This window comes from Lepisosteus platostomus, chromosome 1 (assembly GCF_059453375.1).
Source record: "Lepisosteus platostomus isolate fLepPlt1 chromosome 1, fLepPlt1.hap1, whole genome shotgun sequence".
Lineage (NCBI taxonomy): Eukaryota > Metazoa > Chordata > Actinopteri > Semionotiformes > Lepisosteidae > Lepisosteus > Lepisosteus platostomus.
Window position 1 is genome coordinate 68,808,302 of NC_142611.1, and position 124,943 is coordinate 68,933,244.

At 49.1% G+C, this 124,943-nt stretch overlaps 8 protein-coding genes and 2 long non-coding RNA genes across 21 annotated transcripts in view; 5 read left to right on the forward strand and 5 right to left on the reverse strand.

Moving 5' to 3' along the window:
- The window catches only part of inpp1 (inositol polyphosphate-1-phosphatase), an 8,902-nt gene extending 4,782 nt beyond the window's left edge, over positions 1 to 4,120 (reverse strand). The window contains exons 1-2 of one of the 3 annotated variants that reach the window (XM_088634891.1): positions 3,900 to 4,120; positions 348 to 565 (exon numbers count right to left, since the gene is read on the reverse strand). In XM_088634891.1, coding sequence (XP_088491017.1) covers positions 348 to 551 — 204 coding nt within the window. In that variant the 5' untranslated portion in view covers positions 552 to 565; positions 3,900 to 4,120. Of the gene's footprint in view, positions 1 to 347; positions 589 to 3,175 lie in introns of those variants that run through there. The other 2 variants (XM_088634869.1, XM_088634880.1) reach the window with 2 other exon arrangements.
- Positions 4,121 to 5,440: 1,320 nt separating this feature from the next.
- On the reverse strand, positions 5,441 to 26,078 carry LOC148678606 (uncharacterized). Of its 2 annotated transcripts, none has more exons than XM_088634917.1 (17): positions 25,981 to 26,078; positions 25,188 to 25,307; positions 24,103 to 24,264; positions 22,800 to 22,889; positions 22,496 to 22,626; positions 21,527 to 21,680; positions 20,338 to 20,448; positions 19,356 to 19,503; positions 18,647 to 18,721; positions 18,097 to 18,227; positions 17,609 to 17,675; positions 17,126 to 17,213; positions 16,558 to 16,591; positions 8,092 to 15,958; positions 7,585 to 7,634; positions 7,298 to 7,340; positions 5,441 to 5,625 (listed from the first exon to the last, which is right to left on the reverse strand). In XM_088634917.1, the coding sequence occupies exons 1-17, from the start codon at positions 26,008 to 26,010 to the stop codon at positions 5,531 to 5,533; spliced, it is 9,396 nt and encodes a 3,131-aa protein (XP_088491043.1). In that variant the 5' UTR covers positions 26,011 to 26,078; the 3' UTR covers positions 5,441 to 5,530. The 2 variants fall into 2 exon arrangements, with proteins under 2 accessions (XP_088491043.1, XP_088491033.1); XM_088634907.1 differs by having other exon boundaries at positions 17,609 to 17,678.
- Positions 26,079 to 27,550: 1,472 nt separating this feature from the next.
- Positions 27,551 to 30,078, forward strand: LOC148678607 (protein S100-B-like). Its single transcript, XM_088634930.1, has 4 exons — positions 27,551 to 27,847; positions 28,883 to 28,987; positions 29,200 to 29,337; positions 29,630 to 30,078. The coding sequence occupies exons 2-4, from the start codon at positions 28,907 to 28,909 to the stop codon at positions 29,777 to 29,779; spliced, it is 369 nt and encodes a 122-aa protein (XP_088491056.1). The 5' UTR covers positions 27,551 to 27,847; positions 28,883 to 28,906; the 3' UTR covers positions 29,780 to 30,078.
- Positions 30,079 to 30,815: 737 nt separating this feature from the next.
- Positions 30,816 to 31,385, forward strand: LOC148678608 (uncharacterized). Its single transcript, XR_015939509.1, has 2 exons — positions 30,816 to 30,947; positions 31,137 to 31,385. It is a non-coding gene; the product is annotated as an uncharacterized LOC148678608 (long non-coding RNA).
- Positions 31,386 to 32,421: 1,036 nt separating this feature from the next.
- LOC148678609 (single-pass membrane and coiled-coil domain-containing protein 3-like) lies at positions 32,422 to 35,204 on the reverse strand. Of its 2 annotated transcripts, none has more exons than XM_088634944.1 (2): positions 34,404 to 35,204; positions 32,422 to 33,650 (listed from the first exon to the last, which is right to left on the reverse strand). In XM_088634944.1, the coding sequence occupies exon 2, from the start codon at positions 33,636 to 33,638 to the stop codon at positions 32,991 to 32,993; it is 648 nt and encodes a 215-aa protein (XP_088491070.1). In that variant the 5' UTR covers positions 33,639 to 33,650; positions 34,404 to 35,204; the 3' UTR covers positions 32,422 to 32,990. The 2 variants fall into 2 exon arrangements, with proteins under 2 accessions (XP_088491070.1, XP_088491078.1); XM_088634952.1 differs by lacking the exon at positions 34,404 to 35,204 and adding an exon at positions 33,914 to 34,381.
- A 1,043-nt stretch (positions 35,205 to 36,247) lies between these two features.
- mcrs1 (microspherule protein 1) lies at positions 36,248 to 51,149 on the forward strand. Of its 5 annotated transcripts, none has more exons than XM_088635026.1 (15): positions 36,248 to 36,468; positions 36,868 to 36,972; positions 38,675 to 38,828; positions 41,802 to 41,940; positions 42,649 to 42,813; positions 43,517 to 43,626; positions 44,291 to 44,432; positions 44,522 to 44,660; positions 45,264 to 45,339; positions 46,011 to 46,039; positions 46,318 to 46,410; positions 46,914 to 46,996; positions 47,407 to 47,494; positions 49,906 to 50,033; positions 50,459 to 51,149. In XM_088635026.1, exons 2-15 carry the CDS (start codon positions 36,963 to 36,965, stop codon positions 50,543 to 50,545), a joined length of 1,443 nt encoding a protein of 480 aa, XP_088491152.1. In that variant the 5' UTR covers positions 36,248 to 36,468; positions 36,868 to 36,962; the 3' UTR covers positions 50,546 to 51,149. The 5 variants fall into 5 exon arrangements, with proteins under 5 accessions (XP_088491152.1, XP_088491187.1, XP_088491161.1 ...); XM_088635061.1 differs by having other exon boundaries at positions 44,291 to 44,399; XM_088635035.1 differs by having other exon boundaries at positions 36,871 to 36,972.
- Positions 51,150 to 52,503: 1,354 nt separating this feature from the next.
- spats2 (spermatogenesis associated serine rich 2) lies at positions 52,504 to 84,785 on the reverse strand. Of its 2 annotated transcripts, none has more exons than XM_088635005.1 (14): positions 84,551 to 84,785; positions 75,728 to 75,848; positions 75,398 to 75,567; positions 69,430 to 69,509; positions 68,429 to 68,537; positions 64,489 to 64,538; positions 62,946 to 63,186; positions 61,610 to 61,807; positions 60,167 to 60,302; positions 59,591 to 59,649; positions 57,688 to 57,797; positions 57,105 to 57,207; positions 56,323 to 56,486; positions 52,504 to 55,649 (listed from the first exon to the last, which is right to left on the reverse strand). In XM_088635005.1, the coding sequence occupies exons 3-14, from the start codon at positions 75,420 to 75,422 to the stop codon at positions 55,389 to 55,391; spliced, it is 1,536 nt and encodes a 511-aa protein (XP_088491131.1). In that variant the 5' UTR covers positions 75,423 to 75,567; positions 75,728 to 75,848; positions 84,551 to 84,785; the 3' UTR covers positions 52,504 to 55,388. The 2 variants fall into 2 exon arrangements, with proteins under 2 accessions (XP_088491131.1, XP_088491140.1); XM_088635014.1 differs by having other exon boundaries at positions 61,610 to 61,786; positions 84,551 to 84,784.
- A 4,036-nt stretch (positions 84,786 to 88,821) lies between these two features.
- suox (sulfite oxidase) lies at positions 88,822 to 102,616 on the forward strand. 3 transcript variants are annotated; one of them, XM_088634973.1, is made up of 4 exons: positions 88,822 to 89,850; positions 94,152 to 94,222; positions 96,906 to 97,071; positions 97,991 to 102,616. In XM_088634973.1, exons 2-4 carry the CDS (start codon positions 94,164 to 94,166, stop codon positions 99,488 to 99,490), a joined length of 1,725 nt encoding a protein of 574 aa, XP_088491099.1. In that variant the 5' UTR covers positions 88,822 to 89,850; positions 94,152 to 94,163; the 3' UTR covers positions 99,491 to 102,616. The 3 variants fall into 3 exon arrangements, with proteins under 3 accessions (XP_088491099.1, XP_088491109.1, XP_088491119.1); XM_088634983.1 differs by having other exon boundaries at positions 88,822 to 89,796; XM_088634993.1 differs by lacking the exon at positions 88,822 to 89,850 and adding an exon at positions 93,300 to 93,323.
- Positions 102,389 to 105,451, reverse strand: LOC148678613 (uncharacterized). The gene is made up of 2 exons (XR_015939532.1): positions 105,398 to 105,451; positions 102,389 to 104,239 (listed from the first exon to the last, which is right to left on the reverse strand). It is a non-coding gene; the product is annotated as an uncharacterized LOC148678613 (long non-coding RNA).
- Positions 105,405 to 113,442, forward strand: pym1 (PYM homolog 1, exon junction complex associated factor). The gene is made up of 3 exons (XM_088635073.1): positions 105,405 to 105,508; positions 106,774 to 106,867; positions 109,678 to 113,442. Exons 1-3 carry the CDS (start codon positions 105,478 to 105,480, stop codon positions 110,201 to 110,203), a joined length of 651 nt encoding a protein of 216 aa, XP_088491199.1. The 5' UTR covers positions 105,405 to 105,477; the 3' UTR covers positions 110,204 to 113,442.
- Positions 113,443 to 124,943: the final 11,501 nt, after the last annotated feature.

Consider the following 124,943-nt stretch of genomic DNA (forward strand, 5'->3'; position numbering starts at 1 on the left):
CACCAATAGAATCCTAGCCGTCAGGACCCCCCTTGCACAGAGAATCTCAGCTCCTTCCTTCTGGGCGTTGATTCAGGTGCAATAGAACTAAGTTTTCCTTTATTCCCATGACTAGTAACCTGCTTAATTTGGACAATAACCTGCTTAATTTGGACATTAGATTATATGATTTACTTTATTTTTTTGTTTGTTAATGGGCACATTATGTTAACTGTATTGTGCATTGTATTATGCCTTTTACTTGCCTGCAATTCAAATTAACCCTCAGGAACAAAACAAAGGCAAAGCAAATCATTTGGAGCACACTCGTCTTTCACAGAAAGACCACAACCCTTCTGGCCCTGCACCTGTTTGCCCACGTCGTGCTTGATCATCTCCTGAATGACCACGTCGGCCAGCGTCTTGAAGTCCTGGACGAACTTCTTGTTCTTGTCGGCTCCCGTCTTCTCCTGGACCAGCAGCTCGAACAGCGGCGCCTCCTGCCTGCAGACGCGCGCTATGTTCGCCGCTTTCTCCGAGGCGCTAAGCAGCGCCTGCAACACCGCTGCCATGCCGAAAGGGAGGCCTGGGGACGAGGGAGGAGAAGCACTACTTCATAACGGTCAGAGAGATGTGTGGCATGCTTGACCCACAGGCCACACAGAGGCAGGCCCAAACAGCATCCTTTCAGTCAGAGACTGTGGATGCTGCTCCTCAGGGCTCCAGTGTCGCCCAGCTTTCCTTGCAGCTCAACTATCCATTACTATTAACTATCCGTTGTGAGATTTCTGTAAAACCCCGAGACCTGTGGAAAGAGGTCACACTCTGGTCTGGACTTGAGCTGTGTGAATTTTCAAGTCTTCTCTTGAAATCCTGCCTGGTTCCAGTCCAGGTCCATTGACAACACTGTCCTTCCCTTCAGTAGTACTAAGGGACCAAAGAGACCAGCGATGAACACTTCTAATCCACTGAGCTCTATTTATAGAACACAGCCCTTGTTACAGTGAAGGTCTAATTACACACTGTATTGCCACTAATGAGGTTGCGTGTGTGCTTTTTTCTTCTGCTAGGATTCAGGTCAATGAATAAACAATGGCAGGGGTTAGGCCGGATTAAAGAGCTGCTCTCTCTCAGCCCTTGATGTGCATTTAAAATGACTAGTTACTGACGCTGATCTCAGAAGCAGGGCCTCTCATGCCTGGTGTTGTGTGTCTGCTTTCTACTGTGGCTTTTATCCCCTTCCGCAAGGAAAAGAGGATGAGTCATTCCCCCTGGCACGGTGGTCTGCTCGTGCTCTGATAGTGGCTCAGGAATGTGCAGAGTCATGTTAGAATCTCTTTATCCGAGCTGTCCAGCCACAGGAGGTCAGTGGCCGCAGCAGAGTGGCGCACAGGGCCCCTGTACCAAGGGACGCAGGCAGGAGAGAAGGCCCCTTGAAAACAGAGAGATGGACTTCAGCCCTTACTCTAGAACAGGATCAGACCTGGAGCTTCCCTCTGGGAGCGTGGAGTCTCCTTTCTGGAGCGTCGCAGACTGTGGTGCCGATGCCACCACATCGGGGCCTCCCAGCAGGAGTCCTGTTCCTTTTGGGAAACTGTCCCTCTTCCACTCACTTCACCCAGCAACACTCAGGCAAGAAGGCAGCAAACCGGACAGGTGCTGAGGTCATTCACTCCACCGGGCTCTTGCTACACAGGCTGTTGGTGGAGGTCAGTACAGCAAAGGAACTGGACTGGACTGGACTGCCATGTGGTCAGTATAGCAAAGGAACTGGACTGGAATGCTGGGCAGTAAGTACAGGAATAAACCTGGACTGCTGGGAGATCAGTTTAATGAACGAACTGGACTGCTATGTTGCTGGTTTAGGGACAGAACTGGGCAGCTGGGCTGTGACCATTATGCCAGCAATGTGCAGTGCTGGCACCAGCCGAAACCCAGTCACTGACACAATCAGAACTGGACCGAACTGGACCGAAGGCGGGATGCAGCCAGGATTCAGGGTCTAAGGGTCAGGTAAACGATATGTCCACAGGGGGGCGCTAGCCTTCTCGATGTGACAGCTCACCGCCAGCCGGCCTTCCCGAGTGATCCCGCCGGGAACCGCACGCCAGCAGAGGCACACGTTTCCCTCAGGGCCGCCGCAGACGTGCGGGCCCGAGTCCGCCAGGGCGCCCCGCGCCTGCTGCACAACAGCGCCCCCTAGGGGCCTGTCCCTGCACGCGTGAGCTGCACGCTCTGCACACCCGGCCCTGCTGATAAAACACTTCCTACAAAACAGACAGAATAACTGCCGACTCCAGACTGACTGAGAAGAAGGAGGACTTTCACTGTGAGACACTGGCTCAATCATGCAGCTCACAGACCCCCTGCAGTAAAGGCTTGTGCCGCTGTCCAGGAACAGAGTGGCCTCACTAGGAGGGTCAGGCTGATGAGAGTCTTGGTGTTTGCTGATAAACCTTTAGAAAACCGACGATTTGGGATAAAATTTACATCGGGGGCAAATCGCAGGCACTCTTCTCAGTCTCGACCCTGGGGCAAACATACCCTTCGATTCACTCTCAGTAGTGCCTGCAGTTTAAAGGCGCTTCCCGGAGAGGGCTATAAATCGTCTGAACTAAAAGGTCTCCTCATATCACAAAGAGGCATTTCACCCAGCCGGTCCCTGAAGCCTCTATATGCGAGACCGCTCTGGTCAGGCGGCCTCTGGAAATACCGATTCGCTCTGCTCACTTCTGGGTGGTCTCTGCGAGTAACACTGGGGGCAGAGACAGGCATCTTCCCAGTACCTGTCCCGCCGTGTTGATCCATATATGCAGAACGTCGTACCTGTATGTCTGTCCAGCGATACTGCGGAGTGTCACATTTTACTACCGTTATGAAACACTACATTCTGACTTAACCCGTCATAAAGCGACCCAAGGGCACCCCAGGATAGGATCAAGCGAACCCGAGTACTGTCCCTATTCAAGCGAAGACTTGAGAGATTTCGAGACAGCGTGCGAGAGACGTTAAATAACCACGATACGAGCAGACAACCTTGCTGGAGTGCTCTTAGTAACAGGACTCCACGGTATCGCAGTACTACAGGGCTCCTCCGATGACATCTTGAGGAGGAAAAGACAGTAAAGGTCATCAACCGGCTCCACCGCTGCAGCTCACGTACTGTAAACGCCTCCCCGTCTGCGCCGAGTCTTACCTCAGGGTCGGCGTTAATGTTTTTTTTTTCCCTGAACTTCAACGTTGCTACTGTGACACTTCTCGTCGCCCTCCCCGACTTCGGCCGCGCTCGCTTCCTGTAAAACAAGGCTTTAATTTTTTCCCCCCTGGGAGTGACGGCGAAGGGCGCAAATCAGATCCAGCTGTGAGCACCGTAGCGGCTTAGCGACTCGCCAGGGATATTCCGCTCAGCCCTTCCCTTCAGACGCGACGGCACTGCATTTGTCCGCACGGGCAGCAGGACTGGAGGCGCCGGATCCTTTCAAAACGCTGCCAGGGCTTTCACATCACGGCTTCTTCGACGCTGTATGGCGTCACGCCCTTCAATGGTATTCCTGCTTCAGCCCTCTTAATTCCTCCTGTCCCCCCTCCGAGAGCCGCGAATCACTTCACCGCTCTGCTGTTCCAGGAGGGGGTGTCGGGCGCAACGTTTTCGCAGTCGTGCTGATTTCCGGAAAGGTCCTGCCATTCGACGGGCTTTCTGTTTGCGGACCGCCGAGGCGTTTCGTGTTGTACTTTCTGAGCGGGTCCTGACGCCGAGATGCAGAATCTTGTGTGCGCGATGTATTACCACTGATATTTTCATGCGTTAAGTGAAAGGAATTCATTTAGTCTCCTTCGCAAATACACCAGATGCGGTTCAATTTGGTTCGATTTAACTCGATAAGATGTTAAGTACGGAAATACTGATGTTACCAACATACGTTTCAAAGTATCCAGTACGGCGTGTAGTGCACGCAAGCAGTTAGCCTTCGGAGTTCCGCTGTCGGAGCCGTTTCAGATCATTTGCAGTATTGATCGCTGTGATATCAGCCCCCTCGGTCGTGATAGGCAGCATACTTGTAAGTAGAGAACAACAGCGAAAGCTCAGTCGATACGCATTGACCCCAGGACCGCAGCCCTCTGTACGGGGGAACGTCTGGGCGTGACGTCACAGACGAGACAGCGAGTTACGGATAGCTTCCGCGTGAGCTGAAGCCCGAGACGCCCAACATCTGGATCAGATCCTCTGATCTGTGATCCACAGGCAATAATGGCCTCCTCCCGCCTATAACCTTTACTCCTGTGGCCAAGGGTAGCTGGACAGTTCAACCACAAATTAATCATAATTCCTTCTACTTATACAGCACTTTTCTGGACACTCCACTCAAAGCGCTTTACAGGTAATGGGGGCTCCCCTCCACCACCACCAGTGTGCAGCCCCACCTGGATGATGCAACGGCAGCCATAGTGCGCCAGTACCTCACCACACACCAGCTCTCAGTGAAGAGGAGAACAGAGTGATGAAGCCAATTCATAGATGGGGATTATAAGGAGGCCATGACTGATAAAGGCCAATGGGCAATTTTGCCGAGGTACGACAGGGAGCGCTACAGGAAGTCATTCTTGCCTTCTGCCATAAGACTGTACAACGCATCCACCTTGCGTCTGGGCAGAGGCAACATTGACAGTGACCTGTTTCTGGACTGAACGCATCTACACATCTACTGCTACATCTGTTCTCTTTCTTTTCATTTCCCGTTTACAACCGTTTTTTTGTGCAATATATGCCAGGGACCCGTGTAATACATTTATATTTATATCTAAATCTATATTTACATCTATATTTATATTCATATGTGTGATATGATTTTTCTGCGTACTGTTCTGTTCTAGTTTGTTCTTTGTGTGTCCGGACTGTGAGTAACTCTTTCAGTGCACCCCTAGTGTACTGATTGTATTGTATGTATCGTACTATTATTATTATTGTATCATTCGTTACACTGTGGCTGTGTAAAGCTGCTGTTGCACTTCAATTTCCCTCATGGGATCAATAAAGTATCTATCTATATTTCAAGATTAATTGCAATGAACACCTCAGGAACATCACCCGGGCTGAACTGGAGGCTGTGGCTGGAAGGCAGAGCTGTGGGGGTTTACAGTGCTTGAGAAGTCCAGGAGTGATCTTAAAAGGACTTCCACTTGCAAAAGCAACTAGTCTCAGATTACAAGTAAAAAACAACGATTCAACACCTTCTAGACATGTCAGCTACGTTACATTTAGCAAAATAGAAGTGCCAGTGGGCTGAAGCTACAGGGCAAGTTGTCAAAATGAACTGAATTCATAACAAGACTTAAAGCATTTTGAGATTTAGCTCTTGGCAGGTTTATGGTCATAACAGCGCAACGCCCACCTCACAGGTCTGAGTGCTTGTTACAGCAGCGCCGTCTCTCTCCCATGGATATAAAACAGTCCTTTACAGCATCAGTTTTTCACCTTTTTTTAATCTTTTATAAAAATATTTTTTTTTATTCGGATGCTTTTCCCTCCCCGTCGTCTGTAGGGGGCGCTGGATTACTGGAACCTCTGGGCAGGAAACATCTTGACTCTGAGGAGCCGTCTATGAGGAGGAGGCTTGTCTCTGGGGCAGGTCGGAGGAACAGGAACAACTGCAAGAAAGATGGAACAGGGTCTCCCCTGGTTAGATGCCCCGCCATGAGGTGTAAATAGAGGATAGGTCAGACAGATCTCCTGCAACAGGGAGATACAGTCCCAGTCCTGTGGGGGGCGCTGTCTGCAGAGGGGGGGATACAGTCCCAGTCCTGCGGGGGGCGCTGTCTACAGCGAGGGGATACAGTCCTGGTCCTGCGGGGGGCGCTGTCTGCAGTAGGGGGTTACAGTCCCGGTCCTGCAGGAGGTTACAGTCTCGGTCCTGCGGGGGGCGCTGTCTACACCGGGGGGATACAGTCCCAGTCCTGCGGGGGGCGCTGTCTGCAGCAGGGGGCGCCATGTCCAAAGCCAGAGTTTACAGGGCTGGTCCTGGGGCCCCACACACCTGCTGATATTTGTTCCAGCATAGCTCAATTAAAACATTGAGCTCTTAATTAACTTAATAATCTGATTTATTGGAACTTGGTTTTTAAAAATAGTGGAGGTTGCCTTTTAACTATTGCATTTGATAAGTAAAATAAAAACCCAAACCTTTGATTTGGAAAAGAAACCTTTCAGGTATTCCAATTAAGTGGCTTATTAATTCAGTTAAGGCTTCAATTAGGTAATTAAGTTCAACCGGAGTCAAAGCCTAGAGGTGTGTGGGTCTTGGGGACCAGAACTGGGAAACCTGTGTCCTATAGAACAGCAACCCAAAGCTGCTGCAACTGCTACAGAGACCACCAGAAACAGGGCGTCTCCTGCATGATCTAACCACCTCCAGGGCGCGGTCTCACCCTTAGGACACACGTACGAGGAAACGACAAGCTACAGTGCCAAAGAAAGAAAAAAACAGTACCATGGGTCCCAGAACAATCTGTTTTGTCCCCAAGCAAATATTTTCCCTAGAAGTACTAGATAACTCCCATCTGCAAAAGGCTAGGTTTTAATGGAAGGCAAGCGTGTAATCAGGCTAGATTTCCTTTGTCCTTTGCTATATTTGTTCAGCCAAAACAACACGTACTAGTCTGTAAAATAAAAACAGCCCTTTCATGATCCTTGACGCTGCTTAAAACCTGCAGACGTCACTGCAGGTCCAATGCAAAAAAAAGAACAAGCTGTTTCCAAATGTATCCAAAGTTACTTGTGATTCTGGAATATGCAAGACCAGGCCTCATTCATTATATTGTGTAGTTTTGCTTAGCATGTTGTAGAAAATGAATGGCTGCTGTGGAATTAGTCAAGAGAAAAGCCGTAAGTTAAATCCAGGGTGTGAAGGAGTGCCTAACACTGACAGGCTGAAGGAACTGTTGAACAGAGACAATTAAAAGGGAATCGGATGCAAGTTTTCAAAACTTCAACCCAGCAGATTTCTTCAAACTCATATCGACACTCGAATCAGAGAAAATAAATGAAAAGTATGTGCAATTGAATTTAGCACTGTGAACAGTGGGCACGTTTTTACCCAAAGGGTTGTGGGAGTGTGGAACAAGCCGCCCAGTAATGTTGTTGAAGCTGATACCCTGGCTTCTTTCAAGAAATGGCAGGATAAGATCCTGGGATCAATTAACTCCTACCGATTAAGATGGCCTCATCTCGTTTTTAACCGTTTTTATACTGTGATGATTCTAGGAAGCAGTCGTCTTTTAAGATTCCTCTTTTGCATAACCTTGCCAACCATATAGAACTCACCAGCTGGGAAGCCCTCAAACTGTCCTGGGTGCTGTTGGAGGCCCTGGAAAGACAACACAAAACAGGCACATCTGTATGGTATCACTAAAGAAGTGGAAGTCTCCACTCTTCAACGCAGAAGCATCGCAGAGAGATCAGAGCTGCACTGAGAGCACCAGGGTGAAGCCCGGACATTGTCCTGCTCTTACAGCAACACACAGCATACGAGTGGTGATGATCCATTTCCTTTATCAGGGGTCACCTGTAGAACACAACTGCTACTACTGTATACCTTGCAGGAAACATACCTTCTCAACAGCCTGTGGGGCTATCTTCGGCAGCCTTTTCACACGTCTCTCTGTGGGGCAAAGAGGTACAACTAAAATTAAAGGTTGCTCTTTTCCTGCTCTTACATCAAGGCCCCGAACTCACCATAGAACAGAGGATCAGCTCTCAGCCACACAGCTGGGCCAGGCAGTTGCACGGAGCTCCTAAAAGAGCTCTAACAGCAGACGCCTGCAGCAGTTCACCCTGAAGAGCAACATGGTAACACTGCGTGTGCAGCTCCCCGAGGAACTGATCTCTTTCCAGGATGAGCTTGTATACTGTAATAAGCCCTCAAAATAACTTTCATCCTAAATTACCCCTGTGGTGCTGTTGTAGCCAGTTTGCAAGCGTGATAAAATGCTAAGAGCCTGAGACAAAGATGAGTCATAATACCATTTCCTTTCCAGGAAATACAACACCCTCTTTCAAACACCTCAGTGGTGCAAACACACGTAGCTGATGGCTCGGCGACATCACCGTTAGCTTACCTCTGGCTGCCATGGCGGGATCCTGGCCCAGGGAGCAACCCACAGTGGAGCAGGTGGCCGAGCTCACGGACACGGGGGCCAGGAAGGTCTTCTCCGGAAGCTGGGCTGGAATCCCTCTACGCCTGGTTCTAGCGAGAGAGTCTGCAGCGTCTGCAACCGTGCCGACTGCCAGGCCATTCTCCGGCGCCGCGGCGCCAGCAGGGGGCGCTGTGCCTCTTCCAGTAGGCAGCCGCACAGCGCTGGTGGGGCCAGAAGGGTCTGCTGCTCTAGCACTGGACCTTATGGTTTCTCCTGCCAGCTGTTCCTTGGCTGTGAATCTTTTTCCCCTGAAAAGCTTCTCCATGAGATTTCGTTTGGGGGTTACCCCCTCGGACACGAAGTCCGGCTCATTTCCAGACAGGCCTAGATCCTTCGGGACCAAAGACTTCTTACGGCAGCGTGGTCGGATACCCATGGTGCACCTGGACCCCGGGCCTTTGAAGAGGTCCTCCTCCTTCTCACTGGCCGGAGCGGGAGTCTTCGATGAGGAGCTGCAAGCGGCTCTCCTGGAGGAGACCGTCGGGGTCTCGTCGGTGGAGTCGGACTGCGAGTAGATGGCCATGCCTGGGACATTGACGGGATCACAGGGCTGGACAGGGATTTCATCAGGCATTTCCAAGTCTTCTTTTTCAACATGAGTGCTTGTAGCTCGGCAGGGCTCTTCAGTTATAATCACGGTTTTCTCAGCATCCAGTTTTTCTAGTTTTGGAGCAGTGACTTTGCACAAAAAAGAATCCACAACTTTTTTTGCTAGCAGTGTTTCCTGTGAGGGACGGGCTTCATTCTCCCCGTCTATCTCAGTCTTGATCATATGCAATACCTGACTGACAACATCCTGTACACAGCGGCTTAAGTCTGCGCTCTTAACTTCACTTTTGGTTTCACACACTGATACACCTCCTGACAATGGGAAACTGTCCCCTTTTAATACTCCAGATCTGCACATTTGAGCAGGCAACTGTTGGCTTTCAGATGATGACTTCATACCCAAAAAAACTTGAAGTTTACCCATCACTGTGTCAACCAGTTCCTCAGTGACTCCTTGGATCTGTGAAGGCTCAACCCACGTGCCAGAGTCTACTTTCCTGGCCAAAGTGGTGGATGGCTCTTGAGCACACCGGTCTTGCCCAAGGCTGCGCTCGTCTGAAACCTCTTCGCTGCCGGCCACTTCCACAAGCTTTCCCAGCACAGCCTCTACAACATCTGAAGCTGCTGAAGGCAAACAGGCAGAAGACCAAGACTCACATGCATGTTTCTGCACGTCCGAAACTTCCCTCAGAGCACTGCTGCATGACTCCACAGTGTGGTGGTCAGATCTCGGGGGCTGGAATTTTGCGGCAACCCTTTCCATAATGCCACAAACCGACTTTATTGTTGCCGTCTTGAATTCCGACTCCGAGCTAATTTCGGGTTTGGAAGACGATTGGTCATTGCATGCCTGCAGCTTAGTCAGTTCCACCCCTGAATCTGCGCTCCCCAAGGGATGAGAGTTAGCTTTGGTCTTATTTTCAGTGTGTGGGACTGCACAGCCTGGAATATCTTCCAGATTCTTTAACTGTTCCAGGACTGAGGACACAATCTCGCACACTAGCAGAGTTTCTTCTGAATTGGTGACAGCTCCAGAGGGGGATAACTTCAGGAGATTCTCTCCATCTAATTCGTCCTTAACCACTTCCAGTACAGAGCTCACTACCTCTTTGGCAAAGGGGTTCAAGGCGAACTCCACCTCCTGAATATCTGTCAAAGGCAGGCTGGGAAGACTTTGTGGCATCAATGAATTAAGAGACATGGAATCCCTGAGAGGTGGTCCAGAGACGGCTCTCTTACTAGAATTAGCCAACGGCTTAAGCTTGTCCATGACGCTCGTAACAAGATCTTCAATGAGCAAATCGGAATCAGTCACACATACTGAGGGATTTGGACACGTTCCCACAGTTTCAAAATCCACAATGCTGACATCGCCACAAGACAAAACACCTGGGATGCAAGAGGCGGACTCAATCGTCCTAAGAACAGTGTCAACGACATCAGAGGCCACCAGGCTGAGCAGAGAGTCTGAGGGTGATTTCATTTTGATACCAGTTTGGCTGGAACATTCTGCAACACCTAGAGGGACAGATCTGGAAAGATGTAATTGATCTACTGCCCTTTCAATAATTTCCAGGACTATCCCCTTTGCTTGTTTAATAATAACAGACCCAGACAGTCCTAAAATGTCTCGACTTTCTCCAAGCATGAGTGTTGGGATAATTCCTTCACTAGACTGTTTTGAAACAGCACCCTGAAAACAAACTTTCTTTTCCAAAACTGGTATGCTTAATGGCTCAAAAGATTTTTGTACATCTCCTGGCTTTGCTATATTGTCATCTGATGTTCTGTTTGTTATCTGCTCCAAGACTGAGGAAACAACCTGAGACACAAGCAGGCTTTCTGCAGAAGGACTGACTCCTGTCTTTCCCTGGGGAATCTCCCTGTCCAGCTCCCTCTGGACTGTCAGCAGTACAGCACTCACAGCCTCTCTGGCATAACTCTTCAGCTCTGTCTCTGCCTGCTGAGTGTCCACTGGAGCTGAAGGAAGCCCATCTGTGACCAATGAGCTAACAGAGCTCAGGGATTCTGGGGAGGATTCAGAAAAGGTTTGAATGCTGAGAGATTTTAGCTGCTGCAGCTTCTCTGCGACACTCCTGACAATGTCTGTGGCGATCGTGTAGATCTGTGATGGAGTGAAGACTGTATTCGACTCAACAGTCCGCACAGCAGGGCTGGGCAGCTGACCTGCGCTCTCAGAGTCTTTAAGACTGGTGGCAGAGGAGGAAGTGGAGGACTCAATCTTCCCAAGAACAGTGTCAACGACATCAGAGGCCACCAGGCTGAGCAGAGAGTCTGAGGGCGCTTTCATGGAGATTCTGGTTTGGCTGGAAGATGTAGACATAGCTGGAACAGTAGGTATTGAGAGAATTAAGTGATCTACTGCCTTTTCAATAATACTGAGGGCTTTCTGCTCTGCTCGTCTGGAGATAATTGAACCAGATCTTAAAATGTCTCGGCTTTCTTCAAGCGTGACTCTAAGGACCAGTTGTTCATGGGACTTCTTTGAAACAACACTCTGAAAAACAGCTTTTTCTTCCCTAATTGGTAGACTAAGTGCCTCAAAAGATTTATGTTCATTGACAATAGAACTAGTTTCTGGTTGTGATGTATTGTCATCTGATGTTCTGTTTGTTATCTGCTCCAAGACTGAGGAAACAACTTGAGACACAAGCAGGCTTTCTGCAGAAGGACTGACTCCTGTCTTTCCCTGGGGAATCTCTCTGTCCAGCTCCCTCTGGACTGTCAGCAGTACAGCACTCACAGCCTCTCTGGCATAACTCTTCAGCTCTGTCTCTGCCTCCTGAGTGTCCACTGGAGCTGAAGGAAGCCCATCTCTGACCACGGAGCTAACAGAGCTCAGGGATTCTGGGGAGGATTCAGAAAAGGTCTGAATGCTGAGAGATTTTAGTTGCTGCAGCTTCTCTGTGACACTCCTGACAATGTCTGTGGCGATCGTGTAGATCTTTGATGGAGTGAAGACTGTATTCGACTCAACAGTCTGCACAGCAGGGCTGGGCAGCTGACCTGCGCTGTCAGAGTCTTTAACACTGGTGCCAGAGGAGGAAGTGGAGGACTCAATCTTCCCAAGAACAGTGTCAACGACATCAGAGGCCACCAGGCTGAGCAGAGAGTCTGAAGGCGATTTCATGGAGATTCTGGTTTGGCTGGAAGATGTAGACATAGCTGGAACAGTAGGTTTTGAGAGATTTAGTTGATCTACTATCTTTTCAATAACATCCAGGACTGTCTGCTCTGCTTGTCTGGAGATAATTGAACTAGATCTTAAAATGTCTCGGCTTTCTTCAGGCGTGACTCGAGGGGCCAATTCTTCACTGGACTTTACTGAAACAACACTCCGAAAACCAGGGTTTTCTTCCCTAATTGGTAGACGAAGTGGCTCAAAAGAGTTTTGTTTATTGACAATAGAACTAGTTTCTGGTTGTGATGTATTGTCATCTGATGCTCTGTTTGTTATCTCCTCCAAGACTGAGGAAACAACTTGAGACACAAGCAGACTTTCTGCAGAAGGACTGACTCCTGTCTTTCCCTGGGGAATCTCTCTGTCCAGCTCCCTCTGGACTGTCAGCAGTACAGCACTCACAGCCTCTCTGGCATAACTCTTCAGCTCTGTCTCTGCCTGCTGAGTGTCCACTGGAGCTGAAGGAAGCCCATCTCTGACCACTGAGCTAACAGAGCTCAGGGATTCTGGGGAGGATTCAGAAAAGGTCTGAATGCTGAGAGATTTTAGCTGCTGCAGCTTCTCTGTGACACTCCTGACAATGTCTGTGGCGATCGTGTAGATCTTTGATGGAGTGAAGACTGTATTCGACTCAACAGTCCGCACAGCAGGGCTGGGCAGCTGACCTGCGCTGTCAGAGTCTTTAAGACTGGTGGCAGAGGAGGAAGTGGAGGACTCAATCTTCCCAAGAACAGTGTCAACGACATCAGAGGCCACCAGGCTGAGCAGAGAGTCTGAAGGCGATTTCATGGAGATTCTGGTTTGGCTGGAAGATGTAGTCATAGCTGGAACAGTAGGTATTGAGAGATTTAGTTGATCTACTACCTTTTCAATAACATCCAGGACTGTCTGCTCTGCTTGTCTGGAGATAATTGAACTAGATCTTAAAATGTCTCGGCTTTCTTCAGGCGTGACTCGAGGGGCCAATTCTTCACTGGACTTTACTGAAACAACACTCCGAAAACCAGGGTTTTCTTCCCTAATTGGTAGACGAAGTGGCTCAAAAGATTTATGTTCAATGACAATAGAACAAATTTCTGGTTGTGATGTATTGTCATCTGATGCTCTGTTTGTTATCTCCTCCAAGACTGAGGAAACAACTTGAGACACAAGCAGACTTTCTGCAGAAGGACTGACTCCTGTCTTTCCCTGGGGAATCTCTCTGTCCAGCTCCCTCTGGACTGTCAGCAGTACAGCACTCACAGCCTCTCTGGCATAACTCTTCAGCTCTGTCTCTGCCTGTTGAGTGTCCACTGGAGCTGAAGGAAGCCCATCTCTGACCACGGAGCTAACAGAGCTCAGGGATTCTGGGGAGGATTCAGAAAAGGTCTGAATGCTGAGAGATTTTAGCTGCTGCAGCTTCTCTGTGACACTCCTGACAATGTCTGTGGCGATCGTGTAGATCTTTGATGGAGTGAAGACTGTATTCGACTCAACAGTCCGCACAGCAGGGCTGGGCAGCTGACCTGCGCTCTCAGAGTCTTTAAGACTGGTGGCAGAGGAGGAAGTGGAGGACTCAATCTTCCTAAGAACAGTGTCAACGACATCAGAGGCCACCAGGCTGAGCAGAGAGTCTGAGGGCGATTTCATGGAGATTCTGGTTTGGCTGGAAGATATAGTCATAGTTGGAACAGTAGGTATTGAAAGACTTAATTGATCTACTGCCTTTTCAATAATTTCCAGGACTGCTTGTTCTGCTTGCCTGATAATGGTGGATCTGGATGGTATTAATATGTTTTGAGTTTCTCTAAATTCATTCTTTGGGGCTGCAAGATCACTCGACTTTTTTATGCAAGTCAAGGGAAGTACACAGCTATGGCTACCAGTGGCACTGAGCTTTGTCCCTGACGTGCCACCGTCACACTCTACAAATTCTAAACTGTCCAACACTGAAGACGCCATTTCAGAGTAGAGTATCCATTCTTCAGAGCAAGTGTTCGCTGTTTTGTGCAGAGCTTGACTATCTATCTCATTCTGGACCGTGTCTAGGATAGCACATACAACTTTCTTTGCATAGCTGTTCAGGGTCAATTCCTCTTTCTGAAAACCTGAGAGACTGGTTTCTGCCAATTCCTGTTCTTTTCCTTCTAACTCGCCCTTGACCGTGCACAGAATTGCACTCACAATCTTCTTAGCATAAGTGTTTATTCCTGACTCTTGCTGCTGAGAACCCTGTGCCACTGTGTCAGGCTCACCTGCAGTCAATGAGCTTGCAGAGGTCGAAGCTTGGGAAGATGAGTATGACAAGGGCTCAGTCTGACAAGGCATTAGATCCTGCAGCTTCTCCACGACACTCATCGTGATATCATCACAGAGGGTGTTGATATGTGATGCTGCAAAGGCTACTTCAGACGGAGTCTTCCACACTGTAGATTGGTGCTGGACACCCCCACTTTCAGAATCCTTTATACTGGCGTCACCCTGAAATAAGTTAGACTCTGTTGAAGACAGAGCCAGCTCAACTTTACAAATGACCGTGTCAACAACATCAGAGGCCACTGCACTGAGCATAGGTTGCTGTGCCAGAGAATTGGAGAGCGAGGTGTTGATTCTGGCTCGACTGGGTGACTTGGCCGTTGTTGGAAACCCAGGCCCTGCAGGGGTTAACTGGTCTATTGCGCTTTTGATAATATCCACAACTACATGTTCTGCTTGTTCAATAATGTTGTGTCTGGACAATCCTAAGATGCCTCGAGTTACTCCAGACGCAACTGTAGGGTCTTTGTGTTCAGATGACTTTCTCCAAGCAGCAGTCTCCAAACTGGACCTTTCCCTTACTGGCACACAGATTGGCTCGAAAGTATCGCCTTCACTTCCAGGAGAACTGAGCTCTGCTTCTGCAACACTGGCATGTGAAATATGTGGCACCGTTGCATCAGTAGGACCCATTGCACACAGAACACGAACAAGGTCAGTGGTGATCAGGTCAAGATTTGAAGTGGATACCCAGGTTCCTGGGTGTTGCGTCTCAGGGTTGGAAACAATTTGCACAGGTAGCAGAAAATCTTTCGGCGGACTGTACGTCGTCACCGCTGCGCTGGGCACGAAACCAGCTGGAGGATGTTCGGCAAAGCAGTCTGCTTCCTCTTGAAGTCTCTCAGTCTCAGAGCGCACAAGCACGCACTCACCAGTATCTCCTGACTGGACGGATTCATTTGGCCAGTGTTCACATTCAGCACTTAAAGGCTCACTCCTCTCTGTTTTGGGTGGACAAATAAGATGGATGTTTTTGGCAAGTAAAGTGCTTTCTAAGTTGTCCAGCACTGCAGACACAATGCTAAAAGCCACCTGATTTGCCTTCAGGGACCCTATCCTGAATCTCCAAGGTGAATCTGGGGCTGCTCCCCTGCCAGACTCACTTTTAACCCCGTTCAGGATGACACTGATAATCTCTGCTGCAAAGTCTCCCAACGCCGACTCCATGTCCTCTGCTTCGCCCTCTGAGGACGCCACAGGCTGCAAGCCATCCCTCTGTCCGCCCAGCAGCTTGCAAGCAGATTCTCCCACGTCAGATAGGAAAGGATCCAGCTTCTCGGAAACGTCGCTGATGGCCCGGGAGTCCGATGGGTCAAAGCCGTCAGCATCCTGAGCGGAGGCCAGGGAGGTAAGAGAGCTCCTCACTAGCCCTCTCGCCGACTCCGTGAGCCTGTCCCTTAGGAGAGCCGAGTTCACGTGGTCAAGGACGGTGTCCACGATTTCGGAGGACAGGACGTTTGCTTTGGGATGGCTGATCACCCGTCCTGGGCAGGCTAGCATCGCCTCTTGCTCGGCCTCGCTGCGAGCATCTGAGCCGAGGGTCACAGCCTGCTCAAGAGCTTGCGACACCACGCTCTCCACCTTCGCCATGATGCAAGACCGAGAGCTTCCCAGAATCTCCTTTAAGCAAAGCAGGGCCCCATTCTCCATCACTCCTGCCCCGCCAGCCCCACCAGCCTCTGACCTGGCCAAGAGGGAATCATCAGCAGATACCTCTTCCCCAGCTTCCGGCATGAGGCTTTTCTGAACGGACGTGGAAGACAAACGACAGAAGAATGAATGGAGTGAACCCAGCTGTGCCACCTGGTCCACCGAGCGTAATTCTTCCATCTTTTAACAAGTAATGAGACACACGATACACTACGATTTTGCATTCCTACAGCTGGAATATCACAGATTTCTCTACAGTAAAGTACACAGGATGGTCTCTCCTGAAAATATCAAACTATTTAAAGCATACTTCAGAAAATCAGCTGTGCACTGGTGTATTAACAAGAATGCCACAAAACAACCTCGAAGCCTTGGCTGCTAAACTACACTGACAATTGCACACCACACCTTAGATGTCTCATTATATTTCAGTTTCAGTTCTTCGATTTCCTTAGAGATCTTAGGTAAGAAACAGAAGACATTATCAATAGAATCTAGATGTTCTCGCTGAATTTACCTTTAAATGAAAGGTGATCAAATCAGTTTATCCTGTGTTGTTTAACGATACAGAAGGTGGCTTAGAAATGATCGGTTCTGGCTGATGCTGTGCTTCATAAACATTATTGCCACTGTGGGAGCCACTTCGAGACTTAATTAAAAACCACTTTCAATAAGAAAAAAAGACAACTCACTGTTCCATAAAGGGTTTCTTCAATGCCTCCATGTCTGCAAACATACAAAATAAATGGGTTTGGTTACATGCACAACAACATCCTCCTACTAGGATGCAGCCATATGTCTGTCAGGGATCGTAATTCCTCCAGATTGAATTTTTTTAGGAGCTTTATTGTATAAATACTATATAAAAAATAATTCAAGTACAGTTTCTTGTGTGTTCTTATTGCAGAACATAAACTTCCTGCACCAGAACCACAATATGCTTGAGGCACAACGGTGTCAGTGTAACATCTAGTGTTAGTGTTAGAATAGCATCAGTATGTCAACAGCATCAGCAGCTCTGGCACCAGTGTGCAGTGGACAATGAAGCTGCTGCCACCTTTACAAGTTTTTGTCTACTCAGATGTTGGAGATCTAGAGTTGCTTACGAAACGCGACATCGAAAAATCAACAACCAACATGTTCAGGGACTAAAAACAGTCATTTTCAGAGTTCAAATTCTGGGTCCAATTTTAGGTCGCAGTTCAGTTCAGCCCTGCCACACGCTCTGTTCAGCCCCTGCGGACAGCAGTTAGGACTCACGTGTCGGAGAGCTGGTGGACGACAGAGGGCTGGCGCACCGAGCCCGCGTTCAAGCCTCCCTCGGACGCCGAAGACGACTCCGACGTCACTGCCCAGAAAGAGGCGTTTCATGATCAGAATTCCACCACCAGCAGAGAAACAGAAGGGTGGGCTGAACCAGAGCTTCCTAATCTGGACTCTGGAGTAGCACCGCGTCCGTTCATTCCAGGTGAGCGTTACATCCCCGGTGCTCGCCAATGACAAAACTGATCTGCGCGCTTGTGTAGACACAGTGCTCCTCCCTGACCAGGATTTAACACACCGAACACAACGCTGGAACTCCCACTGGCGATGCTTTTAAACCTCTGTTGAATCCTCCCATGAAAAGCAGGAGAACGTCAGAACCGCACTATACACATCGACATGATCTTTAGTGATTTTTAATGAAGCCTCACCAGTGCACAACAACACTGTGTGATTCCTTTCCAGGACGGCGCAGCTCACCTGACGTGCTGATATGCAGAAAGGATGCTTCCCGGCTGTCTGTCACCTCCTCATCCTTCCTCGTCACCTTCTGTCATAAAAACACCACGTGCTTTTGTAGGCAAGACACACAAAGCACTCATTTCAAGAAGAACGAATGTATGGAATGCAGTAATCAGGAATCCAACAATAAATATCTCTGGGATGTAATGAAATGAGCCAGAAAACCTCTGGTGGGAACCTTCTTGATGTTTATTTTTTCTCAAGAGCCGGGATGAGAAGCTGATCCCGCAGATGGCTTCTTGGACACAGAGATGTTGGCCTCAATCATCAGCTCCCACCCAAACCTGATCGGCTAAAGAAACAGCAGCAGCTGCCGGCTCGCTGGCCAGACCCGGAGCACAGCTGAGCCCCGATTTCTGCGCCCCTGATTCCTGATCCCGCTGCTGCAATTCCAAGAAGAGACGGGGAGGGGAGAACGACGCCCCAGCGCTCGCAGGCTCACTTACAACTGTCGTCCTGCTGTGGCCGATCTTCTCGCCTGCCTGACGGAGATGGGCCGGAGCCTCGTCCGGACGCGGAGGGGGGCTGCTCGGGGGCCGGGAGGTGCAGCGGTCTTTGGGGCACCCGGCGCGCTGGCCTGCGGACAGGTTCCACAGTCCTGTCAACCCAACAGGAACCGCACCTCGACCTCGCTGCTGCTGGATGCCCTCATTATCTTTTTTTAACCATTTTTGAACTATGAAATTGAAAGAGCTATTGCAGGAAGGAATATACAGATACATCCAAGAACAAACATGCATGAGAGTCTGCGACTCCAAAACTCCAAAATAAAAAAAATAAATATACAGGGGGGAACTGACTGTGGACACATGGCCGACAAACTGGACAAGTATTCACCATTTAAAAGTTCTCTTTCATCGGGCACTTTCACAGTGACCAAACATTAAAACCTACCAGGAACGCCAAAGTGTGCGATACAGTGCATTCTGGAACATTTAACTTCTTTTCTGAAAACAAGACCCAAGACTTTGCCTTGCCTCTGCAGCTAGAACCCACCTCTGCAGAGTCTAGTCCAGTTGCGCCCCCTGGGGGCAGCTCTGACAACTTCCGGCTTAGCACTCTTGGGAGGGGCTAGAAAACAGAGTGATCAGAGGTGAACAGGAAATGTTTCCTGTGTGATACCACAGACACGTTTTGTACAAAAAAGCACGCAGCTGCACAAGATTACTGTTACACTTTTACAATTATAACTACAGTTCACTCATTTGGGGACAAACTGTTCTCCGTGCTTCTGTTCATGATGATAACCCTTCACAAAGACCTAGAGCACTGCCACGCCTTCACCATGCTTTGCCATGCTGGGCTGTGGGGGCTCCGTACCCCCATGACAGGGAATCAGAGTAGCCACACAGGGGCTGGTGAAGGACAGCACAAGTGTAGCCCTGATAAAAACACAGGAATCGCTCCAAAACTGCAGGAAGTGATCAATGCCTGCATGATAAATTCACTGCTGTCTACAGATAACACACTGCCAACCTTCATAAGGGCCTGTCCAGCAAATACTAACGAATGAGTGTTTCACCAATTTTACTCCCCAGGGAAACTGTGACAGTTTCACATCTGCTGCAGAGTGTTTAAAGATCCCACTGCGCATCAGAAACTACATCAAAACTGCGTCAGTTGGATATGTCTGACTATACTGTATGCAAAAAAGGGAGATTTTTAAAACGATACAAAAAAATGTTAAAACACCCAATTATCTTACCTGGTTTCAAGTTTGGGTTTATTTCAGATATTAATTTTTGCTTCTCAAATCTTCCTGCTATTGATTTTTCAAATTCTTCTCTTTCACTTATGACCTCTCTCAGCATCTGCTCATGGAGAGCAACCTTCTTTTCAAAGAGCTCCTGCCTCTGAGAGAGAGGAGAGAAGAATAAGTTGTTAACTTTATACAGGCTATTGTGTTTTTATTGTGCCAAAGTGAAACACCTCACCAAACCTTCTGTACTCATTAATTCAACATCCAACTCCAAAATAAGCTCCATTTTAATACAGAAATATTTGTATTAAATGGTAAATGGTAAATCTTTGTTTCTGCTAATGCTATAAAAACAAAATTTCCTTCATTCTTTTTCACAATAGCATAACTTCATACATAAACAAATTCTCTTGTTGAAAGAGGTCTTATTTTATTGCTAGATTAATGCTACATTAGTATTTCAAGGCATACTGGTATTTCTAAGCTTTTAGTCTTGAATTACTGTCATCTACAAGTCAATGAAACTGCCAATATTCTGCAATAATAAATACCAGAGACGGTGTTGAACCCCATAAATCATCCTGATTACTAACATCTGCAATCTGTGTTAAATGCCATATTGGGAAAAAAAGCCCGTTTAAATAAATACATTTTATTATACTGATAAGAGAAAGAACAACATTCTCCACTCTAAAACCTTGACCCCAGACTACTAAGGGCGAAAAGCTAATTCACACAAGAGTCTGGGAAGGTGCACCAGTCTACAAAAGGCTGGAACCTCTCTCAGCCAATCACATGGCTTGCTTCGAGTTCTATAGGCACAGAACCAATAACAATACAAGGGGAAGAGGATGCAGTTCTCTGATTGGTCAGCCTGGAACAGCATAGTGTTGCAGACGGCATTGCAGCATGTTTAAAAGTTCAGTAGTTCACATCCTTCTTTGATAAACACACACATGTCCACGGCCAGGGCTTAAGGAATATATACCTTCCTGGCTCGCCCATCCACGGCCTCTCTCAGGAGCTGCCGCCTGGAAACCTCACTCTTCACGTCCTCCTCGATCCTCTCCAGCAGCGCCCTCTCCTTCAGCTTCCACTCCTGGTGACAAGGGTGGGAAATGATCAGAGAAACCCACCCTTTCACCGCCGCCAGCTCAGACACTATGTAAAGAACTAGTTCAAGCAGGGAGCCGCGTCAGCATGCGCTGGCTGCAATGGAACGAGTAAAGTTTTACTTGTTGACACCCGGAGAAGGCTCTACAGCCGAAACGTTGGCTTTCTTTTCTTCTTTTTTAGCATGGAATAAACCTTCACTTGTTCTATATAAAGAACTATATCTACAAACCTACAAACAGGCACGCTAACAAAGCACTGCACCTGCACAATGCTTATCTGCCATAACACACGTTTCCAGGTTTAATCTGACTGTACCCATACTGTCCACCTCCAGCCCAGCGCTCCGCTGTCCTGGAGAGTCACAGCAGTGCAGGTACTAGAGGGAGCTTGAACTCCGCAGTCCCTGAAGACTCGGACACAGCCGTAATTAAGAGCTCGTTTAATGAGATCGGTCAGAGCTCCGGTAACAGGACAAGGAGATGACCTCGCGTGCGGCTCTCCTGCACGAGAATAAGAGGACCTTTCCAGGGTGGCGGAGCGGTGGCTCTGTGGCTCAGGATCTGCGCCTGTGACTGGAAGGTTGCTGGTTCATATCCCGCGGCCGGCAGAGGAATCCTACTCCGGTGGGCCCCTGAGCAAGGCCCTTAACCCCAGCTGCTCCAGGGGTGCCGTACAATGGCAGACCCTGCGCTCTGACCCCAAGCTTCTCTCCCTGTCTGTGTGTCTGTGTCTCCATGGAGAAAAAGCTGGGGTATGCGAACAGACGAATTCCTAATGCAAGAAATTGTATAGGGCTAATAAAGAAACATTACAACATTACATTAGGGTTTTCCGTTTTCTGCCCTTACAAATCACAGCGGCTGTGCTCACAGTTTGAACAGTTTGTACAAAGCGTCTCATCTCACAGAAGCAGTGCAGACTATTTCCATGAGGCGACACAGATCCCAAGATAACAGATGCTTAGTTATGGTTTAAAGGGAAGCGGGAAGTTGGAAAAACGACTTCACACCCATGTCCACCTGTGTCCCGCCCCTGAGCTATTTATCTCCTATGTTTCCTACCAGCTCCCTGTATCTGTCTGCCTTCTCCTGCGGACTCCCGCACCGTCCCAGCCTCGGGCGCGGCTCCACCTCCTTCCGGTCCTCCTCCTCTGCCCGGCTCCTAGCCCTGTCTCTGACCTGCCTCGCCTGTCTCTCCTGCACCTCCGCCAGGTCCCTTACAGTGCGGCACAACGGGCTTCGGTTAGGGGTCGCTCGCCCAACAGATCACACTCCGCCGCTGCCGACCGGATTTTAAGGGTCAGCCTCAAATTATCCATCCACTTTCTAACGGCTTCTTCCAATTCCTAGTTGAAGAGCCGGAGCCGATCCCGCCAAGCTCCAGGTGCAACGTGGGGTACACCCTGAACTGGACACTGACCAGTCCATCGCAGGTCAGACAGCGGCGGACACACACGCGCTCGCCCCGGGGGCCAGTTTTCCCAGCAGCCAATTAACCTGCCAGCATGTCTGTGGACTGTGGGAAGAAACTGGAGCACCTGGAGGAAACCCACACAATCATGAGGAGAACATACAAACTCCCCACAGACAGCACCCCAGCAACCGAACCCGAGGACCCCAGCACTGCAAGGCAGCTATGCTCACCACTGCGCCACCTTGCTGCCTACCTTGGATTCATGATTTCTAGAAACCTGGAACATTTTCCTTTTTAACACTGATGCGGGCCACTCAACAAAGTAGGGAGCCATCATCTAAAATGATACTACCCTGCGGCTCTCAAGGCCTTACAGAGAACAGCTGATCAGTGTTACGCGTTTAGGGCATTAAGCAAGCACTGATTTACATCTCGGCAAAGGCATAATGCTGAATTGACAAAATTAGCTCCTTCTAATTTAAGAGTCGGTTTAAAATCCTGCCTGGTCCCACTGTCCTAGTGGGCACAGACCCATATGGTCACCCAACCCACATGTGCCGTCCCTCGTGCTGCTGAAGTCAATGGAAGGCTGAGCCCCTGCGATCTTGTGTTCTTACTTCTTCCTCCAGCTCCTGTCTTGCTGCCAGAGGCTCTTCCTGCCTTCCTCCAGCAGCCACTCCCTCACGTCCTCCAGGCAGACGCCCTCGGGAAGCACGTCCGGCTCCTGGAGCCTCCTCATCAGAGCCGTCTGCAGACAGAAACGGGGCGGGTCCCCTTCAGACTCTGCGCCTGCTTTCAGAGATCTGCCGACGTGCCAATAGACCGAACCACGCAGGGGACAGCAGTGTTGCTAGACCCCCCAAACCTCCGCTACACATATCCAAAGAGTCCTAAAAGCCCCTCGCCTGGACTGCTGCTCACCTGCTCTTTTTTGTGATTTCTCTCATAATCCAGCTTCACACTCATGAGATACTGCCTGTACTCGTTGAAGTCCTTCAGCGAGCAAATAACCTGGGAAACAAACATGAGAAGAAACCTGTGGCGTCTTTTCCGCACTTGGAAATGCGCCACAGCTTAAATGCTGTGTCTCTCTTTTTTCCTTTCTGCATTTTTCGATTCCATGATAAGAAAAATCCATCATGATTAAAATAATCCCTGGTCAATGCGTGCAGCTACAAGCCTTAACCCCCCCCAGCCAGGTGCGTTCACCTGTCTGCAGGCGTGTGGCATTATTCTAAGAGTAAACTGCACTTTCCCTGCATAAAGCATTGATACAGTACATGAAAAGCAATGTTCATATATGAAGATTACAGATGAATAATCACATGTGAAACAGACCAGCCTGTTCATTGATGCTTACTGCAGAAATGCTGTCCACCTGTCATTCTGTCAGCACTGAGAGCTCCAGTTGTTCATCTTGTATTTGGAAATGTATGAACTATCCCTCATGAGTCGCCACACTGGAGAGTTCATTTCACATTTTTTTCCAGCTTGTCAAACTGGAGATTTGGGGCTTTATTCAATTCAATTCAATTCAAGGTGCTTTACTGGCATGACCACTCGGTAAAATCAGTGTTGCCAAAGCAAAACAAATACAATTAACATAAAACAAAAAAAATCAATTTTACATTTACAATAAAGAAGCAATCATAAAATATTTACATATAGACATATGGAGCATTACTGGGAGACAGACTCACTGTTCCTCAGGCTGTGACAGGAGATCTCCTACTGGGCTGCCAGTTCAACTGAGTTTTCCCTCTCCCAGTAGGATTGGGACCCGTTGTGATTCTGGCAGGTGTGGGAGTTCTGGGATTAGCTGTGTAAATTGGGGGAAGAATGTTTGTCTAATCCCAGAGTATCTGTCACAGTGCAGTAGGAAGTGCACCTCTGTCTCTGTCTCTCCCTGCTGGCAGTGGGAGCACAGCCTGTCCTCTCTGGGCAGCCGGGTCTGCCTGTGTTTCGCCCAGTTTCTATCTCACTCATATTAACTTGAGATCCGGGCCGCTTGCTAAAAGAGCAGCGCGTTCGTCTGCCACAGAGCTGCGTGCAGAAATGCAGGGAAGCAGAAGAGCAGGTGAAGCTCCAGGAAGTGGGCACAGCTGTACCAGAAACACCGCCAGGTTTCCAGTGCAGTACACAGAGCCCCCTACAGCCCAGCCTAGTGAGCCACCTGGGCTGTCCTGCCCTCCCTGAAGCTCTGTCACGCCAGGGCCGCCCTTACTTTATTGTTCTCCGTGATGAATCCTCCCTTCTTCAGCCGTTCCAGCATGTCCTTGCGGTAGTAATACTGCCGGAGGTTGGGATCGTACAGGCTGTTGTAATGGGACTTCAGCAGGTGCCCATGGGGATCGGTGAGGGTGAAGCCGCTGGACGGTACCGTCAACTGAGAAACAAACACGGTGTCGTGTGACACACAGACCTGTTGAACAGCCCTCTTACCTGCAGCTCTTCTTCTGCGGTTTCAGGCTGCTGAATTGTACCGTTGCAACATAAAATGTCTTATTATTCACTGGCATTTATTTTTAAATCTGGGTAGGCAGTGAGCAGAACAGCACATTGACTGTTTGGACAGGGATCAGCTCAGCACAGGCAGGGGGGGTGGAATGACATGGGTGCAGTCAGAAACATAATAATTATTCCTGATGCTTGTATGGCACTTTTCTGGACACTCCAGTCAGAGCGCTTTACAGGTAATGGGGACATCCCCCACCTGGATGATGCTCCAGTACACTCCCCACACACCAGCTCTCAGTGGGGAGGAGAGCAGAGTGATGAAGCCAGTTCAGAGATGGGGATTATTAGGAGGCCGTGATTGGTAAGGGCCAGGGGGAAATTTAGCCAGGCTACTACTACTATATAAACTCCCCTACTATTTTTAATAATCACCCTGGGATATTTAATGGCCACAGAGTCAGGACCTCGGTTTTACATCTCATTCGCAACTTTTTACAGTATAGTGTCCCCGTCACTATACTGGGGAATTAGGACCCACACAGACTGCAGGGTGAGCGCCCCCTGCTGGCCCCTCTAACACCTCTTCTAGCAGCAACCTTAGTTTTTCCCAGGAGGTCTCCCATCCAGGAACTGACCAGGCTCACACCTGCTGAGATTAAGTGGGGCTGCCAGTTGTGAGTTGCAGGGTGATATGGCTGCTGGCAGAGGTTTTTTTCTTCTGTTATTTTTGATGGCATGTTTTCACCGTCCACCTCCCGGCTCGGTCTCGCGCGCGGCGCTTTGCAGCATCGGAGCGAGCCCCCAGAACCACGCGGGTCCGGGGGGGGTCCTCCAGCGGCTCGCGGGGCTCACCTTCTCGCAGAGGGTCCCCCTGTACAGCGTGCTCTGGCAGCCTGGCAGAGCCGGGAGCTTGGTGCCCAGGGGCTGGTCTAGCGAGCGCCCCTGCAGAGCGTAGGCGGTGAACTGGCTGCCCTGGGGGGGACACGCGTCACGCTCATGAACCTGGTCGAGCAAGGAGCTTCTTCAGGTGTCAAGAGGGCTCCGCAACCGACACGCTGCGTCTCTTTTCTTTTCAGCGTGGAATAAACCTTTACTTTATCAACCTGGTCTGGCCGACACCCATTTCCTCCGCCCTCAGAGGACGTACCGTCTGTTTGTCGAGAACTACATTCAGCAGCAACAAAGTACCAGTCAACGAGAGAGTCGGAAAGTCTAATTATTCGTATTTTAAACGACTTTAAAACTGATTTAGACTAATCAACTGCCATCAACAACTGGCGGTGCAGAAATATTTTACATTGTACTTCAATGAACGTCTTTGCTTCGCCATTATTAAAAACAATGATAATTTTTACTTCTTAAAAAGTTTTTTTTTTAGTTTGTTCCCTAAGAAAAAAAGAAATACAGCGAATGTGTACCGAGGGGAAAGACCCGTCCTCTCCACCATAAGCGAAAATGTTTCGTGGGTTATAAACACTTTAGGAACCACTGGAAACGCATATTTGTGAAAACAAAATGACAATAAAAGTCGGGCATCGTATTGTTTTTTATGTTTGACTTTGCTACTACTGTAAGACTCTGACAGTGGCATATTAAAAAAATCAATAACTACTAGGAACATTAATTAAAAACAATGAAAAAATACCTTAGCTTTTGATTTGTCTTGCTTCGGCATCTCATTCCCACCGACTGGCCTTAAAACACCGCTATCTCATTCCATGGCCATGGTCACTGACGTCACGGTGCGGTCACAATGAAGGACGATTACGTCATAATGGCAGGCCCTTCAGCCAATCAGGTTGTGAAGAAAGCGGGGACTGATCGCTTTAAACGAAGATGATGCAACTATATTACGTTTTAATGACCCTGCATTTTTCCCATCACTTTGGCAGGCTTGTTGGTGGGGAGATGTGTACGCAAGCTGCTCAGAGACACTGTTCTCTTTTTTCAATTTGTATTGACTCATCACTCTCTTCCCTTAGCCACCTTGGAAATGTGAGGAAAATGATATAACGATTAGAACACAACTCCCATCAATTTAATCTCCCATACACACAGAATACACATACTTATTAGCATTTAAATAATTGACTAACCAGAAACATTGCCAATGCCAGGTCCCCAGGTTTAAACTCCTTCTGGCTTGGATTACTTACTAAAACTCCAGTATGTCCAGAATCCTGCCCAGGTCTAGTGCAAGTGATCACATTACTCCTATCCTGGAATCCTTGCACTGGCTTTTGTCAGGTTTCGTGTCGACTTCAAAATCCTCATGCTCACCTATAAGGCTCTGCATGGCTTGGCACCTCAGTATCTGTCTGAGCTACTTTCACCATACTCCCCACCTCACAACCTTCGCTCTTCTCATTCTGGTCTCCTGTCTGTCCACAAGTCCATCTACACTCTATGGGTGACAGGGCCTTCTCCTGTTATACCCCAAACCTCTGGAACTCTATCCCTAAGGAGAGCAGAAGGTCACCTTCCCTAAAACACTTCAAATGTAAAGTCAAAACCTTCTGTTTTAGAAGGGCTTTTACTTAACTGGTTATCCCTTTGCTCCTACTGTATTCAGTAAACCTATCTACTGTCTCCTCTCATTGTGTATTTTCATTGTGTTTATAATGTGTATTTGTTTTGTTCTGTAAAGTGCTTTGAGAAGAAAGGTGCTATATAAAATAAAGTTTATTATTATTATAAAATGTTTGACCTGGTCTGCGTGCAGTTTTGAAATTCTAGCTGTGAAATGAAATGCTCGGAGAGATCAGGAGAGAACAGGGACTGGAGGCAGTGTGGAGGAGTGGAGAGGTCTCTGGTGTAGAGGCTCATGGGCTCAAGCCCAGCTGTCTGAATGGATGCAGATGTAACTTGCTTCGGATAAAAGCATCAGGCAATTGTCAATAATGAAGCAGAGAGGGGTTCTGCAGATGTTATTTACAAAAGCTGGTGAGATCATGCTGTTCCTGAGAACAGGAAATGGAGGAACGGAGATAATTATTATTACCAGGAACTATTAATTTGTTTTCATATTTTCCCAATGTAGAAAGAAAAGACAGCATTTGTGGCATGTGACATCTTAGTGAACAACTGCTGAAAACATCACAGGCTTTCAATAATGAATTATTGCCTGTAACTTCATCTTCCATCTCCGGTCTGCATGTGGTCTGGGAATGACTAAGCTCATTAGAGCAGAGCTTTCTGCCCCTGCCTGTCTGCTCTCCTGCTCCTAAGAGCCCAGCCACAGCTGCCTCAGCCATCGCCCTGCCCATTAGTGCTTTAAAAGCCTGACCACTGAGTTGAGGTGTGGTCTTCTCAGGAGGCAGGAAGGCTCTGCGCTGGCTCAGAGGAGTGGACCCACTGATTCAGCCGAGGTGGAGCCTTTCTGGAAGAGCGCGAGTCAGCGAGTCCGTGACAGTTTGGACAGATACTTCACCAGAGCCTTCAGAGGACGGCAGGTCCCTCGGTGGAGAGAATGAACTGAGAGGGCAGGAGGAAAGAGGATCTCCAGCACAAAGGTAAAGTCCTGGGAGGGGACCTGTAAATTCATCACCATGATGATGAAGATGGTGTTGATTGCAATTGCAAATAGAAACTTATGAATCACATATATCATCATCACGGTCGGCCTCATTAGCCATATGTAGTTCAGGTGGATTGCTGTATCAGTATGCGTAGGCTGCAAAGGAACAAGTAATAGGTTTATTCCATGCTGAAAAAAAAGAAGAAAGAAAACACAATGTTTCGGCCGTGGAGCCGTCTGCTCACACCTGAAGAAGGCTCCACGGCCGAAACATTGTGTTTTTTCTTCTTTTTTTCAGCATGGAATAAACCTATTACTTGTCATTAGCAATATTGTTGCTGTTGTTGTTACTGCTGCTGTGGTTCAGAATGGTGTTGCTGCCGACTTGATTTAGATTTAGCTCTGGGCATTGCTGCGTCTTTAGTAATGATTGCTGTCTGGCTCATGGCCTTGTGGAACACAGAGAAGGATTTCCTGCGATATTGACAGGAGAGTCAGGGAGGCTGCCTGTGCGTAACCTGAGTGTACTGAGTATTGACTGTCGTGTGAAGCGCGTATGGCTGCCTGACAGCAAAGAAGGAGCTTTCAGAGGAGAAGAGGTTTTGTGGTGAATCGCTCTAAAGGTACAAACCTGGACTTTGTAGGCACATTTTGTGAGCTGATTTCTCTTTGAATGATTAAATCCATAGTGATGGGGTTATTTACTCTGTAATACAATCATTCCTGTCAGCGGTGATCTCAGTGTTATTGATAAGATTGATAATGTGGTAAAGGTAAAGATTATGTGCCAAGACAGGCTGGACTGGCTGCTTTAAAGAACTGTCTCTCCCAGCGTACAATCCCTGGTCCGGTTGAGGAAGGGAGCTGCTCCTCTCCAATTACTCTACTCACGCCAGGCTCGGCTGTCTCTCTGCCTTCTTGGAATCAGCTATCTGGGGCAAGATATGCAGTATAGGAGCAGGACATGAACATTTAGGACTCCGGTTGTCTTCCTCTATCTTGAATACGTGTAACTGTGGCTGTTTTATAGGTTCTGCAGGGAAGTGAAAAGTCTATGTTCACTGGGAGCTTCTCTGTGTTTCTACGAGAACGCAAAAGCAGAAGATCCACGTGCTGTTTCTTCATGGCAAACGAAGTAAGTGCATTTGATTTCCGCAAATACGTTGTTTTGCAGCAACAGAGACCAAGGGCAGGTTGATTTTCATAGAGTCCAGAACAGCGTGTTCTTCATGCTCACATAAACTGGCACAGTTGATTTCACAGCCTCCCATTGGCCTGCGCTCACTTTTGAACCTCAGCAGTGAGTCCTGTTGCTGTTCTGTGACCTCCTGTTCTGTCTGTCTGTAGCAGAGAAACATGTCTGAGCTGGAGAACTCCATGGTCTCCATCATCAAGGTCTTCCACAAGTACTCGGGGCACAAGCGCAAGCTGAAGAAGGCGGAGCTAAAGGAGCTGATTAACAATGAGATGTCTCACTTCATTCTGGTAAGGCGGGGCCTATATGGGGGGGGGGGGGGGGGGGCTGGGCAGGGCCAGGACCAGGTGTGGGGGGGGCCACACCCCAAATATTGTACTGCCTTATCCCAGCATCTGACAAACAAGCCTCCACCTCCCCAGCCTCAGTCTCTCTCTTGACCTCCCTCACTCTCTCCTGCAGCCTTTTCTCACACATGCCCCTTTCTCCATCATTCTCTCTCGAATTATCGCTGTTGCACCACAGCCCCCCCTCTTTCCCCAGCACTCTCCGAACCCCCGCTCTCTTCCTCTGTCTCGTCAGAAAATCCAGGAGCCGGACACGCTGGACCAGCTGTTCACAGATCTGGATCAGAATGGAGACCTGGAGATCGACTTCCAGGAGTTCATCGCTCTGGTGGCCATGGTGACATCCGCATGTCACGAGCTCTTTATCCCGGATCACCGTGGTTGAGGGGGCTAAGAGGCAGGGGGTGGGGACCTATTACTAGGGGGGGCTGAGTTCTATTGGTACATTATTATTTATTATCAGTCAGAGGTGTGTGTGCATCCTGTTTTTACCTCCCTGTATATAAAGTCTGTGTGTAATAGCTGTTCCATTTGTTGCCATATAAAGGCTTTTAGCAATCAGAAAGACAGATATAAGAAAGAAGACTTTGTGTGAATCCATGTGGTTCTAAATCCTGTATATGCTGGGGTCCAATCCGCCTAAAGCGAATGACACAATTAATAAAGGACACATTAATAAGCTCATGATTTGACTGTGAATCACACTGCTCTTACTTTTAACAACAAAAACAACAACATGGAACAATCTGACAAACTCTTTGGCAGAGTGTAGCCGTGCCGGACGCGCAAGCAAACAGCAAACAACATTAAAAGGCAAGAGAGGAACTGTCTTAACGTAAGAGGAAACAAGAGGAAGTCATTGACATGAAAAACCTCAGCCGACACGCCAAACATAAACTTAGTAACTACTGGCTGAGGGCAGGTGTGGCCCAGGAGGCGCCAGTCAAACCAGTCAAGGAAGTGGGCTGCCCATGTGCAGCTGAAGGATAGGAGCAAATTCCCATATAATCTGAAAGTTCCAACGTTCAGAGGTCAAAGGGATCAGAGCTCCCAGCTCTGTCTCCCTCTGTTCCTGGACTCATGTTATCGGACCCCCGGAACCAGGGAGGAGAACCCCTGCTACAGGAATTCTTATCTCTCCACGCAGAGATTGCCATTCCCTCCAAAAGTTCCCAGATCTCTTTTATTTCTTCCTGTGTTGGCCTCTGTGTGCCCACAGAGCACATGCGGTGAATGTGTATCAGTATATTCCGCTGGTCATTTTTCATTCCAGAAATACCAGCTATTAGCACAATAAAAAACACAGCACAACAATTCCTGTAATGGAACAAGTAAAGGTTTATTCCCTGCTGAAAAGAGAAGAAAAGAAACACAACCTTTCGGCTGTGGAGCCTTCTTCGGGTGTGCTCCACAGCCGTTGTGTTTCCTTTCTTCTCTTTTCAGTGTGGAATAAACCTTTACTTGTTCCTTTGCAGCCTGCGCATGCTGACACAGCTCCCTATACTTGAACAGTTTCTGTTATTGTGTCATTGTCATATGAAGTGACAAATTGTGTGTGTGTGTGTGTGTGTGTGTGTGTGTGTGTGTGTGTGTGTGAAAAAGAGCCCATCAGAATGCTTTCAGTGACCAAAAGAAAAGACCCAGGAGAATGTGGAATGCGGTGTGGAAAATGACCTCATACAGGACTCGGAAGGGTACAACAGGAAACGTGAACATGATCTAGCACTGCTTCCACATGTCAGAGAGCATTAGGCTCCAATTGTCCGCTGGTTATGCACTGTCATTGGTTACCAAGGCAGGAGAATGTACTGACAGAGGACAATGGGATGTCCTGTTTATCAGAGTGAAGACACAGCGCTCTGAAATCATGTGATTCTGCTTAATAGCCTTTTAACCACATCCTCATTTACAAATTAGTAGCATTATTACATGTATTAATAATGTATTAATGTAATTCTCAGATGGCAAAGAAAAACATTTGGTTTGCTTCATGTTTTTTGCTAGTATGATCTGTCAGACTCCTTTTAAGGACCAGAGCCAGTGATGACCTGGTCACCTAGACTGGGATGAGATCTGGAGCAGGGCATGCCTTAGCAGAAAGATCAAAAGAGAATTTGAAAAGCTGCAAAAGCAATATCGAAAACTAAACTATACTAGGAATTGTGACATGTCAATATTGTTTTTGTTTCATTATTATTATATTAAGATTCTAGTACACTGTTGTCCCCAATACCAAAAAAATGAATTACATCATTTTGGCCTAAACTATAATGAATCACTTATGCATTAACTGAAATTGCAAACCCTTTCAAGTCTGAAAGTGCTTTGTGGAGCTATGGAGCCAGACAGGAACCTTTAGACTATGTTTCTAAAGCAATCTAGCATTTGTAGTCTGAAAGGCTTAGCAATTTGCAGAATGATGAAATGATTAATTGCAGACAAGATTAAGGACAAGATTAAGCAGTAATTCTTCCCCAATTAATATGAAGCAGATACAATTTTACAGCTTCAGCAGAGCCCACATTCCACATTACTGCTCCTGAAAAACAGAAGAACTGCTTGTGACTGCAAAAGGCAAATTTCAAACGCATTTCACAGGGAAGACTGACAAACATTTCAGTCCACACCTGGAAGATGGATTTCCCCAGAGCTGGAGAAGTTAAAATGAGACAGGCCTCTGTGCGATGTGCTATACAGGAGAGTTTCGGAGACCTGTGCATCACAAATCTGGTTCTCCTGCCCGCTTCACCTTACAGTAGAGAATGGTCAATATGGCCCAGAAGATCATCGGCTGTGGTCTCACCCAGATTAAACAGCTCTTTGAGGACCGCTGCCGTGGTAGAATTCTGGCCATCACAGAGGACAGTCACCACCCCGGGCATGAGCTCTTCACCCCACTGCCCTCAGGCAAGAGATCCAAGAGCATACGGACACTGACCACCAGATTCTTCAATAGCTTCTACCCACAAGCAGTGCGACTGGCGAACACATTTAGCCATGCCCCTCGGACCACACCTACACCATCGATCTCATTATGATTTCTTATTTATTGCACATCTCCAGTCATTGTTTACACGTCTGCATTGTTTACATTCACACTGTTTACTTGTTTACTTGTACATTGTCTACTGTTTGTGTGTATATTGTCTTGATGAACTTTGTGTTTTCACACTTGTTTTAACAATCGAGAGGCTTTCTGTAAGTAAGAATTCCATTGTACCAGTACAGGTACCGGTTCCATATGGCAATAAAGTTCAAGTTCAGTAAACTTCGGGAGTTCATTTTTAAAACATTAAAAATCATCTTAGATCCAATCATCTAAAACACACACTATCTAATTATGATGTAATAAATCTGTAAAAATAAAAAAACAGAATTACCACACTTAAATTAAGAATTGTTATGCAGTAAATTAAACTGGATTTAAGCAAAGAAAGTCCTAAAATAAGGTTTTAGTCATAAAGAGCAGAGATAACTCAAATAGAGGGATGTGTCTGCACAAGTGAAAGCCAACTTATCTTGGGAAGAGGGGTTGAGGGCAACAACCTTGGGTCAGGTGCCAAATGCTAGGTACCCCTCCTCTGTAGTACTAGTTGTTACCCCTGCATGGCTTTGACCGTTGCTATGACGTCCGTGATGTTAGCCTGATACTGTTCCGAGGCAGGTCTGAAATCCGCCAGCGCCTCCCTGTACTCCTGGATGACTCGCTCCAGGTTGTCTCGCTCCACGGCTCCCAGGATGGCGCTGACGAGCATGTCCACGCCCAGCCCCAGCACGCCCAGGGCCACCGTGGACACAACACTGCTGCCGATCCGGCCCAGGCTGGCCACCATCCGGCTTAGCACCGCCCCCTTGCTGATCAGCGGGACGGCGGCCGCGCCAGTCCTCAGGATCCCGAACGCGCTGCTGAAAACCTTGCTCGCCACCTTGACGCGCTCGGAAATGGGAACGGTCAGATTGTGAAGCCTGCGGTAGAGCGCGGGTTCCAGTTTGTCCCTCAGCCGCTCGTCAATCCTGGCCACCTCGCTCTGGATGCCGGCGATGGCGGCGATAAGCGCCTCGCAGTTCTCCTTGACGCTCTTGTGCTGATCGACGGAGATCTTGAGCTGCTGGTTCAGAAGCCCCGCCAGCCGGCTGGTGGCCCTGAAGTTTCCCTCCATCAGGGTGAGCAGCTCCCGGCTTAAGCGGACGACCTCCTCGCGGCGCCTGGGGTTGGCCGGGAAGAACGTGTCGCTCCAGGACATCTCCACTAGGATCTGGAAAGAGAGACGGCAGGAGATTCCAAACCACTGGTGTCCCACTCCACTTTTCAGTTACAAACCGAGCCCTCTACAAAACCAAGTTTCATCTATATTTCATCTATACAGTTTTAGGGTTCCACGACTACACCTTCACCTAGAGTTGAATCATTCACTAAAAATATATTAAGTCCATTAATTCGTTGCTAATTGTAGTGCAAATGTTAAGGAATCTTTTTTAACTTTGTTTTTTTTTGTTGTTGTTGTTGTCCAGTGCTCACCCAAATTGGAGATCGCAGTTGTATTGACGCACATTAAAAACACACCACGCTTCGTTTTCAGTTTGGAGCCAAAGTAAAAGGAGTCTTGGTTTAGAATACGATGCTCATTGAATAGTAGCCTATGTACTTCGCAAATCGTAGATAACAGCGGCTCTGTGATATAGAAATCCTTAGGAAATCAAGTTCGGGGGACGATTATGCTTGTGAATGAAGAACAAAACACGTTTGAGTTTGAAAACAAAGATACAGGAGAACTGTATTTCAAAACTGCTTTGTGACTATCGATTCAACTACTGTAGTTCGGCCGCTCTTTCCAGAACGGATAAGGGTCTTTCCGTCGGCTGTTCAGCGCTTTAGCACCGCACTCTCACCGGGTGTAGATATTTTAAAGTGAAGGTCTGCGACATGAGAGCTTGCTCAATCATAAATCATTCGCACCTCCAAGGCATAGCAATCTGCTGCGCAGAGGAAAGAGAGACGTCATACTCACACGGCCTCCTTGAATGTTTTAACTTGTCACCCGTTCCGTGTCATCCTTTCTGCGCGCCACCGGAGAACTGCGGAGCGAATCGGTGCGTCAGCGGGTTTGAGCGAGGCTCGGGAGACAGGCCAGTGACCATCAAAACAATCATTTGTCTCTTTGTTTTCGGGTCCAGTAGGTGGGGATCGTCCGAAAACTGGCAGGCAGGTGTTCCGCAGACAAGTGTGACCGCAGGGGCGCTGGCCAATAGCGCTACACATCACAATAGCCTTTGTGGTAGCCCACAATACGCTTCTAACAGGAAGCGGTTCTAGAATTGCGCTGTGGATTATTGGCATTAACTAACTAATTGATCAGAGGATCTCGTCCAGCCGTTTCTTAAAACAAGCCAGGCTAGCAGCCACCACAAACAAATCCAGCTAGCTTGTTCCAGACTCCCACCACCTTTTGTGTAAAGGCGTTGTTCTCAGTTTAAGATGCACTTCTTTATTTTCCACTTGTGCCCTCTGGGTTGTGTTTCACTGTTGGGTAGACTTTTGTCGGTGCCCTTTGAGGGTTTTCAAATCAGTTATCACTTCATTTGCCAAGTAAATTACATATATAAGGAATTTAATCTGGCAGTTTGGTGCAAAAACATGGAAACAATCAATAATACATATTCACTCCACGCAAAGAACATACACAGGTCCACAGTTATAAACACACTACATCCGTATACACGTGTTCTGGTGAAGCAGAGTGAGGGCCATGAGGAAGAAGCCATTCAGTTGTTGAGCAGTTTTGGTTTTGGTAGCGTCTCCCGGAGGCAAATGTGGAAATCCTGCAGAGCACAGAACCTGCTTTTGCAAGTACTGAGGTACTCACATTAAAAACATATACAGTAACTTCTCTGATATCCAGTCCAGACATAACTGACATGATATTCATGCTAAAAGAACTGAATAATAATAATAATAATAATAATAATAATAATAATAATAATAATAATAATAATAATAACAAGAACAACAACAACAACATTATTTTATAAAGCACCTTTAAAAGTGACTTCTCAAAGTGCTTTATATTAAAAAAAGTAAACAATGAAAACAAAAAATGTGCACAAAACACCCCCTTTACAGGTGCTGAGGAGGAAAAACACCTATTCCCTCGAGCTTCTGCGGAGAACTGGACTATCGCAGTTTCAGAGCCAGGACAGGGAAAATAGATACGGACTACAGCAAGTGGCAATCTTTCACCGTGCAATTCCAGCACCAGCAACCACTTGCACAGTGAAATGATTGAAAACGGACACTCATCCTTTTAAGAATGTGTTTAACTTCGTATATATTTTATGCTATGTTAGAGTGTGTACTAATTTTTAGATTGGTATACATTGAGGTATAAAGTTTTTGTCAAACAATAAGTAAAGACGTGGTAAACTGGAGCCGAACCCACCAGTCCTTCATGTGCACACTAATATACAGGGCAATTTAAAGACGCCAATTAATCTGATCATTATTTTCTTCTTGACCAGCTTCTGTTCTGTCCTCCGATGATAAAAAAACTATAATTTGCCCCGTTTAGCCGACATAAACGTTTCTCATTGACGTAATTAATTGCAACAAATACAAAACATTGTCGAACATAGAAAATGACATCGAGATTTTACTGATATCATTTAGACGAACCAAAGTCCAGAGATTGTTGTTTACAGGCTATCTATTTTTGTTTAACAAAAGGAATAGAAGGAATAAACAACAATTACAGTGCAACAATAATCATTCATTAAACTGAGGCAACATCTCCAAGTTTTTGCTCCCTACTTCCGCCACTACAACGAACAATGTCACATGACTTCAGGAATGACCCAAAACGTCATTTCCGTATGACCCGGGAAGTGTTTGTGTCTAGGAGCGGTGATGTTTGTATTGTTCCTTTTACGGTAGTTTTACTTAATCCTACAGTGCAATTATAAAAATGGATTATGTGTAAAAGAGGTGGACACGTTTAATGTATTACTTTTTGGCCTGGGTTTCAAAACGGGAGTTAGAAGAGTAATTTGGCAGGAAGCGGATAGAGATTCCGAGGTCGGGTAAGATACCTGTGCTTTTGTAAACAACATCTTGCAACCAAAGTTTCAGAGGTGGATATAGATGAAAATACATACTTTAAATATGAAAATTATTCTTAAAACAGAGAAGTGAAATGCTGTGCTTTCTCATTTTATGCGGAATAGAAGTGTTAATGTAAAAATACTAGTCTCGATTTATAGACTAATTCACGTTCATTTTTTAAACCTGGCTACATTAAAATAAATCTTTGTGTTTTATTCAAACATTACATTATTTTTTGTAAGAAAAAAACTTTGCTTCTCTTTCGTTTTTTAAGTATTGTTTGTTAAACACTAAAGGATATTGAACCACCACGCTGACATCGCGTGGATTGATTCTGGCAGGGAAAGTGATTGTTGTGTGCCTCCCCTTCCTTTCAGCAGGGGGCGAACGCTAGTTTACAGGCAGGCGGACTGATCCCTGAGGAGCAAATGAGCAGGCAGGCTGATTGAAGCAGAGGGACTGAGTGCAGGCTATGGAGCAGGGTAAGTCCCACCAGAAACCTCACTGGAGTGACTGGGCTGAAAGAGAGGTTCTTCACCTGTGGTGATCTTGGCCAGGTCACATGCAAGTGATCTCCTTACTCCTGTCCTGGAATCCTGTCAGGTTCTGTGTTGACTTTAAAATCGTCATGCTCACCTAGAAGGCTCTACATGGCTTCACACCTCAGTGCCTGTCTAAGCTGCTGTTTTCCTTTTTCACACCTTGCAACCTTTGTTTGTCTGACTCTGGTCTGCTGTTTATCCCCCAAGCTTGTCTACACTCTATAGGTGACAGGGCCTTCTCTCAAATGCCTCAAAGCTCTCAAATTCTATCCCCAAGGACATCAGAGAGTCACCTTCCCTGAGCACTTTCAAATCAAGACTCAAAACCTTCTTCTTCGGAAAGGCTTTTACTTCATTAGTTTTATGTTTGCCCCTTGTATCTTCCTCTGCATTCTAAAACCTTGTTTTTAGTTTTGCTCATTTTGTTATATCTTCTCCTTGTTGACCTTTTTTCTTACTGTTAAGTGCTTTAAGAAGTTACTTTGATGATGATGACTGGATTAACTCTGGAAGTCTCTTGATGAACAGGTGTCTTTTACAGCATTTCCTGTATCCCACTCTTAGAAGAGATGCACATCGCTAAGTGCAGCACAGTTTGTTATTTACACTTGTTAGGTCCATTGCCTTTGGATGAAGCTGCAATGTCTGTGCCTTGATTATGAAGATATCACTGTGCGTTCTTCAAGGGGGTGACCTTCCAGGCTGCTGTCTGCCTGCTGTTTCTCCAGTGTGCTGCAACAGCACCAGTATCTCACTCTCCTGTTGTGTTAGGATCTGGAAAAGCATGTCTGTAGGGAATGACTTGGAATGACTCCAGCCTTACAAACATCTGGATGTGGTAGACTTAGTAATAATAAAAATAATAGGTCATTCTCAACTCCTGTCATGCAGGACTGTGTCTCTGTGTCTCCTGTTGTTTGTTCAGTCAGAGGCTAATTAATAATTAATCCCCTTATTAAAGGTTAACTGCAGTCCCAATTGATCAGGCTGGTTATTCAATCTCAGTAACAAAACAAATTCATTGACATTATAGGAAAAAAAATGACATTTTTAATTAAACACAAAAGCGTGACCTTTGTGAAAGTACCGTACGTCGCCGTGTTTTCGCAAACTCGCATTCGAGTTCCCACAAATTGTGACGTGAAGCGTCCCTTCCTGTTCACTACACACTGTACTGACTAATGTAATGCGATGTACAAGTGAATAAATGGAAGTTGTGCAGCAGACATTTCAGTGCAGAAATATTCCCACGTGACCTGCATGCAGAGTTAACGAGTAAGTAGTATTTGTTGGCAAAACTGTCTTGAAGTCGAGAGCAATATTAAGAGAGATGTATTCACAAGGCTGGATGTTTATAATGTAATAAGACTGCTTCTCCTCACTGGAAGTTGTTTTCTTCTACAGTTTATGGCAAGGTAATTAGGTAAACAATAAAAAACAAAATAAATTAAGATAGTCTTATTGGCATCAAATAGCAGCAGTCCAAATACTGCTGCCTGCAGTCCATACCACTGCTGGTCTCTGTTACAGGTATATTATAATATAGTTAAATTCTTTGTCAATTAGTCAAACCAGTGAAAAGCTTGCAGCTGAATAGATTTGCAAGAGTGGTATTTAATTAACCTTAATGTGTGGTGTGTAGATCTACAGGGTGCGAGCGTAGTGCCAGGATCAGCGGGGTGTGCTGCGGTGCAGAGTCGCTCCGAGGATGAGGATCTGGCCTTGGGGAAGGACACGAAGAGAACTGCTGCCCAGGCCTTCTCTGGAGGAGTGCCCAAACGACGCAGCTCGTCCAGGTCAGCCCACCACACCCTGGCTTACTGAGTCAGCACAGTCACGCACACAGTCATGAGTTCAGTTCACTCCTGCCCGCGGTACTGCGTGCACACTCGTGCGTTCAGTTCCCTCCTGCCTGCAGTTCTGTGGGCACACTTGTGCTTTCAGTTCCCTCCTGCCCGCGGTTCTGTGGGCACACTTGTGCGTTCAGTTCCCTCCTGCCTGCGGTTCTGTGGGCACACTTGTGCGTTCAGTTCCCTCCTGCCCGTGGTTCTGTGGGCACACTTGTGCGTTCAGTTCCCTCCTGCCTGCAGTTCTTTAGCGCACACTCGTATGTTCAGTTCCCTCCAGCTGCGGTTCTGCAGCCACACTCATGTGTTCAGTTCCCTCCTGGCCCCAGTCCTGTGGGCACACTCGTGTGTTCAGTTCCCTCCTGGCCCCAGTACTGTGGGCACACTTGTGCGTTCAGTTCCCTCCTGACTCCAGTACTGTGGGCACACTTGTGCGTTCAGTTCCCTCCTGGCCCCAGTACTGTGGGCATACTTGTGCGTTCAGTTCCCTCCTGACCCCAGTACTGTGGGCACACTCGTGCGTTCAGTTCCCTCCTGGCCCAAGTACTGTGGGCACACTCGTGCGTTCAGTTCCCTCCTGACTTCAGTACTGTGGGCACACTTGTGCATTCAGTTCCCTCCTGACCTCAGTACTGTGGGCACACTCGTGTGTTCTGTTCTCTCCTGCCCGCGGTTCTGCGCTCACATTCACAGCACCAGGATTAAACCTTTCTGTCCTTCCTCAATGCAGGATTTGACCACCTGTCGTTCTTTAACATAATGATAAACGCCTGGCTGTCGTGAATGATTCACACTGGATTTCAGGAAGGTGACCGCTCCTGCACTACACTATTTACATTGAAGAACAGAGGGGGGTTCTTGCTTTTATAATAGATCTACCTCCTTTCATGTAGTTTATCTCATTATTGGCTCATGCTCGTGCAGAGTACTATAAAATTGAAGATATGTTGAATTGATGTGTGATACATTACCCATTCAACTTATTTGATACCTAGATAAAAAGTGTTCTTTAACAGTTAATTAAATAATTCTTACAATGAGGTTACATAAAATAATTTTGTTTTTTGTGAGAAGTTGCAGGCCTATACCAGTTAATTCCTACTTCAGAAGGAGAATCTGGAGAGTGTTCCTATTGGAACTACTTATAGTCCAAAACATTGTATAGGTGCATACAGTGTAGAAGACTTATACAGAAGTCTTCCCCTTTATTGGGCCTTGAGGCTACAGACCAGCAGGCTGGGTGTCTTGCAGTTGTTTCCTGTTTAAGCCCCGAAAAGGAGCCTAGCTTGTTGCAGTAATGAGTTCATTAGCCAGTTGAGAACTTAGCTAGAATGTAAGCTATTCAACCTTTTAGCTTTAGAACATCGGAGGTGAGGAAAGCTATTATAATTTCCAGAATTCTCCCTTTTTGTGCTTTGCATTTTGAAGGAGACCGTAGTTAAAACTAAAAAAAAGGAAATCATGTGGCTTTTACTGATTTACTGATTTTTTAACGCAAAAGCACACTGATGATTTTAATTGTTCTCTAGAGAAAAATCAGATTGTGCTGCTTGATTTTTATTCTTATGGCTTATGATCTCTTTATAAAAAACATCACAACAGAAACCCACATAAGGACAAGTTCTACAACCCTGTTGTGACTGTTTAATACTCCTTGACATTGATGTAAAGTTATTGGAAGAGCTCTGGTGATTCTGTCTGCTTTAGGCTCAAAACATCTTGCATTTCCTTCATTATCTGCACACAGTCTTTTAAAAAGATGATTTCATTTTCTTCCTGTGTCTGCACACACTTCACTTCTTGCTCAGGCTTTGTGCTAATTAGGCTTACAGCAGGGGAGGATGCAAAGGACAGGGCTCATTAAGATGAGCCTGAAACCCACACGGACTGACTCATGTAGTAAAAACACTCGGGGAGAGACTCGCGCCATGAGCTGGGCCTCCAGCAGAGGAGGAGTCCGAAATTCGCTCGCTCGTCCAGGTCAGCGCGACTCATACCCGCTATCTTTAAACAGTCAAAGGCAGTTGTATGCACAGTCCTTCAGACATGTGCAAAAGAGATAGCCATGTCCTGTTAACGGAAGTTCTCACAAAAAGGTTTGTCTAACCTTCTCAGACTCTTTCTCCATCTCTGACACGCAAGCGGTTAACACGTTTGGTCACACACATCTCGTCCTGTGGCAACTTCAGCTACAAAAACAAGCTCAGCTCTATGAGTTCTGGTGAAATCGTTCTGAAGAGGAAGATGCTATTGCCAGTTTGCACTAAAGGTCATGTTCTAGCATTGTTGCATTGTAATCCCTAGTTCCAAGATGTACTGGAACTGTTTTTCGTGTATTAGCAATGCTGTTCACCAAAAGTTTTTAAAAAATGCTGCATCAGTAGTAAAGTGTTGCCCAGCCGTTGTTTACACACTTGTAAAGTTAGGTGTTGAATGAGTGATCATTAACTGTTGAAATATGTTATTTTGTGTGAAGCTCTAGAGCAGTGGTTTTTAACCTGGGATGCACACACCCCCTGGGTTTTTTTAGGAGGTAAATCATCAAAAAACACAAATTAAGCATTGGCATGTAAGGACAACTACTTTGTTTTATTTTAAAAAAGTATGGAGTTTTTAATGTATTCTTAGTTTTACTGCAAAGTTAAAATAAATGTTCTTTAGTTATTTTATGTCTTAAGTTTAGAGGACTGCCCCACTGATTTGTGATCAGGGGTGTGAGAACATATTTTTGAGAACCACGAGGGTGCAGGCTGCAGTAAGGTTAAGGACTGTTACTCTAGAGGGATGTGTATCCCTGAAATCGCTCATGTTTGAGGTGGATGAAAAAGAACAAAGAAGTCTTATTTGCATTAAGGATATCTTCCACATGTACAAACCTGCAGATCTCTTAAGGCACTAAGGGATTCCCTTCCTTCTCTCAAGGTCTATTAAACGTAAGAAGTTTGATGACGAACTGGTGGAGAGCAGCCTGGCCAAATCGTCCAGTCGGGTGAAGGGCCCCCCAGTGATAGAGCCGGCGCGCTGCTCTGGCAGTGAGCCCTCTTCCAATGAGAAGAAGAAGGTAACAGACATGGAGACGTGGAGGTGGCACCACACTGAGGCTCAGAGTACAATCATGTGCAAGAGCTAGAAATAGACACGCTGCTTCAGACGGGGTCTGTTTCTGAATGTGTGTTAGGTTTTTCAAAATTAGTGAGCTCATGCTGTTAAGCTATTGGAGAGCTATGCATGTGTATTACATAGTCATTTCAATTCTGATTTAAGATAACACACGCACATTTGAGTTTATGCTGCTGTGGAATGGCACAGGCGACCGGAGGTGTGAGTGTGAGGTAAACCACAGTTTCCTGTCACCTGTCACACTGATAGTGTGGAGTGCAGTTATCCTGGGAGATCAGCAACAGCATGCGGCTGTAAATCAGGTCTTGCGGGGGAATCGACTGCAGAAAGCATGCAGTTATAGTAAAAAGAAAACAGCACTTTCTGTTTTTTTATTTTTGCTGTAGATCTAAAATTTGCTATTAAACCTTCGTTTAGGACTCTAGCTAATGTTCTGATATAAAGCTCTTGTCAGGATACGGCATAGGCCTTGTAGCCTGAAGTTTGCCTGCTCACTGTTCAAGCTGCAGCACTGCCCACTGTGTGCTGGGGAGCTCTGAGGTGGTGGTTCTTCCAGGGAAGAGTTGGCTGGCTTCAGAAATAGAGGAAGCTCGCTTCGCTGTACATCAGATAGTCCAGGTCCCTGTCTGACTCCTCTCTTACCATGAAGGTGTCAAAGTCCAGCAGCACGCCGGTGCCCCCTCTGACCACTGTGGCTGCACCTACTCCCATCACCAAGAGGGTGAAGAAGAGCAAACAGCCACTGCAGATCACCAAAGACCTGGGGCGCTGGAAACCCACTGATGACCTGCTGCTCATCAACGCAGTGCTGCAGGTCAGACTGACACTGACACTGACACGGTGCTACATACTGTAAACACGGTCTCACTGATATACACTGTCAACATGCTGTGTAAACACTTCTGTGCAGCATACAGACCGTGATACAGATATGCTGCTAAGCAATGTATACACAATACGAACCGATAAGCTTTGGATATGCACTATAGAGACTTGCACATCACTATGGTGATATTCTGTACAAATTAGTGTGGACAAACTCGGCATGCTTGCTTCTGTTGTACAGTACACTATACAAACACCTAAGTGCACTTAAACATCGTATTAACACTAATACTTTTTGTGTGGTGTAACAAATGTGATATAGACACACACTGGGGTGCTGATGAGACCTAAGCTGATACCAGTGTACATCGTGCACACTCAGTATGGAATCTGCATGTGCCGGACCACAAACTCTGACTCCGCAATTGTTACTGCAAGCGCCACTGTCTCTTGGAATGATTTCTCAAAAATGCCTTATCTTTTTTAGGGACAAACAGTCAGCTTTTTTTGCAGTAGCTTTAGCTTTTCATTGGCTATCTGGGCCAGATCCACAGAGGGCTATGAAAACTGCCCTGCTTGTGTTTGTTTCCTTGTGCTGGATTTGTATTGCGAAGAGTTCCTAGCCTGTGAAAAGAGGCATATATATCAGTGAGTGATGTGTATCATAGGCTGCACATTGTGTGTGGTTTCAGACAACAGACCTGACTGCTGTTCACCTGGGGGTGAAGTTCAGCTGCCGGTTCACCCTGAGGGAGATTCAGGAGCGGTGGTATGCTCTGCTGTACGACCCTGTCATCTCCAAGTAAGAGCTGCTTGATAATCTTGGAAATACTGTTTTCCCTGGCCCTCTTCACTGCATAGCAGTTTGATCCATTTAGGGTGTTTACAAGCTGCCACAAATTTGTCTAGCTGGAATCACAGCTGTATTTACTCTGCCACCATCAGTTTGATGTACTGATGTGTATTACCTGGGTCAGGCTTAAACAGGAATTTCAGTCACAACCCAGATCTCAGCTCTGGAAGCCAGAGACAGACCTTTATCTTCACACTTCCCACACTGATGCATTATTAATTGCATTGACATTTAGAGTCCTTTTCTTGCCTTACTGTTACTTGATAAGTATAATTGAAATAGATTGCTTCCTAATGTTGGTATTTGTAACATTTAATTGAATGCAGCATTTCTCCAGCCCTTTCCCTTAAGGATACACTTCAGTGATTTATTGTGCTCATATCTGTCCTTGTCTGTCTTGACTTGTCCTTGGCCTTTTTCTATCTCATTTGTCTTTTCTCTCCTTCATGCCTGTCCTGCTCCCTAGATCCTTTCTTTCTAAATCTCTCCATCCCTCACTCTTCTTCCTGCGCCTGTGCCTTCCTTCTGTCTCTCGGCCTCTTCCCTGCCCGTCATCCTGCCTCTGCCCTGTTGTCCTCTCTGCTCTTCAGTCTCTCGGGTTCTCTCTCTCCAGATTGGCCTGGCAGGCCATGCGCCAGCTGCACCCCGAGGCCATCGCCGCCATCCAGAGCAAAGCACTGTTCAGCCGGGCGGAAGAGGCTCTGCTGGCCAAAATCCCCTCGGTGAGTGGGGTTGGGTTCACGTGGCTCAAATCCGTAAGTGACACCCGGCTTGAGTACAGCTTGACTTGTGGAGCGGTACTTCACCAGTCCAGGACTAATGATCTCTTGTGCTCGTGTTGCAGACCAGTCAGCCCAAGCTGGAGGTGTTTCAGGAGCTGCTGAGTAAACACCCTGGCGTCTTCTATCCCTCGCGCACAGCCAAGAGCCTGATGGTGCACTGGCAGCTGCTCAAGCAGTACTACCTGCTGGAGGATCAGACCGGTGAGTGGACGGCTTGGAAGACGCTTTAGATTTCCAAGGTGGAATAGAACTGGCAGGTGGTTTCTGTGCACCGCAGGTGATGGTGTGAAAGGATTCACAGGTGTCCAGAAACTCTCTGAGACACTTGTCAAAGAGTACTAGACAGAGGTTTAGAGATAGGTGGCATCGTAAAAACTTCAAGCACTCGATTTTGCCAAAGGCCGAATGGTCTCAACTCACACATTGCTTTAACGCACTGTAAAAACATCTTTTCGCTTTTCAAGATGTTAAGAGTGGTTTTAATTTGTTCTCTCACTGACCTCTTGTGTTAATTACCATCTAGCCCATTTGGTAGCTAGTAGTCAATTGATGCAAGTATCACATCTTGAAAGAAATCAGCCTAACTGATGAAAAAAAATAGCTTGTTCCATACTCCCACAAATCCCTGATGACAGAAGTGCTTCCTGTCCTTAGTTTTAAATGTTCTTCTATGCAGTTGTTAACAAAGAATGGTTGCTCAATGCGTGTCTAAATTATACTGATATTTACCTTAAGTTTTTATAGGAGGTGAAATCTGTTTGTTTTCTGTTGTTTTCTCTGAAAACGATAATGTTGTTGTTACAGTTCAGCCCCTCCCAAAAGGAGATCAAGTGCTCAACTTCTCTGATGCAGAGCAGCTCGTCGATGATGCCAAACTGAAGTAAGATCACCAGAGTTGAGCAGGTTGATCTTGCACACCGTCTTGTGCACAGTGTTCAATGGAGCAAAACCCTTAATGAACCCATATTCGCTCTAGGATTGTGTCAAGCAGGTCAATTTTAATGCACAGTCCTTTTGCTTTGTCAACTTTATCCATTTTAATTTATACACATCAAGTCATTCGAAGTGTTTGCCAGAAGGGCTTTGTCATAGTTTTGGAAAAGGACTAATTTAAGAGTGAAGTTTTGTGTGCCTGGGTTATCTGGCAAAGTGCATGTACAGTGAGCCAGGTCTTGTTCTCTGCCTCATTATACCGGTCACACCTGGAGCAGGTGTTAAAAATGGGGTGTGACAGGATTGCTGCAGAAACATGCATGTGTAAGCTCTTAAACAAATACACACTGATTAACGTTTGCGTTATTTAAATGACGCACTTTAATAAAATAGTGTTTTTACATGCTGCAGTTCATGCCAGGGGAACCCAGGGCACTTTAAAGTGAACTCTGGTTCTAGTGTCTACTCCAGAACTGAGTGATACTCAGATTATACTCCCTTTCTTACAGAACCAGGTTGTTCTCTTTACAATCTAGTCTCAACTAGCAGGTGGGCCTATTGGGACTGATTTCCACAGTGCTGTGTGAACTGACCTTGACTCTCTTCCTCTTTCCTCAGGGAGAGCAGAGATGAGGTCTTGGAGCACGGTAAGCACAGCTCGCATAACCTCGCAACAGTGGGTTGAATTTTTTAATTTCTGTTATAGGGCCTGTCAGGGGAGCTTTTAATCCCATTTACAGCTGACGATGCAGCTTTGTAATAATAATAACAACGGGATGAACGGCCCGGCTCCTGGTTGTGAAATCTGATCTGGGATGCTACAGCTTCTTCTTACAGAACTGCGTTGGAGGCATGCGTGCTTTGATCTGCCCTTGAGCCGCTGCTGTGTTTACGGAGCCTGACTCTCTTCTGTCTCCGGTTCCAGAGCTGATGATTGCCGACCGGCACCAGAAGAGGGAGATCCGGCAGCTGGAGCAGGAGCTGCCGCGCTGGCAGGTGCTGGTGGACAGTATCACCGGTGAGCCCCCTGCGCCCCTCGGCGCCACCGCTGCCCTCTTTCTCACTCTCGCGGGCTGGGAGTACAAGCCCCAGCTGCCCCGTAGCCTCTCCCAGCATGCAACACTGTGCAAAACTGCCGCTTGAGTGGAATGAAGATTCTTTTGCCTCTTGTGCACCTTTTCACCTTGTGCATGTCAGATTCGAAGGGTTTCTAAACGTGAAAATACACCTCTGTCACTGGAGCTCCTGCACGTCCGCTTGAAGCTCGTGTGGGATATCTTCTGCAACTCTGGTTTTAAGCCTCAGGCAGCTCGCAATTTGAACGCAAAGCTTTCCTTGCTCCTGCAGCTGAGAGTTGGGCTCTGAGGGATAACCATCCCTGTCAGTGTAAACACTCCCGGCAGCATTGTTTGCTGTGCAGATTTCAATGGAAAGCCGTAGAATTTCTATTCGCCCCTGCTGTTCACACATGTGTGATTTCCTCAGCCGGAGAACCGCAGCTCTAACTTTCAATGCTTGCAGGGATGAACTCTCCAGACTTTGACAACCAGACGCTGGCAGCTCTGCGTGGGAGGATGGTACGCTACCTGATGAGGTCTCGAGAGGTAACTAATGCTCAGATTTAGGGTTGTATTGATCACTGCTGTATTTTTTTAGCAGCTCCATTGCTTTTCTAGAACTGAAGCCAACAATCCCTTATACTGAAAACTAATAGCTTACTCTGGTTAGCATGGTTTGTCTTATCAGATCATCATAATTCCCGTTTCAAAATTGATAGGCCTGATTGACTCTTCCCCAAACCAGGGTGTAGACCCCTGCATCACTTACCTTCAGCACAACCTGTCTTTAATTCAAGGCCTGTGCTCTTCACTGTGTGTTCATGTGTTCTGCAACCACAGCACTTCACAACGGGCTGTGCTAGAGATCCGCATGTGTGCTGTGGAAGCTTGTCAAGGCTGTGAGCCTACATGATCAGCACCTGGCAACTTCTCACTGATCCTGTCTGCCCTTGCAGATCACCCTGGGCCGAGCCACCAAGGACAAGCAGATCGACGTGGACCTGTCCCTGGAGGGCCCAGCCTGGAAGATATCCCGGAAACAAGGTATGTCAGTCTTCTGCACGCCTGTTTCAATCCCTCTCCTTTTCTTACGAAAATAAAGCTTTTCACAACAGATAATCATGACAGGCAGGGGGAACCGACCAGGAGTTTCAGAGATGTTAACACGACTTTGTGACTACAGTCTGTTGTCCAGCGTTTGTGAAGTTTGTGCAGTAACGGTAAAGATATATGCACCGTTAAGCACAGCACTCTTCAAAGTTCTGAGTCCCCAAGTAAGTACAGTAAACGCTTGGTGTGTGAGGTGTGCTGTGATGTCAGCAGAGGTGATTCTTGTGCCCCACTCCTTCCTGGGCTTCCAGCCCTCTCTGTCACCACATGGAGAAGTTCAGCTACAGCAGATGCAACACGTCAACTGGAACTGGCTTGTTACCCCTGGGTTAAACGTCACACCTGAATTTGCCGTAAAAACATGGAAGCAGTGATTTGAGACCAGCACACAGCAGCGTGTCCCCCTACTTGCGTGAACATCTGCTGCCCTGCACGACAGAATAATGACATCAGACTAGGTCTACCAGGTGTGCTAGTTAATAAAATAAAAATAGGTTTACTGTACCCAAGAGTCTTAAGAAAAAAAATAGAAAAGACTACAAACAAGAGGAGGCCATTTGGCCTGTCTGTCTTGTTTGGTAGTAGCTAATTTATCCAAGGATTTCATCAGCTGTTGTTGAAAGAAACTGGAGTATCAGCTTCAACAACATAGCTGGGCATCTTGGTCCACACTCCTATCACCCTTTTGGTAAAGATGCAGTTGTTATTCTCAGTTTTAAACACATAAGTAGTTTCCATATGCGTAATGTGGTTTATGATCCACTGCAAAGGAACAGAAAAAAAGAAGAAAGGGAATACAATGTATACAACGAGAACTCAACGTTTCGGCCGTGGAGCCTTCTTCAGGTGTGAAGAACCTTCACACCTGAAGAAGGCTCCACGGCCGAAACGATGAGTTCTCTTTCTTCTTTCTTCTTTTTTTCCAGCATGGAATAAACCTATTACTTGTTCCTTTGCAGCCTACGCATGCTGACACAGCTACCCACCTGAACTACTTATGATCCACTGTTTGTTTTGACTAAGTGCTCTGGGTTGACTTTGCCGGTGACTGATGAGTAAATTAGTTGTCTTATGGTGCAGAGGTTATAATATTCTGAAATTGTGATAAATTGTCACTTCTATGAGCTGCTTTATCTGTATGTGTGTAAAGCCATTGGTCTATTTTAACACTGAAACCACAAAATGCGGTGATATTAATAAGAAATATCGTCTGCTTAGCTTAACATTTGTTTTTCAGGTTTTTCTATGGTACAGTATAGTTTATGGGAACTTTACAAGCTGATCTGAAGGTTTTACCCTAGGGCAAACAGCATGACACCCATCTGCTTTGCCTTCAAACAAATCAGTTCCTTCCTTGCTGTAAACCAGTTCTGTAGAGGATGTGTCAGAAATGTAAAAATCCCTGCTCTTTCAGCACAGTGGATAAAATGTTTTGAGCCAGTAAACTAACAAACAGGAAGCTGGTTATTTCCTTTTAGCTTCTGTTTAAAAGTTGCATCAAAAATCAGTGTCACCTGATGATTGTGATGCTCAATTAACCGTTCTTCTTAAAATATCTCTCCTGGGCTGTGTGCACATCCTGTCTGATAGGCACTGTAGGGCTCACAGCGTGTAAAACTGTGAAGGACTCTTAACAGGAGAGTCATTGCTTGGAGTGGAGCTACTGCTCTCCATGGCTGCCCTGCAAGCTGGCAGGTGCTTTAAGTAACTTCTCCTTTTCCCCAGAAACTAATGTCCGGAGGGGAATGCTGCACGATAAGATTTTCTGAATACCAGCTGGCATGTCAGGCAGCTCCCTTCCTTGCACACTGTAAATCCGAGCTTGTTATCTCGGCATTGATTTGTATCTTGTTTGGTCATCATAACAACAGCACCAGAAGGTAAGATTAGTTTGTTTGCGAACCAGGTGGTACAGAGAACTTTGCCCTCTGACTGGGTTAATGCTCCAGGTCAGCGCTTACTTTGCAAAGAGCAGTTTTAGCCAGCCTAATCTGTGGTTCGCACAAAGTCATTCCTCTAGGCCCACGACATTTCCATCCACCTGGCTGAAGCATCTACTGATGAGAGATCAGGAAGAACTGATCTGAAGCTCTCCACAATGAGCAAAACAAATAAAATAAAAATGAGTAAGAACAGAGTCAACATGTGTGTGTGTGTGTGTGTATATATATAAGCAAAATCTCTAAAAACCTACTTCATGTTACTGATTCTGTTTCTGAGTGCAAATAAATTGTGGGGATTCTAGGGCCCCGGTTTTCACTCGGGGTGCCTGACGATGGCAAGGGCTATCCAGGAGGAGAGGAAACTAAGGGCCAGCTAGGCTGACAGCTTGCCTCTTCCCGCAGGGATCATTAAGCTGAAGAACAACGGGGACTTCTTCATCGCCAACGAGGGCCGCCGACCCATCTACATTGATGGCAGACCTGTCCTCTCGGGGAACAAGTGGAAGCTCAACAACAACTCCGTGGTGGAGGTAAGGACAGAGAGCTGGGGAGATACTGGCTTGGGGGACTCTGGCCTGCCCTCAGTAATTTGCGTGTGACTGATGCGCGGTGTCGCATAGCCATGTAGCAGCTGTGTGCTGCCTGAGCTGGATACCGTTGTGCTAATGGTCAACCTGGCTGATGTTGGCATGTTCTGGATGCAGACAAAGTGAGGGTTATGGGTGGGGAAAAGAGAGGGTCAGTGACTGAAGGCAAAGGAACAAATGGGGAAGGTAAAAATCGATCTGCAAGGTCTGATTGAATTTGGAAATATCAACGACCAGTTTTTGACACAGTAGCTTGCAGATCATTAAAATGCTACGAACAGCCGCGTGAATTTGTTCTTTCCTCTTCCTGGCCAGGACAGTAATGGCAGCCTTGGGGAAAACCTTTGCCTTTTCTCTCTTCCTCTCAGATTGCAGGTCTGCGTTTCGTCTTCCTCATTAACCAGGAGCTGATTGCTCTTATTAAAGCAGAGGCAGCCAAGATGAACCAGCAGTGAGACTAACCTTGTGATGATGGACGAGGCTGTGTGCAGCTGCATTGGAGCACAAGAAAAGGTGGACCAATGGACTTCGTTTATACCACTTTGTGCTTCTGTTTCCCAGTAATTGACCCCAGACACTAGAAAAATGACTCTTAAAGGACTCCTGGGAGTGTATGGGCAGCTCTAGCACCAGTGGAAAGAAGGCTTCATGTATTTACAGCCGTCTTATAAAACAGCCTACATCTCGGTATCTTAGAGCTTTTGTGTTCTGGTTTCCTTGAGTCTTAGTGGAGCAGAGCTCAACCTTTTGTTTTGTATGACACCCAGATTCATTTTTTTTAATGGTTTTATTTGTAGAGGAAGGCGGACTAAACTCCTTTGAAATACAAAAATTTCTGTGAAGCTTGTCTTTTGCTGTAAAAGGTATTTCATAAGAGCAGAAAAACACCACTGACTTTCCTGTGCCAGTGGTACAGGCTGTGCCTTTCTGCCTGCAGGAGCTGATGAAAATAGAACCCATCAGAATGTTTTCCCCATTTTGAGTATAATATTCTGCCCAATGTCCTACACTGCCATCTGACAGCCTTCCTACCTCTGCACAATAAATTAAGCAACTGCGTTTGGACTGACTTTTACATTTCCATGTACACAAAAAAAGTTGGCACACCTACACCAGGATAATGTCTTGCACTACCAGGTAGAGAATACAATTGTTTTGCTTACTTTATCAATTCAGGGCAGAAGAATAATACATTTGGAACCAGATCGGCAAAAAGCCTGGGATGTTTTAGAGTGGTATGGCGACAGAGGCTCATACATCTTTCATAAAACTAGAACGTTGTTGGATTTCAGCCCAGCACGTTATGCTTTGATCTTGGGTGTGGCGAGTGGTCCGAGTCTGGGACCTAGAGCCATGAAGGGGCGGAGCCCCTCTCTCGCTGTCTTCTATGAGGACTATCCTTGTAGCCCCAGGTAGCTGAAGCAAGTGGTTATGGCTCATCTGCATGTCTGTGATTCACCTCTGTTGTAGCCAACAGTACTGTTAACGTGTGAAAATGGTAAGAGGCAAACTTTTTCCTGCTTCAGTACAGATGCAAGACAAAAGGATCTACACTTAAGCACCAGTGCTGGCCTGGTCATACAGCTAGCAGCGTGACTGTAAAGACAGCACTGGAAACATGTCATAGCAAGAGGTAATATGACTTCAGCCGTGTTGGCATAAGCCAGGTTAGTTCTTTAAGGACGGTAGTGTTTGTGATAGCACCTCAGTTGGTGGGGTTTAATAGTTGCAATACCTTGCAAGGCTGTGGAAGGCTTATATATCTACTAAAACTTGAGATTTTGCATTTGGTAAATTTAATCATTTAAAATCCATTACTCTAAGCCCATTAAAACATTTAGTTTTACTTCTCACTTGGTAATGTCACATTAGTGCCCCAGGGACATTTCCACACTTTTTAACCTTCAGACTGATTTGGACCTTACTACCATTTTATCCATGTACCAAAAACCCTTTTGAATGTATTTTAGCAATAGTAAATTTTCCTTAACATTGCTTAGTGCCAAAGCACAAGCATTAAGACCATATAAAATGAAACATGCTACATGATTTGCAGATTTCCTGGATGTCTCATAACACTCAAAAAAATTATTCCACTATTGGTCTTGGTACCACATCCCCATTTTAGAACGAATTGACCTGGAGGATTTCAGCAGTGTATTTGACACTAACTAGTAAACCCACTACACCAGAAATGCTCACAATTATGGTTGCAGTCAACTTATTTTTAACTTTTTCCAACTGTATATATATATATTTATCTCTCTCACAGATTTGTGAACCCCTTTCTTACAAACCTTTGTTCTGACACAGGATGAACAGCAAACTGCTACGCCCTTTTAACTGAATCATGCATCCAGTCTTCTACAGCTCTTCACCACGTACAGAAAAGATGAGTCGGGAAGCACCAGAATACATTTGCTAACAATTTTAATATTAATAGTTGATAACAGTAATGAGAAGAGTCGAGGAGAGCATGGCCACTCTGGTCTGTGAACGGATGGTGTCCAGGGCTGGTGTGCTGGAGCCATAGTGGAAGAGAGGGTGTCTTTGGTCCGTAGTTTTGGGGATGAGGGGGAGGAATGTAAGGATCTAGGGAGATGACAGAAGGCACTTCTATTTTTAGAGCTGTCTCAGATGCATAGAGAAGAGGGAAAAGGGTTCCGATTCCTAGTAGGCGTAGAGGAGGCCAGAGGCATGTACAGCAGAACACTTTCAGAACCTCCCGGACGAGGGCATCCACACACACATCCACAAGGCCAGTAGGAGAACGAGCTGCAGTTAGCCAGTCCTGCATCGGTGGCCAATCATGCAAAGTTTTGAAATGCTCCCCCCAAAAAAACACATTTAGCTCCTACATGTTTTTAGCAATTTCAAGTGTAGTGAGTTTTATAGTGGGGGGGGGATGGGGAGATTGTTTTAACTTTCAGCCAAAAGGGATTTTACAAGTGATTTCCATTTCATCAAAACCTGTCTGTATTGAACAAAGCTGGGAAAACTCCTTCCATGAGCATGAATTGTGAAAACAGAAGGCGAAGTAGCAAGGATTCAAACTTGCCAGAGCAGCTCGCAGTCTAGACGTACACATTCTGCCACAGACGAGAGATCGGAGGCAGCGAGGGAAGAAGGATAAGGCTACTGGCCGCAGAGCCAAGAAAAGATGGAGGCAGTGAGGATGCAACTGTGCAAACATCTCTTGGAAGGCAAAGGCATCCTAAACACAAGCACACAGGCTCAGTAGTTCTTATTACCCTATTTTTCCATTATATATTGCTTAAGAATGAGGCCAGTTTGCTGATCACTGATCAATCCAGCTCAAAAACAGCACTCAGCTTGGCATCTAATTAAAAATGACACCTTGCACCTCAAAGAACAGGTCGAGCCCTTAAGAGCAGACAAATAAAAAATCTAACGTGAAGTCTGTGGTACAAATAAATGGAGTGGACTCCTGAATGTTAGGCTAAGAAGGGATGTACGATGACTAAGTTATTTCCTACTCCGACTCTTGTTAATCCTAACTAGTGCCAAGCCAAGAAGAATTCAGCCGTTACAGAATGTAAGAATGAGCAACAATGCAGAGAAACACTGACTGGCAAATAACCATATCTGCAAAACTAGCTTTAAGAATAACTGAATAGCAGATGCATGCACACAGATCCTTGCAACTGCCTTAAAGATGCACAGCTAAACTACCGCTGTGACACTACACACTAATTGTAGAATGATTCAACTGAAACTAACATTTCTAACACAAAATCTAACACTGCTGCTACATTCTAAAAAAGCTGAATATCTGCATTCAGTTGTTCAAGTTCAAAATAAAGATCACTGACCTCTACTAAACATAAGCTATTTCTGTGCAATTTCCCCATCATCTCCCCCCACCCCCCCAAATATTTGAGATGGCTCCACATCCAGTGTGACAGACGCTTTGCTCTTCAACCTTGTAACACCAGACTGTAACACAAATCGATAGCATTTTAAGCCAAGCAGCGTAAACAGGATAATCATGGTGAGGTAAAGTTCACCCTGTCCTGCAGAGGATCACTGCTTCAAAAGCATGCTCTACATAGTGTGGTATTATCTTCATTCACCTTTCCCACACTAGAACAGTCAGGCATTTCCAAAGAACAAAACCAATCTTCATCACAAACCCTGACTCCCATCAAGAACAGGGAACTTCAGTTTTGGGATTAAAACTGTTCTCGTCAAGTTGGTCTTTCGGCCAAATAAAGCAGTAGCTCACTGTCGGGCTTTTGGAGGCCATGGTGACCCCATCGCCTGCTTGTCGGGAAACCTGGCACATGCATGCCTCTCCAACTGAAGAGCCGAACATCGTCCAAGAAGACTGCAGGGTGTACCTAAAGCCCATGGCGCTCAAACAGACATCTCTCCCGAGGGTGATCGCACACGCCCGTAAAAGGCAACAATTATTTTAGCTAAAGCTTGATGAGGCAAGGCAAACGGGAACGATGCAATGGCGAGTGCCTGCTCGTCTAGATGAACATTCCTGTGGAGGACATGGAGACTCCCAGCATAGACGCACTCCGACTGAGACCCCCTTCAATTCATTCAGGTGCTTTGCAAAGCTTCGACACAGGGGGTGAAACTCCAGTCCTGCAGGGCCGCAGGCAGTCCCCCAAATTCCAGTGGCAATCCTGCACAAACAACCAGAGTCACTGAACGGCAGAGGTTAGGACTCAAAACACGCAAGCATGGTGGTTCTATAGGAAAAGAGTTTGAAAGCCCCGTGACGTAGAAAAGCAAAATAAATAAGGGAGGTAAAGGTTACCGACGCGCACTGCAGATACTAGCTTAGTGAGAGGCAAAAAATTCAACTTGGCCATTTTACTGGACTGATGGGGAAAAAACTCCATCCCACTGGGTCATGTAGGGAGAGGAAGTGACGGACAAGGCAAAGCAAAGCTTGAGTAAAAATGGAAAAAGACCCCCCCCTCCCCCCATTAGGTGGCCTTTCAAATGTGCACCTATACAAACACTCGCAGAGCTAAAGCCAGTCTGCAGTGAAGGATTCTAATGCTGGGTGACTTCATGCCAGTTCCCACCCAACGCCAGCAGGTGGGGGGAGGGCACCGGACCGCGTGAAGAGCAGCGACTGGCACAACCGTGACGGCTCTCCTGACAGGAGGGAGCAGGAGCAGCGGCAGAGGAGCAGGGAGAGGGAGGCGGGGCGAGAGGACCGAAGGCGACACTACAGCTCGGAGGATGTAAACTGGAGTTGTTCTGGAACTTGGTCAGGCGGAGGCGCTTTCCTCCAGTCCCGGGGAGAGGGGCGTGTCAGGGGCAGTGTGTCCGGGGGGGGCGCTGGGGCAGCCCGTTGGGGGTGGGCCGGTCCTGGTGAGGGGGCAGGGACTGGGCGGAGCCGTTGGTGGAGGGCAGGGAGGAAGAGGAGGTGGGAGGGGCAGCCCCTTGGCCTCGGTTGCCGGGGTAACGATGGCTGGTCCGGTTGGGGTTGCGGTCTGGGTGGGAGGCACTGTTGGACTGCTGCGGTCCTCCAGGCTGGTAGCCATGGCCTGGCCTGCGATTGCCTTGATAGCCCTGTGGGAAAAGGAGAATCCTTGTTATGGACCAGCACAGCTGGAAGGTTCCATTAAATCTCATCTTTTCATGAAGCTGCAAAAGGGACTGAAAAGTTCCTTTCAACCAAGGGCAATGCTTCAGATACAAGCAGAGACAGAGGCAGCTTTTCACACAGAAGAGCTGCAATTGTGTGGCAGAATGCAGATCTCAACTAGGATAATTTGAGATCTGCCAACGAATAAATACAATGTCACTTCTTGTCCCACCCTTGAGATACCTGCAGATAGAGAAAGATGGGAATGGAATTTTACTACATTTCTCAAATTGTGGGTGGCCAGTAAGACTACCTTCCAAAAAATCTGAATCTTGATCTCCTCCATCTCAGAGGGACCACAGCTCAGGGTTGAGGGAGGGAGAGCAGACTCCAAATTTCCACCTGCAGTCTACTTTCCGACTTCTCTGTCCCAGCACAAACTCCTTTCTTCTTCTTGGGGAAACTCAGTCGGAGCAGGGAAATGACAGCCCAGCGCCGAAACAATCGATCCTCTGACTACAGGCTGCCACCTGATCCTTTTCCCTTTGAGGCCAAGGGCCGGGCTCGGTCGACAGGCTGAAGGCTCGGCCGTGCCCACATTCAACTCGGAGAGCAGGGGGTGTCGGTGCGGAAGATCAGCCGGGTCAGCGCTCTCACCTGTCTGTGGGCCGGAGCGGGGCGAGCCCCGGTCTCTCGGGGGCCGTACCCCGAAGCCTGGGGGAGGGGCGGGGGCGGTCCCTCGGGGGTCCCGGGGCCAGTGAGCGAGGAGGAGGCCGAGCTGCAGCGGGAGCGGCTGGAGTACCCCGTCTGAGGATGGTACACTGCAGACAGACGGCAGAGGGGGAAGACTTTCACCGACGCACTCGGCGGACAGACAGGTCAACAATGAGGACCTATTGCTTTAAACAAATGCTGTGGTTCTTCTGTGCATAAAAAGGTCTTCCAAGCTAATATCCCGGCTTCTCAAAGGAACCGTCTGGATGAGATTAACTCCTCAACTGGCCAGGAAAGGTTGTGTGGCGTTCTCTTGTCTGCAATCATACCTCATGTAAAAGCAGTGTATTGTTACAGCTACAAACTATTTTAATAGGACACCAAGTCTGCAAGATAGACAAATTACATCTCTGTCTAGTCATATATGCTGCAGTGAGGGCCCTGGGTAACCAGGTTTCCAGATAAAGAACAGAAATTGAGAGGAAACAGATGTAATTAAGAAAATACAAGTGGCGTTTCTGAAGGAGAGAACCACTGACTGGGCTGTCCCAGGATCAACTCTGGCTCCAGCCATGGTGTTGCATCACACAGGAGCCTCATGCATTTAGATACCACTTTAGCTCCTCCCCCAAGGTATCTGCCCCAAAAAGTAATTCCAAAAGAAGGGAGAAGATTGGGAGAAAAGGCGACAAGAACCCCAAGAGCCCAGCCTGCAGGGGGCGTACCTGATCCGAAGGACATGATGTTCTTCTTGGCCGGCTCCAGCTCGTAGGTGAACTTCAACGCGCGACCCAGGTCTTCATCGTACTTGCGCTCGCTCACAAAGTGCTGCGGGGGAAAGGGTTGGGGTGGCGTTATCTCCAGTGACAGCTCTGGATTTCCAGACTCCAATGTCTGCCTTCACCTCCTGCTCTAATCTCTTAGCAAGCTTGTCTCTCGTCACAAGGCCTGTTCTTGTACACTGGAGGCTGGAGCAGTGCCCATCTAAGGTATCTGTAGCTCTCTGCGTTTGCTCAGAATCACATCTTGCTGGATCTCACACCGAAGACCATCCTCGAGTCTGCGTCCCTCCAACACTTATCAGAGCAGGTAGTCTTGTACGTACACCTCCACCACGGAGAGCAGAATCCGCAAAAGATCAACGAAACCTATTTTCAATCTCAATCTCTTTTATGCCACCAAGCTCTCTGCAAAAGCAAACGATTGCCGGAAGATCTGCAGAATTGGGAAAGGGGTGGAATGTCCACACTCACTCTCACACACTGTTGCCAACCTGCCCAGGGGCAGAGGGCATGCAGCCACACTCACCTTGATGTCGGCACGCAGCTCGCTCAGCTGCTCCTCGGACATAGAGCCCGCCTGGTCCGTCAGCCGCCTCAGCATCTCAGCTTTCTTCTGCCTGCCATCCAGGATCGCCACTGCAACACAGAGCGCCCCCCCGTCAGGAAAACCACCGCACTCCCACTGCAGGGACCACCAGGGCGACTCCTGGACCAAAACGCAGCTCGATCTTGAACAGAGATTCTCCAAGGGTTTCCAATCCTGATGGCACTGGAAGTCAGCCCAGAACTGCGTCAAGGACCGCAGTGGAGAGCGAGTCTGAGGCAGTGAAGGGCAGCTGCGTGCAGGAAGTTAAGTCCTCACATTGAGGGCTGTGCATAGTGGGAACAAACTGACCAGCCAGGCAAGAAGCAGCTTAATGAGCTTACTCCATAAATAACTAACCTTCTCACTAGATGTGGAAACCTTGTGCATCAACAGATGTTAAAGAATTAAAGCAAATGATGTCCAAACATGCACAACATCTCTAAACTGCAAACTACTACAGATCAAATAATGATGAAAGCATTTACATCACTGGAATGGTAAATCAGAGTAAGAGCTTGAGACTTTCAAGCAGGACGAAAAAACAATTCTGCTTAATGCTTTGCTCTCCGAGATGATGGCATTTCTTTAAAGCTAAAGTTCAGAAAAGAGCACCGAGGTGGGTGAGGGGCATTTAAAAATCGGGAAGACATTCTAATCTACCAGTTGAGTAAATGAATGACCCACACTGGAGCAGTTAGACGAAATGAACGCAGACTAAAGCCGAAATCATTCCAGGTCAGGACAAAGCAGCATGTCTAAGGAAATAAAGAGATTTCTCATCCAGACGGAGAGGGGGAGGGTAGGTGTGCCCGGCCTGGCCAGAGGAATGCTTGGCTCTTGACTCTCAGGGAATAGTGTGCTGCCTCTGTGCACAAAGAGCTCATTCACAGCCCTGACACCTGAGACAAGCACCATCCTCTCGGACACACCCGCCACAGAACAGGCCAGGCACCAGGGAGAAACCCAGAGCACAACAGCAGCACTTCATTCATCCCAGGATAATCTATTTGGAACAAAGATTTTCCCCAAGGTCTTGTGCATCCATATAAAACGAGGCCTATTCTCCAAGGTCAGCAGGCTGGCTTCCTGTAAGAGCCGTTTTCGTAACTATTCTGCCCGTTTTAGGTCATGTCTGAAATCAAGGACAACAGAACAGCTTGGACACAGCGCAGAAGACAGAACGACCCTCAGCCAGCATTGATGAAAGCAGACCACACTTCAGAACCCATGTTCACCAGACCTGCAAAGGCGTTTGCTAGACCGACGTATTCCACGGATGTCTGAAGTGGCATGGTCTCTCAGCCACACGAGAGATTTCGGCAGAGGAGGGTCATATATCATGTGTATAACACAGTGAGGAAACTAAGAGAACTTCGGCATTTCTTGGGCTGAAATCTAGTTCTCTGAATCAAAATGTAACTCTGCACCGCAGTTAAGGGAAAGCCAGAGGCTGAATTTAAGTGTTTAGATAAAAGTTTATAAGGTCAAAAGGGTTTTAAGACATTTCTGAAGTGGTGCATTTTAGTTTAAGGACTAAAATGCACTAAAAAGTTAAATGCACTAAAAGGACTAAAAAATCCTTTTTACAGGATTTTTAAATCCTGTAAAATTACTACGTGGGCTAACATCTCCGAAACAATCACAGATGCAACTAAACCTTGACTAATCAAACGCTCCTCCAACCGCAAATGTCAGGGGAAAGAATGAGCAAGAAGAAATCGTTGTTCTTGAGCTGAAAAAGCCCAGGCTTGTGGTGGACTTCAAGCGTGCAGCAGAACTAGGAGAGGGGGCGCAGTGTGGAGACACTCAGATGGGACAGTGTCACAGAACGGTTCATACTCACTGGCTTCTGCTTTGACCTTGTCCATTTCTGCCAACAGGGCCACCTCCCGGTCCATCAGGCTGCAGGGTGCAGAGGAGACGCTGTTAGACCTCAGAGACCCACCACGCGACGTGGAGCAGAAACGTATCGTTTCAAACAGCAGGAATGCCCACTGGGACACTGGCATTATCTCAAGCTAGAGACTGGACTCTGAAAGTCACACGGCTTTAAATCCGACCCTCAGAGTGCAGGCTGGATTTCAGGATTTAATTGCTTCCGATTTAGTCCCCATTACAAATAAGGGACACTGAAGACCGATTTTAGGAGGGTCAGGATTTACTTGGCTCACAATAGGAGAGGAATCAACACAGACATTTTAATTCCATCGGTACATGCTCGTTTCCCCAAGGCAATAAAAACAGGAAGGATTTCCTTTAACTCCAGTTAAAGGAAATTGGATCAATCAAGTGATTAAAAACCTGAGCCAAATAAAATCCCCACAAGATCCTGCTGGCCTGCTCGATGAGTCACAGGGGCCTACCAACAAGAGAGCCTTTAAAAACTGCGGCAGTACAGGGGCTGGCACGGCACACTGACCAGCTCTGGAGCTCTGCGAAGGTCTGCTTCATTTTCTTGATAGAGGAGTCCATCTCCTCCTTGACCACCACTCTGTATCGTGTGAGTGAGGCTGTGCAGCGCTGCAGGTCCTTGACAGACTTGTCTATGTTGGACGCTGAGGGACACGGGAGAAAACGCATGGATTAGCGGCAGGGAATCCTGTCTCCTTATTGCTAATTAACAGCCAATAAAAGCACAGTATCTAAAGCAGGGACAGAACACCAGTCCTGTGTTTTCATTTAGGATTCTGGCAAAAGCGAACCTTTTGATTACTTCAGCTTTCATCGTTTTTCAGAATTTTGATTCTCATCAGGCCTGATGAGAGGGACCAGGTACGTTCTGGGGATTACAATCGAAAGCTAAAAGGAGCTGATCTTGAATCTAGGAGCTCAGGGCATCTGAATCAGGAGAAAGATGAAGAGCAGGTGTGTGCTCTCCTGTGCACAGAGGATTGTAGGTCCAGGACCAAGCCCTTACCCATGGCCTCCATCACTCCGAGAGCTACAGGCGAGCACTGGAGCTAGATTTGCCCAACATCAGTCAGCTGCTCAGAACATAATGACATGGAAGAGACAGTATTTCACTGCTCCATCAGGCCAGCAGGAGCATTGGTATGGCCGGGCACAGGACTTGACCATATCCAGAAACACACCCCGAGTTTCTTAGGGAAGGGATCTTTTCCCAGATTAATTAATGTTTCTCATTGCTTTATTGGGGTGGGCAGGGAATTACCATATAGTCACTCATTTATGGCATAATCCTTCCCTCCCGTGCTAGAGAAAGCTGAAGGGGGGAGGAGGGAGAACAGGACTCAAAACTTTCCCCGACTTTGAATTCATTTGCTTATTCCATTTGTTTACTTTTTCTCTTTGGACTGTGGCACGCCACAATAAACACTGACTCATGATACATCCAGTGGCTCCGAGAACTTGCTCAACGCAAACCGAGGTACCGAGAGACAAAGCTACTCGGTGTTAATGAATCAGTTTATATACCGTACACCTTTCACTTCCTGTTAGCGGACGCCACTGCTTTTCTGCTTCTCTTGCCGAAAGCAGGCCGACCAGCAGCCTGCAGGGGACTGGTGCTGAACACTGCGTGACCTGTGGCAGGCCTCGACGCTCAGGAAGGAGGAGCGGAGATATCCGTTAAGCTCAGAACTAAAAGTGACCCATGTGGGCAGGGCAGTTCAGCTCTCCTCATTGCTTCCTCCTGCCTGATCCTCCTGGCGCCTTGCACTCTGAGCCAGTAACAGAAGACACACCGACCAATTCAGCGAATGCAGCCTGGGCCAGTCTGACTCGTGCAGTTTCCGCTGCGCTGCGCTGGCAGTTTCCTCGCTACCCGCGACGTGGCCTGGACCCCGCGGCCACGGAGAAGCAGCTGTCGGAAAGATGGGCCAGCAGGCGGCGGCTCACTTACCGATCCGCTTGCTGGTGGCCGAGGGGTGCTGGCCGTCCTCCGGCAGCGCCAGCGAGAGTGCCGACGACGGCTGGGAGCCAGGCCGGGACCGGGGCTTGCCAGCCGGGCCTCTGGGGAGATGGTGCGCCCGGGGCACGTGGGCATCGGCTCTGGCCTTGCCATCCTCCGCTTCCGTCCCTGCGGGAGAGCCGTTCAGTCCTGGTGAGGCACAGAAAGGGCTCACCTGACCTCGCAACGACCCAGGGGTAAGAGGAGATAAAAGCTCACGGGGAGCCCCTCGCCCCTATCCGTGACCCTGTAGGAGCCGTGAAAAACGGGGAGCTAGATGCTCGGTCAATCGGCAGAACTGCAGAGCCAGAAACTGGGTACAGCAGTCGTGTTGGAGAGAGAAGTACAGGAAGGAAGTGGGGGCGAGCCAGCGTGACAGTCCTGCAGATACCCAGACAAGGAGGACTCGCTGCTTGCTCTGCTGCTTTGGAGAAGGAGTCCAGGTTTAGAGTTGTGTTCTAATTGCTAATTCATTATTACAGGGCTTTTATGGCAATTTGTAACTGCCTGGCTTTTGTTTCTGAACCCCCAACAGGCCTTTTCCAGCAATCTCCCACTGAAGGCGTACATGCAGTAACGTTCAGTACTGCAAACAGTGAAAACCAGCTGCAAGGAGGCTCAACTCTGCTACTCCGACACATCGAGAAGGAGAACCGTGTGGGAACTGGACCCCCCCAGGGCCAGGAGGGCTGGTCAAGATCTCTCTTCCTCCACCAGCCAAAAAAACACAAACTTCAAGTTACCCTGACAACTAGAAAGCAGACAGCTGCTTTTTTTGCCTGAATCTGGATAGACAAGTTCTCTGCCTGGCGGGCTGACCAACCCCAAAAGCTGCCCCGGAAACAGCACCAAGGATTTCACAACCCTCTCGATGACGATCCAGTGGGGATCCCCTGGGAACAGCAGAGGCAGACCGGTCTGCCACCGTCTCCCGAGGGAAGCGGCGTGGACCACTCCTCCGCAGCACCGGACTTCGAGAGGAACCCCCACCACTCCCTCCTCATCGCACGACTCGCGATCCACCCCGCCTGCCGTCCGACTTCAAACGGCCTCAGCTCGCAGGAAGCTAGAACTTCTCCCTGGGGATTCTTCCACTTACAGCGGCAAGCAAATAACAGGATTCGCTTGGAGCCTCGAACCCAGTCATCAAGCTGCACAGCAGCAAATCGGAAATCAGCTCCCAGCTGCTCTCGACCTACTGCGTCTCCCGGCAGCTGGCTTTAGTCTACTGGGCGGGTGGATCTCGCGGGCCCGTGACCCGACGGGTCAGACAGGAACGCCGCCTCACCTGTAGTGTCGGAGAGGTCCGGGGTAGCCGGTTCCGAGTCCAGCTCGGCCGTGTCCAGCGAGACCGAGTCCATCTGCTCGCTCAGGGAGTCCGCCGAGTCGCCGTCCAGCGCCGAGCCGTTGGCGTGGAAGCCGTTCAGCCCGTCTTTGTCGGTGGGCGTGTCGGGGGGCTGCGAGGGGTCCCCCAGCCCGGGCCCGGCGCTGCTCTCGGCCTGGGGCTTGGGTTTTTTCTTCTTCTTGGGCTGAAACGGACAGAAAGGCTCAGAATTCCAAGACGCCTCCTGCTCCTCGGGTGAACCTCAGTGCGTGGTTACAGATTCCTTGGTTGGTCCCAATTCCTGTTGTGTGAGCTCTGAACTCCCCCGGAAAACTAAACCCTCAGCTGACCCATCTGCACAAAGGGCTTCACCCTTCTCAGCTTCCGGTGAGACAAAAGTAGTGCTGGCTTTCAGAAAAGTCCTCATTCAGGGGAGGAATTCTGGAGTTCGAGCCCAAGCAGACTTCATCCCGATCAGGGAAATGTCCGAGCAGAGAATGTCCAGAGGACTGCGCACTATTAATCGGTTACCTATTGCGGGTTGTTTAGAGGGGGTATAAAACAGCAGCAGCTTGTTAAACAAGCTGGGGACAGACTGACCAGAGCTCTGTTTGCTGAAGGTCTTGCCAGCAGCACTGCTGAAACCAGGGACGACTATAAAGAAAAGTTAATAATTTTTTGAGTTGGAAACAATATCCAGATGGGACAGAGGAGGAGAGGACCAGGAGTCTGAACCGCTGGATAAGAATAAGAAGCATCTCCTCTTGTTTTCTTAGCTAAATGTTCCTAAATTGAATTTCCTCTGCGATATAAGAGCCATTGTATTGTTCTTCATCGGGACAGTGAACAGAAGCCAAACAAGGCTTGAGTGAGGGGCTGTCCTACAGTCTTTTCCTAATTCCAGCTGACAGTACTTTGTAGTGTGTGCAGGACTGTCAGAGGCCTCGGCCTGACATCAGTGCAGAGGGGAGGACTAAGTGAGTCCTGCACGTTCTCTGCCAAGACCTGGATACAGATCTGGTGCAGCTGCTGGAGCTTTATTGACGCACTGTTGCGCAAGGACACCTGTAAAACGCTCTCATTATAGGAGGCTGCGTATTAATTCACAGATCCTTTGCATATGTCAGAGGCGGAAGAGCAGAGCTGGTTGGCGTCAGTGGGCTTGCTCGTGCCCTTGGAGAGAGGACTGGAGGCTTGGACCCCCCAAACAAGCCATCATTAGCGCAGGTCTCCTCCCCCACACTAGTGTCAGCTGGCATGCTGTACTGTCATGTGACTGCCATCTGAGCACTCATGGGTGCCTCCACCCCCCTTCTCAGAACAGGTGTCGGTGCTCGGCCGTCCGCTGCTCAAGACGGGGTGAGCAAAATGCACAGTAGGTGAATTACAGGGGACGGATGAGGATAGCTGCACCCCATCTTTGGGGCAGAATTGTCTCGGAGCCCAACCCCCTTCCCCCAAGTGAAAAATCAGTTGATCCTGCCAAATCCCGTTTTAAGGCATTTACCTTCTTTTTCCCAGTGACATTCCATTCCTTCAGGATTTCCACAGCATAGCCTGAAGGAAAGAGCGAAACCAAAAAAAAAGCACGCATGAAATATTCAAAAGGAAATCCACACATCCCTCAAGTCTGGCTACCGGAGCTCAACACTCGTACAAACGCAAGAACTGCAACCTTTAATTATCACATCTAAGCATGGTTAAGACCATCTAAAAAAAAAAAGAAAGCTGAAACATCCCACACGTCACTCGAAATGAAAAGTGTATCTGACCCCTGACTGAAGGGCCATTTCAAGTTCGGAGCACGGATTCCGCTTTGGGCTTTGAGCACGTTGGCAGGACAGGAAATGGGCTCGCAGTGAGAAAGCACTCCCTGAGCACTCCCCTCTTTATCCCCTCACCTCCTTCCAGCACAGCCGAGCCAGGGACCCCTCTCCTGGTGACAAGCACCGGTTCTAAAGCAAGCCTCCAGTGAGGGCGCCGAGCTCTGCTCAACAAACGGGACTGGAAACCACTACACTTTCCGCTTTCAATATTTCAAAACCCCATCACGCCCCCTCTCGGCCTGTCCGCACAGCGCCTCCGCGAGTCCCGACAGAGGACTGCAGCTCTTCCCCCCCTCCTGTTGTGAGCCACACAACAAGATTAAACACCCATCACGCAGGGAAGGTGTAGTATAAACTCAAACACTGTACTTTCACAATATATTTTAGTGCAAAAGACCGAGGAATAATAGTTTCAGCCCTAGTCAATTTTGTCAACAAATATTTCCATTGTCGATGTTTCGTTTACATTTTCAAAACGGGCCTCCCACCTCCAGCGAGTTAATGACGTGACCTGAAGAGGACGGCAATGCTGCTACAGCGTCGTGACTAGAGAACGGGCTGAAGAAAAAACAATGGCGGAAAGTTCCAAAAGAAGCAAAGTGCGGGAACATTTTCTTAAAACAAGAATAAACAGTAGCCTGCAGAATATGCACGGTTGATTTAGCATTCCATGACATGCATGCTTGAGCATCCGGAAAGGAAACATCCAGGTGTGGACGAGAACACACCAGGTTAGTCACAGAACTGGGGTAACCGCAGAATAGAAAACCGATAGCCTGGTTAGCAATCAACATTTGTGCAAAAGGGTTACTACTGGCAAATTCAAATCGCAAACCTTTCATTACTAAGCAACTAGGTGTGGAGTTGTATTTAATTTACAAATACATGGCGCTCGGTGGCGTGGGCGGTGTTCCGACAAACTGAGCTACCCAGTCCTGCTACCCTTACCAACATCCCTGAAGATCACCGTATCCTGTCAGATTATACAAGTCATGAGAATAGCGTTCTGAATAATTAGAAGGATTTAGCAACGGTGAAATACCACAAGTTCCCACTGGTTTGTCCGTTAGCCTCAAGTTAACAGAATTGCAGTTCAATGCTACTGCTGCATATTTTTGGTTTGCTGAACCCTCACCATGAGGATAGGAGTCTCTTCAAAGAACTGTACGAGAAGAGAGATAAAGCTGGTCATCCTATCAGATATGAATCTGTGAATAACAACCAGCAGCTCACTCTGTCGTAGTGTTACACGGATTGGGTTACGTCAAAGTGTTCAGCCTAAAAACAAATAGCTTGTCCTGTACACCTGTTCATAGCTTGTCTTGTGAACTACCGTTATGTATACAGAAGCTCATCTCGTGAAATAAAAACACGATCAGAATAGACTAGTGTTTACCCAGTTAAATGATACTGCAGCCGAGAGAGAGAGAGAGAGAGAGAGAGAGAGAGAGAGAGAGAGAGAGAGAGAGAGAGAGAGAGAGAGAGAGAGAGAGAGATCATCTACATGTTTATTATTGATCAGTGTTCATCACCGCGGCTCAGATTCGCAAATCTGACAGTCCATCGAAACATTTACTTGCTGCTGTTCCAGTTCACAGTCGGATTTCAAGTGACTTATTTGAATCCGGTTTTATTTTTTTTATATTTAACTCTGAACAATCTTGAATTTTATTTTTGCACAAAAAAACTTTGAGTTAAAAAAAATTAAGAGTGAAAGAGTGCAGTAAGAAGATGTTAATGTTAAGTTGATACTTTTTCAAAATTTTGCATTTCTCATTATTTTATGGAATAAAGGTATAATGCTGCTGAACAATGCCAAACATTGTCACAGCCTCTCTCATTGACAACCCATAAGTTGCAGCTAAGCCAATGAAATCGGTGTAATATCTGCCTGAATAATCTACGATCAAAATGTTCATTTGTTGCAGCCCTACCGAAGACCCAGTGTGACCTCTGGCAATGACGGGTAAGTAGCTGAGTCACCAATGCTGTCAAGGAGCCTTGTTTACACATGCCTCCACTTCCCGCGCTCGTCTGACACAGAGGCACCCGCGATGACGTCTGTCAGCTGCCACTCCAATTCCTGGCCCTGACGCAGGTGGAGAGGAAGAGCCACATCTCCCCGCCCCCGGAGACAGCTTCAAAAATGCCTCTTGTCAGAGGTGGAGCATTGAAAAGGTCATTTAAATAGACCGCACTACAAGGGCTGGTCGGAACCTGAACTTCATCTAGCAAAAACGCCAAGGTTCTGATGGTGCTTCCAAGCGCTGTGTGTGGCGTGCTCCGTCTTCACTTCCAAGAGCGATACCGCCCGCGTATGAGGTCATCACAGAGGCATCGCAACCGCGCAGGGCTCCGATTTCCCCGTTCCCCAAATAACTACGACGCACGGTTTTACATTTTTTAAATCAACATAGCCCCAGGCCACAAGGAACAGCAGTGTGCGAATTCCACCGCGCACCATTCCGGGGAGCTGCGGATCAGAACTACGGCCGGAGAGGTCAGAGCCGCCCGCTGGTTAATGAGGCCTCAGGTAACGTGTGCTGCAGCACGCAGGGCTGAAAGCTGCTCAGAGTCCAGGAGTGCTTCCAGCACCAGAGGCGAGAGCTCGGGAAGCCCGTGCCGACTGTGCCAAGCCAGGGCTCAACAGCTACCTTAACGCTTTTGCAGGGAGACCAGAAGGGAGGAGCAAGAAAAGAGCCCTGTGCTTTCATGCCATTTCTGACACTACAAAACAGGGCTGCCTCGGCTTGTGCCCCCCTCAGCCAGCGGCAACCGGGGCTCAGCTGTCCTGCACATTCTTTGGGAGAACCCCGAGGGACCCAAAAGCAATATTACTTCCACAGCCACAAAAATCTAGGTAAAAGTACATGGAAATTACGGACCGGGCCAACAGCAATGGTGCTTATCTGATTAGGTGAAGTGGACCTCCCAGGAAAACAAAGCAAATTCTCCATATCCTGCACTGCCTCCGCACATCGTGATCCACCTGAAATCACCTGCACCTGTAATTCCACTATGAAGTCGAGGACCTCGGGCAGACGGCCCGCTAGAGGTACCGGCAGAACCCTGGGCGTCACATCTGCTCTGCTGACGCCTCACGCTGGCTACAGGCCCGGGTGCCTCTCGAGACGGACACAGCACAGGTGCATATCCAGAAACCCATCAAAACTGGGACTTGGCATATATGTTGTTTTAAAACTAAAAACTGGCACGCAGTAATGCATTATTTAAATTTTCCCCAAAATCGTTCTTTGAGATGGCAAGGTGGCACAGGGGTCAGCATGGCTGGATCGCAAAACTGGGGCCCCGGCTTCAATTCCTGGGGTGCTATCGGTGGGGAGTTAACATGTTCTCCCTGCATTTGGGTGCTCTGGTTGTCCAAAGACAAGCTGGTAGGTTAACTGAATTCTGGGACAGCTGGCCCTGGCGTGCACTGCTGCTTGCTGGGATAGGCTCCGGCTCCCCCACGACCCCACATCGCATGCAGCAGTTTGAAAACGGATGGAGGGTTATTCATTCGGCCTTTGACGTTATCCGTACGCTCGGGTCTCTCCCGCCTGGCAAGCCGGCAAAGTCCCACGCCACCCCGCAGACGAGAGGGGCAGAGAGGCGGGTTACCTTCCACGAAGGCCTGCACCGTGCGGTCCACCGAGTTCTCAAAGTGCTGCAGCACCAGGACGATCTCGTTATTGCTCTTGTTGGGGACGACGGCCCGCACGGCGTTGATCTGAAAGGCAGAGGGGTGCACGTGAGCCTGGGCGCGCGCCTCGCCCGGTCTCCCGAAGACCAGCCGCGGGCGGGGCGACCCCGCCCCGGGGTCCTGGAAGAGACTGCCGCCGGTACGGGCGTGACTCCGCTCTGGGTGGCGGGGGCGAGGAGTGCAAATGTACAAAACAGTTGCAAAAAAATGCAGATCAGTTGAGCGGCTGCAATCGCGTGGCTCGTGACTGCAGCGCCCAATTCTCCGAGAGCTCAGTGCGTCACAGCAGGAGTGCCGACTCCTGTTCCAAAACCAGTTCAGCACTTGGCAGCTCGCGTCTCGCCGGGACGGCTCTCGAGCGCTCCGGCTGCAAGGGCGTTCCCTCCATGTGAACAGTGCCTTTCAGTTTCACTTCAACAGAAGTGAAAGGACAAGGAGACTACAGGATATTACTTTACCGGGAGTGGGACTACAGGGGGAACTGGATAAGTGAATATTTTAATCCCCCCCCAGATAAAATAATCTTTATCTGTGTATTGAAAGGCAGTTCAACACAAGAAAACTGACCTGAAACTCAGATCCAGCGACTGCCAGCAGTTCTGTGTCCCATAATGCCATGTGACTAAATATCGGTACCAGGAACTAAGATTTTGAAGACCTGTGGGACAGAACTCTTCAGCACGGTGGAATGTGAAAACAAAGCTGGCACCTGCATTAGGGGTGACCATTAATATCTTCTGACCACAACACTTTTGTCTACTCGACTACTGACTAAAAAAAAAAAAAAAAAAAAAAGTGATTTTTACACTGCTGGAAAGCCCGCTATGGTGCCTTGCTGAGGCCTGCAGAGGCAGTGCCCCTAACCCTGGAGTGTCCTGCGCTGCCCTTCACACACCGGTACCACCCCCCCCCCCCTTACCTTCTCCTTCATCTTCTCAAAAGTGCCGCCCTGCGACATGACCATCTTGGAGTGGGTGTCGAACACCACGCCCGAGGTGTCTGGGGAGATAAAAACGGGACAGGCGGCTGTTGGCCCTCTGGTCGACGACAGGCAGCAGGCACACACTGCGGTGAGCCAGGCTGGTCAAGCCCGCTGCTGGAGAAGCTCTTCCCCCTTCCCCTTAAAAGAGTCGGGAGTCCGTCTCGGAAGTTAAAAAGTTTTTATTTCACACGCGTGGGAGCGAAACGGAGGTGCTCAGTGTATTTTTCCCTCAAAGTATTTCAACTAGAGCAGGCCTGAAATTGTTTTGTTATCGATCGCACTTCCCTTTGCTTACAAAATTGGCAGTGGTCCAGAATCACACACACACCTTCCTAATTCCTTATTTGCTAAACATAACTTCTTTTAATACAGTTCAGGTTCGGGAGCTGCGTCAGCATGCGTAGGCTGCAAAGGAACAAGTAATGGGTTGATTCCGTGCTGAAAAAAAAGGGAGAAAGAAAACGCAACATTTCGACCGTGAAGCCTTCTTCAGGTGCGAGCAATCCCTCACACCCGAGGAAGGGCTTCACGGCCGAAACGTTGCGTTTTCTTTCTCCCTTTTTTTCAGCGCGGAATCAACCCATTACTTGTTCTTTTAATAGAATTGGTTACTTAGGTTTGCAGCACACATTCCTATTTAACAGTATAAAATTACATCGTAACCCTTGTATCGAGCAGAGTTAACCAATCCAGTTCTAAATGTCCACCTTATAACATATTGCATCTCCTGCAGGAAAAGCGTGTACAAGGTTCACACCGCTGGCAGAGCCGTCATGTACATGCCCAGGCTAACGCCAAGCCCGGTACGCCCCTGGCCGAGCCCCTGGCACAGGGAAAGGACGTCATGTTCATTTCTACTCCCCAGACCTGCTACACCAACTCAAGATGGACACGGAGCAGCCTTCTCAACCTCGGCCCTTCAGGGTTACCCGGCTCTTAAACCAGAGACATTGGCGAACTCGGCTCCTGGCGAACCTGATGAGGGCGTCCAGCTGGACTAGAGCAGAGATCGGGGCTCCCTCTAGCTCTCTCACCAGTGCTGGAGGCTGCTGGGAGTACCTGGTCCCACTGGTCAGGATTCATCCTACTGTCTGCAAGCAGGGCGCCAGGAGGCTGGATGAGGTGATGCAAAGGTGTTGAACTCTGACCTAATTCACGACCCCAGACAATAACCTCCGCAGGAAAAGAGGCCTACTAAAAGCCATCCGTCTCCGTGTTCGACGGCAAAGAAGGGAAGATGGACTTGGCCACTGGCAGAACAGAAAAGCCAAGTTTTTCTTTCGCAATCATTTCAGTAGATTAAGATGCAAAGCCTCCCGGTCTAGAGCACACAAGGTAACGGGCTGCACAGGGAGCACGACGCAGCCCTCTGGGACCCGCGCGCCGATGGCCGCTCATGAATGAGCGGACAACAGCCTTCAAGCCCAGCGCCAGCAGTCAAGACGCCGTTTGCAGGCAGGGCAGCTCTTCCCCAGAGAGCAGCTGGCACCACAGGAGGCAAGACGAGGCCGGGCAGGAGCAGGAGTCCAGTACAGGACAGCCACCTCGACTCCCACTGCGGGACGACCCTGGACTGGCACCTCCGGACCCAAGTGCACAAGCGAGGACGCCTGTCTTGAAGGGCACCGGACCCGTGGGTAGGGGCCGCTAATTGGGTACCCCAGGTCCAAAGCAGAGGATGCCTGCTGCCCACGTTCTCCGAAACGTTTTTGTCTGATGAAACGGAGGCAAAGAGGGAAAATCTGGTCTTATCGCCCTTAGAGGTTTGACGGGCAGTCAACAGAAGAGAGGGATGACACTCTGAGATACCTCACAAACATCCAACTGGTGCAGAACACAGGCCCGAGTCCGAGCTCTTGCGATAAAGAGGGCACGTGGGTCAAGTCTTGCTCAAGTAAAGCACTGCGGGACACTGACAGGGCACCCCCCCACACACACACACACGTGTCCTTCCACGAAAGGGGTGGTGGAACTCACGGCAGGGAGAAGAATTGAGGAAGTAGGCCGTATCTCGACCGGCTCGACCTGATAGTCGCTTTAAAAAGTTCGTTCTTATCTAAAGGGTAACAAGGAAATGGGGAGCAGGGAGCGGCGAGAGAGAAACAGCTCGGTGGACCGAGAAGCAAGCGAGCAGGAGGGCCGAATCGGAGCTCTGGCCCATCAGCCTTTGCAAACGGGGCTCTGGGAGCAATTTGACATGCAAAGCACAAGCCCAAGCAAAGTCTGGTACACAGGCAGAGAAGCATGGCGCTGCACTCGCTGGCTTTTATAGGGAAGGGGGTTTCGCAACTCCGTACCAACTGGATGGAAGAAAGAAAACCCAAAACTTCACAAAAAAAACCTCCCAGACCACTGGAGCGGAGTCTCCTTCCTCCCGTCGGGCCTTGGTGAGAGGAGCCCTGTAAACATTTCCACGAGCAGAGAGGTCGCCTGCAGCGTGAACAAGACTCCCGCAGGTCTGATGACCCGCTTCAGGGCTTGAAACCCGCCAGCTTTCGGTCCCTGACACCGATCGACCGGACGTGAACGATGCACTGCAGGAGAGGCTACACATTCTGAAAGATCAGACGCCCAGGGCACAGAGCCTGAAAGGCTCATATAACACCCGTCTCGGTCCCATCCCCAGGTCAGCCTTTGCAAAAGGAAATTCAGACCCTCTTGATCCTACAGAAATATAGGTGCGAAGACCCGAGAAAGAATTCGTGCAATCAAGGCTTTTGTCCGCTGGCAATCTTTTTAATACCTCAAACCAGCCGTATCAACGTCACGCAGACTTCTCACAAACCGCTGGTGGAGATCCGGGACCAGTTTAACCCAAACAATCCGGACGGACCCTCCTCGTGGTGGCACACCCACATCTTCCTCATCCTCCACTGCTCCCTACGTCAGCGATGGCAGCATCCGGCTGCCCTGACTGAGCCCCGGACGGAGAAGCAGTCCAACAACCTGCTGGATTCCACATCCGCAGGACTCGAAAACCGAAACGAACGGCACTGGGAAACTGAAACAGACCTGACCGATCACCCACAGGACGTTTGTTTCCGCAAACCCCTGCGGACACGCCGCTGGCCCGGGTTCCCCGAGCTTCCCTGCTGGCCGCTGGCGCGAGAACAGTGAACGTCCGCAGGGCAAAGGCACGGCTTGGGAAGCGGAGGCCTTCCGCTGCCGCCCTCCTCTGTGTCACGCACTTCAGCGCAGAAAGAGAAGCACACAGTACATGGAGCTCGACATCCAGCAGGGCTGCAGAAACAGGAACAAGACCGGGAAGCAAGATCCTGTTCCGTGTGCCTGCGGTGAGGGGAGATTAGATTACACTTCTTAATCTCTCGGTGTGGTTAGGAAGGGACTGGCCCCTGCCTGGAAGGCTTTAATACCTTTAGAAACAGCACAGTACACACGTACACACACGCACGCGCCTTCGCTTTGCCAGCCGACTCGGAGCGAGCGACTGCAGCTAGGAAACTCGGGGCAGGAACATGAGAAGAACCAAGTTAAAAGGGCGGTGAAGACCACAGAATGACTAACTCCGTCCAGCCCAACACTGTGGGGAGCTTCAGGACAGTGGCTCCTCTGTGCAAGAAAACTGGGTCAAAGTCACGTCCAGGTGAGGAGGAAGAGAGCTGCCCGAGACTCCGGATTAAATGAACATTGAGCTCAGAGGCAGTAAAGAGACAGAGGCACGCACAGACATTTTTGAACGACACGGAAGAAATACGAGGACAAATACTGCAGATCGGACTAGCACAAGTTTTTCTGGCAGCAGAAGCAACCAAATCAACTTAAACTGCACCCAAGTACTGCTTTTCGCTCACGTGGTAAAGAGCGGAATTACTCTTGAAAGGTACCAGGTGCACACCTGCGGCGTGTATCCCAGCATCCGTGCTCCAGATTGTCAGCACTGGCCGATCTCCTGGATGACAGCAGAGTTAGGACGTGGTAGGGAAGCTTGGAAAAGGAATCGTTCCAGGAGCTGGAGAGGTGTGGACCCCACCCTGCACCGTGCCTGCGCAGGACCTGCGCTTGGTCACATCAGCCTCCGGCACCACCCGGCGCCAAGCGGAGAGGGCGATCAGGAGAACGTACAAGCTAGGTGACCTAGGGACGGGCATGAAGCAAGGGCAAACTGGAAAGTGTCCAACTTTCACTTTTGTTCTCAAAAGGGCGTCTACTAGCGCTCCGGGTACAGCTGGCGTTTCTTCAGTTATTCATCTCCCGAGATCTGTATTCCGCGGGCTCTGCGGGATGACACGAATGTCATTCCAATCAAGCGAAGCTGCACTGGAAGCAGGTAGCTCCTGGTAGCTGGCGCCAAACCTCTCAAGAGCTGACAGCCTACTGCGAGTTACTGGGCCAGCCAAAATAACTCGCAACACTGCCAAGAGAGGCAGAGCAACTATTCCATACTGTATCTGTTCTGCAAAGCCCCTCCGTCGTCAGATGAATCACAGAGTGCCGCGTGGAAAGAAGTCTGCAAACCTAATTTTCCGAGTTCAACTGAACTGCAGCTGAAATTATGAGCAGCACTGCCAGCTCTGGATTAATGACAAGGACACCGAGGAAGATCTGCCAAGCATAAAACCCAGCCCAAGATCCAGAGGATTATCTTTCCACTTTCAGAATATGCTAGAATTTAAAGAAAGGCTAGAGAGCACACTGTTTGCAGAGCTGAAGAAAATCCGGATCCGGGGACAAAGTCCTTCCCAGATGCAATCCACACTCTGAGGTTCTCCTCCCGGAGAAGCCCGCTCCGCACGGAAAATAAAGCACCCTGCGTGGCAGCGGTGTGTTTTTCCGTCGTCTGTGGTCATTTGGGCCACGGAGCGAGTTAAGGAATAAATTAGGGCCGGGAGAAGACCAGGTCTCCAGGCCTCAGCGGCGGGTGGCGTCTTGGCGGACAAGCAGAGCTGCCAAATCCGTTTACGTAACCATGCTGCCGGCCGCGGGGGACACCGGCCACAAGGCTGCCCATTCTTCCCAGGATCGCTCAGTATCCGGGTCTTACAGCCGTCACCCACACCGAGACGGACCAACCCCCTCACTCCGATACACGAGAAGAGCGTTTTCCCCTTACAGGATCTACAATAGCCTGACAACGCTAAACCGCACCCAGGCTGGACACGAACTAGGCCGATTCAGCTCAACACACCAGGTGCGGGAGGAAATTCAGTCCTTGCACCCAACTGTTGACGATGGTCAAACAAAAAATACTGTCCCAAGTCAGAAATGGCCACACACTTGCAGAGCACTCCAGAACTGAACTGATCTTCACAACTGCCTCCAAGCCATTGGCCACCAAGGAGCTTAAGTTGCCTGTCAAACCTGTGGGACTGCTGCCCCCTGGACCCACGGCAGAGTTTCTATTAAAATCTGTGCCGGTCGTGAAATGCTGGCTCGCTGCTTGATTGTGCTCTTCTGTTTCAATGGAAACTGTGCTAGAGGTCAGGTGGGTCAAGCCACAAATTCAATCAAAGCCCAGAGAACAGGACTCTGCTATACTCCCAGAAGAAGTCTCTTCTGTGCCAGTTAAGCACCCAAAGGCATGGGAGGATCATGGGAAAGATCAGAACACTGGTGCTGCAGTTTGATAATCCACCCCTTGAGTGCAGGCATCCTGCCGACTGCACAGGTTCTGTTAAATTAACACGCCTAGCAGAGGACTTCACTCTCCATTTATAGAAGTTCAGCTACTGTTCTGGAGGGACACCATTTACAGGTTTTCCCACCTCAATCAACTCAACTGGACCAACCCACCAACTTCTCCCAACTCATCAGGGGCTGCAGCGTTAAACAGCCAGAGGAAGCCAGCAAATACAGGAGCCCTCCTGGATCCCTGACCTGCACAACCCCATGCGCACCCCCTTCGAAAAGACAGCTCCTGGAAGATTAACACCTTCAGGAAACTCACCCTTCTGACTGTTTTTCTTGGCCATCCCGTGATCCAAAACTTCAACGTGACCAGGAGAGGCTGGTAATTCCAAAGAACCTCCAAGCCTTTGCCTTTGGGTTGTGACCTGAAGCTTAAGGCGATGAGGGGTCAGTCACAAGCCGCTTTCTCCCACCTGGGATTCCGATTTCCTTTCGAGCAAGAGAAAAGGGTAATAAATAAAAACGGCAACGTATCCTTTTCAGTCTTCGCCACAGACTTTCTTCTGACTGGACTCCAGCACTCCCCCCCGACGAGCGAGCGTCTCCACTCTCTCTCTCTCCCACGGGACGCCAACCAGCGGCAGCTCACATTCCAAACATCCGGGGAAGCTCCGAAGGGAAGGGATTCCAGGATCGGGACGTTAACGAGCCGCAGTCCTGCCTGGTGTGGCGCACATGGTCTTCGCTCCCGGTAGCTCGGTCGCTGTCCTCTGCAAGACACAGACCAAAATTAAAAAACGCAGAAGGGGGGGGGGGGGGGGGGGTGCGGCTTAGAAATCGTCTCCTGCCCGAGACGGCGCGACGCACAGGAGGCAGGAGCGCCACGGACCGGGAGAGAGACGGCGTGGGAGAGAGACGGAGAGGGCAGGAGGATTAGTACGTTAATGCTCGTCTCTCCTTCTCAAACATCCAGGGAGTTATTGGAACCAGCTTCTCTTAACAAAGGGAAATGTGCCTGTTAATGTAACGAGACCAGAAAGCTATCAAAGGACTGGGAAAAGCTCTTAAAACCAGAAGTCAGGGCACTTCTCGAGCCAGACCATGAGAACCTCACAGTAAATCGGCTGTTTAAAGCCATTTCCTCTGCACAGGCTTTCTGCCGAAACGCTGATCAAAAATTAAAAGCATATTTCCATTAGTCACGCCACCCGACAACTTTTGTTTCTGGGCTCAATCCAATACCCACTGCAGCCACCACTGACTCCAGAAAACACACAAAGTAAGAGCAATCTGGTGGAAGGTCTAAAATGTAGCCCCTCAGGCAATCAAAAAAGTGAGTCATTTCGCAACTTTGTACCAACAACCAGGCTGAAACTGTTAAGCAAAAACACCGAACTGAATTTCCCACCAAACTGAGGCAGCACGGCCTCCAGGTTTGGCTCTCTCGATGCTTTTCGGAACCCCAGTAATGGACTGCGCTCAGACCAGATCTTGGGAAACAATAAGGAAGCACTGGGACACACCAGCAACGTGGTTTTAAGAGAGTGGTTCCAAGAACCAGAATCCTGCTCTTTCCTCCCTTCGTTAATGGGCTTCAAGCACGCTGGCCTGGATCAGAAACAACCGCCCTGAACCACAGCATGGATCCGTCACACAGACGGCGCTACAGCTCTCTGGGACGAGTCCGACTCCTTTCCTCTGCAGCGGCACTGCCTAGTGATTGGGCATTATAGTAAATCTGCATTCGGTTTGAAAATGGAGGACACCTACGAGTGTTCTTCCCAGGAACGAGAGCGGGAGGAGGATGATGGGGGTACCAGCACCCCTGACCCGTTTCGGTACGCGAGGGCTACGGCAGACACCAGCCCCGCGGCACGAAACGCATTCCACCTCAGAAGGCAACGATGAAGAATAAATAACATTCACGCCGGCTCCTCTCGGTCTTCGGAAATCCAGTTTACTGAACTGAAGCTGCGACCGGAGGTTGACGTTACGGGGGGACGCAACACGAACACGGCCCATCCTGCACAGCGAGCAGGGGGGGGAGGGCGAGTCTTGGTGAAAGAGAAAATGTTGGATTCCTCTCGGGTCTGACTGACCAGCCGTGGGGAGAGCAGCAAGGACAGAGCCAAGCCACACAATCCCACTCGGCAACACTTCTCCCGCACCTAAGACAAGGTCCCTTTATTGGCCATATAAACTTTCTTGTATTGGGAATGTGTCTTTTCACATACCCCAGCTTGCTCTCCATGAGACATGCAGACAGGGAGAGAAGCTGGGGGTCAGAGCGCAGGGTCAGCTGTTTATACAGCACCCCTGGAGCAGTGGGGTTAAGGGCCTTGCTCAGGGGCCCAGTGGAGTAGGATTCCTCTGCCGGCTGTGGGATTTGAACCGGCAACCTTCCAGCCACAGATCCACCTACGCCAAGTACCCCCACATGCAGGACCGATGTTACTTCAGCACATCCTGGAGAAACACCTTCCATTCCTTCCTTCCTTCCTTCCATTCCAGTCCCCTGCGTCCGTTTCGGCAGGAAGGAGGAAACAAGGCTGTCAGCACCAGCTCAGCCCTGCTCCCCCCAGACCCCACACCTCCCAGGAACGCGTCGCCCGACCGCTTTCGAACTGCGAGAAGCGGACGAGATCCATTGCAAACCGGTTCCAAGCGCTCTTTCCGAATGACCCCATTTTACGGTGGCCTGTCATGTCAACCCCCCCACCCCCAAAAAAGAAGCAGGACGATAGCCAGACGGAGTGGGAAAACACTTCCGGCATTCCCAACACCGCACACAGGCAGTGTTCCAACACCGTCCGACAGGATTCAAACTGGTACACGGCCGGATCCAACTGGGGAAAAAGCACCGAGCTGTGCAAGCTTAGGAGACTGGGGCCTTGTAACACACTGAGCTGAAACCAGGGGAAGCTGCCCAGGTGTTCAGTCACTCCAGGCTACATTCGCCGTTAACCCTGGCTAACGGAGGCAGCACACGCAGGCCCAGAGGGCAGGAAAACCAGTACTCCCAGTCCCGGGAACCCCCCCCCAGCTGCTGGTTCCCACTGCAGCTGAGCTCCTGACTTCAGGGAACCCCTTTCCCCAGATCACAGGCTGCTGGGCCTTTATAGCAGCTTTATTCCTGCTCAAAGGTTGGTGTTCTTGAGGTACTTACCCAACACCAGAGGGAAAAGGCCAATTCCTACATGCTTAGGAACAATAAAAAAAAAATTAAACCTATGATGTCATTGTTGAAATTGAGGACTGAGCTGGCGGGGGTGACCCCAGAAGCAGGGGCAGGATTGGGAACCCCTGCTCTACAGGATCACGACGGCCGAGCCCTGTCCGAGTGCTGGCCGGCTCTGTGCTTGAGCCGGGAGTGTCAGCGGCGCTTCGCTTTGCGGAACCGGACTTCCACTATCCCCAGGAAGAGCCCGGGGACTCTACTTTATCAGTTAGGGCATTTTCCGCCTCCTTGACGCCAGGGGTCAAAGTGCATTAGCTTGGGAATATCACCAGAGCAAGGAGAAACATCTAATGTTCGTTTAAATAATTGAGCCGATGTCAAATGCACTCATGAAGGAATTTGCAAAAATATTCCGTTTGATACTTGAAGTACATGCTTCTCCCGGCTCAGAAATTGACACAATCTTAAACTTTTTTTTTTAAAGAGTCGAGAGCCAGGACTTGCTGTGTTGGCGTTTTTCCCCCAGAGGCATGCACTCAGCTGATGCACAAGCAGTGACCCGTCTCTCTCTCTCTCTCTCTGCAAGAGCTGCTTGCGTCAGGAGAGCCAGATCCTGGGCAGCTCCCCGTCAGCAAACAGGCCGACTTCGCGGCTCCCTGACCACCCATCCCTGTCCTCCAGCCGCGCTGGCTCGGGGAAAGGCAAACTGCAGCCGTGCAAACACGCCCGGTCCTCCGCGCACGTCACCCGGCGTGCGGCACGCCACCGCCGCGCCCGGGACACGCCCCGACCTGGCGTCGCGCCAAAACACGACCGGCACCAGCCGCCTTCATGACATCCCAGCGCTCAAAGGTGAAGGCCAGGCGTGCCGAGACCCACAGCTGTGAGAGCTATGGGTTCACGGATCTTAGAACAGGGCGGCTCGGCTGGCGGCCCCTTCCTGCCCGCTGCAGGGCTGAGCGGCCAGCGCCTTCACTGGCGCACACAGGAACAAACGGGAGCGCACACAGGAACCGGGCTCCTGACCGCGATCGCGGGCAGCCAGCAAAGGCTGAAGTCAAGAACGCTCACTCGACATCTACTGGAAAATGGTCATTATTCCCCCCCATTTTCTAATGCACTGTGCACCCTGCGTGAAAGTGTTGTCTACTGTACGGTGCACGTCCCGAGAGGACAGCACAAATACGAGTCCCTGTGGCAAAAACTCTCTCCCTCACCATCACCCAGACCACCACTGGCCACCCTTCCCCTTGTTTAATAATACTCCCATCAGACCGCAGATACCGACTCCCCAGCTCCAAAACCAACAGATTCAAGTTCTCATTCATACCTGTAGCCGTATCGTTACTTGACACTTGACCTGCTGTGTAAATGTGTGAATATTGTTGTCCCTGTCGTTTTCTTCTTCTGTCCGTCTGTACACCAACACTGCTGCTGTAAAACAACCCCCCCAGGATCGTCAAGACTGTAGTCCTTCACCGGCCAGCGAACCGGAAGCAGAGCTTTTCAGCGCCACGTCACCCAGGAACCCCTCCAAAGAAAGCTACAAGGAAGTGCGCCGAAAACCAAGGAGGGCCTTTTTACACAAAGGGCTGTGGGAGTCTAGAACAGGCTCTGCAGCTGCGTTATCGAAGCTCGGACTCCCAGTTCCCCTTCAAGATCATCGGATCAATCAGCTACTAACTCCTGAAGAAGCCAGCTGGAGCGAGCGGCCTCCTCATCTGTAACCTCGTGGTCTTATGCACTTCTGACACTGGAACAACGTCATACAGCTGGCAGCTACTGTACAACTGAACACAAGAGGCGTTCAGATGAGTTCCGAAAGGCAGACCTGCTCGGACTGGTGGCGGTTGGGCGCTATAAAAAAAAAAAAGGTTTCAACTATTAGAAGGGCTCGACTGATTAAAACCACAAATTCCTCCCTTACACACGAGCGCCAGGAAGTGTGCGCAGATGGGAACAGCGGGGACATGTCAAACTTCGCTGGTGCGCTTCGAACATCTGTAGAAACTAAAACCCATCGCAAACAGCTGCTCGGCAAACAAAGCGCAGCTTGTGAGCCCGTTTCCAGTCACGGCACACTCATCTCTCTTTTTTTTTTTTAACACACGCAGCCCTGTTCTCCTCCGAGGAGCCGTTCTAATGAAGTACTGGTCTATAAATCCCAGGAGTGTGCTCGTGACACGGTTTAGAAGCCCTGGCTGGTCTGTTTTTGAAACGCATTCATAAAAAAATATCTATAGTGTTTTTCCATCCTGCAGGATACCGAAACGGTCCACATGTCGCATCCCCCCTCCCCCCGAAGCGCAGCCCCACCTGGGTGACACGGCAGCCTCTGTGCACCGGCGGCTCACAGGCAGGAGCAAGAAACTGCTCCCACAATTGAATTAAGGGGGGGAAACTCGAGGGAGACCAGGTGGTACGAGCTCAGAGGGCTCCGAGCAAGACCCGCTGTCTCGATCATCCCTGCACTCCCCCACTTCGTCCCGGTCCGTCTCGTACAGGACTCGGCAGCCCCGGAGACAAACGCGCCAGCTGATCGGCCCGGAAGCTCAGTGGCGCCGCCAAGGTGGCCAACGGGATGAAAGCCGGAGGCCGTGTGGAGCTCAGGCAGACCTAGCCAGCTCACCCGACAGCAGCCGGGCCAGGGACAGCCCAAACCCAGAGCTCCGGATTGACTCGTCTTCCTCAGCTAAGGGGCTGAAGGCAATGGGCCAAACCTGCTGCACTAGGTCTCCCCCCCCCAGGTGTGTGCAGGACACGAAGACATCCCACCAGACTGAATCGCCATTTCTGACATTTCAAAGTTTGCCAAGGACCAACAATGCACTACGCAAATTTACACTACTGGCGATATTCCTATTTCAGCTAATCTGCAGAGCAAATTCCACCTGCGGGAGTGATCGGATTAGCAAAGGTGCATTTGACTTCAGAGTAGCAGTTTACACACACACACACACCGCCAGACATCCACCAGCGTGGAAGGACAGCGCCAAACCCCGACCCGTACACGGATATCCGTCACAGTAAAACAGGCGCGGCTGGCTGCCGGGCACAGAGCTAGCAGGGCCCCAGCCAAAATTAACAGTACAGCGGGTTTACGTAGTAACAGGCAAACAAACATGCAAGGCAAAAAAAAGAGTGCAAGAACCAGCAGTCTCCGGTCCTGCAGTGAGTCAGTGGAAACTCCTGCAGTGGACACAAATTTTCAACAGCATGGGCTTAACTGGTCCATTCCACAGGCCTTCATCACGGAGTGTAACTGACCTGTGCCCGCCCGTTTCCACCGCTGATTTTCAGAGTCCAAGAAACAGGGTGGGGTCAGCGATTACCTGCCATCTTCCAGCTCTGCCCTCCTCCGAACAAGGCAGCACCGCAGAGGCCAGACTACTCATTACAGGTCACCCGCTAGGGTACCGCGGCGGCAGAAATAAGGCAGTGACTTCCTGATGAGGAACGATTCTGTTTGTTAGGTTTGCCAGAAACACACCTACAGCCGGGCTTCTGAAAGCAGAGGCTGAATGGGGAAATATATTAAGGGTCTAATCAAGCAGGCAGCTCAGCTCACTGCCATCCAGTCTCCATAATTCACAGACTGCATGGGAAAGAACCCAAAAAAGGCCAGCCCCATCCAGGGACCACAACTATCGCAACGCACAACGTCGGAGGACGAACCGACTGTCGGAACACGGCAAATAATCAATTTCATTCGAGCTGATGTGACTAACGGTGCTTTCCCATGATGCACCAAAGACGGGGCTGAATCACAGAGAACTTAAACTGGGCTTCAGAGAGGCTCGGCAAGTTAAAGGCCGATTCAGGATTTCGACCAGGCGGTGAAGTCACGGTCTGGGCAGGCCAGGACCACCCCACCTGCACCTCTGACCCTGGCAGGTGTGCAGGGCTACAGGGGAGAGCGAGCAAGCCACACTGGAGGGCGAGAGTGCACGCGGGCTTAAGACCGTCAGATCGATCAGGGGCGCAGTTCAGAAAAACAGGGTGACAGCGGGCCTGCGGTGAGCCAGGGGCGAGAGAGGAGTGCGATTCTACACCTCAGACCCTGCTGAGCCTTTTTACAGAGCTCACACGGCAGCAATTAAATCTCACCTTGTCCAGGTCCACAGTCTCGCTGTCATCTGACTCGTTGTATAACTCGCTGCTATCTCAGCGGCAGGAAGACTGTCTTTAAAAGCACTTAAGTCAGGTCGCAGGTCACAGGCAGAAAGCTGCCAATACTTCTATTCCAAAAAGCACCTCCACTTGCTCAGCTCACAAATCCGAGCTCCGAGAGGCAGATACAGCTCAGCCCAGCGCCAAGAGCACCTGGAGTCCAGCTACACTGTGGACCGAACCCATCTAGCACCCCAAACTTCGAGCACAATGGCCACAGCCCAGCAGGCCTTTTAGGGTCTCATGACATCTGCAGTCCCACAGGTCCGACAGAACCCCTGCCAACCAAGGTTTTGAGGAACAAGAGTCACCCCAAACCCAGCACTGGTTATAGTTCACTTGTCTCTGAAAAGTGACTAAACCTGGAAGTTAAGACAACTCCAGTCCCTTGTGCCCTCCAATTTTGAGTGTTCACCCCCCCAAAACCTACTGGACTGAGACCGTCAAGGACTGAGGGCTGAGCTGTGGTTTTAAGTCGGGATCAAGCATACATGTGAAGAGCTGCAGTGCCAGGATTACCACAACTGCAAAGGATCCGACCGTCACAGGAGCAAGAACAGAACATAAGAAACAGGAAGTGAATTAAGTTGCTAGAAATCAAATCGCCACCACAATGAATCAATGCTCAGGGCTATAGGGATCAAACTGCACTTGTCAGCGACCCAAGAAACACGCTTTAAAACGTAGGATAGACAGGGAGGTTGTCAGTAGTCCCCTGCACACTGTTTAAGTGTTCAGCCTCAGCAGGTCCTGAGACAATCTCGGATGCTGCCTCAGAAACCTCCAGACAGCTCCCTGGTTGCGACTCGGTGATGTCGCTGGGCTTCAGTTATGACTTTGACAACTTACAGCCTGTGGGAAGTTGTCAGTGTGGTTAACTACAGCTGACCGCATTCCTAGGTGTTATTACACACAGGGAGCCGTGAGAATCTCCCAAAAGAGAGAACTGAGAGACCAGGCAGGAGACGCGAGGATGAGCGGGGGCTCACGGAGCGGTGTTATTCGGTGGGGTTAGTTTAACAAAGCTGTAAATGCTTACGAACCGATAGCTAGGGGAAGCCACAACTTTTTTGTTCCCTCATACAGGAACAGGACAGTACAGCACTGAGGACAACGTGACTTTCCTCCCAGCCATACCGTAAATGAAAAAAAAAAGTCTACACCACTGGGGACGAAGACTCCTGCCGAGACCAAAGCGCTCTCCGTCCCTGCCGGAGGAGGCTACGTTTTTGCAAGCCGATTTCGACGCTGTTAACTTGAAAGCAGACGGGCAAACCCAGTCTAGCAAGGGTTCAAGACCTCCAGTTCCAGGTTTAGGGGCGACGGCTACGCCTCTCCCGCGGTCCGGCTCAGTCTGAACACCCAGAACCGGGCTGACCCCGCCAGGGCCCGGCGGGCCGGCGCTGCGCGGCCGATCGGCACCGCGGCGGCGGTGTTTCAGCACAGGGGGCACGATCCTCAAACGTGGCCACTTCTGAGCAAGTTCTCCACGGACTTCGGGGGCGTTGTGTGAAACCGCGAAAGCTGCCGAGCGTAAAACCCACCCCACCATGCTGAACCAGGACCCAGGGTGTCGGGAGGGTCACCCCCCACAGCACAAACCTGGAACTGAAAGCCCAGAAAAACAGCGTCTCGGAGCGACCCCAGTCCGCGCCGGCGGCTCTTTGTTACAGCCCAGCCTGCCCGCAGGCGGACGGGGGGCGACCCGGGGCCGCAGTCCCCGCCATCAAACAGATTACACTGCGGGAAAGCGAGCGAAAACAGACCAACTGCGGGGTTTCAGCGCGGCGTGCGCACGGGGAGACGGATCCGCGCAGCGAGGGGATGCGTACAGTAGCTGCCGGCGCCCGTCTCGCAGCGGTCGCTAAGTTACATCACGGCGCAGTCAGATGTCTTGGCTTCAAGAAGCCTTTTTTTTTGTGGAAAGGAAGAGCTAGCTTGCACCCAAAATCCAGCTTCCCCCGCGTGGATCTCCGAGCTCCGGCTCAAGCCGGGGCGACCCCAGCTCCCTTCGGCCGCCGGTAAGCCTTTACGATGCTGCGGTCAACCCCGATCAGCGCAGGTAACAAACCCACATCCACTAACCGCTAGGGTTCCCGATGAACGCGCATTGAAAACCTTTACCTTCAGGGACAGTGGTTTTTTTTGTCCTTCCCCGGCACTCTTTTCTTGCACAGTACCAGCCACTGGCGCTCCAGACGCTCCGAAATGTAAGTTTGGAGATGATCGGCGGCTTCTCGCTGTCGCCCTCCGTCGCAGACCTCTCCGTCAGTCAATCCGTCTGTCTCTCTGTCTCCGCTCAGCCGGCGGACGGGCGCGTCACTTCCGAGCTGCTTCTTAACCCGTCGCCCCCCTCCCACCCCTGCCTTCGTGCGCGCTCACAAGGCGGTTTCCAGAACGCTCGGGACCTCGGCTTCAGCCGGGAACCAATCGCCGTTCACCAAGCCACGGCCCTTCCACGCACGTCAGCCAATCGCTTCTCGAGAATTCCCCAGTCGCCCGTGCCTCTTTACATATTCACAAAACAGACGCCCCCCCCCTTCTCCTCTGAGCCCATAGTCGGGAGCGCGCACAGAGACTGCCACGGCGGCGTCTTTGCAGACAGACGAGATCGGTTGTTTTTTTTTTTGGGGGGGGAGTTGTACCGGACAAAAGGATTGCACACTTTATACCCAGTCTAATCGAATTTGAGAGATTTATTTTGTGCGTCTCCATTCTTCCTATACTGTGAACTAACACGTTGCAATTATTTAAAAGCAGAGATGCCGATACATGAATTCGCACAGAAACCGCCAATTGTCATGTTTGACGAGGTGCCCCTGTTGCTGCGGGTCACTTGCACCTTGATGTTCCTGAGACAATTAAACTTATCTGATGACTAAATAAACCACCATTTTAGACGCTTTACAGAAATATGCAGTACAGACATTTTGGATTTTATAATGTTTCGGATGTATGCTTCTTTTGAAACATTGGTCCATTGTTATAGACTTGGTGTTCAGTTACGTTGTTAAAGGCTGTGTTCAGGGTGACGTGTGTTGGGTTTTGTACCAGGTGGAGGTGACTGGCATCTGGGTGACCTGGAACAGGATCAGATAAAGTCCTGCGGACAGTATTGGTACTGGTACAAGCACAGTGCTACAAACACAATGTGAGAATCTTTCTATAGGAACATTTTTCATGGGCCGGTCTTGAGAATGAGGTGGAGAACGCTGTTTTTGAGGGTTCCTGGGATGTTTTAGAGTCTCCCTGGCCCTGAAAGCTGTCTGCGCGTCCCGATCCAGAGACAGTTTCATTATTCCCACAGATTAATCCGGCTCCGGGTTTCAGCATTTTCCCTCAGAGTGGGGAGTCCTGGCTCAGCTCCACTCTGGGCTGTACAGTCTGGACCTCCTAACATTCCCCCTTAATCCAGCTGGTGAAGCAGTTTCACCCTCCTCCCCCAGTCTGCTGGTGCAGAACGGCCGCTGTGCGTCTCCCAGGTGGGGCCGCTGGTGCAGAATGGCCTCTGTGCGTCTCCCAGGTGAGACCGCTGGTGCAGAATGGCCTCTGTGCGTCTCCCAGGTAGGGCTTCTGGTGCAACATTTAAGGAGTTTTGAGATGTTTTAGGATAGAAAGTGTTGCAAAATATTAAACAATCAGAGTTGGTGTTCATATAACCTGCCTGTTGGGGCATCCAGTCAGACCCTTTCAATGGACCTGGGCCTATCCTGGGCCTGTCCTGGGTCTAACTGGGGCTTGTCTTGGGCCTGTCCTGCTTTAAAGCAGGAGCCCTTTGCTGTGGTTCTTAAGGCTGCTTAAATGAAACCCGCAGCCCTGATTCTCTTTCTGCCCATCTCCAGGCCACTGCCTGGCTCTTTCTCCCTGGGTACAAACACAGCCTGCAGTCCCTGGAATGAATACATGCTAATTGGACATGCAGCCTAATGATCAAAACCTGGTTGGCATCATTAGTCTTAATTAATGCCCAGAGGGATGAAGGCCCCTAAGGATTCTTTTGTGAACTCTCTTTGGCTGTTCCTAGGCTGCCTGTCCCTGCAGGGTCACGTTCTGCAATGTCCTCAGTCCAACAGTGACCAATCCTTTGTGTTCTGCATGTGGCTCACAGTTCTGTGTCTTCAGTGCGGCTTTTTTAGAAATAGTGAATTCCTGTTAGTGGTGTCAGTAGCTGCAGATGCAATAGCCAGTTCCTGTCGATTACCCACCAGTGCATTTCAGAACACAAGTAGAAGACCTAGAGGTGAACAGGTAGAAATGGGTGCAGTTTTCACATTTCGCCACCAGAGGACAGTGTAGATCTCTATTTAAAAGCTAACCACATCAGCTGTGAGTCAAACGCATGAGGAATGTATGGTAGGCCACATAGGTTAAACCAGAAAGGGGGGAGGGGCCAGTATCAGCTATGGATTTATATTTAAATTCAGCGCAGTCATTTTGCAAGTATTTACAAATAAAAAATGCCTTCCTTCGGCAGCTGCCCTTGTTTTCCCACGAGTTGCTAAAAACGTTACTACTGTCTGCTTTTGCTCATGGAACTTTCATCACCTGCCCTGGGCCTGTTGCTGGCCACAACCCACAATTGGTTAAAGCAGCTGGGACATGGATGGATGGAAACCTGGGCCCGTGAAGTTTATCCCATAACGTCCAAATATGAGTTAATGTCGGGGTGCCACACCCCCGTCACGTCTGGCTCCCCTTTCAGTAACTCTGTCTCGGTAAGCCCCATGGGGACCACATACTGAACCTCAGCAGGGACAGCTATTTAAGCTATTTAAGGTCAATACTCAAAAATATCCTGCATGTTTTCAGGCAGGTCTGCAAAAACGTACACAAACACAGGTGAAACCGGCACCCAGTCTGGGGCTGGTCGAGCAGCCGCCCCCCGGGCCTCGAGTGCGGAGGTGCTGCAGGGGACAAGCAGCACAGCGCTCCCCGTGAAACAGCCTGCGTGTCTCTGCTGCAGCGAACCTCCCGTCCGACGGCTCTCTCACACTCTTAGACGTCTGCGCTCAGTCTTGGCAGGGAACGGCGTGCGTCGCGCAGACCCCGCCTGTCTGGCAAAGAATCACCGTCGGAAGAATCTCTTCCAAACTCCTTCAGGTCGCCTGAGATTCATGTCCTGCAGAGCACGTGGTCCCGGAGTTACAAACAGCCATTTTTTCCCCGACCACTTTGTGGAGCTGAAACGATAACCGTTCCCCGCAGCTAGCAATGCTGCCCTCTGGCCAGGGGGAGAGACAGGGTCTTTGGGATTGCGTCACCTCGGTTTATGGGTGGGTTTATTGTATGGGTGACAGGGCCTTCTCCTGTTACGCCCCCAAGCTCTGGAACTTTCTGACCAAGGATATCAGAGAGTCACCTTCTCTAAACTCCTTCAACTCCAGACTCAAAACCTTCTTCTTCAGAAAAGCCTTTACTGAACTGGTTCCATTCTTCACCCCTCTGCTCTTCTTAGTACCACCTTCCACGGTCTCCTCTATATATTGTAATTGTGTCTTATCCTGTGTATTCTTCTTATTTATTGTTGTTGTCATCCTGTAAAGCGCTTTGAGAAGCCACCTTTAAAGGCGCTAGATAAAATAAAGTTTTTATTATTATTAACCAAAAGAAATGACGTGGAGTCAATGGACTCCAGGCTGACTTACTACCGTCTCCCTGCGGTCCGGCCTGCACAGCTGTGGCACGTCCCCCCGTTCTGCACTCAGGGAGGGGGGTCAGCACAGCCAACCCTCGAGTCCTGGAGCCAAAACAGGCTTCCACTGCGCTTCACCCCCAGCAACCAGCCATGCGATCCCAGTCCCACTCTCACCCCTCTCTTTCAGGGGATACAGCACAATGCACTCAAGCCAAAGTGTACAAAACAAAACTGATTATAACATTTTAATAAACTGGAAAAAAAACATATATGCTTTCTTCCTAAAACGGTACTGAATACATTTCATTTACCCCCCATAACAAATACTGTAATTACACTGAAAGACGTGGATCGTGATTGGGAATCTCTCTCAGCTGATGTTGATCAGTCAGGACCGGCGATACCAACTTCAGAGCGTGAATCTGCAGCGTTCAAGATCTCAGGTCTGTTTAGCGCACGAGAAGACTGCGCGCTTGGCAAATTTGTTTCTGGCCCCTATTCACCCTGCGTGGAGTGTCCTCTGAGTGGAAGTCCCCACAAGCACAGGAATGCAAACGCGCGTGGGGTAGAAATTCGTGGATGTGGAAAGGCAGTATTGCCTTCCTAGGTGCCCTCGTGGAGAAGTATTGCACGTCCTCCAATCAGCGGCCCGCACTCCAGCTCGCGGCTCTGTGAAATCTCGTTTCCGGTTTGACAGACCCTCAACCTCCTACCTGATCGACACTGAGCCGGCCGGTGAAGAAGGCTCGTCTTCGTCAGATGGGCTCCTGCAGCACGGGATATTTATAAATCAGACAAGACAAACCAGTGAATAGTTTCATATGGATGCATGTTAACAAGACGTTAATTATAAGCAGAGTTTTGCTATTCGAACAGAGTGCGACACAGAAAGCATCCCAGCTTCCTTAACGCCTTGCCTCAGTTGATTCCTACGTGATGCCTTTATTAAGTCGCTGACATCTTACATCGGTGAATATTAATATGACAGAAATGATACTTTCAACAGATAAATGAAAAGAATGACTCGCGCCCGTAAGAAAAAAAACTACTTATTTAGGATTTAATTGCAGAACGATCGCTTTAAAATATTGGAAACCGCAGTAGATCGTTGCTGGGGTTGTCTCGATTTACTTTCAGGATTCCACCAAATAATAACGATCAGGCCCTGGAGATGGAGGTAGGGTGGAAAACAACGAGGCCCTAATTCGTCGACCCATATTCGTGAAATTACTGACTAAACTGCCATCGCGGCGTGGTAAAAGCCGCGTTTAGCGGTTCAAAGAAAATAATCCACAGCGACTGTGCTGGTGTGTGTGTGAAGCGGGGGCGTTACGACAGAGCAATCACTGACTAATTCCCTCCAGCACGGAGCGACAACGGAGAGCCGTGGGAGTGCGGGCCCTGGGGCGGCCCATGCCGGACCTGCAGGAATCCGGCCGCCAGAACCGCACGGATAACCGATTCGGGTCCAGGCGCCAGCGCGTTGAATTGCACTGCCGGATCAGCCCAGCCGGCGAGATGGGCCCTGCCTGTCTCCGCCTGTGTGTGATGACGTGGGCGGAGAGAGAGTGTGCGAGCCGAGCGGCGGGCGTGGGGGCGCAGGAGTTAATGGGCTCGGAGACCAGGCTGGCGGTGGGCCCCTTCAGCGCGGAATGCACCCTTCGCAGGACGCGCTGTGTGGCGCTGCCTGTGGGCTTTCCAGAAGACAAACTTCTAGAAGCGGCAGAAGGCCGAGGTGAGCGACTGCGGCGCGTCTTCGACCCAATAAAGACGAATTGGGCATTTGCAGGTAACAACTCTGCATTGCCGCCGCTCTTATTGACAGAGAATAGTGAAAGGGGGAGGCTCATGTCCTGTCAGTCCAGATTCTTACCCGCAGAGAGAGGGAATACGATTTGGGGACAACGGAGATCCGGACGTGTCTGTATAACGCTGGGAAAAGCTGTTTAAATGAAATGAAAATCCTCTGTTGAAGGAGGCGTAGGGGCGGCACACGCGGCGCGCTTTGTCATTTGGCAGGAGGTCTCACTCGCCCTGGAAACAGGGCTGAGAGAGCGTTAATCTGACAAACATTAGCACTCGTGTATAAACTCCGAGGAGGGCTCTGACAAGACACGCCAACAGCCAGTCTTCCCCGTCGTCTTTTTTTTTAAAACCCAGGACCTCGTGGTGTTAAAAGTGATCGCCCTCGACTAGCACCGCGAGGAAGATTATATAATGCAGTGTCGCGATAGGCAAATAACAACACACGCGTCATCGTGGTCGTGGTTATTGTGGTCATGACGCGAATGTCCCCATTGAAGGAAACCGGTTTAGCTAGGGTTCTGCTTGAGACTGACCCGAAAATCGAGGCGTGGTTCCGTGACGCCTCTTTTAAACGGCGATTCGGGCTCGGACTCGCTGGTCCATTCGGCTTCTGCCCAGTTTGACTTCCCACCCCCCATAAACGCTACATGCCCTTCAGTTCCAGGTGATCTTGAAACGCAGGCGCTGCGCCGCTTCTCCGGTGCGGTGCAGATAACACGATTCTATCTCGGGTGACGGAGGGCGGCTCGTCTGCGCCCTGCTGCGCTCCCGTTTACAGCCCTTGCTTAAGGGAGATGAGGCGGCTGCGCAGAAGAGTTGACAACTGTTAAAACACAGATCGTCGGGGCAAGGACGAGTTGAACGCCACTCTTTAACAAGACGTAAAATACCCACATCCCGGCAGTCACGAAGGGTGTTTGCCCTTGTAGACCAGGAGTTGTTGTGCTAAACGCAGGTCCTGGCGTTGCTCTGGAGACGCGGTGGTGCCCCGTCTCCTTCTCCGGCAGCTCTTGCCTTATCACATTGTGGCAGTGTGGTCATAAAATAGTGTAGTTAATTAGGGAGCTGCAGATAACACGGGCCACCAAAAGTAAAGTTTCGGATTGTTGCGGAGTTTGTCTGTCCTCTGTACCTAATCTGTCAACTATTAACCTGAGCTATGAACCGGTTTAATATTACCCTGAAACCCGAAGGGTTGAGACTCCGTCTGAATGCTGAGCTCTCGGCGGTTCTGAAAGAGTGTATTATAAAGGTACAACAATGTAATCTGCAGGAACGCATTTGCCGGATTCGGTAACGGGAAACCATGACAGTAATCCGGATTAAAATGGTTCTGGAATAGCAGAAAAAAAATCATTTTCTTTATCAGACAAGGTGGCTTCATTTCAACAACATTGTTGCATTACAGGAGATCAGCACAGTGTGAACCAGATAAGTTATACAAAAATGTAGGATACAGCCCAAACCCAAAACATGCAATAAAAGTACACATTACCTTTCCTTCCTTTTTACCTTCTGCTTTCAGATGTGTGTTTTTAACTCCTTCAGCTGGGTTTCTGGTCTTTAAAGCTGATTTTATTCTTGATAACGACAGTGTGAATGCCCTGCTTTTTAGAAATTCCAACACCTTTGATAATTCATGCATTTGGTTATAATAATAATAATTGCTTACACTTATATAGTGCTTTTCTGGACACTCCAAAGCACTTTACAGGTAATGGGGACTCCCCTCCACCACCACCAATGTGCAGCATCCACCTGAAGCTGAAGTGTATATCTGAACCATCTTGTGGATTAGCTGGACAAAATCGACATTTTCTTCATGGCTGTCTGTGAATTCAGTTCTGACCAATGTTGGAAATCACAGAAGCTCTGCTTGTTTCAAAACAGCCCAGTTCACGTTCCAAGTCTGGAAAGATTCAGGGGAGCTCCAGTACACTACAACCACCTTGAGAAACTGCAGGTGTAATGAGTAACTGTAGAGAGGGGATCAAGCTGAACTCATTCAGCAGGAGGCCATAATACAATTGTGACAAAATACCTAGCATAAAACAGAGGAGGAACAAACACAGAGGGCCCATGCATTCTTTACTGTTTGCTGCCATGATACTTTTACTGTAGGCATGGAAATACTGTGGAACAACAGAACAATTTCTATTTTGGTGTGGGTTCACATTTTAATGTCGGTGTGCTTTGGTTAATATTCCATAAACTACAGATCATGTGGCATTTCTGACTACTGAAAACATGCAAAACAACAAATATATTCAGACTTTTCAGCTGGAGTTTGGTTATGTTTCGGCTCCAGTTTGGAATGAAGGAGACATTTGCCTGTCTTCACTGCAGTTAAGCGTTATTTTGGTTACAACTGTTCATATGAATTGTTGTTTGTACAAAATATTGAAATGCATCCTGGAAGCTACTGGCTGGAACTGGAGTTTTATTGTCATTCTGAAGTCTGCTGGCAACCTTTGGCCTGCAAGTGGTTGTTTTGATGTTTTAGCTGCTTCCTGATTGGTCACACAGTTGGCTTTAAGGTTTGTGCTGTCAGTGTAAGGGGTTGTTAGGCTATAAAGCCGACAACCCCTATGTGCTGAGTAAGCAAACAGAGGGAGATAATGATTCTATATGTTAAAAGATTAGTGGATCCCTGTGAACTTTAACTTAGTAACCACATAACTCACATTTCATTTGTTTAAAATAAAACAAAAGGAAAAAGTGTCCACTTCACTCATTGCTGCCTTGTGATCACAACCACACTCCCTCCCCTTGCCTGCCCGGGTTCAGATCCGGGCTGTGCCCCTTCGTGGGAGGCAGTATCCCAGGCCCATCTAGCGTCGGGGATGATGTGAAATCCACAGGGATTGGGAGTGTCCTGATGGCCACTGTTCCCCTGGCAGACATATCAGAAGGTACCAGGCAGGCAGTCATTTTTCTTTTCACGAAGGTCCTCTTCCAAGAAAACAAAGTCATGTTGTAACTGTGTGAACTAGGTTTTAATTAAGCATTATGTCAAAACGTCTTCAGCGCACGGTTTCCTTCAGGAGAGGGCAGCACAGTAATGGAGTTCTGCGTCGCAGCTCCTACAGGCTGAGCTCGTTCAATCAGATGCTTGCCTCTGGCTGCGATGAGGGTCATGCCTGCCACCTGCAGAGTTCGCCGCCTTCAGAGGAAGAAAGAGAAGCATCTGGGCTGTTCCAGGTTCTCACTTCCCCCAGTGCAGCCTGTGCATCTGTTTCTCGGAGGAGAAGTCCTGTCTGAAACCGCGCCGGTGCTAAATCTGATGTAATCATGCAATTAAAAAAAATGTATATAAGCTTTTTAGAATCTGGCCTTCTTACACCACCCCCTCCCTTTACCAAGGGGTGTCTACCTGTTCCAGCCCGAGCAAAGGTACTAATCTCCACGCCAATCTGCCCTCTAGCATGAGGCGGCCTTCTCTCTGCGGCGCGCGGGGTGAGGGGTGTTCAATCCAAGCAGGCAATCGCAGAAGAAGACGCGTGCTCGCAGACTTGAGCACGGTCACTCTGCAGCCGGAGGGGAAAAAAAGGTTATTTGGGTGATCAGTTGAGCTGAGTAAAAGAAATTTGCTAAACGTCACTTATTTCTCATGGTACAAGCTGAATCCCCGTTTCCCCCCAGTTTCCAGGTATGCTCTGACCTGTGCACGAGCATTCAGTGAATCTTGGGGTCCCTGCCCTGGGGACCCCCACACCTGCTGGCGGTCGCTGTGTAGCGGAGCTAGTTCAGATACGGTGATGTCACCGCCCTCCCTGCGCGTAGCAGGGACCTCAGCTGCCTGGGCTGGGGGTGGTCTCCTTTAGCTCATGCGGCTGGTACCCTGTTGCGTTACGCCGGAGACCCGGGTTCGAGCCCCAGGTGTTGCGGGACGAAACGGGTGGCGGAGGGCACGAGCCCGTGCGGAACTGCGACGGTCACAACCGCAGCCAAGTTCTCAGATGTATAACCAAGCTCCTAGTTGACCCGAATGACATTATTGACGTGAACTCGCTTTGGCTCCGAACCAGGGGGGCTGGCGCTTTTTTAAAGACTGAACCTCATTAGGACTCCGACTCGTAAGCTGGGGAGAAACAAAAACTGGCAAACCTGAGGGTTTAATGAAGTTTGGATTGAGTGAAATTAAAGAGCTTGGATGAAATAAAGCCCTGCAGGTGTGGGGTAACCGGGACCCCGGACCAGGGCTGGGAACCCCTCCATAAAAAACCCAGGAGCAATGGGAGGCCTGGTGAGCTCTTTCTGACTCTGTCTCTGTGCCTCTGGCAGGGTGAAGCGGCGATGCTGTATCTCCGACACTGCCAGGGCCTGCTCAGGGGCTGCCTCTCCAGGACACACAGGTACGTTTCTTTTGAGTAACCTTCAGAAGTTCGATTTAACCAAGTCAGGGTTTTCCTAATCAAGAGTCAAGAGTTCAGCTGGGAAAAACCTTGGGATTGGCTGCTGGCTGGAGGTCTGGGGGTGGACGGCCCTGTTGGTGGCGGCGACCAATGTCTGAACTTAATTGAGACAGGATGTCAAAAAGCGCGTCAGTACATGAACAGAAAACCAGATTGCTGTGAGTCGGAGGACCAGTAGGGGGCAGTGTTCCTCTAGACAGAGAGTATGAAGCCAGAGCCCCGTTACAGTGCCAGGGGGCATTGCGGTGTTTTGCAATGAAGCATTCCCATAGCAGATGTTAAATGTCCCTTCGAGCATTTCTCCAGAGAAGGATGCTAACTTTTATGTGTTTGCTGAATACCTGAAGTCCCCCTGCCTTCATCAAGAGCTTCACTCCTGCCCCAGGGCACATGCTCTGGACTGTTATTTGATTCCTGTGTTCAAGTTTCACAGGAGGACCGCTGTCTCTGGTTCCTCTCCAGAGACTGCAGCATTTTGGCTCACATTTGTTTAGTGAAAAGTTCTTGGGCATTCTGACTAGGAGAAAGAGCTGTCGAAAGATTAGACTCCAGGCTGTAGGATTCAGGCTTCTAGCAGCATGGTGAAATGATATAAAAACTTTTTTTTGTCAGCACAGCAGCAACTGTAGGTGTCATGTTTCTTTCTGGGGTAAACTGAATGTCTGCCAGGCACAGCAGCAGAGGTCAATGTGCTGTGGAAAGCAGAAGAGTACACTCACCCTTATCTCACAGCCCTGCAGCACAGGCAGGTAATGTCTGCCTCTCTATTTGTCTTTGGATTTGTAGGCTTGGCCATATTAGTACTGTTTGTGTGCACCACTCTCCTATTCAAACAAGCTCTTAAAATGCCTGGCTTTTGAAACCTGCATGCAAACCCCAAATTTAAATTCCAGAGATGGCTCTGTAACAGCAATGAAGAAACAAGGCAGAATACAAGAGATTCCAGGTGAATTTTTGAGACCACTGTTCATACTACTTTAATTTTCTAATACCAAATTCACTTAATTTTAATTGCATTGGCATTTTAACATGTTAAAGAGAAAGAAAAGAAATCTTACCTACTTAATGCCAAGAGTGACTACATGGCTTAGACTAGCCTTTGCAAAGAGCTTAAAGGATCCTGATGAAAGCCTAGTATGATCTGAGGATTTTAGATACCTGGCCTGTGCTGCAGCAGACTAAATAGTCTTTCATACTCAGCAAGTTTATTTAGGATATTTTCACAATATCTAGTAAAAAGCTACAATAATCCAGTTATACTTGATTTTTCTTCAAGTATAAGTATCTTTTGAAAAGATTTCTAAAACTGTCTACAAGCAAGGTACAGGGGAACAAAATTACTGTTGCGCAGTGTTCTGGAGCCCATCGAGGGAGAATTTTGCAGTGTAACCTGTGCTGCACCCCGAATGTTGCCTCTATGTACCAACAGTTGAGATTTGTATGTTTATTTAACGCTAGAAAATTCAATTTAAATGAAATTCCTCTGTTGAAGGAGGAGGAGTAGGGGTGGCATGGGTTGCAGAGAGTTCAGCTACACCCTTGGCCTGGAAACCGGGCTGGAAGAGTTTTATTCTAATAAACATTAGTACTCGTTGAGTAAGTTAAAAAAAATGGTGTGTGGAGTGCTGAGGAATAGGCAGTCACACATGGCGTGGTGGAATAACAGAGGAAAAACAGTAATGATAATTGCTTATACTTGCCAGCAGACATATCACTCTGCAACTTACAAGTGGCAGCCAACTGAAGCCCAGCAGGTGTGAGCCTGGTCAGTACCCGGATGGGAGACCTCCTGGGAAAAACTAAGGCTGCTGCTGGAAGAGATGTTAGTGTGGCCAACAGGGGGCGCTCATCCCGCAGTCCATGTGGGTCCTAATGCCCCAGTATAGTGACAGGGACACTTTACTGTAAACAGGTGCCGTCCTTCGGATGAGACATAAAACTGAGGTCCTGACTCTCTGTGGTCATTAAAAATACCAGGGTGTTTCTTGAAAAGAGTAGGGGTGTAACCCCGGCGTCCTGGCCAAATTTCCCATTGGCCCTTATCAGTCATGGTCTTCTAATAATCCCCATCTCTGAATTGGCTTCACTGCTCTTGGGTCCTGGGTCTGTTCTCCTTCCCACTGCTGGTACTGTAAACCTACTGTGTGCACTATGGCTGCCGTCGCATCACCCAGGTGGACACTGCACACTGGTGGTGGAGGGGAGTCCCCATTACCTGTAAAGCGCTTTGGAGTGGAGTGTCCAGAAAAGAGCTATATAAGTGTAAGCTATTATTATTATTATTATCATCATCATCATCATCATACTTGTATAGCACTTTTCTGGACACTCCACTCAAAGCTCATCACAGGTAATGGGGACTCCCCTCCACCACCTGGATGATGTGACAGCAGCCAGGGCGTGCCAGTACGCTTACCAGTCCATTGCAAGAAAAATAAATGGCGATCATTTAATCCTCCCTGCGCGGGTCTTGTTGCTGAAGATCACGCCTCTGCAAATTAGGATTCATTGGATCCAAGACTAGCAGAGGAACTGGAGAGAGAATTCCCAAATTTGCCCCCACGACCCCTGGCCGGAGAGAGTCCTGCGCATCCCTTTGACGCTGGGCCCTGTGCTGTTGCAGGTTGCAGGCGGTGTGTGTGGGTGGCGTGCACGGCCGCTGGCACAGCAGCGATGGTGGGAAGAGCTCAGCGGGCCGGCGGGCCAGGCCCCCTCACTGGAAGCTCACCGTGGCCGGGCTGCTGGCGGGGACTGGCGGCATGCTGGCGTATGGGCTGTACCACAGACAGGTGAGAGGAAGGGGGGAACTGGGCTCGTTTATACCGCCGTGACAAGGAGGCCCCTGGAGAAGACCCACACGTGTGGAGGAGGAACATGCAGACTCCACACAGAAGACTGTGAACCCACAACCGAACCCAGGACCCAAGAGCAGTGAGGCGACAGCACTTGGAGCCGCACTACGGTGACACTTCTTACCACTATGCCAAGTTACACCAAACTGCATTGACTTTCGGTCAGGCGTAAGATCTCCTTCGTGACACCTCCACGTGTTTCCTGCCTGCTGTGACCTCAGGCCTGAGCTTGTGCCAGGGCTGCATGCAGCTTGAGGGCCTGCTTGTACTCCTGGGTCTTTTTCTAGACGTCAAAACAAAATAAAATGTAAAGGAACAAGTAATAGGTTGATTCCATGCTGAAAAGAGAAGAAAGAAAACACAAAGTTTAGGCCGTGGAGCCTTCTTCAGGTGTGTGACCTGAAGAAGGCTCCACGGCCGAAACGTTGTGTTTTCTCTCTGCTCTTTTCTCTTTTTAGCATGGAATCAACTTATTACTTGTTCCTTTGCAGCCTACACATGCTGACGCAGCTACCCACCTGAACTAAAAAAAAAAATGTACCCAAGTCATCAATTAGCAGTGGAGACATCGGTCAGAGCAGGACTAAAAACCAGCAGATACTGGCCCTGCAGGACCAAGGCTGGGGAACCACTGCTGTAGATCCGCTTCCAGGATGCTTATGCCCTCTTCCTTTAAATGGAGTGGCATGCTGGGGACACAATGTGTAAATGGGTAATACACAAGGAAGTGTGGTATTTTAGTACCTTCCCCGGATAGGGATTTCATCAGGGGCGGGGTTAACAGCTTCTCCCACTCCTCCCTCTCTTGTCTGAGTCCTTGTCTGCGAAGCCTGACTCTTGTCTCTCTGCGCTCCAGGTAGAGCAAGCGGATGACCCTGCCAGGACCACAGGGAGCTCGCCGACTGGCCCTCCAGAATTGGCCTATCCCGTTTACACGCAGGACGACGTGACCAAGCACAGGACGCTGGAGGACGGCGTGTGGGTGACCTACAATGGGAGCGTTTACGACATCACCGACTTTGTGGCGGTGCACCCAGGGGGCGACAAGATCATGCTGGCTGCGGGGGGCGCCCTAGAGCCCTTCTGGGCCCTGTATGCCGTCCACAATCAGGAGCACGTGCTGGAGATCCTGGCAGAGTACAAGGTGGGGGAGCTGTGTCCTGGAGACTGTAAGGAGGAAGGGGCGACTTCTGCGGATCCCTACTCCAGCGATCCTCCCAGGCACCCGGCCTTGAGGGTCAACAGCCAGAAGCCGTTCAACGCTGAACCGCCCTCGGAGATCCTCTCCGAGAACTTCATCACCCCCTCGGCCTTCTTCTTCAAGCGGAACCACCTCCCGGTGCCCCGGGTCGACCCCCACGCCTACCGCCTGGAGATCCACGGCCTGCCGCGGGGCCCGGTCTGTCTGTCCCTGGAGGAGATCAGGACCAAGTTCCCGAAGCACACCGTGACCGCCACGCTGCAGTGCGCGGGCAACCGCCGCTCCGACATGAACCGGGTGAAGCAGGTGAAGGGTCTGAACTGGGGCATCAGCGCCATCAGTAATGCCACATGGGGGGGTGCCCGGCTCAGGGACGTCCTGGTGTACGCGGGTTACCTCCCCGGGTCCAGCGCTCGGCACGTGCAGTTCGAAGGTCTGGATGTGGACCCCACAGGGACCCCTTACGGGGCGTCCATCCTGTTGGGCAAGGCGGTCAGCGAGGAGGGCGATGTCCTCTTGGCCTACGAGATGAACGGGGAGGACCTGCCCGCCGATCACGGGTACCCGCTGCGCGTGGTAGTGCCAGGAGTGGTCGGGGCGCGCAACGTGAAGTGGCTGGGCAAAATCGTGGTGAGCGAGGAGGAGAGCCAGAGCCACTGGCAGCAGAACGACTACAAGGGCTTCTCTCCTGGGACCGACTGGGACACGGTGGACTTCAAGACGGCCCCAGCCATCCAGGAGCTGCCCGTGCAGTCGGCCATCACCGTGCCCCAGGAGGGCGTCGTCCTGGGGGCAGGCCAGGGCACTGTGACCGTGCAGGGCTACGCCTGGAGCGGCGGAGGGAGGGAGGTGGTGCGGGTGGACGTCTCTCTGGACGGCGGAAGGACGTGGAACGTGGCCAGACTGCAGCACGGAGAGGAGGGAGGAGCCGCGCCAGCGCCGCCTAACCGCTCCTGGGCCTGGACACTGTGGGAGCTGAGAGCCCCGCTGCCCCCGGGCGCCCGGGAGCTGGAGATCGTGTGCAAAGCAGTGGACAGCAGCTACAACGTGCAGCCGGACACGGTGGCGCCCATCTGGAACCTCCGGGGAGTCCTAAGCAACGCTTGGCACCGGGTCCGGGTCAGGGTGAGTGAGGACCAGAGCAGGACAGACTAGCCCCGCAATAACACCCAGCCTTGTATCCTCAGGACAGAACACCAGCTCATGAACCCGTCCCAGAGTGCTCTCTGTAAGAATGGGCCAACGAACTGACCCAGAACCCATCCCAGAGCACTCTCTGTAAGAACTGGCCAACGAACTGACCCAGAATCCATCCCAGAGCACTCTCTGTGAGAACGGGTCCATATCCTGACCCAGAATCCATCCCAGAGCGCTCTCTGTGAGAACGGGTCCACATCCTGACCCTGAACCTGTCCCATAGCGCTCTCTGTGAGAATGGGCCGACAGCCTGACCCTGAACCCGTCCCAGAGCGCTCTCTGTGAGAACGGGCCGTCAGCCTGGCCCAGAACCAATCCCAGAGTGCTCTCTGTTAGAATGGGTCCACATCCTGACCGAGAACCCGTCCCATAGCGCTCTCTGTGAGAATGGGCCGACAGCCTGACCCTGAACCCGTCCCAGAGCGCTCTCTGTGAGAACGGGCCTACAGCCTGACCCAGAACCCGTCCCAGAGCGCTCTCTGTAACAATGACCGACAATCTGCCCCAGAACCCGTCCCAGAGCGCTCTCTGTGAGAACGGGCCGACAGCCTGACCCAGAACCCGTCCCAGAGCGCTCTCTGAGAGAAAGGGCCGACAGCCTGACCCAGAACCCGTCCCAGAGCGCTCTCTGCGAGAACGGGCCGACAGCCTGACCCAGAACCCGTCCCAGAGCGCTCTCTGTGAGAACGGGCCGACAGTCTGACCCAGAACCCGTCCCAGAGCGCTCTCTGTGAGAACGGGCCGACAACCTGGCCCAGAACCCGTCCCAGAGCGCCTTCTGTGAAAATGGGCCGACAGCCTGACCCAGAACCCATCCCAGAGCGCTCTCTGTAACAATGACCGACAATCTGCCCCAGAACCCATCCCAGAGCGCTCTCTGTGAGAAGGGGCCGACATCCTGGCCCAGAACCCATCCCAGAGCGCATTCTGTGAGAACGGGCCAACAGCCTGACCTGGAACCCATCCAAAAGTGCTCTCTGTGAGAATGGGCCAACGAACTGACCCAGAACCTGTCCCAGCACGCTCTCTGTAAGAACGCGCCGACAGCCTGACCCAGAAAGAGAAGAACTTGTAGCCTGACAAGGCAGGATGGCTCACAGCAGCAGTAGTTCGAGATGTTGAATGTCATCTCTTAACTTGACAAGTTTACTAGCACATCTTAATTAGCATCCTGCTAGCACAAATACATCAATTAGTTTAGAAGAGGTATCACTGCATGTGTTTTAGTTAATAAATTAGTAAATACCAATGTTAGGATACAGGGAATCAATACATGCTTGTTGTACTCCAGCTGCTCTGTTTCAGAGAGTAATTTAAGTTTAAAAAGTAACAGACACCCATTAGAACACTTCAGGATTGTCTGCTTATTGAGCTTTGCAAACAGAAGATACTTAAGGTATTGATTACAAAGTCATTTTGCACAAAACTAATTTGAAAGCTGAAAATATCAGTGTAGTTTCTGAGGATAATTGGCTGCAGTTTGAATCTGTTCTTCTCAAAGCTTCTAAAAGCCATTATGGCTTTAGTGTTCCCTTACCATTTTTAAAAAATCGTTTTCCTGTGCGACTGGACAATCTCTGGTCTGTAAGTGTTCTGAGATTATAAACTGGTTTGTTTTCAAACTACACAAACCGAGCAGGATATTCTGGTCAGATTGGCACATTGTCGTACGTGTTATGAACAGACAGCCACAGAGAAGCTTCGGTTCAAATAGCGAAGAGGAGGGCGTGTGTGAGGACGGTCACTCTTCAGGGGACGTGTGAGGGTGCGTGGGTCCATTTCAGAACGAAGAGGTACTCAGTCACCCACCACGCTGATGGCGAACATCGGAGCGAAGGGTGACCCAGTGAAACATGCTCACAATCTACTCACGTTCAAGTATAACAAAGAGGTTTTTTTTTTTAAAGTGTTGCTTTTGTGCCAACCTTCAATTTAAGCCTAAGGGTAAACCAAAGTACACAATGATTGTGTAAGAAAATTGTTGGCCCGGCAGCAGATCCATTCAGAGAGTGGAAACTGAGACTCGTTAAACCCTGGGCTGCAAGTGGTGTCGGTGAGACATGCACTGCCCCTTTACTAATCCTACCAGTTCATCTGACTGGCGCTTCCATCCAAAGCGATTTAAAGGTTCTCTCGTTTTTACAACTGGTTATCTTACTGAAACAGTACAGGTGAGGTACCTTGGTCCAGGGTACAATGGCATAGTGCATCACCTAGGATTCAAACCCACAACTTTCCAGGCTGGTTGTTTTCAGGGTCAAACGGAGGCTCGTTCAACCCAGATTACAAAAAGATACTGACAAGTAATAACAAACTCTTTTGTTTTTTACAGAATGCAGGATAGCTTAAAAACAACTGATGTTGACCATAGTCAGTGAGGTTTGAATGAACATCCTGTAAGGCTGTAGTTCCTTCTAGCTTTAGTTAGGCGACAACTTGATTACTTAGGTCTCGTTATTTGAGTGGCAGGACCATTGTGTATCTATCCAGGCTGAAAGTGCTTTCCAGGAACCGTGCTGGGATTGCACTTTTTCTGAATGAATTTACAGACAGAATAGACCCTGAAAACTGATTTATGCTATCAAAACTGGGTCCAGACTGAGACTCCCAAACTGGTATATATACATTTCATGTGATCAGCATTTGCTCGTATCTGATTTAAATAATATTTCAGCAACAGAAGAGACATGTTGTATCTTTTATTCTGTATACAGCATACGATCTAAAACAATCAGACCCAAGTGTCTTAAAGATGAAGAATGTGGACCCTTTTTGTCCAACAAGTGTAAATTATTACAAAGAAATAAGAGCCTAAGTGCTGTTAAATCTGTGATTTTCCTAAAACGGCTTGCTTTCCTTTTTATGATGCTTAAGAGGTTTAAGAGGTCTTATATTTGAGTGGCAAGAGAGACAGTGTCTCACCGTTCCAAGGTGCCTTCACAACACTGGGTACAAAATCTGTGAATGAACAGTTCTACCCCTCCACCCGTTTCATCTCAGTCTGACGCACAAGAACGAATGTAACTGAATCGTGTTTTTCCTGGTGTGATTTTCCTCTGTGAAGAATAAAGATTTTTTTCCCCATCAGTGTCCTGCCATCTTTTGCGGTGGTATGTAGAAGTGCAACATCTTCTTGTCTAATGCCTCTTCATTTAGAAGGCTGTTAATCTGGACTTCTTCCCAACAGCAAGATGTGGCTTTTAGTGACAGATGAGCCATGCTGACCTTCGCTCTGGGTGGCAGACAGCCACACGGGCTCTCTCCTTCAGCGACGGACTGCATCCCATGGACACGAAGGCACGCTGATGCTTACTCGCACGTAAAAACTGTTGCCCAGAGCCAGATAATGGAAAGCTAAGTCATGAGAGGCAGACTCAAATCCTGAAGGGTCTCAGTTTTCAGTTTTTAACCTTGCATGTTAGTTAAATAAAATTGGTTCCCTTGACACATAGAGGATGTTTCTTAAGGTCTTTGGCAATCAAATGACTAACTTCATTAAAAGTGGTTACCACTAAATCACTTTGGAGCCAGGTTAGAGAGAGAGAGATGGTACATTGCTGTGGTGAAATAATTAGCTCCACTGTTAAGGGCTCGGGTGGAACAAAACCAGAAGCTGATGCTGAGGCAGGCGAACCCAACTTCTCCATCTCCTAGGGAGGGTGGGAAACTGCAGACTTTCAGAGAGACAGAACAAAGGCCCTGTTCTCTCCAGAGGCTTGCTTCTTTCAAACTTCATGCAGTTTTCTTTTGGGAAATGTCTTCGTTTGGGGGTATTGTCAAGACAATTGGCAGTCAGAAGCCCATTCTCTCTGTCCTTTGACTTATTTCAGTATAGGACACTCCCATATTCCATATTGCCATTCCTGCTGGAGGCCTCTACGTTCTGTAAAGGCGATCAATCTGAGTAGAACTGAAAAGGAGATTCGAAGACCAGCGTTTGACACAGAGCTAAAGCTCATCTGTGAACCCAGTCCGCTCTGTTAGAGGCTGTTAAAGGCATAACAAACCCAAAAATTAAAGTACTGAATGTTTATTTATAGCCAGCAGCCATATCACTCTGCAACTCACAACTGGCAGCCCACTGAAGCTCAGCAGGTGTGAGCCTGGTCAGGACCTGGATGGGAGACCTCCTGGGAAAACTCAGGTTGCTGCTGGAAGAGGTGTTAGTGGGGCCAGCAGGGGGCGCTCACCCTGCGGTCCAAGTAGGTCCTAATGCCCCAGTATAGTGACGGGGACACTATACTGTAAATAAGCGCCATCCTTCGGATGAGTGGTAAAACCGAGGTCCTGACTCTCTGTGGTCATTAAAAATCCCAGGGCGTTTCTCGAAAAGAGTAGGGGTGTAACCCCGGCATCCTGGCCACATTTCCCATTGGCCTTTATCAATCATGGCCTCCTAATAATCCCCATCTCTGAACTGGCTTCATCACTCTGCTCTCCTCCCCACTGATAGCTGGTGTGTGGTGAGGTACTGGTGCACTATGGCTGCTGTTGCATCACCCAGGTGGGGCTGCACACTGGTGGTGGTGGAGGGGAGTCCCCATTACCTGTAAAGCGCTTTGAGTGGAGTGTCCAGAAAAAGCGCTTTATAAGTGTAAGGAATTATTAATTATTCATTGAGAGTTTTAGTCACAGTAAATTTGGATTAACGGGACGAGGAGGATCGAAGATCTGCGGATGAGGAGTGGCCATGGGGCATCTGTAGAGCTGGAAATGGGGAGGAGGAGGGAGGCAGGAGATGTATGTGAGAGAGAGGAGGGAATTACTGCATGTACAGGATTTTTTATGTTCTAGGTGAGGAAATGACATCAGGATTGATTACAAATTACTGACAGCTGAGGCCGATTGGAGTTGGCCATTGTCACCCCCCAAATTTACATTATAAACTCCATTTAAAAATGGTGTGGTCAGGCTCTAGGCCCCTGTGGCGGCGCTGTGTAATCCAAAGAGGACAGCATGATCTCGAACACAGGCCTCTACGCCTAGTCTTCATTCCTGCTGGCCTCTCAACGACTTCTTTTTAATTATCTCAGATTAACACGACCTTTAGCTACAAATTGAAGACCACTATACTAAACGGAGACTAGTTTGTCTATGGTACAGAGGTGGAGACCTGCAGAGTCAAAACTCCAGACCACTGGCATTGGAGCAGTTTATGTCTGTCACCCTGTGCGGACTCAGGCATGTAGTTTCGCATTCTGTGTGACTATTGTATGTCATAGAAGCTACTCCTTCCCAACACGTGATCATCATTTAGGAGTACAAATCAACAGCATTTATTCTGTTAATATAGGAAAATGTATCTAGAAATATGGTTGAGGGGAAAAGCCTCCTATCATGACAACACAGATACAGTAAAGGGGAAAACCTGTCCATTATCAACAAGTGTTGCTACAACTTCCTTAAAGAGTGAGAATGTGCCGACCTACACCACCACACTGTCATTAACATGTCTATGGGTGGTAACTCTAGGCCAGGTATGGTCAAAGGAATTCCATCCCCTGCTAATACAGACTTGCTAAAAATACTGAATTGTTTCTTAATTGCTCAACAAACCCAGGTGCTTTAAATCACTTTGAAAATTAAGAATTAATTGGAGCAAAGACCTGTAGTGGAATAGAAGTACCAAGCCTGACCAACCCCAAACCAAGTACTGCAGTGACCATGTTGTCTTCGCGAAAGTCCCGTTATAGTATTGTCCACATTTTTCAACACTCAGTGGATATATTGGGCGAAGATTATTATTAGCAGCCTTGCCATCTTCTCCAAGACAAGGAACGGGGGAGGGGTGCATTTATTTCCTTCGCTTAAATAAGACAACAGCCTAGCAGTAAACACAAAAGCAGAAAACACGCGAAAACTCACCTTTGGTACCTCGCGCATCCAGACCTGTACTTATACACCGCCGCTTCCGCCCCCTTGCCGGAAGTACATTAGTTTACAAGATGGCGACCCCCTATGTGACAGATGAATCTGGTAAGTGTCGGTTCTTTCATTGTAGCTGTCTCTGGCCGTGGAGATCGAGTGAAGTACTGACTCCGTCCTAGATGTTTTGGCATTCCCTGACTGTTTTCCTCTTTGTTTAAAAACAAAGTCACACGGACAGCCGCAGACCGCGCTAGACAACTTACTCAGAGGGGAAGGATCGGTTGGCGTGAAGTGAGGACAGGAGACTGAGACGCAAGAGACTTGTATTAAGAACCGATTGAAACTGTGGTTCCTAAGCGTTTCTTTAAAGAAGGTTATAAAAATAAGCCCCCGAAAATGAGATTTGTAGCTAGATATGGTGGGAGAAGAGCGCACTTCTATCATAAACGAAGATGCTGTGATATTTGCTGTTTAAGGCGGTTGGTTTGTTTTGATTCTTAACACTTAGAAGCTCTTTTTAAGTTCACATCGTAAATCCGAAATTGATCGTTGACGGTAAATGAGTACGACATCTTAATAAATTAACGTAGGGCCGTTTGTGTCTTGGACACACGGTTATCGTGTCTGAAGCAATTTAGCTCTCTGCCTTTTAGCCTTCAGCTATTGTGATGTATCTTTTTTATCTTTTGTACATTTATTTCCATTGGTAGTGCAACAAGCACCGTTATGAGAAGTAAACTACAGTAACAGAGTGGCTATACTCTCACACGACATCTACTGGTTGAGTGGTAAATATTTATAACCTGATTTACCCCTTAGCCGTTCGGGACGTCTTATTTACAGAACTGCAAAAACCTAATACCGTTTAGATGGTGAGAAAATAATCAGCTAATTATTGAAAGGGTTTGTGTTCCTGCAGTGGAGAGTGAACAACATTCAGAGTTCAGAATGCGAGGCACCGTCAAACGTTTAATGGTGGCTTGCACACACGTGTCTCCCCAAAACTATTACAGTGTGCAGACGGCACTTTCGTTTCCAAATCCAGCTGGGCTGCTGGACAGAGCCGATTTCCTCTGTAAGGGGGCCGAGACCCTGAACTAAGCAGGAGTTTGTCCGTCTTGAAAAGGAGGAAACGTGCTTGATTTGTGTGGGAGGGCGGAACCAGTAGTGGGCAGGTTTCGTTTTTATTTGAGTGCACGTTTAACCAAGGGGGTGTGACTCCATCCCAAGCCATAACCGTGACGCAAAGCATCAGCAGGTCCGACGTGTGGGGGCTTCGACGCTGCCGAGCCGCTGGGGAGAGACGGCTGTGCTGGGTTGTGGTGCTCCGCAGTGCTGCGCTGACTGCCTCCCCCTCCTTCTCTCTGGGCCAGGGAAGTACATTGCGGCCACCCAGCGCCCGGATGGCACCTGGAGGAAACCACGCCGGGTGAAGGATGGCTATGTGCCCCAAGAGGAGGTGCCAGTGTGAGTAGACGCCCAGTGCCAACGGGCTGCATGGACAAAGTGCACGAATGTAATCTCGCCAGCTGCTATATCGCAATGCAGCGCACGACTGGCAGCCCACTGGAGCCCAGCAGGTGTGAGCCTGGTCAGTACCCGGATGGGAGACCTCCTGGGAAAACTCAGGTTGCTGCTGGAAGAGGTGTTAGTGGGGCCAGCAGGGGGCGCTCACCCTGCGGTCTGTGTGGGTCCTAATACCCCAGTATAGTGACGGGGACACTATACTGTAAACAGGCTCTGTCCTTCGGATGAGACATAAAACCGAGGTCCTGACTCTCTGTGGTCATTAAAAATCCCAGGGCGTTTCTTGAAAAGAGTAGGGGTGTAACCCTGGTGTCTTGGCCAAGTTTCCCATTGGCCCTTACCAATTATGGTCTTCTAATAATCCCCATTTATAAATTGGCTTCATCACTCTGTTCCCATTACCTACAAAGCACTTTAAGTGGAGTGTCCAAAAAAGCGCTATATAGAACTGTAAGGTGATTAATCTGCAATATTAATGTGAAGCTGCGGAGGCAATATTTTGGAACTCTGTGTTGGAAGCCTGCTTATTCCTCTAGTTTAGCAAGTGGCAAAGGTGGTTTGTTAATCTGCCCTTGTCTGCCAGTGCCATCTCTTCTCTGTTAATTGAACTTCGTTCCACACTGTACGAAGGGGTTGATTACTGGACTGGGGGAATGAAGCTTCCCTCTGTTTCCAAAACGCCTGGCAGTAACTCCCAGGGTTCCCTGTGTGAGTATTCTTAACTAAACCCAAATTACTACACCCAAAAATATAGTGAATGTGGTGTACATTAACTCCTCCTTAATTTCCTGTTTGTCTCACCTTCGCTACACTAACAAGTGGATTTCAGTTGAATTTGCTGGTGGGTTCTTTTTCCTTTCACGATTCAAAGGATACCTGCGCAGGCTTTTAGCAGCAGCTGTTTAAGGATGATAATTTCTCATTTATTTGGCTGATGCCATCAGATAAGATCACTTTATCGGCCATATTCAATTTGTTTGCATTAGGAATGTGTCTTTTCACATACCCCAGCTTGCTCTCCATGAGACACACAGGAGAGAAGCTTGGGGTCAGAGCACAGGGTCAGCCATCTATACAGCACCCCTGGAGCAGCTGGGGTTAAGGGCCTTGCTCAGGGGCCCAACGGAGTAGGATTCCTTTACCGGCCCCGGGATATGAACCGGTAACCTTCCAGCCACAGGCACAGATCCCAGCCACAGAGCCACGGCACCACCTTCACATTACATGACTTACATTTGCACTCATTTGTGCGGCTGATTATTTTGCTGAAGCTGTTCAGGTGAAGTATCTTGCTCAAGGGCACAGTAGCAGTGACTCACAGTGGATGTGATCCCACAGCCATACAGTTACAAGTCCAAAACCCTGACTGGGGCTCAGCAATATGGCCTAAAATGTATACCACGGTATAATTTTATTTTTGGATGGTAACGATGTATATCGCAATATAGAAAAGTTTCTCATAATTTCAATAGAACATGCTTTAAAAGGAGCACAAAACTTGGATAGTAAGATTTTATTGCCTGGAGTTAAGTATTAGGTTATTATTAACTGTTGGTTAGCTACTGTGTGGTTCTATTTTTCGCATTAAACTGAAGTAGAAGTCGAACATTTTAAGATTTTTTTTTTTTGCAGAACTGAAACAATACAATAAACTTATGAACATGAATTAAATAAGTAAATATGTAACACTTCAAATAAAATTCTTATAAACCTAAATATGTAATACTTCTTGTAAAACACTAAAATTACAAAAATAAGTTAAAAAATATTCAAGCGTTAAAGTAATAACAAATGGTTGCTTAGTGTAAAAATTTGAAAAAGAGCGGGCGTTCCACACACTTCAGGTTACGTGCCAGAAAGACGAGCTTGTCAGCAGTGCAGATCTGTGACGGGACACCCTCCTTTTCAGCAATCTCGTCGCTTGTTCCCTGCCTCTCCACGTCTCCGCGTGTTTGTGTTTGCAGACGGGCACGCCGAGCACGAGCGTTTGTTTTCACTGAAAAGGGGAAGGGGACGCCCGCGCGTTTTTATGTGCTGCAATGACCTCAGATGCGTCATAAACTGGATGTCTGAACCACCGAAGCTCAATAAATCTGATCAGATTTCCAAATATCAGCAAGATGAATTATATAATTGGACCTGAAATACGGCAGAGTTTTAAATTATGACCAGTCAATAGTAAACATTTCCAAACCCCGTTTTGCGACAATGCTGGCGGCACAATCTATGTAAACATAAAAATCCATTCTCTAACGGTATGAACGGTATAGCCAGATCCATATCATGGCACATAATTCTACCGGTATACCGCTCACCCCTAAGCCTGACTGTTGCACCCATGCTCTGGCCCAACCAGGACTGTAATAACCAAGAACAGGATGCACTACTTTACACAAAGGGCAGTGGGAGCAGGGAACAAGCTACCCAGCCAATACTGTGACTTCTTTCAGGAAAGGGCTGGATGAGATCTTGCGATCAATTAACTACCAAACAGGCTAGGCAGGCCTGTTCTTTATATTTTTAATGGGATCAATTCAGCCCCTTTCAAAGGTCATTATTCGTTGATCATTTACAAAGATCTAGAAAACCTGCTTTATTCTGTGCCTCGAGGACTGGAGTTGTGAACCTGTGCTCTGTGAAAAAGAAAGAGCTCATGTTGCTTTAACCGGTTGCCTTTGACCGACACTCAACCTGTCTCTCTCCTCCTTTCCCTCTCTCTCTCCTTCTGGTCCGTCCCTCACCCCCTGTAGCTACGAGAACAAATACGTCAAGTTCTTCAAGAGCAAGCCGGACCTGCCCCCTGGCATGAGTCCGGAGGACGCCGCTCAGGCTCGGCAGCAGCAGGGGGCGCCAGCGAGGGGGGAGAGCGAGTGCGCAGCTGGGCTCTCCAAGACGGCCAAACGCAACCTCAAACGCAAGGAGAAGCGCAAGCAGCAGCAGGACAAGGGGAGTGGGGAAGAAGGCTGCCCCCCGGTGGAGGCTCTGGGTGCTGCGGTGGAGAAAATCGAAATCAGCGGGGGCGGGGGGGGCGGGGACAGTGCGCCCCAGCAGAACAGCACCCCCCTGGCTCAGCCTGAGGGGGCTCAGACAGCAGCCGCGGCCTCTGAGAAAGCCAAGAAGATCAAAAATCTCAGGAAGAAACTGCGCCAGGTGGAGGAGCTGCAGCAGAAACTGGACTCGGGAGAGATCAAGCAGCCAACCAAGGAGCAGCTGGAGAAGCTGAGGCGGGCCCAGGGCCTGGAGGCGGAGCTGCGGGAGCTGGAGCGTGATTCGTAGGGAGGCCTGTCTCTCAAAGGGAAAGGGATGGTGTTTGTGGGGGGAGGGGCAGTTTGGGGGGGGGGGAGGGGGGGAGTTTACAGTACTGGCAGAAATATAAGCACCCATTATAACCCTTGATTGTGCCTGTAGATTTGCCCCTGTGCTTCATAAGATGCCGATCCACCCGGAGCATCTACTGCTTTAAAGTTTTGTACTGCAGCATGTACATACAACAGGCTTCGAACATTGGAACAGTGACTTGCGTCAAGCCACGGCTCTCGAGCTGTGACCCGCAGAACCCCAGCGGTGGTGGCAGATGCTCCTTTCTCATCCGAGACCAACCCCAGTCCTGCAGGCCGTGACCGCAGGGCCCAGGCTGACCTGCTGGACACGGTTGCCGCTGGACCCCTGTCTTCTCCCCAGAGGAGGGCTTTGCTCTGATGTTGCGTGCACCTGACGGGGGTCATGGGATACGTCGCCCGTGCAACCGGGTGAGCGTGCACGATCACCATGGCTGCGAGCTGGGAAATGGGAGCGCTATCTGCAGTGGACCTCAGGCTGACTTTTCCTCAAATGTACACTTCAGGAGCACGTCCAGGGGTGCTTGCTAGTAGTGCAGCGCCCAGACCATTGTTGACCAACAGAATATATTAGCGACTGGAGAGCAGCGAGAAGAACGAAGGGTTTTCCCTTGATAATTTCTCCTGGGTGCAGCTCAGCGTGGAGAAATATTCAGTGCCAGGCAGCCAGACCCCAGGCCACACTTCCCAGCTGTACGGTAGCTTCTCCTGACTCGTATGACAAGGGGCGGCCATGCCTGTCTCCCAGGAGAGGCACAAATCAGTGGGTGTTGTAGGTTATCCTTCATAATGCATGTTTCTCAAGACATGGGACAACAGCACTTCAGTTAGTTTAGCAGGTCATGGAATAATTTAAGTAATGAAATGATCATTTCACAGTCCAGCAGGGTGCTCTTAAACCTATGGCTATAAAGAACCTAGACCTGCGTTGTCATCAGTCCAGTGTTCCCAAGCCGAGTTCGAAGAGCAGCTGTTGACTGGTGCCAGAAGGTTTCTTAAGAAACTGATACCCCTGTAAAACCTGTTGGGCCGTCACCCCCACTGGAGCAGGGAAGGGTGTCCCAGGTCAACTGTGCTGTGAGAGAGAGAATATTTTTTTATTGGCCTTATTGGCATGAATTTTTCTCCCTTCTCTATTGGTTTGTTCAAACCGCTCTGAGGCAGTTTTAGTGGTCAAAGTTATTTACTGACGCATTGGGTATTGTGGAAAAACATTTTTAGTATTTTTACTTAGTTTTTAAACTTAATGAAGTTCTTTTGTTTCAGATCACATTGCTTTTATATTTCTTTTATTTCTAAGAAAGGCAAAATTTCTTTTGCCCTCAGAATAACCTTAACCTTTTACAGTGGGACGTTTTGCCCATTAAAGCAGCGGCTGGATGGGTAGTCGCCGATGTAATGTTGGCCGTTGCCACAGAGAGGCGAGTGTCCTGCCAGCTGGTCATTTTGCAGACCAAGATATTTCCAGCAGCCCCTAAACCAAATGTTTGAAAGTAGAAAGTAAATAGACGGCGCAACATAAATCAAAAGCAGAAGATGGCTGATGCATTGGAGTTAATAGAGCAATGCAGTACAACCAAACAGGGTTCCCTGCTGCTTCTAAAACATGTCTTGTGAAAATAGTACAGCAGTTTGCACCATTTCTTAATTGCATTGCTAATGTGTAGGTAGTGGACACAAAGGTCCACTCTTGCAGTCATGTTGGTCATAACTGTGGGCACCCAGGTCTGTCCAGAATTTTTAGACACAACCCTAAGTATGCTGGAATGATATTTGCTTAATTCATGCATGAGCCACACCTGTACAAACTGAACATGGAGCGGTATTTTGCACAGACCCTCACTTTCAGCAGTGAGACATCTGTAAACATGTTGTAAGAAATTTGTGCTTGCACAACCCAAGCCTGTTACTAACCTGTTCCTGGGCCCTTTGCTTGTCACCACTGGCCTGAGTGACTCTCTGAATGACCTAGGAGGTAAGTTGTGGTTTAGGTGTGCATAGCATGTCTCTATCCTCTGCCTTTTAACACAGGTCCATTTGGTAGTGTCCAGCTCTGGGTGTTTCTTTAGATCTCTACAAACAAGTATTCAAGTTAAATGACCGCTAATTGAGTATTTATCAACTCTGCACAATTCAGATTTTACATTTTAGTATAGTTATCCACCTTCTCAAGCTTGTTTTCAGGTGACTTATTAATATGAGCGTGTGTGAGCTGGGGGCAATCCACAGTTGCTCACAGAAGGACATGGATGATGTCACTGCTGTTAATTGGTCATTACAGGTGGTTGGATGTGCCAGTTTTCCAGAATATAAATTGCAAATTGGAACAGCCAAGGGTGTTCCTGTGCCCTGGGTGACTGGGGGCTAAACGTTAATTAGATCGGATAAAAGATTTGATTTTGATTGAAACTAGAAGGGATCATTTTGAGACCAGAGCTTTGTATGATGAAACTGTCCCACTGTTGTACAGTCAATAGGTTCTTTTCTTTCCTTTAGGAGTCGATCAAACTGATTGATCCCCTCTCTCTCTCTCTCTCTCTCTCTCTCTCTCTCTCTCTCTCTCTCTCTCTCTCTCTCTCTCTCTCTCTCTCTCTCTCTCTCTCTCTAAGGGTTAAAGATCTTGTTCTTAGTTCAAGTCAACAATGACTCAGTGTATTAATCTGAACAGATTGCTCCCAGCCTCCCTGTGTTTCACCTGTTAGTACAAGATGCAGCACCAAAGTCTGAGTGTGAGTCTTGTCTTGGTGATGTCAGGGAGTACTCTGAGAGCTGCTGTCTTCTAAAGGACAAGTCGCTGTTATTATTTGCTCTTGCACTGTTTCTGTGTTTTATCCTCCTCACCATCAGTAACTGTTCTGCCTTTTTTGGGGAGTGAAAAAAAGTCGCATGGTCCCTTAGCTCTTTCATGCAGCTTCGCTGAGGTTTTATTAACTTTATTTTAACACCTGCCTTCGCACACGTGTCGGGTTCTCTCCAAAAGGGATGTTTCTTCTTCAGGGAACCTCCCTAGCTGTGTGTGGTGTTACAGTGTTGATGATGTGCAGAAAACGGTCAAATGTTTCTTGGGTGCCTGTATGTATTTTTATGATGGTGCAGTGAATGCCATGGATAGGGGTAGGGGTTGGGGTGGCGTTAAGACTGTCAATAAAGTCAGCGCGGTCTTTTTTTAAAGAAAAATGGGGTACGCTGTGGTTGTTTAGTCTTGCGTCCGGTTACTCCCTCAGCCGCTCAGGAGGGACATCAATCAAGCCATCGGGCTCTCCCGGGGATCTCGGCTCATCCACAGTCCCTCCTGTCGGGAGACTCCCACACTGCTGCTGTGAGCGGAGTCTGAAGCGTGAGTCCGGCAGAGCTGTGGCCTGTTCAGCACCTGCGACGCATTACTCAGCTGTTGCTGGACGCACAGCCCTCTCAAGCTCCCAGCTTGCACCAGATTCCCCTTGCGAGGATGACGAAATGGGTTTCCCAAGCAGAGCACAGGGAGCCTAAGTCCAAGGACCATTTTTTTGGAGTAACGATTTGGCTTCCGTTTCAGCGGAAGTGAGTGAAATTGAATTGTTGGAATAATCTGAAATGGCTTCTTACTATTTACTTACTATCAGTATACTATTGCTGGCATTTTTTTCTTTCTGAAGCACAAATCCTGTTTTCTTAAGAAGATGTAAGATGTGGATGCTATGTGTTCAGCTGCATTGGGCTCTTATACTAAATTATCTGAAATATATTCATGTTGTCAAGGGCTCAAGTTAGCTCCTGTTGCCAATGGCCTGCATGCTTCTGTAGTCTCCTCATGCACTCCCACCTTCAACCACTAGGTGCCAGTAAAAGATACATATTTAATGCTGTTACTGATCAGAGACTTAACAATGCAGTAATCGGCACCCAGTCCTGAAACCGTCCTTTAGCGTAACGTGTTAGTCTCTTTGTTCCATACTGCTCTGAATCCCTACTGGAAAACCACCAGGATCATTGTTTCCATGGCTGGAGACGGAGGAAGGAGAATAACATTGGTATCATGCTGCCACCCTTCCAATCAGTGCATAAACAATAGAGGTGATTAGTGGAATTAATGGAGTGAAGGTCAGGGCTGGAGGGAAGTCAAGGGGCCCTGTGCCCCTCGAAGGCCAGAGATGGCCAACCAAGGGCTTTGGGGGGACATATGAACTTGTGCCTCTTCAGCCAATGACTGACCCAATGAATGTGGTCTTTGGACGATGCATCGGGGTTCGGTTCCAGAAATAGGTCACATGCAATGTCTTTTTTTTCCACATATCGGTGATTAAAATAAACACATCCGTCCACAGGGTTGACTAATTTTATTCTGAAATCCTGAACAGCTGGCTGTCCGTGCCCACAGCTGGGGGGAAGGAAGTTGTGTTATGAGCAAACCTCAGTGTCTTCCTCACCCCGGAGTCGACTCCTTTGTCAGGGAAATGCACTGCAGATAAAATGGACACAGCTGTGATTCGTGTGTGCAGGCGGATCTTGCCTGAAGTTGACTTAGTCAGTTATTGTATTACCGTATCCAGGGTGAAGCCAGATGGAAATGCTCAATGCTATTTGTACATCAAGACTGCCGTCCCCCTGTACAGCAATTGATCCACTTTCCACATCTGACCTGGTGAATTCTTCCTGCACAAGGTGTCCACGCCTCATCTGACAAGTTCTTCCTGTACAGGTGCCCATGCCTGATCTGGTGAATTCCTTCTGTACAGGTGTCCATGCCAGACCTGGTGTCCACGCCATAGCTGGTGAATTCCTCCTGTACAGGTGTCCACGCCAGTCCACCTGTCCACGCCAGACCTGGTGTCCATGCCATAGCTGGTGAATTCCTCCTGTACAGGTGTCCACGCCTGACCTGGCGAATTCCTCCTGTACAGGTGTCCACGCCAGACCTGGTATACAAAATGACACATGATACATTGTATCTGCCCACCACATCTTGTCCTCCAGACAGAATCCACTTTTAACTGACCTGTGTTTGAGGTGATGCAAAGGTTTTGAAGGAAGGAAGCTCAGGTCCAGCAGTCTGCACCTGGCACAAGTCATGGTAGTTCCCTGGGATAGATCGACAACATCTCCTTCTGCTGTTTTCAGCTTTTAATCAGTAGATGGTTTCACATTACCATTAGAATTACATGATTAACTTGGAGTCTGAAACACTTTATAAAAGCATTACTGTACTTAGAGACTTTAGCTTCTAGGCAACCAGAGGAGCCTCCCAGGCATGACCTTTAACACCCACTGGACAGCAGATCTAAGGGCTCAGGGTGGTTCATTCTGGTGGATTAATGAGGCCGGGAAGCAGGCCAGAGTGCATTTAAAATGAAGACATTAAAAAGCATCATAATGTGCTTTATACAACACCTGCCTTCTTAAAATAGTCCTGTCCCAGCTTTTAGTGCTTAAGAGCCTTCCTGATGACTATGAAAAAAAAGGGCAACCAGCCTGGTCTTAGTCATAATTCTTCACCCACACTTAAGCAGATGCGAAGATTTATCTTTTTGGAAAGGCTTGCAGTTTTTGCTCCTGTTTCGCAAATGCATTGCAGATGTTTTGATCCAGGACCTTTTAAGTAGGACAAAATGGTTTTCCGGCAGAAATGCAGGCCCTGATTCTGCCAGCAAACAGTGTAGCTGGTTGACGAGAGCTTTGTGAGGGAGGTGTTTGGTGGGTTTGTTTTGCATATTCACGATTAAAGATGCCGTATCATATCTTATTGTGAAGAGAACAGCTCAGCGAGCTCAGTTCGCAGGTGGGCTGTTTACGGTTGTGTTTTGTGTGTTGTGGTCTGTGTGTTTGGGTGAGTCAGGGTGCTGCTATCTGCTCCACGAGCACATTCCCCAACTCCAGCACCGCTCTGCGGTGGGGGAGGAGAGGGAGAACTCAGGACTCGGCAAGCCTGATGGCTCCCAGCCAGGCCGGGGGGGAGTCTGTCAGGCTCCAGCACAGGAACCCTCTCGATCAGCAGTCCGACAGGCTCCTGTACAGCCGGCAATGCACAGGGACTCCGGATGATGCTCACACTCGCCCAGGACTCACATTGCCCAAGGTGCTGTCCAGTGAACACACGGGGTGTTCAAAATCAAGGTGAATGAGTGGTATAGTTTGACAACTGCATTGCATGTATTGTGTCACTGCTGTTCTGTGGTGTTTTTCATTGAAGGACTAACTGAATTGCGCCTACTGCTGAGGTACATGTTGCCAGCCACGTATCCGTGCTCAGCAATCTGGCACGGGCAGGAAAGTGCCTGGCTTCCTGTCGACATGAAGTTACAGTTCACCAGCAGCTGGATCTGTGTCAAGAGGGGATCTTCTGTGCTCCCGACGGTTCCAGAATTCCCCCTCGGATGAGTCCCCCGACTAATGAACTGTTTCTGCCAAGACAGCCTGCTCACTAACGAGTGCCGTCCTGCCGATCTCTGGACTCGGAACGCTTCACGCTGCACTCGAAAGGCTCATGAGTCACGAGAAGCTGGGGCACAGTTGTTTCCCTGCTTTCAGATAATTTATTAGGTTTGTTTTTGTATTACTGATGGTTCCCCCCCCCCCCCGATTTCAAAATTCATGACATGCAAGGCACACATGTAGATAACAGACTGGGATTTTCAAGTTTAAAAAAATAGGGTACTGCACAACTGATTTTTACCCTGTTACCCAGCAACCTAAACATTCATTTTAACACATGAATTATTCAGAAACTTTCATGTTGTTGCCTGAAGTGTGTCATGAGTCCTGTCGCAGTCACAGATCCAGGTCTGGATAGTGGCCACCCAGACATTAGGGTGAACTGGGGATCCCCTTAGCTGTTGCCTTAAAGGGATTTGAAATCTGCTTATTTTCAATTTTGCAATTAGCCCCATTCATATTGTAGAAGTGAGTTGTTTTTTTCGCTCATGTTCTGAAAAACATACGACGCAGCCCAATTCAGGCTGTCCTACCTTGGAACAAATGTCTCATACCTCCAAAACTGGTCTCCTACCCCATACTCAGTCTGCGAGGGCCGCACTGTCCTGTGTCATATGGTGGTGTAATATGTCAGGTGCACTGCTGGGAAAAATGCCTATACAAGTGCAATAATTATTATGGTAATGAAGGTGATGATTTATTTCAACTGATGCTTTCGCTGGGGGCTGATGTAATCTTCATCTGAAACTGGAGAAGAATGCCCAGCTCCAGCAGCAGAGTGAATGAGACTCCACGAACCTTGACCATTCTACCGCAAAGCAGAATTCATGCGAGCGGAAAGGACTCTGAAGTAAAGGCAAACGAAAAGGCTGTGCTGCTACCGACAGCAGCAGAGGGGAAGAAGCCCAAAAGCCAGCTGCAGATGTGGAAACCGAGAGCCCAGATGGTGTGGAGAGCAGTGGAGGTCCTCAGTGCTTTACAACAGGAAGGAGTGAGCGCCCTCAGTCTCTCTTTCCTGTCTAAACCTACGTTGCTAAGTGTGATGGGGTTGTCGTGGTGACTGATGTGCACGAAAGGTGTAAGTGGGGGAGGACATTTGTCCAGAGTTTTTCAAAGACAATACTGGCAGCCATCCAAGGTTAGGGGACTCATCTGATGTAACTGGATGACCTGCTAGGTTTCAACTGGCAACGTTTCCTGGCAAAAGCTCCTCTGCATGTCGTTGACATCACTGCAGTCGGCTCCTCCTCTGCCTCGCGTCTCACTTTCAGGAGCGTGAGTCCTGGCCCATTTCAAGTGCTTATCTTCCTGCACAGGAGTTTGGGAACACTCCGAGCACGATGCTCCGTTGCTGGACTGATGGAGCTGAAACCTTCCCACACCCCCTGTGTGAGTGTGCGGGTACTCATCTCAGGGGTCCCACAGCCCTGATTCACGAGGGAGAGAGGGGGAGAATTAGGCTGGGAACTCATTTGTTTTCTGACTAATTTGTTCTTGGCCTGGGAATTGACGGCATTATGGAAGGTTTACTTTATCTGATCTCAGCTGACTTCCCAGTAGACCAGCTGTACACTGTCAAGCTCGGAAACTGAGGCAGCTAACCAGAATGTATTTCTATCCAATCTGTAACCATGGATTTACTGTTGAGGTACGTTGTCTCCTAGACTTTTCTGAACTACAGTATGAACAGTAAAACACAAACCATAAATAACATGGAAGAAACAGGAGAGACTTCTTTTTCCAAAGAGCAGTGGGAATCTGGAAATACAGTATCAAACCTGGCACGTTATTGAAGCCGATAGCCAGACTTCTTTCAGGAAACAGATGTGATTGTTGGATCAATTAGCAACTAACATCCAAAGGGTGAGGTGCAGTGTGTGTACGCCTGTGCGTGTGTATGAACCTGTGTGTGTGTGTGTGCACCTGTGCATGTGTAGTGTGTGTGTGTTTGTGTGTGCATGCACATGTGTAGCGTATGTGCATGCGTGTGTAGTGTGCATGTGCCTGTGCATATGTGGTTGGGTGTAATGTGTGGTATGCATGTGTGTGGCATGTGCCTGTGCGTGAGTGAATGTGTGCGTGTGTGTATGTGTGAGTAGCGCATGTGTGGGTAGTGTGTCTGTGTGTGAGGTGTGTGCATGCGTGTGTGATCTGTGTGTGTGTAGTGTGTGCATGTGTGTGTGATGAGTGCGTGTGGTGTGTGTGTGGTGTGTCTATGTGTGTAGTGTGTACGTGTGTGTGTGGTGTCTGTGTGTGTGTGGTGTGTGCGTGTTTGTGTGTAGTGTGTCTGTGTGTGTGGTGTGTTTATGTGTGTAGTGTGTACGTGTGTGTGTGGTGTCCGTGTGTGTGGTGTGTTGTGTGTCTGTGTGTGTGTTAGGTGTGTTTGTGTGTGTGGTGTGTCTATGTGTGTAGTGTGTACATATCTGTGTGTGTGGTGTCTGTGTGTGTGTAGTATGTCTGTGTGTAGTGTGGGTGTGTGTGTCTGTGTGTGTGTGGTGTGTGTAGTATGTCTGTGTGTAGTGTGGGTGTGTGTGTGTAGTCTGTGTGTGTAGTGTGTCTGTGTGTGTGTGTGGTGTGTCTGTGTGTAGTGTCTGCGTGTGGTGTAAAGTGCCAAACCTGTCAATCTTGCTGCACACCCCTGCAGTCAGCCCACAGCCTCAGGCACAACAACTGGTGCCAGCACATATCCTGGCCTGTCTTCTCTAATGACAGTGATTTGTTAACTGGCATGTGTTATGGGAATGTGGGGCTGGCATAGGCACAAGCTACCCTTTTCTCACCTCAGCTGGCACAATCCCTCTATTATGACAAGACAAGTAGCTATCAGCCTCACAGCGAGACCTGCGAGGGCCGAAGCAGGCCGATCTCTCACCTCAGTTTCCAGCTGGGATTTTCCACTCTTCCACTCCAGATATTCCTGTTTCCGGATCAGCAGTGTATCCAGCTGAGCGCAGGAGGGTGGCACAGGAAAACAATCTTCCCTTTTGGGGGGAAGTGGGCAAACTGGGGATCCAGAGTGGGGGCTGGCAAAAGACAGTGGGGGATCATGATATTTCCATGCCAACAAAAAACACCAGATGAAAGTCCGATCGCAGGTGACTGGTCCGTCGCCCAAGACGAGGGCTGTTAGGCAGGTCATGGTCAGGATCAGGGCCAGGTCAGGCAGGGTGATCAGCCCAGGGCAGTGTCCAGTCTGTGTCCAGGAGGTCTGCTCCCTCAAACTGAAAAAGGTCAGGACTCTCAAGACAAGGAAATAGCTCTGCTCTGTGATCGATAAACTCTGTGTAGATGGCTTCATGGCTCTCGATGACAGGTTTAATTAGTAATAAGGCCAATTCCTTCATGTGCCACAGAGGCCTGCAGATGTCCTGCCCAGCTGTGTCTCCCACTGCTCTGCTGGATTGCTGAAGGATCCTGTGAAGTGGCGCAGGGCTTCCTGGCCAGGGTTTTCAACACTATCAATTAAGGGGCAGTGGCAGTGCCCACGCTGCAACAGTGCCCTCTGCCACACTGCAGCAGCTGTCCCAGCTCTTCTCCAACACCAAAGCGCCCCCCTCGCACAATGGCAGCCTTTGTCTGGGCTGGTGTTCACCCACTGGCCAGCTGTGACTGTCAGCGGGCAGGGAGGGGAGTGCCACGCTGTCACTACTCCCTACAGCTCTTTCACTGGGGGCGCAGCTGAAAAAGGGCCTTTTGATTGGCTCTGTTCTAAACAGCATGTTCACGAAGGGAGCATCATCTCCATCTATCTCAGGGAGTTAAAGACACCACTGCTGAAGGTGCATAGGCTGTATCACCAAATGTCCTGGGATGACAGGCTAAACAACAGACAATAGCCATTCAGTGCATCTAAAAGGCTGCAGGAGCTGCCAAGCCTTTGCATTAACCATGCATGTATCATGACAACCCCTTTGCACCCCACGCTGAAAAGCAGAGTGCTCTATGCTTGTGTAAGGTTGCATCTTTCTGGACGGAGGGTTGAGAGGCTTTTGGCTGACTTTGTTTTCTTTCACACAACAAATTTCAGAGGGGGAACCTCTTAGATGCGCAACTCTGGATCCACCCCGGGTGCCAAAGGAACAGTCCGTGTCCCTGTCTTGGCACACAGTTACTGACGGAGAGAGACGTGTCCTCAAGCGTAGGTGTGGTGTGTCTCACTGCCAGGGGGGCCGTTATCATTTCTAATCTCATGTATAAATCCTGTTCCAAAGTCAAAACAAGGCAAAGGCTTTATGTGATTTTGTTGATGGGGAAGCAATCCAAGTTTTTCAAGCACTCCATGAATTGCAAAACTGAAAGAAATCACATTGTTTGCTCACACTGGAGGAAGCAGCTGTATTTGTTCCTGTCACTTATTAGCTACTTGGGCTTCCCAGCACACTGCCCTGTAATGCTTAATTTTAGAAACTATTAGAAATTATTTGGAAAACAATCATCTAAACTGAAAACCACCCGGAAAACAAAATACAAGAGACTGGAGATGGCATTAAGGAATCTCTCAGTGACCGACTGGCATGCGGAATACCTGAAGCTCATTAATCCGTTAGGATTCTTGAAGCTGGTCAGTATATACAGCTGCTAAGTGAATCTGTGTGTGGCTTCTGGTGAGGAGATAAACTTGTGGTTCTCGCCTTCATGCCCAGCAAGCAGTGTCACTGGGGCAAGTCAGCTTTATTGCCGCTCTGCTTAGCAGTGGAGGGAGGCAGCGAGGCTGTCGACTGGAAAGTCTGATGGCTTGGGAAGGTGTGAGGTGTGTCCTGCGGGGGTGCGCTCCGGGGTGTAGCGTCCTGGCAGGCCGGACCGACCAGACAGGATACCGCAGGCCCAGGAGACGTCGGTTTTCTTTTCCGGGACGACGTCCTGGCCAGGGCGCTTACATCTTCTGCACTGGTCAGGGAGATCCTGGGACACGTGGGATGCCCTTTAAGACTGTTGTGATGACCTCCCGGGGTGTTAATAATGATTAAGGATGTGGGCAGGCCTGTGACGTCACTGGAGCAGTGCAGACTCTCGCTGATTGCAACAGACTAGGTTATGTATGTAGGTGTTTGGCTAGCATTTTGAGACAAAGCACTGTGTGAGAGAGACCAAGGTCCACTAGCTGGAGGCAGGAGGGTTGTTACAGGGATCAGACCTAACAAACTGCAAAGAGAGCTGTAACTGCTACAGCATGTCAAAAAGAAATCTCTTCACATGCAATAACTGTATTTGGGACATGGATCTGTGCACAAACAAAGCTGTGGTTTTGTGCAAAGATTCCAAGAGATAAATAAAGCTTTTCTTTATCGCACTGAGGCATTATGAAACAAGTGCTAGGTGATCGTGCTGCACTGCGATCAGGGTTGTATCAAATTCAGACTTAAAGATGGCTTGCTGCTTCACTTTAGCTTCTGTCAGCTGAAAATCCCAGCAGCCAGCTTTCAGAACAACAACAACAACAACGAAAAGAATTTGTCCTCTCCTCCAGGACCGCTCTCTGATTTCAGCTCTTACAGGTATCAAAACACTGTCATTAGCTCCCAAGCTGTGGTGGGTCATTATAGACATTTACCAATCGGGAAACCATAAAACATCACTCTGACAGCTCCGTCCGCGCTCCAAACACTAGGCTGGTATCGAAACTGGCAAGAAGGAAGCTTGGGTGGCCTTCTAAAGGGTGCCAGTGCCATGAGGGACAGCCGTAAACAGGCGTGATTTTATCAAAACGCACCAGCAAGCCACCAATTATAGCGCACAGTAAGATACAGCGAGTTGCTTCTGCACAAGCCTGGAGAAAGGTGGATTCTCCCAGCAGTTTGATCATACGTTTCTCACGTTACTCTGCCACCCTGAGACCTCCGAGTCCTCAGCTCAGCTAGGTCACGCCCCCTGGCAGAGCCCGTCTTGGGGGGCGTTTGAGGTCGCTTGCCACGAGAGGGGAAAGGCCCTGGTGCAGAGGCTTGGAGGAGCCTGTGTTTTTCCTCGGAGAAAACTATAGGCTGCAGTGCCTCCCCAGCCCCGGTATTTGTTACACGACACCAATGGTTTGGGCCTCCTGCAGATTGCAGCCTGTCATTAACTGCCATCGCGCTGGCAGCCTCGTGGCCTCGCGTGCTGTTCAAGAACTGGAACGAGGTCCGGACATCAGGACGGGGCATTCAGCACCAGGACACAGGCACAGCGGCACAGGACACGGGAGGGACAGGTCACTCTACAGGCACCTGGTCCGACCGCTTGAAGGAAATCAGTCCTGGAGCCTCATTTACCTGTTTTTAAAGGAATCTTCTCGTAATGTGATTTGCAAAACTGCTGCATTTATTAAACAGTTATGCCTTTATATTATAGGACAATGACAGTAGCCTGTGCGTTCTTTCTGAGCGTGCACACACACGTTTCTGAGTGATGTGAAACAAAGGGTCTGTCGGGCTGAGGTGTGAAGGTAGTAGAACATGCCTCGTAATTAATGGGCTGGTTTGGAGATCAGTTTGCGAACTCTACCTTGCAGAAATAACTAGAAAAGCCACGGCCCTACTCCTGTAAACGAGTAGTGCGAGGTGCTGCAGCAAACCCAACATAAAGGTGAGCACGCTCAGTGAAACCATGGTGAAAGAGGGGTAGATGTGACAGATTATGAGGTGGATGATGGGAGAGCAAAGCAAGGGTACATCACCTGCAAAGAGAAACCCACAGGAGCAGCCCGAACCTGCGACAGAGCTCTGCCGGTCCTTTGACTGGCTGGCGGTCCGGAGGCCCTGTAGTTACCGCTCTCAGCCTGCAGGAGGTGCAGAAGACAGCGGTGTCCAGCGGTGGGCTTGACACGGCAGGTTGGACACATGGCGGTTGGCGTCTGTCTCTGCAATGAGGGGGCCGCAGCAGTGAGTCAGGATGAGTCACGGTTCGCGATTCCAAATTGATGGGTGCAAAAGAGGAAAAATAACGGTGGATTCTAAATTTATGATTAGAAAATACATATTGGTACTGTCTGTGAGCCTCCTGGAGCTTCAGGCACTGCTGGGACTGAGGGCTGTCCAGACCCGTAGTTTATAATCTTCGCAACGGCGATCACAGTGACGAGGACGGTGGAAGGCTCCTGGAGAGGCGACAGGCAGGGGGACAGAGAGGAGCATGGACTCGTACAGCAGCCGAGAGAACGCTCTGAGGCCGGTCGGCTCCTGCCTGCTTTCTCTCCACACAAAGGCTGCAGTTCGATTGTTTTGAAGCCTCCTCTCTGGTTCCCCGGGGGGATGGGCAGAGCGAGTCCGGGCCCCGCGGGCTCTGGGTGTGGCCCCGCTGGCTGGACCTCGCTGTGGTCTGGTTGTCGGAGCCGAGGCCGGACACACACCCACCACGTCCGTACTGCCCTCCCGAGCTCTGCGGCACAGTGGGCCCCTGGGACGGGTAAAAAAAAGACCCTTCTCCAGCGCGAATAAAACTTAGAAAGCATGAGGTCACAGTTTACTCTGTTTGTTTTATAGCTGAGGCTTATGATTTAGTCCTTGAACATTAATTTCACATCTTATCATTCCCTGCATGTTTTATAAATTACGTCTTGGCATTAGTGCAGAGAGTCTGACCCCAAAGTGGTTCACATAGACGCGGGACGGGCCCAGTTCATCCACCCCCTCCTGGGCGACACTGCACAGCGGGTCAGGGGCAGGAGGGCGAAACTGCTGCACCAGGGGAGTTGTGGGGGAAGTGCAGGGAGGCCGGACTGGGCAAGGCCAGAGTGGCACTGAGCCAGGACACCAGGGTAAGCGGCCTTTCTCTTACAAACAGCGCCCTGGGATGTGTAATGCCCAAGCAGTCAGGACCTCAGTGCAATATCCCATCTGAAGGATGGCACTCCTACTGCACACTGTCCCCATTCACCATGCTGGAGCATTGGTCCAAAGGAAGAGCACCACCTACTGGTGCACCCCCACCAGCTGCAGCAGCAACCTGACTTTCTACCACAGTGCACAGCCCCCAGAAAAAGAGAAAGCTGACATTAATTGTGGGGGAAATGGACAGAGAACCAGGCCCAGTGTCATATCATACTTGCTGTTCTTAAGCAGCAGGACGCGCGTTTCCTTGTCCGCTGGCCAGGAGTGACGGTGCTTGGACACTATTGGGCTATTCGTGTGTGGGACATTTACACCATCCTTAACCGATTAAATCAAGTCTTGTGTACATTTTATACAACCTCAAGCGGATACAAAACAATTCTAATTGATTTTCAAGGTCTCCGAACGTCAGCAACTCTCCAAACCGCAGACTAGTTGCAATGACATTTTATTGCGACTTTTTTTTTT

Excerpts from the sequence above, each read along its gene's own strand:
- LOC148678609 (XM_088634944.1), bottom strand. The coding sequence starts at position 33,638 with ATGTCCTGGAGCGACACGTTCTTCCCGGCCAACCCCAGGCGCCGCGAG.
- LOC148678606 (XM_088634907.1), bottom strand. The coding sequence starts at position 26,010 with ATGCCGAAGCAAGACAAATCAAAAGCTAAG. Across the intron at positions 22,627-22,799 it reads GAAATCACAAAAAAGAGCAG|ACGGCTCTGATGAGGAGGCT; the intron begins GTGAGCAGCAGT and ends TTCTGTCTGCAG. Across the intron at positions 16,592-17,125 it reads GTCCACCAGCTCTCCGACAC|ACATGGAGGCATTGAAGAAA; the intron begins GTGAGTCCTAAC and ends GTATGTTTGCAG.
- pym1 (XM_088635073.1), top strand. The coding sequence starts at position 105,478 with ATGGCGACCCCCTATGTGACAGATGAATCTG. Across the intron at positions 105,509-106,773 it reads CTATGTGACAGATGAATCTG|GGAAGTACATTGCGGCCACC; the intron begins GTAAGTGTCGGT and ends TCTCTGGGCCAG. Across the intron at positions 106,868-109,677 it reads CCCCAAGAGGAGGTGCCAGT|CTACGAGAACAAATACGTCA; the intron begins GTGAGTAGACGC and ends CACCCCCTGTAG.
- spats2 (XM_088635005.1), bottom strand. The coding sequence starts at position 75,422 with ATGGCCAAGAAAAACAGTCAGAAGG. Across the intron at positions 61,808-62,945 it reads GGACCTCTCCGACACTACAG|GACTGAACGGCTCTCCCGCA; the intron begins GTGAGGCGGCGT and ends GTGCCTCACCAG. Across the intron at positions 60,303-61,609 it reads GGCCACCAGCAAGCGGATCG|CGTCCAACATAGACAAGTCT; the intron begins GTAAGTGAGCCG and ends CGTGTCCCTCAG.
- LOC148678607 (XM_088634930.1), top strand. The coding sequence starts at position 28,907 with ATGTTCACTGGGAGCTTCTCTGTGTTTCTACGAGAACGCAAAAGCAGA. Across the intron at positions 28,988-29,199 it reads GTTTCTTCATGGCAAACGAA|CAGAGAAACATGTCTGAGCT; the intron begins GTAAGTGCATTT and ends GTCTGTCTGTAG. Across the intron at positions 29,338-29,629 it reads AGATGTCTCACTTCATTCTG|AAAATCCAGGAGCCGGACAC; the intron begins GTAAGGCGGGGC and ends CTGTCTCGTCAG.
- mcrs1 (XM_088635026.1), top strand. Across the intron at positions 38,829-41,801 it reads AAACGACGCAGCTCGTCCAG|GTCTATTAAACGTAAGAAGT; the intron begins GTCAGCCCACCA and ends CCTTCTCTCAAG. Across the intron at positions 47,495-49,905 it reads GAAGATATCCCGGAAACAAG|GGATCATTAAGCTGAAGAAC; the intron begins GTATGTCAGTCT and ends CTCTTCCCGCAG.
- suox (XM_088634973.1), top strand. The coding sequence starts at position 94,164 with ATGCTGTATCTCCGACACTGCCAGGGCCTGCTCAGGGGCTGCCTCTCC. Across the intron at positions 94,223-96,905 it reads TGCCTCTCCAGGACACACAG|GTTGCAGGCGGTGTGTGTGG; the intron begins GTACGTTTCTTT and ends GTGCTGTTGCAG. Across the intron at positions 97,072-97,990 it reads ATGGGCTGTACCACAGACAG|GTAGAGCAAGCGGATGACCC; the intron begins GTGAGAGGAAGG and ends TCTGCGCTCCAG.